Here is a 138,418-nt window from a genome sequence, read left to right as displayed (position 1 = left end):
AGAGACGTCAAAGCTTTTGGTAACTAACAGCCTTATGAGAGAATGAGATTTGTGTCATTGCTGTAAGGCATCTTCAAATATTGGTCAGGATAATTCTTTCATATATATGGCCACAGCAAGTCAACTTCAAAAGTCCTGCTGCTCACAGAATTACTTAGTTTGGTTTTTTCGAGTGAGGAGATGACTCAGACACAGTATGAAGACTTTTCCATCTACCAATTGCTTTATCCAAGGGACCTCTGACCAAGAAACAAATATTTTTAAAGTTACAATGGAGTTTATTGCTTTACTGAGAAAGCAGTCAAGTTTTGCAAGAAAAAGCATTTTTTTCCACAAGACCAACAGAGGAATTTAACTAAGCAAGATTCCTGCAATATCTTTTGCTGTTCTGTAACAGACTGTGCTATGTTGAACCTTTTAGCGTAAGTGCACAAAACCTCCTAGGCTTCAATTCTGGTTTCCACACACTTTAATTAGGAATAACAAAACAATTTTTGCTGCTATTCCAGAGGAGCTCTAACCATAGGCCAAAATGATGCTCTGTTAAGCGCTACAGAAAGATAGAACGAGGCAATTTTGTTTCCTCCTGACCCAAAGGTGGCATTATCTATGTAAAAGAAACAAAATGGTACATAAAAACAAGAAAATCAGAAGAAGATATATCATTAAATTATCAACCTAACTATTATCAACTTCCAAGACAAAAGCAAAGAGCTTTATAGGATTGAAGGATTAAGACGAATGGAAAAGAAAAGAAGTTTGTGGAAGTTGAGGAAAATTCAGCTTTCAGGAAGGGTATATAGCCTAAGGTGCAGAAGGCTGCCAAATGATTAATGACAATAGGAAGTGCCACACTACTTAGGAAGCTTGCTGAGGAAAAAGCTGTAGATCTGCTGACTGAGCTTCAGTTGGCCACAAGAAACATTCAGATTATAGAAACTTTATGATGGACTTCAAGTATGGGGTGTACAATAAAGATATAAAAGCATCCATGATGAAAGACATGCAGTGAGACTCACAGCATCCTCAACTGTTTTTTTGGTGGGTTTTTTTTTGGGGGGGGGAGGAGCAGGGGGGTAGTGTTAATTTTTTTGAGGAGAGGAGTAATAAAATGGACAATTTTATTTCACTCACAGGGAAATACATTGAGAACATTTTCCAACAGCTTTAACAAGGCAGAGTCTGGCTCTCATTGTGGTTTCTCCAACATGTCCTCCAGTCACATCACCAGAGTGCTAGACCAGTGACTCATGGAAATTACTCACTGGTCTGGAACTCTGGCCAAAAATATTTGGGTTAATGATGCATATCTTTCTAACATATGGATTTTTCTCCTTTTACATTTTTACTACTTTATTTTTTTAAGAACCAAATCTTTTGGGAAGATGTGGTTTCGTTTAATATGAGAAAGTGTTAACAAATAAAAGGGGGAAAAAAGAGCAACAGAAAAATGATCCAGTCAACTAGCAAGTTACAAAGGGAAGATGAGGCTGGCATGGACAGCTAACAGTTGAAATAGTACGAAGCAGTTTGGATGACAGCCATTTCGGTTTTTCCTACCAAAAAGACTTGGAATGACAAAAACTGAGCTAATGATAAATGCTGAAAAATGAGAATTTAAGAAGAGAAATTGAAAACTCTATTTTACAGTGAAGAATAATTGCTTCTTCAGAGCATAGAGAGACAACTACTAAGCCTTCTGAATGTAACTATTCACTTCTAAAACCCTGTTCCAACAAAGACAATTTTCTAAATGTCATCTGATGCAATAATCCTGAGTTACAGGATTCTAATACTGCTGTACTTTGTGGGGAGAGGGGAGTCTACCTACAGAATGCAGCAAACCATCTAAGGAACAGTATGATCTCAGGGACAAGAACTTCCTAAGAGGCTTTGTCATTGACAAGAACAATGCTGATTTTTTTGTGTTGTCTAGAAAAGATATGACCAGCTAGAGAATCAAGCTCTTGGGTTACTTGAATAACTCATATGAAGGCGCTAAAAATCTCAAAAGTCCCATCCCTAGATTCTGTAGGGAGAAAAGAGAAATGAATCTGGTTTCCTGCCGTACAACCAGGAGGTTACAGAGAAAGATGAAGTACTAAAAAAAAGGAAAAGAGACAAAGATCCTTTGAGAAGCCAAGAAGCAGCCTCAAATTTATCATTTACCTGGCATGTCATAAATGAAGGGAAAGGACATCTTGTTCCTACAAACAAAATAACAAGCTATGCCCAGATTTCTTTATTGTTGTCTAAGTAACTACTTTTAATAGTTTCTTCTTTTCCTTCATGCATTTTGTATCACATAACAATTAGTGTATTATTCACCTCTCTCTCCCTCAATTCTGCAAGCATACACAAGCATAAACAGTCTTGCAAAGATGTGTTTCTGAGAAGTAAGACACTTAGCAATGCAACAAATAACAAACCAATTTTACCCATAATGATTTATACAACTGATGTACACAGCAATTTAAAAAATACACATGGAGACAATATATACAATGTGTGAAAGAGGCAGGCAGAAACAGATGTTGTGGAATATAGAACCATGAGCTGGAAGAGATGCTGACTTTTGGAAATGGATAGCTGCTTTAGAAAAACCTCAGATGCTTCAGCTATGAAACCGAACACCTGATCATTACCACATTTTTCCATCCTTCACCTTTGGTTGCCTTCGTTGGTCTTAATTTGTCTGAGAAAGATGAAGACGACAAAGAAAATGCAACTGTTGAGGAAGAGGCAGCAAGAACGGTCTTCATTATTACCCAAACAAATTGAGAACTGAATCATGGATGTGCCTGAAGCAATGCTGGCAAGAGCATGGGAAGATGATGCTTCTATACTTTCTAACTTTCCCAGGGTTTAAAGAACGTCTACAATTAGAACGATGAAGGGACTGGATTCTAAAGCTAAATTTGATCATACAGTGTTTAGACTGCTGATAATTTATTTAAAGCATTACAAGAATTTGTAATTAAATCACTTTCTTTTTTTTTTTTTTTTTTTTTTTTTTTTTTTTTTTTTTTTTTTTAGAACCCTCAAAAAAAGGGGGAGGGGGAAGAACTGGGTATGAAACTTGTAAGGTCAATATTATGGCAGGCTAAACCAAATATTTATCAACATCTAGGTCCAGGAATATTAATCTTCTGATTTCTTCCCATTTGGCTAACAAAATCAAAAGATAACACCTATGTCAATAATACTGAGTGCTTTCACAGGATCCAAAGCTAACCACACCATAGTCAAACCCCATTTTTTCCTAAAAGCTACAAATATTTTTTACAGGTAATCTTTTAAAGCAATAATAATCTCTATGCTGCACTGCTAGGTAGTCCATAATAAAATACAATAGCTTAAACTTGCCTGTCTGAAAAACATCTCTCAGTACAAGAACAATCCTTGGAAAGGGATTCAGGAAAGTAATATGAGACATTAATGAAATACTGAGCTTTAATATTTTGCCATAATAAGCAAAGATTAAGCTGGATTCTTTTCTGGTTTCAAAGACTCTTTTTCTGTCTTCAAAGATGAAGCCAGACTCTTTTCAATGAAAGGATGAGAGGTAGTGAGCACAAACTGAAACAGAGGAAATTACGTTTAAACATAGAGAAACGTGCTTTTTAATTATTCATTTATTTATTTTACCATAAGGGTGCTTCAATACTGGTCCAAACAGGTTACTGTGACTCCATCCTTGGCAATATTTGAAACCCAAATGGACACGGCCCTCAGCAACCTGCTCTGCTTCACCCTACACTGAGTAGAGGTGGCTGAATAGACAGTTTCCTGAGACCCCTTCTGATCTCAACAATTCTGAGGTTCTGTAAAGTTTGAAAAGTGAGGTTTGGGGAGGGGCTTCTTTTAAAATTTACATGGGTGATACAAGCATCCGCATGCTTCTTCCCACTACTGTGTGTTGTATACATACAATTCCTGGTATCACACTGACATCCTTATCTCAGTTGTGGCTAATCATTTACACTGCTGTAGTGGACATATCAGTCGAAAGCGAAAGATGCATCATACCACCTCAGCATCATAAACAGACTGTTTTATAATTAACCATTTTATAGAATCTGCAACCGGAGGTGGCACCCGGAGCTAAGATTATTTATAGCAGGTACTTAATGTTGAGTATTAAAGACTGGAAAACATGCTGAAATTCGACAGATGTTGCATGCAAGGCAGATATATGGGCATTACATACCACTGCTTAAATACTATGCAGTAAACTGGTTAACATTGTGTTTATAGTATAGCGGTTGTGGGTTATATCAATAGCAAAAGAAACAAAGGAAAAATAGTAAGGGGAAAAAAAAAACCAACAGATTAAAGAACCTCTGGTTGCCTTCTTGAATATAAGACACTGAAAGAGCTGCCAGCCTCAGGCTCTGTTTTCAGACAAGGTTGGGGCTGCTGCATTCTACTTCCTAAGCATGACAGCTTTTGATTTTGGCCCCAAGAAAGACAAAAGCAGCTGGAGGAAAAAGATTTGGTTTGCCTCTGCACTTTTAAGGAAACTCAATTAGAAGACACCAAAACAGAGCCAGAGATGAGGCAGCAAAGCTGTGAAATGTGGTCAGGTTGTAAAATCACTCAAGTGGAATACCAACATGAAAAATGCCAGGCAAATCACATCCAGCCCATTAAAGGCAGGTGGGAAGGTTTGAAATATAAGGTAATACAGCCCTCTAGATTAAGTAACCAAGAGGTACTTACCAGGATGAGTCTTAACTGTACTGTTTGGTATCCTGATTAGGGGTTTCCACTGTCATCACCAAGGAGGGATGAACTGCTTATTAACTCAGGCACTAGGATACAGACTTCCCATTGTTTTCTGTGGATAATATCCTGAGGTATTTGAAAAGAAAATGATACACTGTTACTTCTACTTCTGAAGTGTCTACCAGTCATACTGTAGTATTTATGGTTCTGGTTTCACAACCTCTTTAAGGCAGTGTATGTAGGGAATGCTGCCAAAACAGGTCCTCCCACCTGCTCTCATTTTTTGACCAGCATTACTGAACCGTTAAAGTGAGGATAGCTTCGGATGTTAGTTATCTATTAAATCCTGCTAGGACTCTACCCAGAAAAGATTAATGAACTGACTTTTTTCCAGTATTTATGTTTTGTTCCTGACACTACGACTAAACAACTATTTAATTTTATATGTTCTGTTTATCAGAGCCTGGCTAATGCAGTGTGAGCTGTAATCTAGTACCAAATGTGAATAAAGAAGACATACAACCGCATCCTGGACAGTGGGGCGGGTGGAGAGGAAATTATCATTTTCACTGAAATTAAATTAATGGAAATTGAATTAATTTAATTTCACTGGAATTAAAGAGACACAACGTCAACCTGAACCTAATTGAGAATTAATTACAAAGTAGAAAGTAAGGTAGAGTAAATCACGAAAAGCTCCTATGTTTTGGCAGAAAAGTATGAAAAGAGCATCAGCATACCACGGCATGTCAATTACAATGCTTGTAAACAAAAAATGCTTGTAAACAAGAAAAGATGACGGTGTTAGTCTGTATGTGTGCTATTCGGGTACAAGTTCCACGCTTGTCTCGCAAGCGCATCTGTGGTGACAGATTCTGGCCTGATTTTAGGTGCCAGGTGGGAAGAGAGATGCAAGCACATACGGACGTAGGGAGCGCCAGGGAAATCAGAGCCACTGGAAACTCGGGACAGATCCTGCGCAGACACAGCGAAGCCGAAGAAAAGGCTCATTGTCCAGGCTACCTGGAGCAGCGCATGATGCTGAACAGCGCTGCGGGGGTCTGCGGAGCGGAGGGGACCGGCGGGATACGGGTGGCAACAGCGAGGCTGCGAGGGCTCCTCAGGGCCCGGGGCGGGACGGGGTGAGCCGCACCGCGCACCGGGGCAGTCGGTCCTCTCGGGCACCGGGGCTGAGGCAGCGCCTGCAGGGCGGCGTCTGGCAGCTCCGCCGCTCCGGAGGAAACTTTCCCGCCCGCCGCCCCCATCACCGCCGCCTCCCTCGCCCTGGGGCGGCAGGTCGCCAACCCGCCCCAGCCCCTCTCCCCTTCCACCTCCGCCGCCGTCCCCCTCAGACCGCGCCTTCCCCTCACCTAAGCGAGGGCGATGGCGGCGGCCCCGGGTCCCGCTCCATCGCTGCGGTGGGGAGGGAGCAGCCCGGCGGCGATGACAGCTCCGGAGCTAGGTGAGCGCCGCCGCCACTGAGCAGGCGCGGAAGCGGTTGGAGGGCGGGCGGCCCCCGCGATGATGTGGCCCGTGATGCGCAGCAGCAGCCGCCGCCACCACCGGGTGCCTTCGCTTCCAGTCGGAGAAGCTCTCGTGGCGACCTAGTGCTAGAGTTGCTGGTTTGTGCTCGCTCCAGAATGTCAGCACTAGGGCATTTTCCTGCCAGCTGGCTAAAAATAGCTTCCTCAAGGAATCCGGCTGATTTAAGTATTTGGGTCAGTTGGAATATTCTCTCGTTCTTGCCCAGCTAGGCTGCGTGCCCTGTGTACAACACCAAGTGCTTTAGCATAAGTCTGCGAGTGACTCCGTAGACATCAACGGCCTGCATTAAACTAAATACAGAGGCAAGGCCTTGCTGTGTGCTTTTAATCAGTCCTCAAAATTCTTTGTCTTGAGACACGCTTTATATCAACACATTAAAATAGTCAAGCTCGCTAAAGTTGTGCATTTATTGTCATTACTAGCATTATTTAGAATCATATCACAGAATGGTTTGCGTTGGAAGGGACCTTAAAGATCATGTAGTTCCATGGTCAGGGACACCTTCCGGTAGACCAGGTTGCTCAAATCCCTGTTAAACCTGGCCTTGAAAAATGCTACGAATGGGGCATCTTCTTGCACATCTTCTAATGTTTTTTACCTGTGCTTAAATCTCTGCTTTTCCACACATACCCACAGCATCTAGCTCCACGGTAGGCCAACACTTGGTGACTTACACAAACTGCCTTTTGTTTTGTCTATAGAAAGGAAAAAAGATGCTGTAGACTTGTCTGCTGTCACCATCAAGAAATCTCAGTTCTCTTTTCTTCCTCCTTCTCTCTGAGGAGATCTTCTCTGAGATTCTATGATTGGGACCAAAACAATCTGCACTACTGTAGTGAAATACACAGCATCATCTTGAACTCTTGGGTCAGTACGACACTGAATGAATGAAGGAGCCCAAACCTTTGCACTATTAATTCAGTGGTAGATGCTGCCTCAAGTCTGCATTTGTTGGGAATTTGGGCTGTGGGTGCTGTTGTCCCCTGCCCTGGTGGCAGCCACACATATCCATGCTTCAGGTGTGCTCACATGTAGATATGTAGTTGGGCCACCCTGTAAATCAGATAAAGATCATATCCAGTGCTGCTGCCAGCGGGTTAGACTGTACAGCTGAGGTTTGGGAACAGCACCTGAGGGTGCTATTTCTGACTTTTCCAATTCCTTGTCTGGTGATCTTGGGCAATCATTTTGTCAATCCCCATTACAGGTTCCTAGATGGTGTTATGCCACTCCCTCTACCGAAATCACATAATACCCATGGCTGAAATAGATTATTTGAGGTTCACACACTGTTACTCTGGGCTGTGCGCAGATTCAGCAAGAGTTGCTTTTGTGGCCAAAAGTCCTCAAGGTCTTTCAGTCAGCATGGCTAGCAACAGGAGTTTTTTGGGAAAATCGAAATCCTGGAGCACCGTTGGGTAGAAAAGCGCAAACTGGGTTGAAAGTTTGGTGGAGTGGACCTGGTACATCCCAAAGGAAGGTGATCCCAAGGGAAGGTAACAGAGGACACTGTTTTGAGACAGGCCGGTGGGAAAACAGCAGGGTCGGCTCTTGCTTGAGGCCCTGCAGAAGGTTTCATCCATACTCCCAGAATCACAGAATGGTTTGGGTTGGAAGGGACCTTAAAGCTCATCCAGTTCCAACCCCCTGCCACGGGCAGGGACACCTTCCACTAGACCAGGTTGCTCCAAGCCTTGTCCAACCTGGCCTTGAACACTGCCAGGGATGGGGCAGCCACAGCTGCTCTGGGCTTGGGATGGGGCTGCCCAGCTTCTCTGGGCAGCCTGTTCCAGTGTCTCAGCAACCTTATGGTGAAGAATTTCTTCCTAATGTCTAACCTTGTATTTGTTAATTCTAAGATACTGGGATCTGGTTTTTGGTTTGTTCCCTTGTGTTCTGCAATGAGGGCATATAAACACCGCCCACCTTGTTACTACTTTTTCTGTGTTTTGGCTTGGACTTCCCATCTTGTCTCATATTAAGCGTTCAGTTCTCTTTTCACAGTTTCACCTAATAAACAGACAGGGGCAGAATCTGGAGAGCAAATCCTGAGCAGCAGGGTGGCCGGTGTCAGCTGAACTTGGCGGTTGTGCAAGCTGCTTTACCAAGAGATAATTGAAATTCCCTCAGGGCCTGACATTTAATTTTAGATGCGTTTGTCAAATTGTGACAGTGAAAACGGAAAGGTTTTCAAAGAGGAGCAGCAGCTGGCAGGCATTCAGGCAGTGCTACCTGCTTGAAGCTTGGTTTCATTTCTCCTCCGGGCGATGAGATGGAGTTTTCATGCCAAATCGTTCCGTCAAGATTTTAAAACCCTCATTTTTTGTCTTCGTACCTTGAATTGTTTTCCTTTCTGCATTATTAACCCCGTATTTACATGACTGTGGGTGTCTGTGCCGCTTACCTGGCACGGTAAGGAGCGGCGGTACCGCCGCGGAGCCCCGTACGAGCCGCTAAACCCTCGTCGCGGCTCCGGGGCGGTTTTGCTCCTCCCGTCCTCCAGGGGGCGCTGCGGGCCAGGGGCCCGGCCAGGAGCGGCTTCCGGTTGTGTCGGGGCATGGCAGCGGACGGTGGCGTGGCTGCCTCGCGGGAGCTGCTGGCCGTGGGGCTCCGAGGAGGTGAGCGGGCTCTGCTGCGGCGGGAGTGCGGCCGGGCCGGGCTTCGCCTCGCCGGGGTGGGCAACGCCGCCCTCCACGCTCAGTGAGGACCCCCGCCCGCCTCTCGGCCGGGACCGGCGCTGCGGGGCTGAGTCCCCACCTGGCCCTACACACACCGGTCGAAGAGGGTAGAGCCGGGATCGGGGGATCGGCCCGTGGTGAGCCTTGGGCCTCGCCCAGCGGCGGGCAGCCCGAGGAAGGGCCTTCTGAGGCGGGCCAGGTGCCGTGCTCGCTCCCTTATGCAGCGTATTTTGAAGGAACGCCCCTTTCCCAGGTAGTGCTGCTGCGGTACGAAGTGAGTACAGCGGAAAACCACGTTAAATGAGTATCCGCAGTAGTAACAGCATTTCTGTGAGGATAAAGAAGTGTTACAAGGAAATAAACCTTCACTTTATTTAACGATAATAGGCCAATGGCTCAGTAGACGGTGTAAGAATTTGTCTAATGCAGCGTTTCCCCTACATAGTTTGGCTTTTACGACGCTACTCTCGGAAACAGTTAATTTAGGTCATCAGCACCGCTGTTCTGGCCTGATTTCATTGATGGCCACCGCAGTTACACATGGGGGGGAAGGGGTTTAAATCAGTGTAAGTTGCACATGTTAGATGCTACCTCACTGTGTTTGCTGTTTGGTGTTACAGGTAGTTTATCTGTGCATTGGTAACTGTCACTAAATAAATCTTGACCAAGACTTTAAAAACAGTTTAAGCCCATATGAAGTGACCTGTAGGGTCAGGCCAGTGATCTGCATAGCTCAGTATTCTTTCTTCTAAGAACTGCAATAGCAGATGATAGTGGCAGAGGACTTAATGGAATCTCCGAATAATTTGAGTTGGAAGGGACCTTAAAGGCCATCCAGTTCCACCCCCACCTGCCATGGGCAGGGGCACCTTCCACTAGATCAGGTTGCTCACAGCCCTCCCTGTTCTTGTAGCTGCCTTGTATCTGCACCTAAAGGGGAGGGATGCTAGAGGGTATATTCCTGCTTAGTCCTTGCAGTGCCTCATTATAACTCTGCTGCCTTGAATTTGTCTAATTCCGTGTTGAACCTGTGGATCAGTATGAGCCTCACAGTTAAAATGTGACATTTGTGATTGATGAAGGTGAACATTCAAATACTTGTTTGTTTCCAGGGCTGGAAGAAACTTTGTTGATCAGATCAAAATGCAACAGCAAGGAGGCCACAACCTTACAGACAGTGAGAATGCCGAGGAGTAGCCGTAAGTACAGGGGGATGATCACTTCCCCGACCCTGCTGGCCACACCATTTCTTTTTTGCTGTTTATGTCTTGGGAAATTGAATACTGTTTAAATTAATGTAATTTAAACATCTTAAATTAAATTAATTAAATTAATGTAATTTAAACATCTTTAATATGGTAGACAGCTAGAAATTGCAGTTGAAATGGAATCTGTTTAAATGCTTATATTTCTGAGGTATAACTGTATAAACTAATGTGCATCTGTTTATATACACGTGATAATTATGTCTTTTTCAGTTTTGGACCGAGTACAGAGTTTTTTACCACAGATGGCCCATGCAAATGATGAGCTAAGAAGAAAAATGGTTACAGCACCATCTCATCAGTTTGATATTGAACATCTAGACAGTGCAACAGAAAAAGTTATAGAAATGGTAAATACTATATTTTTATTCCATAAAGTCACGTGATTAAAATAATTATCTGATCTTACAATGAACAGATTTGGTAGATAAGGCCAAGTCTTTACTATTTTAGTCCATGATCTGCAAATTCAAAACACAGATACAGCATATTTTGGTTTAAATTTACTACTTGATTTTCACACTTGCAGAATTCAATGACTGGGAATGAAGTAGTTTAAAGTGAGAATAAGACAACATTTGAATCAACAATTCTGAATCAAAATTATGTCACAAATTTATTCTAAATGTCTTGTGGGTGATTTTAGAAACTGGACAAGATAAGAAGGAGTAGTAAGGCATATCAGAAGGCTTTATCATAAGAGTAATAACTGGCTTTTGGCTGTGCTTTGTAGGTGTTTTTAGGACTGACTATAGATCTTAGGTTTAGAAAAGCTGTTAGTGCTGTGATCCTTTATGGCTGGTGTTTGTCTTATTTACTTACATTTACATCAATATTTTCTTTCTGTTTTTAACTGAAGTGTTACAGCCACAAGCTCATGTAAGAAATCTTAGTATGAAGGTGATGAGATATGTGCATGTCCCAGCCATGCCTTCAGGCCTGCACACCCACAAGATAAAAACGCAGAAACAGGCAGCTTGGAGTGTGAGCTGTCAGAACAATTTGTTGGCCTCTGGTTGGGTTCAGAGTTCCTGTAGGTTGTATCCAGCCTACATGCGGTAGGTTGTGCAGTGCTGGTATATGCTGAAGAAATGGCCTTGTATTTGCTGAAGGGCAATATAAATTATAATTTAAATGTTTAGGAATCTGTTAGTGATATTTGCCATAATCCTAGGAGAACCCAGAAGTCAGTCTAATTGTGGTTGTGGTTTTCTTATGGTAGTAATCTCTTTTATGTGTTCGCTTTATGTTTTACTCAAATGATTGAAACGAGATAGAAATGTATAATGTGCTAACTAAGGTCTTTTTCCTCAGAATGTGGCTGTAGTTGAACTGAGTGATTCTGATACAGATGAAGAGATACTAACTTCAGAAGATGACTCTGAATCTGAAGATGACTGTATAGCTGGTGAAGTGACAATAGACAACATTAAGTTTCCTAAACAAAAGGGAGAAAAAGGCAAAATAGAAATTCTGGACAGCAAAGTGAACGGGTAAATCTATTTTATTTTACTGAAAAAAAATAAATTAACCAAACCAAACTCACCGAAAACCCCAAATCATGTTTCTTACTTTGAAGACGTGGCCCTTAAAAACACCTTGATTCCTGATGTAGCATCCCTCAGAATCATGTGAAATGCTGTAGTTTACATGGTGGCCACTTCAGGATCCACTCATGAGTGAGACAGGCTGGATTTCTAAAGAATTAAGTACGGTTTTATTCATTGAGCAACATGGAGATTAATTTCATAGCCAATTTGACTAAGAAAGCAGCTAACAATTGCGGCACTTAGAACTAGTTAATTTAAAATTATCGTTCTGTTGCTTTGTTGAAGAAAGGTTGTTGAAGGAAGATTTTAGTAGTGTGCTGGAAGAGGTTTTTGCTTCAAGGGCAGGGAAGAGTTAACTTAAGATGAAAGCTTCGGGTTTTTTTATGTCCCATGTCCCATGAAGTGTTATGCACAATGCTTCAATATTAAACAGTATCTTGAAGTGTGATTGAGGTATGTTTATGTTGCGTTCACGGCAGTGACTGTTGACCACTAAAGCAACAGCTGAGTATTTCAAGATGAGCTGGCATAGGTAAGCACAGCCATGGCTCTAAAGAGAGGTCAGCAAAGGATTACTTACGTTTTCTGCCTGCACTGAAGTCCCTGTCATTATAGGTGGGCTACTAGCTCATATCTGGGACATTTGTGGCTGTAGTGCAGATACCCTCAGTACTTAAACGGTCAAGTCTGCTGCTGTGGTATTACAATTGCTTTAAGCTATGCTTTTTGTCTCCCACTTTCCCTGCCACATTTCTGTCCTCTCCATTTTATTAACAACTGTCACTGCCAGAAGAACAAAAAGCTAAATTTTCAGCTGGCCTATACTTAGGTTAGCTTGAAACAGTTGTGAATACTAAAATCAGTGAAAGTATGTCTCATTCATACTTACCTCAGATTGATCAAATACAGTTATTTGGGCTGTTGTATTTACAACATAAAACAGTTTGCATTTCAGAAGTATCTGTTGTGCTCCTGAATGTCATTGTTTGTTTCTTAAAGGAACTTTTTATCCTCTACACCATTAAAGTTTTCTATATTGTATTTCCTCAAATGTTAAACTTGATGTCATGACATGAAACCTGCAGTTATTTAGAGAATTTACTTTGAATCCCGTACTTAAAGCTATAGTTTTTAATATCTGTTTCTGTATTATTTGTGATAAGAAATAACAAGGATTCTGGTCTTCCTTTCACAATGTGACTTAAAAATAGAAAAGGGGCTTGATTTACTGGGGTTGACTGATTAAACCACAAAATGTTATAAGTGAAGAAAGGATGGGAATCACAGAATGGGACTGCTACTTTAAATGGCAAGCCCACAGGTCAGGATAAGCTTTGAGTGAAGTTGCACTCCTAGAAGGGCAAGTGGTCTTAGTATGCTTAGTGTGCTAGGTGAGGTCTCTATGGAAAATTTTCTTCAAACTGAAGAAGCTTGAAAGCCAACATCTTAACTCAGTCATTTTACAAGGGATTTTGTAGACAGAAAAAAACCCCAAACAAACCCACAAAAATTGTGAAATACAGCGTAATAATCATGCTGTAAAAATCAGTGGTAAGAGTCCATGTGAACAGACAAAGTGATTTTAATCTGTTAATGTAACCACCTTTCAAATTGCAGGCAGAATCACACATTCCATATCAACAAGAAGATAGAAAATATTTTCAGTAACTTGAGCTTGGTATGCATAGGTTAACACAAATGTTGAACTCTGTATGTACTATACAAAGATCAGAGTAAGTGCACTTTCTTGCATTGATTTATGTCTTGTGGCACGAAGGTTTTCTGTACTGTTGAAGAATCCCAGAGCAGAATGTTCAGTTGCTACTGTAAAACTTGTTATCACAGAAATGGCATAATCAGTGTATTTTAGTTCAAAAGAGGCCTGATAACTAAGGATTTAAATGATTGTGTTCACACAAATAAGAAGTAGGCATGTAAGAATTCATTCTTTAGTTGGACTTTAAAAAATAAATTAAACTGTGTACTTGGTATTTTGAGGGGGATTGCACTAACAACTGGTGCTGCATAATTTAAATAACTTCAGGTTAGTTTCCAAATGCTTTATCTGTCAGCGAGACTAAAATTTAGGCTTGATCTGTAGAAACTTATCCATGGAATGGGTTTTACTTTGTTTTTCAGTTACAGCGCTGCAGAAGGCCTATCCTAGGCATACTTCTTTAAGATTCAAACTCTGCTGAACATTTACTTTCCAGGTGAAGCTGTTACTTTAATATTCCACAGTGATGGCCTTGGTTCTGAGATATTCATGAAGAGCTTCTTCACCTATACAAACACAATATTCACCAGTTAGCATAGCAGCTAAATGAGAGAATGTTGTTAGTCACTGTAACTGTATTATTATTAAGCAAAATAATAAAATGCTTTAGCCAGTATAAGAGTCCTTATGGAACAATGGAAACTCATTGACTTACCCTCCCACTAGATCTACAGAACTGGTTCGACAAGAAGAGGCCAAATCCAACAGATGTGGAAAGAACAAGGAGCTGGAATTTAACAAGCAGCCACATGGGTGGGGCTGAAGCAGCAGTGGTCTCTAGATAGTGACCACTGGGGGCTCATAGTTGAACTTATGAACTTCAGTTTGCCTATGTTGCAGTTTCTGGGTAGAGAAGCTGTGTAGAAATTGGTAATCTTTCTTTTCCTGATACTCATTTTGGTTTCAGAAAATGTGATAACTTGCTAGAGATTCTAAAGGCAAAAATCTGTTGCATCACTGAATATTTTTTTTTTGTTTTTTTTTTGCTGTGAGGCCTGATCTGTCCAGACTTGTGATGTTTCATTGAAAGATGAAACTTCACTTGTTTTAAAGCTGGTGTTGAAAAGATTTTTTTAAATGCATCTTTCTTCAGGGTTGTTGGCAAATTTTGATAACATTTTAAGGCATAAAAGTTTCCCATATATTTAGAAATTCAGAAGAAAAAGCTGAAATAGCGTTCATTCTGAGGAAAAGGAAAGATTTTGGCCAATACCTTTGCTGCTTGGGAGCATTTTGTAACTTGTAGGCAGCTCTGGACAAGCTGTAATACGAATGCTGTGAGAGAAGTTGGAGAGGAATATTCTGTGTGCTGTAGCATTGTTGGACAGATGTACAGGGAGGGCTGAGCCAGAGGCATTGAGACAGAATATTGTAGGGATGGGAGAGGATTACTGTAGTTGGAGGAATGTAGGAGATGCAGGAAATGTACCTGTAGCTCACATTTTATTAGGTGGACTCTACACAGGTATGGTCAGATATGAAGATGAGGGAGGGAGAGAACAACTTACCTAAATCTTTCCCAAAGCCAGACTGCTTAAATCCACCAAATGGGGCTGCCACATCAGTTTTGTTGTATGTGTTAATAAAAACTGTTCCAGCTTCTAGCTTTTCACTGATGTAGAGAGCTTTGCTTATGTCTTTTGTGAAAACTCCTGAAGCTAAGCCATATTCTGTGCTATTTGCCCGTCGCAGCACTCCGTCAATGTCCCTATGAGGGAAAGAAATGGCTGAATTGCAACTAGGCGAAATAAGTGCTAGCAGCCTCCCACCTTCAGTGTCATTGAAGCTTTTCTCATACACAGCCTTCTCCAGTTGTCTTTTCTAAAGTCAACTTATTAAGGACTAATCAATGTGTTAACATGACAGATCTACAGAAACTCATGCACTTGCTTCAGACTTGTAAAGCTCGCAACCTTATGTGTGAGTGGTTAAGAAATGTCACTAAGAAATGTCAAAGTTGTAATACACATACCAACTTTGCTCAGCTACAGTGCAATTTAGAGCAATACAAAACCACTTGGGAAGGTTCCTTGGCTTTAAATCAGTTTATGAATCAGTTTGCTAAAATTTTGTCCTGTGTTACAGCTTAATGGAGAATAAATGCTGAAACTTGGACTTCCATCAAGCCACAACTTTCCAGGCCATGTTCAGAGTGCTATTTTCTGTTTGCATCTCATCTCCATGCATGATTTATGGGTGTGATGGGTTAACTGTGTGGCTGGTTCGTAACTGCATTATCAAACTATAGAAAATTAAACCTGGTGGGAATAGTTACATGAAGTTTCTATATAGGGTCTTAATCTCATCTTGTGTGTAAAATAATTCTTATGATTTGGAATGAAAGCTGTTGAAACTGGCAGTCTTTACTTTGTAAAGTATACAGAGGGATTTTCATTTGTAACAGTAATGTGCCAGTGTTACACAATGCACAACAATGCTAATGTAGTCTTTTGTGACAGAGAAAAATAAGTGATTCCACTGTAAAAAATACACATTTTCGAATTTGATCAAGCTGCTGCAATTACATCAGTGTCAGTAAAAATGTGTCACTGAATACTAAGGATTATTTAAGAACTGGCACTTACGGTTGCATTCTATCCTGTCACACACTGCTAACAGCATTATTTCTATATTGATGTGGAGCAGGATACTACAGAGGGTATTTCCTCAGAATTTAGCTGGAAGCCGATCTATGGACCCAGGCTGGTGTTAACAAGATTTAACAAAATTGTACTATGTATGCTGTCATTTCTACACTTAGGGTGAAAATGAGAAAGTTTCTAACAGTAACCAGAGGAAAACATACCCATTTTTAAATTTAGAGATCACCATCACAGGACCAAAGGACTCCTCCTGGGCAATATACATATGGTCTTCAACATCTGTGAATACAGTGGGTTCCATGAAGAAACCTAAATAGAGCACAGAGCATCATTTGAGCGAGGCAAAAATGCTTCCCAGTTTCTACTGTCCAGGCCACCTCTTTTCCATACTTTGCGCTCATAGATAAGTTGAGACTTGAAACAGAAAATAGCAAGACTGATGCGAATGACGTATGAATGCATGTGTGTAAGCACCAGAGAAACAGCATAAAAAGAGTGAAAGAATGCTCTGTATTGAGCAGAGCAACAACTGTTCACTGCCTGGCCAGAAGGTCTGTGTGCCACAGCCCAGGTGACTCAGGGGAAGACCATGCATTCTGACAGCAGGAAGACAAGGTTACAGCATGTTACAGAGGCCACTGATTTTCTTGTTACCCTATGAGCAGATGGACTATAGCCATTAAGATCAGTATATTCCAAACAAGGAAAAATATATGATGGGCAACAATTTTGCCTATGATTTATAGATGCTCAAGTAAAGAAAATACTGAAGCAAAGGACCTGTCCAAAAGCTAGCACATCATTGACAATCACAAACTGACCTGGTGTTATACACCAACAATCCTGGTCATCTACGTCTTGGTGAGTGAGTGTATTCCAATTTGAGTGGGCAGAATCAACTCCAGAGATTTTATATAAATGCTGCCCCCTTCCATAGGACTTCTCATTTAGTTTCGTTACACTGATTTTGTGTATCCTCACTTTCATTTTATTTAGGGATGCAAGCGTTTTCAAATTCTGATGCAAATGTTTGATAAAGGGCAGGTGTCCATGAGAAAACGGTGCTTTCTTGCCTGTCCACTAAACTTACCATGCATACTATCTATATAGCAAAAAGGGGGTTTGATAATAATACCTTATACAAACTCTGCTAGCAGTTTCCTCAGCTTTAGTGTGTGATCTAAATTGATATACTTATGGTACTTGAAAGTTCAAGGATATAGCAAAAAAAGCCTCAGTGCTTCACAAAAAAAAAAGGAATAGATGAGGAAAAGATTCTTGTAAATACTAGATTCTGATTCAACTTCATAGTTATGCTTCAGTTGCAGAGCTTCTCTTAATATGAGACCTCAAAACCCTATTCTCAAATGGTATCTTGGGCTTATCTGGTACTGTTCCCATGATATTGCTACTTCACATAATTCAGCAGAGACAATCATGATGGCTTTTGTTTCAAGTGTAGAAGTTCCAGACACCTCTGAACAGTATTTTACCTGGTCTATGAACTTGTCTTCCTCCGTACACTAGAGTGGCTCCTTCTTTTACTCCAATTTCACAATACTGCAGCAGCTTCTCCAAATGTGCCTTGTGATTTTGTGGACCATGATCTGTGGATCTATCAAGTGGGTCACCAATTTTCATCTTTTTTATTTCTTCCACCTATGGGTTACCCAATTAAAGTGAAGTTACACAACACAGCAAATAGTTGTTAAAATGACCAGTGACCGAGGATGCTTCGTTTATTGTGCTGTGAAGTTGGGCTCTAAGAAAGGGCTAGATTCTTTCAAGGTGGAATGCTCCTCCCTTTCTAAAATGAGGCTTTGTCTTATGTTTGATGATGTTCTGAAAGTTTTGGATGCTGTTTTCATGTATTCATCCTCTTCTGCTATAAAGATAGGCATATAAAACATTAGCTTTTACCAGTGGTAAATGAGTTATGACAGTAATTTCCTGTTCTTGAGGTAAATAAATGAATTCTCCATCAGTACAGTGGATTTTTAATAATGACCTTCATTTTATTCTACCTGTGCTTCCAATATGCCTTTTTTTTTAAGCATCACAGCAGCCTTCAATCACATTGACCTAAGTTCAGTAATTAGTTTTATCTTACTTTCATAGTCAAATGTGAAATATCACCAGAGGTGCAATATCTATTTTAGTGTCACTTATCTGTGCATTACTGATGAAAATATCTCCCATCAGTGCCTTCCTTCCAACCTGTAAGAGGTTCCCCAGAAGAGCATTGCCTATCATAAGCAATAATGAGAAATTAAACAACTGAAAATAAGAATAAATGCTTATTCTTACTAATGAAAGAGTAAGTGTCTATAACAGTCGAACTTTGTGCCATGATAAATTATCTGCTTAAACTTTAGTCCTTCAATAACTTACCACTTTGCTAACAAATTCATCATGGATTGATTCTTCCACAAACAGCCTGCCAGCTGCAATGCAGTTTTCTCCTTTGTTGAAATACACTGCTCCCATACCCTGATCAGGGAAAAAAACATTAATATTTATATGCATCCTTTGTTCAGTCTCCCTTTCATTCTGTTCCCTTGGGTTACATTCTGTGTTTGTGACCCTCAAAGCATAATGCTTTATGTAAAGGGACATCAACAATGGAACAAGCAGACTAATCTTAGAACTGACGAAGACACTTCCACGGAAACAAATGTCTCAGGATGAACCCATTAGCACTGCTCTTTTCATTTCCATCAGCATTCCACACAATCACCTGCTGCAGCATCACAGAGAAGAAGGCTGGCAGCACCACCAGAGAACATAGAACTGCTAACCCACTGAGCCATACTGCTTGTGTTGAAAATCACATGTATCTAGGTGAACATTACCTAACTTTATTTCAAGAATGTGAATTCAGACCCCATGCAGTTTGTTCCTTTTTATTTATCAAGATCTGATAGCTGACATTGCTCTTCCAGGGAGTCGGGAGGTGAGGGAAAGAAAAGCAGGACAAATGAAATTCCTAAAAAATAGTTTTCTGGCAGCTGCAAAGGCATAAGGTTAATTTGGCTAGTGAAAATACTTTCCAGCTATACTTCTTTGTTTTGCTGTATTTTCTAATGTATATTTCTTGTAATATTGATCCCTACCTTTTTGGTGCAGTATGAACAGTTTTACTGTGATGCATAAATAAAATCCTGTAGAAAAAGAGTCTGTTTTCTGACAGATTGCATGATTTTTCATGCAGTTTTTGGCAAGAAGAATATTGCAATACTGTGAAGATGCATCACAAAGGCTTTGAATGTATTTTACGTCAAAGTAACATTACCATTTTTACAGCTCTGTCAAGTTCACAGTCACTGAATATGATCAATGGTGATTTACCACCAAGTTCAAGAGAAACTTTCTTCAGATTAGTGGCTGCACTGTAAAAAATATAAATAATTATATAAAAATCCCATTAAAATAGCTTATTTCATTATTTCCTTTTAATCATATCTAGTGAAAATGTATAAACCTCTATTTTCCAATAGTAGAATTCTACATAAATGTAAACAGCCATAAGTAATTACACTTTTCTATTACTTCTACATGCACAATATAGCTAATAAGATACTTCAGAACTAGATTGAGCAGTGTGTATTTATGAATCTTCTGGTGAGAGTACCTCTTCATAATCTGTTTACCAGTTGGTGTTGAACCAGTGAATCCAACTTTGCGAACATCAGGATGTTCAGACAGGTGCTGTCCCACTAAACCACCTATTGGGGTGAGAAAAGGGGTTTAAATGGACAGTACTAGATAATCTTTACTACTCCAGCAGCAGCACTGGAACACAGAAAGAGCTATCAATATGTCAATCAAGTACAATATCACATCCTTATTTATATTTATAGCTGTATTCATATGACTATGAAAAATTTCACTTTTGTTAACTTGGATCACGTTACTGTCTCCAAATTCCCCCATCTGCCTAGACTGAAGAACTTCCTTCTTAATATTCCACTGTAGGTGGAATAATCTAATTTATAATCTAATAACAGAGCCTACCACATAGTACTTTGTCACTTTTCTTCCTTAAGGAAAGAGGAAAATGGTGTTATCAGGTAACGTGGTTTGGACCATTACTAACCTATAGTGTCCAGAATGCATCTTACCAGCTTGCTCTAGGTGTCACAGTCACATTTAAATACTTTCAAGTGATGATAAAATTAGGAGAAAAAAAGAAGTTTTAGAATCAAATAAAACATGTTTCTCTGTAATACATTATTTTTCAGAGGGTTCATGCTATTCGTGTGATCTTGTACAAGGTGTAGGAGGCTGACAGCTCTTACCACTAGCTAGAGCCAAGTGATATACAGATATTTCCCATTCTGTTCTGGAAATATGTGACATTGCTATATGACACAGTTGCAAGCTTACTATCTGTGAAGACACAAGTGCTTAGGTAATAGGTCTTCAAAAAGGTAAAATGCTAGTTCACCAGTTTTAGCATGACCTACTCTTCCCATAAAAATGATTTGTTCGAGTTTTACCTGAACCAGGCAGAATATTTATAACACCCTTAGGAAATCCGGCTTTGGCCGAGAGTTCTGCAAACTTCAAGGAAGTCAGAGGTGTGACCTAAATAGAAACATGTAGGTTAAGTCTCCTATTTTAATTAAATGTGTGATATCTTTTTCATTCAACGTATCTCAATTTTGATACAATACTGATCTTACAGTATTGACAATTAAAAGTGATGGCTTCTTGCAGAAAAGAATTCATTCTTGAAAATGAGAGTAACATCAGAGCAGAACTGAAAACAATCAGTACCTTGTATCATCATGGCGATTTGTATTATTTTACATGCACTTTAAAACATATGACACAGGCAACCTATGGGTACATCTGACAGGTCATATGGGTGAAATTGGCTAGATTGCCTGAACAAATAGTGGAGTACCTGAGCCACCTATATGTTCCTTCTTGGTTTTACCTGAGCTGGCTTGAGTACGAGTGTGTTGCCTGCAGCCAAGCATGCTGCACTCTTCCATGCAAGCATCATCAGTGGGTAATTCCAGGGGATAACAATTGCACAGACACTTAAGGTAGGGAAAAACAGGGAAAGATTACGGTTTTGATGGCAGCTTTTTAATGGCTTCTCTGTATGTCAAGGCTGTCACTAAGAAATAAAAAGCTATACTTACCCAATGGGCTCTTTCTTGGTGAATGTTAGATTATGGTTTGGACGGGCCTGGTTAATTGGAATTGTAGCACCCTAAAATAGAGAGGGGGGACAAATCTTGGTACTGTTTAATCATTTCTATTACAAATATATTTGCCATGTAAGTATGTTTTGGAAAGCCACAGAATAGGCTTCAAAACCAGAAGCATTTTTACATCAGAGAAAGGGGCAGGAGTGCTTCTACTGTATGGTTTCCTACTATGCATACTGTAGTCAACTCCTGATTTTCAGTGGCATGAAGTAAGCGCATAGATAATAAAAGTATGGAAGAACAGAAAGTGAAGGCCTGATGGACAAAAAGAAGCTGAATTATATTCTTGATTGTGGATTTTAAAGATACTTGAGGAAAAGCTGTTGAACCTGTGCCATGTGCTGTGCCACCAGGCAAACTCATTGGCCTGGTCAGAATGTAATATAGCTCATGAGTCTCTGCACTTATCTGCATGATGACAACAATGACATTCTACTCCATGAATAATTAAGACCTTACTAAGCATGCATATCCACTGTTACTCCTCAGCCAACTTCTTAGATATTTAGAGTCACATTCTAAATCCATATTCTCCAGTCGGAAGCAAACTGTCCTTTCTTATTGCTAGGGAAACTCATTTTAGGTAAAACTCTAATTTTACTTTGCTTTTTGATTCCTTGATTACATTTGCTAACAATGCTTTTTGGCACTGTATCAGGAAAAAAAGAAAAGGTAGAGAAGCACTGACATTGATTGTTTCCTTTACAAATTCACTTGCCTGAATTTTGTCACACCATCCAGCAAAATATCTGAATGTTTGCACAGACATTCCAACATGGGTCTTCAAAGCTAATGTGTAGACAGCTCCTGAGTCAATAGACTCTATTGTTGCTAACTCTTCTTGATGTTCTTCCATCAGGTCTGCAAGTCTTTAATAAAAATGTTAAAAATCCACATCAAAAATAAATTGCATCTAACCACTGATACCCTAAAATTATATTTGGTATGGCAATTTGGTAATTAAAATAGCATTCTCACTGAATTTTGAGGTGGAGCACTGGAGCCACTGCTCATTTGTATCAGTAAGAGCTTGAACAATTGCCTGTTAAGCCTGCATATGTCTTCACATTGGCTATAGTAGACACTGGATGACAATATGAACTGCGAAAATTTACCTGATTGTTCCTATGGTTTTGTAAGTAAAATAGTAATTAGAACAACTGTACTTCTTTCCTGGTGTACTACAAGGAGCCAATTATAGAAAATCAGGCCAGTAAGTTAGAAAGCAAATACACAGTAACATAAGAAATGTCAGCTAAATAAAAGTACCAGGAAGGAGTACTTGGGATCCTAGCTTAAGATTTGAGAAATCCAGCTTCCTAATGCTATTTTATATTGTCTGAACTTGGGACTGAAATATTTGAATACTAAGTGCTTCCAAGGCACCTAGGTGTCCAAAGACGTAGCTCCGAAGCTGTTATCAACTTGAATTTTATATGCATTTGAAAATCTGTACCACAGTCTCCTTGGGCCTCAAGTTCTCCATCTGTTAGATTATGAAGCAACACAATGAGGTGTAAGAAAGACTGCGGTAAATATTATTGAGTTAATGGTAGCTGAGTCTTTCAAAAGCATATCTGCACAAAAGATACATACACTTACAAGGAGCTCTTGCAAATTTAGCTGTTCCCTGCTCGGGCAAAGAGGCCTGTCTGCATGAATGATTTTTTACATTCAGTCTTAGATCTCTCACATGGAAGTGAAACACATGCATCAATGTTTTTTTTAAGCTTCTGTCTGTGTTTTGGTACTCAGGCATATAACCAATGCTCCCATGTGATTTTAAGAGCTTAACCAAGTGCATTTTAGATCCTGTAAAGAGTATTCAAAACTGGATGTGAAGCCTATTTTTCCATTATATAAATTCTATCCATTTAAAGCATTTTCAGAGATGTGGAAAAATACTCTTTAATACATGTTTTAACTTCGAGACCCAACTACAGGTCAGGGCATCAGCAGTAGTATGTAAAAGAATGCATATAGCATGTCAGGGACAAAGGAGAAGGTTCAATTTAATGCATGCTTAGTATCTTCCATTAATGACCCCTAAGACAAATTAGTAGAGCTAAGGGTTTTAATGGTACAAACCTTCTCTTTGATTCAGCACACAAAATCTCTAGTTTGAGCAGAGGCCAAACTGAAAGGTGCCTTGTTTGAATTAAGGTTGACCAGAAAGAGACTTCATTCGTATTGGGAATGGTTTGCAACACAAACACCTTGGTATTAGCTACCCTGAAGAGCCAGTCACCTAAGCAAAGACGAGATTTAATCTAGGAATAATCTATGCAGTGTAGGGGAGTTACATTTTCCATATGCCCAACAGTTATTCTTGCAAATCTTGCAAGTGTAAAACACAGAGCAGTAGTTCAAAGACCTTAAAAGTTTCTATTCAGGGCAGAGTTAACTTAGGTTTTCACACACTATACATTCCTAGTGCAAATTAAACCCAAGTTCGTATATGCTTTGAATCTGTGCACGCTCATGAAAGATTTATGTGTTCAACTGTATTAAATTTTAATATGAGTTCTGACTTGCCCATTTTCTGTTGTAATGACTACTCAACTTCTTTACAAGTCCTGCAGGCCTTTTTCTGAGGCCTCATCATGTATTTTATGAGACAAGGAGAGTTTTCAGTATAGCTTTCAATCTCTTTTGCTAAGATGCCTGCAGTGTTTTGTGAAACATGGCATTTTTGAATACTTTTTTTTTTTTATATTTAATTACATCTACTTGGTTCATAAGGATATGGTAAAAGAGTGGAGGGGAAATTACATCTAAAGTATTAAAGAAAGTAAAAAGTCTTACAGCTCTATAAATGTTCAAATATTAATATACAAATGTTCTGCTGCATTTACTACAGCAGGACACAGATCTGTGTATCCCAAGTGCAGGATCATGTTCTTCCCTGCTCCTCTTCCTTAGCTACCAGTCTAGGCTGGCAGTCTGATTCCTCTGACAGTGAGATTATGAATATCCATCATAATTAGAAAAGGTATGGAACAATGCTTCAGAGTAACAAAACAGATATAAGAAGATGAAACAAACGCAAGCTGCCCTTCACATACCTGTACATGAGTCGCCCTCTTTCCCTTGCATTCATTCTTCCCCATTCACCATTTTCAAATGCCTCCTTTGCCGCTGCCACTGCCTTGTCAACATCAGCCAATGAAGCAGAAGACACACTGGCTATTACCTGTCCAAAGGTACCGTTGTGTTAGCTCAAACTGAAAGGCTGGGATGCAGACTAATACTCCTTCCTCCTAAACTTCTTGACTGGGTATAAGCAAATACTTAATATCCTCAATCCCAGTAGTTTTCACAAGCAGAGTCAGGCTGCAAAAACTTCAACCACACTTCTTCGTCACAGCAAGATGCTGTGATATTCCACTGGATTTCACCCTCTCTTTCCATGTGTGAAATCACTGTGGTATTCCAAAAGTTGGAAGTCTTCATATGTGGTATAATGATCTGATACCGAAATATGCTAAAATGTTTAGTATTTTCTATTTCTTAGAAATGGAGCTTCTATTACCATAAACCACCATACACACACCCCCCATATTTTATGATGACTGAGTTCTACAAATGCACATCTTGTAAATCCTAACACAGAATTGTTATTGCTTTTATTTCATTCTGTAATGAGTTTCAGGAAAAGCACCAGTCTGACTTCTGATAATAATGATATTTGTGGCATTGATTTCAGCAAAATTTATTTACTCCATAATTAAATGGCAATTACATGGACATGGAGGACTGATGTACGACTGTATGCATTTTTCTATTGAAAAGTTATTTTTCTTACTGGGAATTTAAAGGGACGTTTTGAAGTCACACTTGCTCTAAGACATCAGACTTGTGAAAAAAAGTAAACTAAAGATTGAAGTTGATGACTGTCAGAAAATATATATAATAACCTAGATCTAGAAGAAAAACTTCTTTAGCAACTAAACTTCAGCATTTTTTGTTTGCAAAGCTAAACAAGAATGAAATCAAAGTAAAACATACAGCTGGGTATGGAAATCTATGTAATAGCTGAAGTGGAAATAGGGGGGTTTTTTGCTGTTCATCTTGACTGAAATGGAAAAACTGTAGAATGTACAAACTGAGAAGTAAATTGAAACTTCACATTATTTCTAGGGGTTGTTTAATGTGTGCTGTACTTTTTTGAAATTAGCACTATTCAGAGTTAGTGGTTTAGATTTTTTTAATAGGCAAAGAAACTGAAATAAACTGGTATTGATAATCTTCAGAAATTACTTACTGATCCATCTGCTGGATTTATGGTGTCATATGTTTTTCCATCATCAGCATTTATAAATTGCCCATTTATGAAACACTGGTATGGCATATTCACAGTCATGTTGTTCATATTTTTTGAAACCTAAGGGTGAAATAAACAACAAATTTATTTACATTTTTAATAACTAAGATTTTAATGTAGCTTAACAAGTTTTGGTATCAGCAGCCAACGTCCAGATGCATTTTAGCATCCTAAGTAGCTGTTAGGAGTGGACAAAAAAGTAAAATGAAACAGAAATCATATTTTCTCCAAATGCCAATGACTATACTCTGAGATAGTTAAGCAGATTTCTTCATTTCTTATCACAGGATCTCTATATTCAAACCAATACTAACCCTGGTTAAGGTTGGTCTTAGTGGACATCAGTCATAGAATCATAGAATAGTTAGGGTTGGAAAGGACCTTGAGATCATCTAGTTCCAACCCCCCTGCCATGGGCAGGGACACCCCACACTAAATCATGTCACCCAAGGCCTCATCCAACCTGGCCTTGAACAGCGCCACTGATGGAGCATTCACAACTTCCTTGGGCAACCCATTCCAGTGCCTCACTACCCTCTCAGTAAAGAATTTCTTCCTTATATCCAATCTAAACTTCCCCTGTTTAAGTTTTAACCTGTTACCCCTTGTTCTGTCACTACAGTCCCTGATGAATAGTCCATCCCCAGCATCCTTACAGGCCCCCTTCAGATACTGGAAGGCTGCTATGAGGTCTCCACGCAGCCTTCTCTTTTCCAGGCTGAACAGCCCCAACTTTCTCAGCCTGTCTCCATATGGGAGGTGCTCCAGTCCCCTGATCATCCTCGCGGCCCTCCTCTGGACTTGTTCCAACAGTCAAAACAGGATAATTCCCATACTCAAGAAATCCTGCCTTGCTTAATGATTTAAAAACCCACAAAATCCTCCTCTCACACACATTTTTTTAAGAGATTCTGAGGAGAAAAATCTAACACTGTTTGCCTGTGCAAAGTGGAAGGCCTAGAGCCATTCTGACTAAAGCATATTGGCAGGAGAGTGCAAATATCTGCCCATGTTTAAGCTACTCCCCTGTATGTTCTTGTTCTTCTGGTTTCTGGAATATTGTTAAGTGATATTACATATATACTTCCATTTCAAAACGCAAATATGTAAAAGCAGAAAAAAAAAGTCACAAATAAGAGTTTCTATAATCAAATATTTGTTTGCTTTTCCTACTGCATCAAGCAGTCCAATAGCATTGTCTACCCTCCCCCAAAAAAACAAGAAAGACTAAGCAATAAAAGCAGAATAAAAGGTCTTACATAATCAATGACTAACTCTTCTTCCTTGTCTTCTCCTCTGAATTTTCTGACAGCCATTTGAATGAAGTCTGCAAACTTAGTGGCCATATACACATCTTCATTCTGTAGTTGAAGCCCACTATATTTCTGTTTAATCTCTTCTAGCATTCTAAAGATGTTGAAGAAATAAAAAGTTTAGTTATAAATGAAAGAGTTCTTCAAATAATTGAATCATTAGAAGGTTGAAAAGGATCAAAACTCGGCACCAGTTTGCATGCATCTGAATATGCGTGTGTGTTTCTCTGACAACACTGGCATGGAGGATGTGCATTTTACTGAAATCTGTTGGCTTAATTGGAGGTGTTATGGAAAAGAAAATGTCAGTTCTGGAATACTCTTAGGTAAACTTTTGGAAATAAATGACAAACAGAACATACTGATAAGATAAAATATTATTTGGGACTACTCTAACCCGACCATGGAGAACATTCAGAGCTCTATGAGACTGGTAAGTAATATGGACAACAATCAATTTGTTAAAAAAACAAACAAAACAAAACACTGAAATGCTGGTTTTATGTTACGGCCTGGAATAGCTAACTTTCATGAAGAAGGTAGCTGAGGTGATCCCAACATCAGACGAGCTCAATGCACTTGTAAGCATGGGCTCGATTCTTTCTGTGAAAGGGTACTCTTTCTCGCTGTGGAGTTCTTTGTTCAGCTTCCTAATCAGCCCCCTGGTCTTGAGATACTCGTCAGTGCATGCAGACAAGTTTGGGCATCACCACGCTCCCCCCATGGGGATGATGTTTCTGAAGCTATGGGGAATTTTCCTTCAGTAGAAAGATCAGGATTACATCAGTATGTCCTAATTTGTGGAGCAAAAGCATACCTCATTTTCAAAGGTAGGAAAGGGAATAGTTTGAGTATTGGAAAATATAAAGGGATTTTTTTTTTTTAACACTATTTGATCAACCCTTATTTAAAAGCACCAGGACAACTTAGTTTCCATTAACATTGGCTTCAAAATGTCATTATTTTGAATATTTTTTACCTCACAACATGCATAGAGGATGCTCCGGATTTGAAGAAGTCTGTGGAATCCTCAATTACAGCAACATTGCTCAGAATTCCCTTCCAAATAGCCTAATAATACATAAAAATAATGGAGGCAATAATGAATAATCCTCTAATTGCAAGAAGTATTTCTCAAACTGTATTTTCTGTTGTATCTGTGCCTACAACATATATTATCTCAAAGGATTCTAAAGCAGAAAATTAATTTAGGGTAGTCTGTAACTGTCTGAAGACCTGATGTTAGCCAATAAATTCATCAGCATAATTAGTTTATCTAAATCTATTATTTTGTTCATGGTAATTTCACCTAATCAGGCAAGAAATCTGAATGGTATAATGCTAATAATTTTCAGGCTCATTTTTTTAAGATCTTTATCCTCCAAATAGTAACTTCCCATTGCATTCTGGGATACATCAACAGCAGAGGCAAGGACAGCCTGGAGCACTTTGTGTCTGGATTGATGGCATTTCTGGCACCTGGACAGAGCTGAGAAGTAGTTTAAGCTGCACACATGAGATGGACATTTCTGCTAATATGAATAGTGAAATAACTGGTAAAGTATTATTTCAATTAATTACAATTAGGTTTCAGAGTTAGCAGGCCATGTTATGAATAGAATAGTTTATATTTCCTTTTGCTGTTGTCTCAGTCAGTCAATAGCTCCAGGCAGCATTCAGGTTGCTGGCAAGCAGGCTCAAGGTATTCTTGAAGCAGCAGTTTAAAATATTAATCCATCAAGCTGCCAGACCTGTGCCAAAAAGTATTTGCTCTGTAGGAGAGTTGGCAGAAGGGAAGACATCTGTGATTCATTTGCTCTGGCACAAAACTTTAATGACAAATGTGGCTTTCAACTAAGCCCCTGACACTCACTAGAGAGGAATGGATTACAGGAGAGGACAGAAAAGTACCTCTCTGGCTATGACAGTTTCCTGCTCCAGCTGCCCCACTGCTGCATCCCTCTGCCGCCTAGCACCTTGCGTGTAGCTGTAGCAGAAAAGAGACAGTGCATGCAGGTACAGTGAGAAAACTGCTGCTCTTCTCTTTTAGGCTCCTGTTCTAAGACTCCCTGGAGCTTGTTTAACAGGACCACTCTGAGCACATCCTAGTGAGTAACAGTACAGTGAAGAAAGGTTTTCATAACTGCCTAAGGTTTCCATAACTGCCTAGGTCTAATCAGTGTTGAAAACCTCACTGTTGCGAGGCAAAGCTCCATTTGTTTTTCCTCACTCCCACCTTCACCATTAATAGATATTTACCATAACTGACCCTGCAATCACTGTCTTTGTATCACTGGTATCTGAAACAAAACTTTCTAAAGTGATGTATAAGTACTCTAATGAATTCCCAGTTTCACCATAATTAATGTCAGTAACTAAAGATTCAACCTCATACTCTTTGAGGAGTACATTTTATCAAATGTGAATAATTGGCTGTAATGAGAACTATGTAATACTCTTGTCTGAAGTAATATCCTACTAAAGCAGTTTACCGAATTACCTTAATATCTTCTGCCATCTTTTTCTCCTCTTCCGTAAGTTCCAGGGCAGTTGTTTCATCAGCAGAGAAGTACTTAGATGCAGGGATCATTTTTCCATCCTCAAATTGCAGATTTCTCACTAGTACCTGAAAATTGAGAGGATGTGATTTTAAATTATCTGGGACGTAATGCATTCTTGTGAGAAGAGTTTTTAGGCATTAATATGGTTGTTGAAATAGTAAATTGCTTGCAGTAAAGTTCCTACCTGCCTTTCAGATTCTTTCCTAGTGTTAGTACATTTTAATCCATATTGGAAATGAATATGGATTAAGTGAGAAGCAAAACATTAATATCTTCTCCTAGGATGGTAGAGGATTGATAAACTCCAAGCGAATTAGCTGTCTGCCATTAGCAGCTGCATTTGTATAGCTTGACAATTCTATCCTACTTGTACTTCTTGCTAGTTACTCTGTCCATGCTCATGGTTGCCAGGGTGAGTACTTACCATCTTCTCATCATTACCAAAAATGACTAGACCATTCTTGGTTACAAGCCCAGGTCTTGAAGCACCTTTTATTGCCAGCTCTTGTCCAGTGGGCACTGAAGCATCAAGTAATGATGACCCATAAAAAGTAACCACCTGGAATTAAATGGAATTAAAAGTGCACAGATTCTGAACAAGCTCTAAAATTCTAATAATGATACTATTTTGAAGCTTTAACATAATGTACATAAAAGTATCTAGACATGGGAAACATGTTACAACATTATTTCTGTATCTTCACAACCCAGGACATGTAAAACTTCAGAAGCTGCCTAAACCTGCAAAGCTACTTAGATGTAACTATGTGCATGCTGGAACCAGTGCAGAAAGGGAAGCACCATTTGTCAGTGCATGCTCAGAGTGAGAGACCAGCGGAAGCCTGGCCGTGACTGGTGGAGTCCAGCTTTGGTCCCAGGCTGGTGATGCTGAACACTGCCTCTCTTGGGCCGTTTCGCTCTTTCTGGGGTCCCAAATCAGTGACAGTTCCTAGACATTAGGGTAGAACCAGGCTTTGGAGCAGCCTACAGCAGGTGAACAATAGTTAAGTAACAAAATATGGACATCACAGTCAAGAAACAATGTGATCTGAAAAAATTTTATCTAAGTACAATGTGGACCAAATATATAATGCTTTTAACACACTGAAATGAAGTAGCTGGGTTTGGATAAAATGAGGTAGATTTATTTCTGCATATGATCTAGGCACAAATCTCTTTAAAATAAAACCTTTGTTATTTCAGTAGCTCACAGTGTTTCATTTTGCTGGTAATACTATGATGTTGCCCATTGTACAGCATGGGTTGCATTATGCTGCAATGCATGCCTACTTCCCGAAATGACTGGCACAGTCTGGTTCTACCCTTATTACTTAATGCTTTGTACAATGCCCATTTTTTTTTTCATATATTACTCTTATCTTTCATTGAATTAAATGGATCTATCATTTAAAGTAAAATATCTTAACTATTGTGTTCTGTACATTTGTTTAGGTGCTTGTTATAGGTATATACAAAACATGCAGTCACCAAATGAGAGCTACTCCAATGTAACTCTTATTTGCATTCGCCTGTCTGCAGACACCTTTAGTTTTGTAATAAAAAAAAAGGTCAGAAAGAAGATATAGAAATGAATAAGATATTTCTGGTTTTAAGACCATACCTGCCCATCTATTGTTGCCCATGCTCCAGGCACTTTATCATGCCCTCGAATCCAGTTGTGCAAAGATGCTGCAGGTTGGTCCCAGGAGATCTAGGAAATCAAGACATGCCACCTAATTCTTCTCTGTTTAGGTACAAATCAAGTTAGTAGTATTTTACTATATAAGAATTACAAATTCTCCCTTCTTCTCTTTCAACCATTCATACACCTAGAATACAGTAAAGGTCTGGTCTAATAAAAAACGATCAGTAATCTCCAGATGGCTAATCACCAAAGACCCAACAAATGGGATGCTTTTAGCTCTTCTGTGTTCCGCGCAGTCTATATCTTTTCATAGATTCTTCTTCTCACACTAATATAATGAAAGTATAACTCTTGCTACTGGGTATTAATTCATAAATAACTAATATTATGACTAACAAAGTTAATAAGCATAGTATAAATATAAATAAGTGTATGTCTGGGGTATCACTTTCTGCTGAAAATGATCTGTTTATAGCTTGGATTCTAAGTTCTTTACTAAATCTACAAGCTTCTATTAAAATATTTTCAAATAATTTACTAACCCTTTATAAATTGTTTCAGAAATAGGATCCCTACTACAATTTGCAATTCCTGCAAGACTTTGAGAAAAAAAATGTTTTAAGAATGTCATGTATATTTAATGTGTAACACCAGTGAAAATATATTCTTTTATCTTTGCAGTATCATGAGTATATGTACAAAATGACTAAAGAAAGTATCAGAATAGCTATTAAATAACAACACTCTGGTATCCAGCATCCTTCTTAGTTTAAGCACAAAGAATATTTAGAAGTAAGTTATAAGCCAATGAGAATAGTTACACAGCAGGGAGATTAAGCTAGTTCATTCCAAGGAAGCTCCCTATATGTTATATTAAAAGGATGAATAAAAATATCCTTATTCAAAGCTATTTATTTCTAAAGCAAGTCAGGAATTGGACTATGATAGAAAGCATCTCCTACAATACTTCAGGTGGAAAGGGCTATATTCACCATGGACAACAGACTGAAATTGTTGGAATAATTTTTCCTTTTTCTTTTCTTTTTTCTTTTTTTTTTTTGTTAGGTTTTATACTGGTCTAGAAAAGAATTCACTATCATTTTATGGTGGACTTCCCAGCCATGAAGAAGATCCAGCTAATGTAGGGGGGGATGCTTATATAATATAATTCTTACATGGGTGTTTAAATAAATTTTTTTATCTGTTGTTTATGTGACCTTTTTTTTTTTTTTTTTTTTTTTTTCTGGTACTTAAAGGAAAGGTGCCACATGATTTTCCCAACATCAGATCCATTCCTGGTAAAGAATTTAGTATGGACTGCTGGTAAACTGAGCTATCTATTCAATGCTGTATTTAAAAGTATGATAACATATTAAGAACCCACTGAAGTGTAGCTGCTATCTAGCTGTGTGTAGATGATCCCAGCCTGGTGAACAAACACCAAGTTTCTAAATATCTGTAACTGCTGAAAGGGAATAGGAACTTACCTGGGGCTCCACTACATCCATCATTGGAGTTATCCCAGGAATAAGAGGTGAAGAAACAACTGCGTTAAAATTCATGTTAACTACATATTACTACTATTGTAATCTGAGTTAATAACTTTTTTAGTGACATGCGTGAATGCAGTGTTCTTTAACATACCTCTGCATTTTCCTTTTTCTGTATGCCTTCGTATGTTGCCCCTTCCTTAGGCTGAGGTATACGAGGGGCCTTACCATCAGCAATTAGATGTACAGCTTCCACCTAAGTAAAAAAGGAACAGATTTAATGTTAGCTTGGTTTGCCTTTTTGCTCAGTCATACTCAGTCATTACTCTACAGCAAGAGACTTTCTGCCACAAGGGGAACTGATTTATTTTTAGAAACTAAGATTACCAAAACCTAGGCGACCAATGCTGCACTGATTGACATACGCATAGAGTCATAGAGTCATAGAATAGTTAGGGTTGGAAAGGACCTTAAGATCATCTAGTTCCACCCCCCCTGCCATGGGCAGGGTCACCCCACACTAAACCATGTCACCCAAGGCCTCATCCAACCTGGCCTTGAACACTGCCAGGGATGGACCATTCAGAACTTCCCTGGGCAACCCATTCCAGTGCCTCACCACCCTTACAGTAAAGAATTTCTTTTAAACCTCTTTGACAAAAGAAACAGCCTCAGAAATTTGGTGAAAGTGCCTAGTCACCATACATATACCAGCTGCCTAAATTCTGCAGGACAAGAATGTGGCTCTGTATGATTACATCCCACTCTTTTTCTTTCTGCAAAAAGTTATTTCTCTGCTTTTAAATGGAGAGAGAACAAAAATCTCTAAGAAGGCATGCTGAGTATTATTTACGCATTTTCTTTTCTTCATTTAAAAGCAATGCAAAAAAAGGACAAGCATAGAAAATCCAAAGCAAATCCACCAGGGCTTTGAATATAAAACACCATCCCCCCTCCTCTTTTTCAAGAAATCTGTGGAAAAAGCCATATTCCAAACAAATTTGACTTCTTGCCTTCTGTGGAAATGGGGTTTGCTCTGCCTGCTGCCAGCAACAAATACTCTGAGGCTTCCTCCTCAGCTGTTGTGAAGCAGTGCAAGTCCACTGAATTCTAAGATTTGACTGAGCACCACAATGTCTTCCTTCCAAGTGCATGCATCCTGTCTGTATTTCCTCTACTCTCAAACTCAAACACATGCTTTTCTATTCCTCTTAAAATGCTGATATTTAATTCAGCTAAACATACCATAGCCTTTACTCCTTCTGGGAAGAGAAACCGGTTATACAGGTCATCCACAGTATCGTTTTGGCCAACATCACATTCTCTCTGCAGAAGGATTGGTCCAGTGTCCAAGCCATCATCAGCCCAAAAAATAGTAAATCCTGCTTTCTTATCTCCATGAATTAAAGTCCTGGACATAAAAAACCAGCCTTAGGGTAAGTGCAGACAGTATAAAAGTAGTCAGGGATATAAATCCTTCTGTTACACATTCATTTAATTTAGATAGATAGAAAAGAAAATCCTAACTGTCTTTAATACCAGTTTCATTGTTCATTTCATAGTCAGGAACACACAGTTTTGATACTGCCGATGTGTGGTTTCCACAAAGTGACATAAATGCTGCAACTGAATCCAGTGTGTCTTATCACACAGTTCATTGTGATAATTATTTTTAAAGTATTACTAGTGGTAAGACACACAAAGCAAAAGATGTGCAATAGTTATGATGTAATTTGAAAGATGAAGCATCTAGATAGCATATTGTCTCAATAATTCATAATTGTTTACTGTAATTAGCTAAGCCTCATGACTTACCTGTAGGTCAGAGAGGGAAGTACAGTTGTCGCACAGCTGAAAAAGGTCTAAGTTGGGAGTGGAAAATGATAGATATGCAACTGTTTAAAGAAAAGTTAAGGGAATTTGTATCCAGCCAGATTCCCAGCTGCTGTACATGAACATACAGCCCTGCTTAAAATAGATCCGTGCTGATTTACATTAGCTCAGGATCTGCCTCCAAGTCTGAAGGGAACTTCAGCCAGTTAGACCTTCCAATTTTCCTTTGGAACTGCATGTGCCTCAGAATGATGGAATCAAACAGAAGTGTGTTTAAGGGAGCAGCCACAAATGGAGAGATAGATCTTTCCTTCATTGTTTTAACCCTTTTTATCCGTTCAAACACCAATGCAGTTTTCAGTAAGACTTATCTCATGCAAGTATTCCCTTGGCAGTCCATATACAATAGGATCACCTGACATCTGGTTTATACACTTGAAATTTCAAGTGTATAAAATTTTAATTGTAAAAATATTAATTGACAATATTAATTGTAAGCACTGAAAACTACACAATTAAAATGAGTAAAGCAGACATTTGTGCAGAACAAAGGACAAACTCCAAAGACAACTGGGGAAGTTGGCAAGTAGAACAGAAGTAAAAGCTTTACAAAAGTTTTGTTAGCCCGTATCAGATGTTTCACATATTTGAGCTGCACTTTTTATGTTTTATATTAAAAATTCCAAAAGAGCACCCTTGTGAGAGGTGGATGACCTCAGGATGGCACTGGAAGAGAAGAATATATTGCGCGCAAACGTCCCTGATTCTGAATAGGTGACGTGATGAGAACTACTGTGTGCCCCCCTCCTCTGTCCAACAGCTCCCTCTGCAGACGGCTGCTGATAACAAACTGGCAACAGCTAGAAAAGGTTGTAAAGGTTGAAGTGAGGAATTCTCAGAGGACCAGGGCCCTTGATCGTCCCTGGTGCCCCTTTAGCAATGCCTAATTCTCACAGGCTTCCTCGGTCATGCTGTGAAGGAAAAAAGTCTGATCAGGACCAGGGCTGTAGCCACAACATGTGAAAGAAGTTGTGATGAGAGCAAGGTGTGCGAGGATGAAACACAAGAATGGCGTGAGAATCCTATCTTAGATAAAAGTCTTAGGACAACAGCCTTTACCTGAGAAAGCAGAAATAGATGTTTACAGAAGGAATATGCAAAATAGAGCAAGATTCGTCGTATACCTTTGGGAAGCACTCCCATTTCTTCATCTCAGGAAATTCCTGAGAGTTTGTATCTACATCTTCCTGTGGAATAGATCTTGATTAACTTTTCCCCTTCTAGAGCTGTCTAGATGTGCAGTTTCACCTTTTAACAACAGACTGCAAGTCCTCCTTTATTTAATCAAAGTCTACTGCCTGACGTCTCTGCTGGCTGACCTCTGACTTTTGATTAAGGGTGAGCAATCATTTTCATGTCTTTCATGGCTAAATACACTGCTAGCATATTTCCTTCACAATGACCTTTTTTCCAGTCTGAAGACTCTTAGTATTCTATCATGTGGAGACTGTTCTATACCTTTGACCATCTTTCTTAGCCTTTTCTGAAGCATTTCTAGTTCCTTCATCTTCTAACTTAGATGCAAACAGTATTTAGGATCCATCCGTGGTCTCTTTTCTGAGTGACAATAATGAATTTGAATTTTATTACTGCTTACATATAGTCAATATTTTGCCCTTCATGTGCATTACCTTAGGTTTTTTTAACTTAACCTCACTTTCACGTTATCATATTCACCTACTTGTGTAGGAAATGTACTCTTTATTAGATCAAAATCAAAGCGACTGATCTAAAGTTTCCTCATTCCCCTTTCAGCCCTTTTAAAACTGGTATTCGCTTGCTGTTTTCCAGTCTCCTGCACCAATGCAATCTGAAGGAATACAAATGCTGCAGGCTGTCCCAAACGTGCAGAACCTTTGCTTGTCTGTCGCCTAGTCCTGAGAAGAGATTTCTTACTCATTCATCAGCTTAACAAAAGTTCAGCTCAAGAGAATTTTTCTGACTTATTCTGCACAAAGAAGGGCTCTGTGGTAATACAATCTCATGCTACTCCTTCCTGACTACCAACGCAGGCTTCCTACTGTAGTATTCTCTTTGACAAGCACTTTTTTAAAATCACCTCTGTCACTCTACACACCTCCCACCTTTAACGTATTTGGGAAAATTGTTATGATTCAATTTTAGACCTTTAAAAGGTTGTTTTGGTTTGTTTTTTTTTTTTTTTTTCTTTTTTCCTGGACTGCCTTACTCTCATTTTTCATCTGATTTGCCAGAGTTTATGGTCTTTTTGATTTTACTTACTTGGACACAACTGCCATTTTTGAAGGATTTCCTTACATCTCTAATAGTCTCCTCTACTCCTCTGTTTAAGTACTTCAGCTTAGCATTCTTTTTTTCCCATTAAGGATTAAAAATACAAAAAAAGTAAAATATGTTTTTGCTTTGCATCTACAATACTGTGTCTTTAGATAATCACCATGCTGCCCGTAAGGCTCTTTTAAAATTATTCCTTCATATAGGCAATTTCTGACTGAATTTAAACACTGCGATAATGGCATTTATGTTGTCACAAGTGTCGTGGTTTAAGCCCAGGCCGTAAATTAGAACCATGCAGTCTGCTTCCCCCCCCACTACTCTTTCTTCCACCTGCTCCTGGAGGGACGGGGAGGAGAATCGAAAGAATGTAACTCCCACAGGTTGAGATAAGAACAGTCCAGTAACTAAGGTATAACACAAATCACTACTGCTACCACCAATAATAATGATAAAGGACACAACAGGGGAAGAGAATACAACACCTCATCACCTGCTGACCGATACCGATACCTCGCCCCCTACTCAGCAGTGAATCAGACCTTCCGGGTAACTCTCAGTTCTACATCCTGGGCATGACGTGCTGTGGTATGGAATACCTCTTTGGCTAGGTATTTTGGGTCAGGTGTCTTGTCTCTGCTTCCTCCCGGCTTCCTCTCCTCTCTGGCAGAGCATGAGGCTCAGAAAGTTCTTGGTCAGAGTAAACACCAGTGTTATCAGCTCTGTTTCCAGGCAGAAAACCAAAAACACAGTGCTGCACTAGCTACTAAGAAGGAGAAAAAATGACTGCTACCGCTGAACCCAGGACAACAAGAATGTTAGATCTGAGTCTACTGTGGTATGATTGCAGTGTAGTTCTTTGACAGGAACATTTTGAATCTAGCTTTGTGTGTCACTCAGGAGGACAGCAAGATAAGGTTTTATTCTTGTAGATTGTCTTCTCTCTCCTCCTTTCCCTTATACTGAATCAAACCCCACTGTGACACATATCTAGTGCTTGTGCGGAATGAGCTACAAGGGCAGTGTCCTGCCTATGAAAACTCCAGATTGTAGCTTTGCCTTTGTAAGTAAAATATATGAATGTACAGATCACATCACTGAACTTCCCAGAGTAACAGCTGCACTTGAATTGGAAATCATAATGAATCTCAGGTATGAAATGCAGTTCATGAACCAAATACTCAGCTGCTTCAGTGAAGTTCCTTCAGAGCACTTGCAAGTCAACAGAACTGTTGATGTAAACACCCATTTACGTGAGTAATGGGTACAGTCTAGCATCCTAATGGGACACACACGTAGTTTCGATGCACAAAACTCACCAGTTGATTGCAGAAGCTCCTCTGTGGCGTGGCAGGATGGATGGATGGTAAATAATTGAGCCATGTTTTGGGCAGTCAATAACATCCATGGGGATGAACTGTGTACAGAACGGAAGGACATTTAACTCTGCTCCAACCGATTTGTAGGCTGCAACTACTTCCTGGATAGGCTTGCCTTTAGCTCTCCATTTGGGGAACTTAAAAACAGGAGTACCATCCTTCTCTGCTGCCAGTGCTGAGGGGCAAGAAAAAAGATATTTTTTTAATTCACATTTTGTGTTAAAAATCTAAACTGGAATCAGAGAGATATTGCATGACAAGTCAAGCAGATCAAGTGTATGATTACACAGTGCCCTTTGTACTGTTCTGCAAGCTGTCTAAACACCTTTGGCCTGGATATATTCCATTAATTCTGTCTTTTATTCTCATTCCTACAGCTTACTTTATTCTCAACTTTAAAGTCAACCAATGAAAGCAGAAAAGAATGATGAATGTTACTGACTACTTAACAATGACACTTAATTACTTGTCCAGTCAATTTGTCTGCAACTGATTTGGTTTAGAAGAATTTAATTTTCTACTTCAGCAATTTGTATGTGAATATGACTACGTACAACTAAGATTCATTTGTGTCAGCAGCATTTGGGCATATGGTGAAAATAATTACAGATGATAGTGGCCTTCAGTAATTTCTTCAAAATTCCGTTCACTGATGCCTTCTGGATATGCTTTTGTTTATCTGTGAGGCACACACTTTGTTTGAACTACACTCAAATTTAAGCTCAAAGATGAGAAAAAAAACCAACTGCGCTAACTGTAGAGAGAATTTTCAGGTGTATTCCATTATGCAACTGCTTAATAACTCATCACAGAGAGCAAGAGTCAAACTCTACATCTGTTAAGTTGTATGTGTAATAGGAAGAAAAGGGAAAACAAGAAGAGTTAAGGAAAATTCATCTGATTTATATTTCTATACACATTTTTATACTTTACTTTCTTTTTTTCACTTCTGAAATTGGATCTTGACTTTGACCTAAGCATCTTTAGCCTATTAACGTAGGTCTTAAGTAAATACTTAAATACAAGCCCATGGAAGTTACTGCGTACTGCAATTTCTTTTAGAAACAAAAATTGTAGCTGTCTGAGGATACAGAAACATTTTTAAATTTCACTTGAGACTTAAGATTTTTGAGTCATTTAGAAGTAAAAAGCAATGAAGTATCTAGTAATTTTTTTTAATATAGGGAGAGCAATAAACTAATTCTACGGTTTAGTTAAAGTAAATATACAATTAAAATCAATAGAACATTTACTGAATTACATCTGCTAGTGTAATAACTGTACAATAAATGTTTATATCATGTAAAAGTATTATGGGATGCTTCCAGAGCTGAAGAGTTGAATTGTTTTTTTTCTAAACAAATAGTTGCCTTCTCTACTTCTTCCAAATTAAATCTTTGTGATTTACTCTTTTAATGTGATTAGATCTATTAATGAGGTAGAATTACAGAATGCAATAAACTTGAGAACTATATGCTAGCTTGGGAGCACCATAGTCCACACAAGTCAAAGTTATGTTTGGTTCTTCTCTCATAAGAGTTCTGTAAAAACTTGTCAGGTCCTGACCAAAACAACCCCCAAAACTGAGAGAGACTTGAACTTTAGACAGCTCATAGAATGTAGGTTTAAATTTCAGATTATCCATGAAAGTACATTCCATTCTGGCACTTCTATTTGCTAATCATATTATTTCACTATTTTTGTGCCAGTGAATAAAAAAACCCTAAAAGGTTATAATTCAGATTATTCCAAAGTAGCTTCTTTGTCCCGCTGGGTCCTGTTCTATGAGTACAATTCTGTTGTCAAACAACAACTTTTTCTTTAGGAAGTCTAGAAAATCTTTATGCATCCTGACAGTGGAAAAAGCCAGAGCAAAGCCTCCTCTAATGTTTTCAGTCGCTTTTCCAGTCTAGGTGGAAGAGAAATAGGCTCTGCAGGTACACTGCAGCATACAAGCTTGTCAGGATGGGCAGAAAGCCAGGGATAAACAGTCTTGGCTCCACACCTTGAGTGTCACAGCCAGCAGTGAAACAGGTGACAGACATTTGTGCTTGAGTACTGGCTCAGCAACTGTTTGCTTTAAGATACATTTCTAGTTTAGAATTACCTCTGGGATCAAATAAAGTACAGAGATCCATTTATTTTTCAAATATCTTAATGTATGGCACTGTACGGCTAGAAACAACTTTTAAATACCAACAAGGTTAAACTGATTCTGGGACTTGTGTTTGTTAAAGCATAGTTCTTGTGTTGAATCAGTGTAATAAGGACAATATATGCAAGTCATTTCCATATAGATATCACCTCTCATGAGAAGGCAAGTTTGTTATGTATGCCTGTAATTTTAAGATTTGGATTAGTTACACTTACCCAAAGGATCAGCTTGTCCATTCTTGTCAGGCACTGTGAATACTCCCACAACTTTATGTCCCTCTTTTCTCAGCTTGTTATAAACTTCTTGCCCAAAAATACTTTGACCTATAAGGGCTAGCTTTAGCTTATGTTGATAAGCCTAGTAAAAAGAATTCAAACAGGGCATGTTATAGGATGCAAAGAAAATACATTAGAGCTTACATTTCTCTCTTGCACTTTCTTGATCAATGTTCATTTCAGTTTAAAGTGGAAGAGTCTTTCTATCCCAATCACCTTTGAAGGAATAATAATTCTTTTTTTCTATTAATGACAAGCAATATACAATTCTGAGAGACCGCACTTAACATGAAAGTATCATCTGATAATGTCACTGATGTTTATATGGCTTTCCCAGATTGTCATTAGACAGACCCACTGCTGGTTACAAGAGGCATATCAGGCTCCATGATCTTATTCAGATAGAACTAATGAGGTAAGAAATTGAAATACGTCTTTTGAAACAGATCCATAAAACACTTTTTCTAAGCATAATTTAGGTGCCTGGAACACACCCTTTATTACAGGGATTTACCCTATAATTAAATGGTATTGTATTATTTGTGGTTAATATGTATATGCCAAAGAAGATAAGCTTGCATTGTTCCTGCCAAGTTAAAGGTAATGAGCGTCCATTTGATCCTCCTACAAGGAAATACTGCTAAACATGAGGTTCCCTTGCTGGACTTCCACTGTCTTCTGCATTTGTATCCCACTTCACTAGACATGTGCTTTTAAGCTTCTTCAGACTGAGTATGTGGGAACAACTGCCCCAACTTTTTTTTTTAGCATAGTTAGAATCACAACACTACTATGACACCAGGATATCATGTACTGCTATGTTATTTAAGTGCTTGCACCCTGAGAAACTACCAATACCTTCAGAGTCCCTTCAGATTTAGGAGACAATTTTACTTCTCTCTCACCCTACCTCCAGTCCGCTGCCTCTAACACCTGCTTTATCCCAGAACTGGTATTTCTGTAGCTGCATGAACTGGATTAAGGTGCTGAGGAAGGGAGGCAGTGACCTACCAAAATGTGGCTTGTTCTTAGCTGAAACAGTTCATTTCACTGTCATGGGTCCTAACAGAGGTCCAGCAGGGGAGTAGGAATGAGCACGCAAGCACTGGCAGAAAGGTGGAACTATCCCTGTAAGCACTGCCTTTGCATTTTTCATCAGCTCCTTGAAACTTGAAACCCTTGAAAAACAAATGGACTAGCAAACCTGGTTATGAAGGAAAGGTCTACACAGGATATACATAAAACTTACCTTTCTCGAAGCTAAATCTGGTAGAAACTATTCCCAGACTCAGTTTATAAAGATACCTCCTCTTAGGAGGTATCCACATACCTCCCCCCTCTTCATTCCTAAGTTCAGCTTTCACAAATGGACTTCGACTTCCACTTTTTCTATATGACCCTTTAGATGCCATGAGCTTGGAATGATAAAAAATAATCAAAGCACTGTTTGAATATCTTAACCACTGGCATTTGTTCTGTATGTTGGCACTTGTATGATTTCTTCCTCCCTCCTCTTTTCCCTTTCTTATGGTGCTGAGAAAGGAGGATACTATTTGGGTTATTGATTGGATGGATACCAATGGTCTGGACTGCCAATCAAACCATATGAAAAAAATCTATGACAAAGAGAAATGTCTTGAAAAACAGGCTGCTCAAAACTGCAGTCCATTTTCTTGCAATTCATTTCACAGCTGAAATACTACAGATGTATTTTGCTGGCTTCAAGTTACATTTTAGTTGTGCAGCTGTCCTTAGAAAAGGGAGTTATGAGTTGGTACGTTCCATTACAGGAATACTGAAGTGTGCTTTTTATCTTTTGTATAAAACAATAGGAAATAACTATTTGGCCAGAGGTAGTATTTTCCCTCAGAATGAAACTGCATAGTAAAACTGTCACTGTATTACAGCATTAGTCAGCACTAATGCAACTGCAGTAGTAATAAGAAGATGCAAAGGTGGACATAACTCAGGCTCTTGAAAAAATCAGATTGTTATATTTGGCTGGTAAAAAAGACTGTGAGACTGGACATGATAATACTACCAACGAATGTTGCACTGCTGGCAGTATTGCCTAAAATATGACCATGAGACAAGACATTGTTCTGAATTACAATGAGCACAATTTATCCTTGCAATGCAATCCTTATGCAGCAATGCCCAAGGGATGCCGGTAGATCTTACTACCAATGCTTTATAACTGATATCTTTGCTTGTACAGCAGAAATACTGCTGAAATAAGCACTACAGAAAGTAATTAATCATCAGATTTTCCTATTTTCTTAGGCAAGTTGGAGGACTAACCTGCTGGATCACTGAACATGTTGGGACGGTATGAAGACTCATGATCTGGACCTGGAACTGGTATGCAGTTCCATGCATACAATCACTGTATTACTGTACTATGATTACTCGCTGATTACTGTACTATGCTAATTTACAGTGGTAGCCCAACTAATACTTTGAAGAAGCATTAAAGACAGTCCCAATGGGAATTATTTGACTTCCGTCCTTTTGTTAACATATCTCCATAAGAACACAAGACTGGAAGGGATCTTCTTACCTAATAGATCTAGTCCTCCTCCATCACAAGCAATCATGTCACAGGATTGCTTTCATAAATCTACCCAACCTCCTTTTTAAAGTACTGACTTGCTGCCCTCTGTTGCTTTTCTTACACTTGGCCAATCTTCCTGTAATTTTAAGTCCAAATTTATCACCATTTTAAGAACGACTTTTTCACCACTTACTCACAAAGTGTTAATAGCATCTGCATCCTCTATTCCTAAACTTAACTTTTAGTTCATGTTTCCCTGTGAATAAATCTTATTCTCATATTACACATTCCAGTTCCAAATCAGGAGTTGCTGTAAATCAACGTTGTTTCAGTAAAGCTACACATGCTTAATTTGTGTTAGCTGTGGCACTGAGTCACCAAATGGTGAGAAGCAAGCAGAGAACACAATCCCCAAACAAACAAATAAAAAAACCCTGGCAAAATTGAGAAGACTGCAGACTGTCTAAGTCCCATTTCTTCATTGTAGTGCACAAAAGGATTAGCCTGGCAGCAAATCAGCTCTGCTGTCTCACACTTACAGAAAGTTACACAGATGGGGACTGATTTCAACCTCAAGATGGATTTGGTAATTATGCTATGACCAGTGATTCTTGAGTTTCTTCTCCAATGAATGGTATATGTGTGTTGCGTGATTTCCATTAACATCTGGGTTAGACACGACAATTTGTTTGTAGTGCATTAACACATGCACTGCTGTAGGTAGAAAGCAGGAGCCAAACCCACAGACAAGCCAGGATTTCTACTGATTAAAAAAAAAGAAAAGAAATCCTGTATGTGGAGGGGCTTGCATGATCACACCACAGATTCAGTCCTTCATTTTTTGTTGTATTTGAAAAATTACAGTTGAGCAACTGCACGAGATCTTATAGCCACCCTATATCTTCTTCCGGAAACTCTCCTCAAGCATTTTCACCTAAGCTGAATTAGACTTGTTAAAGTGGGAAATCCTTTTAGAAGACTTTAATGTGGACATAAACACCCAATTAAAATGGAAATTCTGTAAGATTACAGAGACCTTAAAAACAGTTTGATGGCACATTTTGGCCAGTGTACCATAATGAATGTTCATTAAGAAGCTGTAGAAAGGAAGCTCATTAAAGAACACCACAACAAACTTGTTATTGAATAATGTGCCAGGTGGATACTGAATCAATATCGCTAACATATAAAAAGATTAAACTTTGTTGTGTCTATCAGTGATGTTGAGAGGTTATATTAGATGTCTTTTGCAGTTGCCTGGCTGACAACAGATGTATAACATTCATAAACAGATGCATGGGAAGGTTAATGGTCATGTAGTATCAGACAGGACTTTTTGCTGTACTTTTGTAAGGTTATCCAATTTCTAGTTATGGCAAACAATGCAATCCAGGTGGCTTATAGAGATCAGGCCTTTCTTTTATGACTGATCATAGGGTAATGTAGCTATTATGACAGTGCTACCAAAATGTAAGAATTTAGAAGGTTGGTGCTCACTGTACTATAATTCCATTGTTTTCATTGTCTGAACTTTAATTTCTTCATTAAACTTCTATTTTGCTTATATTATAACACAGATTAATATTAATTCTCCTTCCCAAACTCTAGTGCTCCCAGTTTGGATGAAAAAAAAACCAGATAAAGATAAGGAGCATAAAACCTGACAACTTCTTGTAGAAGCAGTCTTATCTTGGATGCTCAGCTATTTCACTGCCTCAATATGCAAGCACGGATTTAAGTTTCACTTCCCTAATTAAAAATTCTGCCCATACCATCTGTTGATACTGTACTGGAATTTATTTTACAACAGCTCATTAAAAACTATACAGTATTTTAATGTTGGTTTGTTTTGGGTTTTTTTTTCCTCCAAAATACCTAACCAAAAATAATGCAAATAAATAAACAGAATTCAGCATGGAGAAGCAGCAAGAAGCAGCCTGAAAAAGGCTGGTAACTATCTTGTCAAGTTCTAGTTCCTAACAATGAAAGACAAGTCCAAGAGCTACATTTTTTTCTCTCAGAAAAGCCTACTGTTACAAAACCTATCCATAGAAGGATATTTATTTCATAGATAAAAATAATATTCTGTTACTAGCTCTTCTGTATGTGTGTCAAACATTCAATTGGTTATCAGTTTCTAAACAAATCTCTTGAAAGCAAAGATCTAGCAACTGCTACTGTGGTTATGAAGCTTAGTATCCAAAAGATTACATTCTTTTATTTATTCGGTGTAATAATTTAGTGAAGCTAGTGAATATTTTCATATGTTACATCTTTGTTTTAAATTAATGTAGATTTTTGCCTCCTTTGAAAAGCAGTGTTGCAACTTTATTTCTACGGAGGTTCCCCCGACATGTGCTGAATGCCAGTGCTTCCAGACCGAAAGAAATCTATCGTAGAACCTCCCCTCCCATCTACACATCTAGAGGCAATGTGTTCTCACCAGGCATTCATTCACATTTTTTGGCACTGCTGACTGCATTTCCAAAAATGCTTGTGTTAAATCTCTGTATTATAATATGCTCATGTAGATACCTTCGGAGGAGTGCTGTCCTCACCCTAAACCAAGCAGTCAAATATGAAACAAAGAATTGCCTTTAGGAAAGGAAAAAATCTCCCTCGCAGCCTCACTCGGCTTGCCAGACCTACACATCTGGACAATTTGGATTGGGGAAGGCTTTCAGGGAGCAGTTACTTGCAAGAGTTCTGCAGTCCGTATATCTAACAGGACATAAAGGATGGCCTGGAACAAACATTCAGCTGTAAAAAACTAAACCACGGGATGCAGAGGAATTAATAACATCAACTTCAACCCGAGCAACCCACCACTATCCCAGAACTAGGAACTGGCCATGAGAAGGTCACAAACTAAATACGCTCCCCAGGCCAAAGCATAGGCTTCTTTCCGGCACTGGGAATGGACATGGTCCTTTCTAACCGAGGAATCAACCTTCACCTTCTCACTGGACAAATCCAGCCTGAGGGAGGCAGAGAACAACCACACTCACATTGTTCTCGACACAGGACTACTGGGACTTATCACAGCATCGCTAGTGCCTGCTTCCCGCAGCTTTCAGGCACATCCCTGCAAGATGCAGCGCCCAGATGATGGCTGCGATCCCGCCTCAGACCAGCCGGCCAAGATGCTGCTTCTGCGCCCAAACCAAGCCCCCTCTGGAGCCCTTCTGACCTTCCCGCGCTGTACGCGCTCTATTAAAACCCCAGCAGAGACAATACGCATCACATCCTGAGAAATGCCACCTCCCGCTACTTTTTTCCCCTCTGTGCTCGGCCCCTGGTTGCCCGCCGGCCGGGGCGACACACCGAGGAGCAACCCCCGCCGTTCGCTCCCGAGCACGGCACGGCACGGTGAGAGGAGGACATATCCCCGCTGCCTGCCCCGCGCCACTCACCGCGGCCGTGGTGCAGATCGTCCGCAGCAGCCGGGGGGCTGTCCGCAGCATCTTGCGGTGCACCGCCGGGCCCCGAGCTCCCTCGGCTGTCCGGCACCCGCGGCGGCGGCGGAGCGCCTCGTCTGATGCAACCCGCGCCGATGCTGCTGGCGCCCCGCCAGCGCCTGCATCCGCGGCGCGCGCCCCCGCCCGGGCCCGCGGCGACCGGCGCGGCGGGTGGAGGGCGGGAGCTCCGCACCTGCCGCTCCCGCTGCCCCCGCCAAGCCCCGGCGGCTGCACGGCAGGACCGGCCCCGGCCCCGGCGCCGGAAAAGCGGCGGGAGGCTGCAGGCGCCGTGCAGCCCCGGCGGGGTGGTGGTGAGCAGGGAGAGCGACTCTGCCCCGCCCCGCAGGGCCGGAGGCCACGGGCCATGGGCACCTGGACAGGCCTTCGTGGGTTTGAGTAGTACGCAGCACTCCCCTTCCGCCAAGGCCTCCACAGGGTCGGCGGAGAGATGGCCCCCGGCTTCGTCCCTTCTATCGAGGCGGTCGGGGAGACATTGATGTGAATCTTCTCTGGAAAGAATCGTGTAGATTAGCGTCCTGATTTTTTAGTTTATTGCATGTCAAAAATGCCAGTAATGAGGTTAACACACATATTAATGACTTTGTGAAAATCCACATAGCCAACATCACCACGTATTTTTAAAGCAGCTCACTCTACTTAAAAATGATAGAAAATCTTCCAACATTTGAGGTCGTCTGTTAACATAAATGTTTAAACTTCAATATTTTTCCGAAGTTACTACAAAATCTTCTTGTCAGAGCTATAGGAAAGGTCTTGAAAATGCTAATTCAAATGCTAAAAATACAATCAGAAGGCAAATGAAAATGACTCCCAAAGTGGTATGAACAGCAAAACAGAAAGCTGAGAGCAGGACAGTAGTGTAAACATCCTTGCAAATTGGGTCAGGTTTAAACCCTAGCAGCACTTGATCATAAAGAACAAGGGTGGATAAAAGAGTGGCGACCACTTTGTTGCTGACAAGAAAATGAAGGTAAAAATAGAGAAATTTTTCTTATGGCTGAGTTGTGAAGCACATCAGATAAGTCAGAGGCAACCCATCAGCCAAATTTATGATCTGCAGAGATGTTGCTTGTCGTAGAAAGTACAGCAGACAAAGTCTTCCCTAGCACTTGCAAACATCCATTTTTTGCTGCCCTTTTTTGATCCTTTCCTGCAAAAAACCTGCTACAGTAATCCTCAGGATTTAACTGCAAGGCCCCCACTCTCTTCAGGGCACTTCAAATGCTCAGCAGTACCTTCAGGTACCTTCACAAAGAGCACTGCTGCAGAACTGGGGACATGGGAAGAAGAGGTGCTGCAAGAGGCAAACTGCCAATCCCAAAGGAGATCAGATTGGCACTACACAATATCCCCATGAGTAAAGTTATACAACGGCTTGCAGTAGGACTCTCATAACGTAATTAATTCCCTGATTTACTCCTGTCTAGCAAAACTATATCCTGACCTTTATTCAAGGCTCTTGACAGTCTCAGAAGTGTAGGTGGCGTTGAGTGGAATCAACAAGAAGCATAATAAAACTTTTCAATTAAAATCAACCTCTGGACTTTGCTTTGCAATGAAAATTCAACAGAGAAAATCACTAGTCAGTGATTTCCTCTCTGTGGGGTGAAAACCTAGGGGAATACTTGGCCCACTTCAGTGAAGATTCTTCTCATGATGCCATCATTTGGAGTATATGATTTCTTAGGTGATGGAAAGGTCAACCAAAGGAATTAGTGAGTTTCTTTACTTCGAGACATTAAAAACTAAACTAGTAGAATTCATCAAAAAGTCCCATTAACAAGGGCGGACAATATGTTTATACAAGTGTTCCTTCTCTAGTACCTGTGATACTATGGTTTTAAAATGAGTGGTGTACAGTAATGCCAGATTTTCAGTATGAAAGTTTAAAGATTTTGTTTTGTGACTTATTTTAAAAATAGCATGTATTCTGTTGTTACTGACTGTTTCTATGGGTATATGACTTCATATCTTCTAATTATCTCACATAAAATTCTATAAAATTTCATTGTTGAAACTATTTTTTAAAAATACTCCCTCTTTAAATTGTACAATAAAATCATTAAAACTCATAATTTCATTGGACTAAATTGCATCATTTAACTACTACATGCACTGTTGTCTGAAATGCCTGTTAATCTTCTTTTTGAATTAGCATTTTTTGAAAGGAAGATTAATAATTGCAGTTCGATAGGTCATGTTGTAGCAATACAGGAGCAATACACATGCATGCACGAGACAGTCATGCAACTGACTAAACCCACTATGTGTTCAAATGAAAAGTAGAGACATCCAGTCCTTACTAAACAAACTATCTCACTATGTCAGGCAGTAGGAGGACTCAATGTATGTATAGTCTTCCTATGACTTGATGGAAGCTGCACAAATTCCATATAATAGAGTGCAAACAACTACTACAAAAGCTGGCACTGAAATGGTTCTATACAGCAAAGTTTGGAGCCAGATTCAAGCACTGAATCATGAAACTCCAAATCCTGGCTCATGATCCAAAATCCTCTTGGACTAGAATACCACATACTTGGCATTTAACCAGTGACACACGGGCTTATGGCAAAATACCTGGGTTTCCTAGTAAGCAATTTGTAATGACTTCTGGCTCGCTTTGTTACACACACAGAACACAGACAATACAACAACGTACATGGTAAAAGGACTAAAGTTTTAATTACTTCGCATACCTTCCTCTCCAAAAAACTCCAGACCTATTGAGACAATAATATATCTCCATTTACTTCACAGACTATTAAGATGTTAAGTGTCAAAAGGGAAAAAACACAAGAAAAGGTGTCATTTGTCAGCAGAATCACGTCATGAAAAAGAGCTGGGAAATTAGATGTAGGCTTTACTTTAGATTTCATAGTAATGAGAGGGGCAGAGAGACTAACAGGGGTAAGGGTGTGATAAATCACGTGTGAGGATGGTATCTGCATACAACCAGCTTCTTCCTTATGATCATCATAGAATCATAGAATGGTTTGGGTTGGAAGGGACCTTAAAGATCATCTAGTCAGAGTGTTGAACTCAAATGCATGGATTTTAACGACCATTTAACAAATTGGCTACTTAGAATTTCAAGGATGTCTGTAAACAATTACAGTCAATTCAAATAATATGTTTTTTGTCATCCAGAAAAGGATTAGGTTGGCCTGCCTGTCTGAGAGTGAGCAATAGGTCTTGTGTGACATAGTAAACTCCAACATCAGTGTTAAATGCTGTAATGGTTACAATGTGCTCCTCCAGGCTTTATGTTGCTTGGAAAAAGCAACACGAAGTATCCCCATTGATTTCTGTATGCCAGTAAGAAAAGTACCTCCCAGATTATCAATATTTCTTGTCAATCTTGGGAGAAATCCTGGCTCCAGTGGAATCAGTGTAAATTTATGCAATTGGTTTAGAGCACGTTTTATACATTAACCTTTCCCTCTTACTTATTTTAATTCCAGTTCTGGCCCTTCTTTCTTAAAGCCAAAGTTCAGCTTTGAAAAAACCCTCAATTATCTGTAGTAAACTTTCCAGCATGGCTTCCCCCTTTCTGTTCCCTAATTTTCCAGAGATGTATATCAGCAAGTCGCAAATACATAGAGGGGATTATGTATACAAAACCTATTCAGGAGCTAACCATGCTCGTTCAATAGCATGCTCACAAAGCAAAATGTGTTCGCATGTGCAGAAATGTACAGAACAAATATAAGATAACCTAATCCATCTGAACATTATAAATCATAGTCGATTTCTGTGAAGCAGAAGTTACTTAGTGTCTTTGAAGATATCATCACAACTTGGCAAGATCTTTAGAGAAGGCTGTGTTCCACAGGACTCTGAATACGTGCACATAGCGAAGCGCCTGAGAAACTGTTCAGAATCTTCCAGGATTTGCTGTCTTCTGAAAATCATGCTCTGGGATTCAATAATCAAGTACTTTAGCTCTGCATAGGCTTTTTGTCATTGGAAATCAGCCTTGATGGGGCTTTTCATGATTAATAAAGATTTGGTCATAGTTCAGACTCAAATTCTTGAGGAGTATGCCCATTTTAAATATTGAGTAATTAAAAAAACTTAAAGTAAGGCTTTGTACTGGTTATTCCCTAACTATGTTAATTGCATGGCAAGTTTCAACTCAAATCTTATACACAGAAACTTTTCATGTTTTTCCACTTGCTGCAGAAAGGTTTCATGGGAAAGTTATTTCTTGTTTTATTTCTGCAACATTTGTATTTAAAACTTTTTTCTTATTGTTTTTTTCTGCTGGGTCTTAACTTCATTTCAGGCCAGACACCCACAAAACAGTAAGGTTTTCAGAATGTACTCATACGGATTTTCTGCCATCTAGACAGCTATTTAAAATCTTATGCATAACATCTCATTTTTCCAGAGTAACCAAAAGGAGGCATATATCTGATGAGGAAAGGGAATTATTTTACCAATTTAACCAGTATAAAGAATTGCCATGTACAGATACCTCACTCATATGCATAAATGGAAACATCTCAAATTCTATACAATAGAATTGAAACTACTTCTGCCAAAGTTGCCATTATTTTTGTGTAACAGAGTTGTTAAAAGCATATCTCAGAGAGTAAATCCTTTCTGGGCATCTTGCCACAAAAACTTTGAGGAAGAACTTTATTTAAAATATTCAGAGAGCTAAGTATTAAATGTCCCACAGACCAGGAATGTATAGCATAGTTTCCTGCAGATCCAGCAAGCTGAATTATTTCTATTATAAGAAACTACAATTCTATTAGTCTTGGTGGAGCTTTGCCTGTATACACAAGAAGCAACTTTTGCTCCGGATGCTTTTCACCAGTTTAGTTGGGTTTTCTTGTTGTTGTTTTTGTTTGATTAGTTTGGGCTTTGCTGGTTTTCATTTGTTTGTTTTAATAAAATGGTTCCTGTTTGAATGCTACATAAGTTTTCAATGAGCTTTCAAACATCATAAAAATACTGTGTAAAAATACCAGGTAACTGTACTGTCCAATGTTGAATGATATTTCCAACTAGGATCATTTCAAAAGAAAAAAGATTTTTAGTAACTCATGGAGTCAAACCCCACTTGATTTACGAATCCATACATACTTAACAACTCTGTAAATAAAATGCTCATGGTACCATACTAATGCTACTATATTATACTATAGTTCATTCTCTTACCTACCCTTTCTAGTACTCAAATGTAACAAGAAATTTTGGCTGGAAGATATTTATGTTCACATTTCACTCAGTTCATGTGAAAGTCCAATATGAAATTTTACTTTCATGATCATTTTGGTCAAGTCAAAAGAAATTGTTTTCTCAACTATGCCTGTCTTTAGTAAAATTCATCTTACCAAAATCACTGTCCTACAGTCTAAAGACTTTTTTGACCACTGTATTATCTGACGATACTAACAGATAATTGAGCAATATTAGCAATTTCTATAAACCTGTACCAAATAAAAGCTTCCTGGTACCAGTGGAAGCCACGAGTGTCACCCAACTTTCAGAAATGGTGCTTATATAAATAATTTCACATGAACAAACAGCATAAAACCATTCACTGATAAGACAGCACAGAAAACTTATCAATCAAAACTGAGCTAGTCTTGCTGTCACTAGAACAGTCAGCTTCAAGATGAAGCCTAAATCAGATTTTCGAAAGACAGAAATTCTAGCAGCATCTAGAATTGACCTAAATAACTTCAGTGTAAGCAACATAACACTGCCACCTACTGAGCCAAAGGAAAACCCAGTAAGAAGTCATTTAAACAACTGGGTTGTGGATGGCAGCACAAAATTTAACTGTTGTACTTACTTGAGTCTAATTGTGCTTTTTATTTCTTTTTTTTTTTTTAGTTACAGAGCCTCCTGCTCCATTTTAAAAAATAGCACTATTTCAATACGTTTTCTTTTACAATAATATTCTTTTTCCATATTCGGCATAAAGGTTACATCAGCTTTTGCTGTGAGGCTCACCGTGCACTCTGGTGTGACCATAGTATAGATCAACCAGTTGGATTACCTTGTGCGCAGTTTTAACAGTCTCACAACGTTGTGATAACCAACCCTACAGTATTTCAGTCTTTACAAATTCAGTTCAGATGTGTGGAAGGTAGGGCCCTACCAAGTTCTAGTTCTACACGTTTCTCTATTGTACCATCTGGCAGAATTCAAGGACATGTTTTTCTGAGACAGGCAACAAATGGCCTGGTGATTACTTTTTAAGCAGTCTGAAAGCCTCTGTTTATGTGCAGTCTTCCATAGCTGAAAGAAATAGTATTTGTTTCAAAGAAAGCATGTATGGTTTGTAGGGAAAAGTCTTCTATTGTTTTGTTTTGCTTTTCAAAACTGGAGGACACATCTTGGCTTTGAATAAATGTATAGCAGCTCAATAAAAGCTGCCTCTGCAAGGCTGCAGACAGAAAGCAGCCTAGCATAAACTGTAGTTTCATTTTGTGTAATACAGATTATCTCCTTAGGGACACTTGTGTTCACTGCCAGCTGTCAATGTCCTGCACAATTAAACTTCTAAGGACTTAGAAACCCCATTATGAATGTCTTAAGTTTGCACAGAAGCCAATGAGTGAAGGAGACATATTTACATTATGGTTACTTGATAAAGTTTCCTCCCTTAAACAACAAAAAACCCCACAAACAAACAAACAAACAAACAAGAATTATTCCAAACACTGTTTATGTTGTTTCACACAAAACTAAATTTAACCTCTTCTTTCCTAGACTCAGGTCGGTCTCTTAGAATGCACTTTAAGTAGGTAAAAACTCATCAACAATACACCTGCCAACTGGATCTTTCTTCCCTAGAAACTTTAAAAATCAATAGATTCCAAAGGATGGATTCATTTTAATCAGAAAACAACTATAGTAGGTGCTATTTTCAGACCTGCTGCATTATAGAGTTTGCTTTTATGGATGATCCTGCACTTACTGATACATCTCTCACTAGAGTTGCTATTTTTGTTGCTCCTTCCCCACTGACATTGCTAATGCTCTCAGTGACGCTGCTTTTGAAGCAATTTCCTTTTCTGCTGATGTTACACATTCTGCTGGGGTAATGTAATTGCTGCGGTCATTTTAATGGCCCTGAACGACTGCTTGCCTTGCTATCCAAAGTACTTCTATTTTTATTTTCTGATATTATAACCACCCGGGCCCTGAAATAATAATAAAGAAGCAGTGACTGACCGCACGCAGGTAAGTACCTCGTGGCTCTGCGTGACAACAAATGACAGGGAGATAGATGATAGCAAATGACAGGGAGATAGATGATAGCAAATGACAGGGAGGAGATTACACGGTACCGCTGCAGCAGTCACCCCGTGCAGCTGCCTCTGAGCTCCAGACCCTCCCTCAGAGCTGGCACAGTTCCTCGCACCGCTTCCTTCCTCCCGCATTGAGAACAGGGAAGCGTTCCGGGGGTGGCACACTACCGACTTTACTCGGCAGAACAACGTGACAGCGGTGTGGAACCGCTGCGAGAGGGACACGGGCTGGGGCCCTGCTCACCAGGGGAAAAGCAGAAAAGCCAACAAAGCCCCGATCCCTCTGATCCCCCGATCCCAAGCTCAGTGGGGCAGGGGGATCAGAGGAAAGTGTGGAGGATTCCCCTACCGCACCGCACCTCTGAGGCGCCGCTGCCTGCGCCGCTGCCTACTCTGCAGGAATCTCGGCGAGCCCCACAGCTCTCTTCCTGCACCGTGGGGCCACCTGCCTCCCCCTCGCTGTCCCTCTACTCTAATACCCCTGACCTCCGCCGTGGGGCAGGCACTTGCCGGCACCGACCCTTGAGCACCGGCCCTCTGAGTCGTGAGGGAGCCGTGAGGGAGCCGTGAGGGGCGGGGCACACGGCGCCGGTCGGGGCCGCCCGGGAGGGGCGGTGTGGCAGCGGCTGTCCTCCAGGGGGCGCTGCCGCCCGCCCCGCCTGGAGTCCAACCCCGCCTCTCCCCCTTTCCCCTCCGCCTCCATTTCCCAGAGGGCGGCGCGGAAGCGGGGCAGGAAGTCTCGTGCGCCTGAGTCAGGGAAGGCACGGGCGCGATGGCGCTGGAGACCCTCTCCCCGGACTGGGAGTTCGACCGTCTCGATGACGGCTCGCAGAGTGAGCGCGGGCGCAGCGCGGCGCGGGAGGGGCTGGCACCGGGGCTGCGGCGGTAACGCCACGGGGCGGGGGGAGGCGCGGGCTGAGCCCCCTCGCAGCCCCTCACCCCTCTCGGCACCTCACGTCGCTGTGTTCCCGGTGGGAACAGTGGGAGGAAGGAAGGGACGGAGGGAAGGAGAAGAAAGCGGTCGTGGGAGCTGAGCGAGGTCAACCGCCCCAGCTTCCCCTACGGACCCTGCCCGGAGAGGGGAGCCGGGCGCTCGCCGCGCCCCTTCCCTCGGCCCTTCCTCCTCCTCCGGTTGGGCCTGGGGGGTGGGCTTTGGCAGTGACCCTTCTTCCTTCCTCCGCTCTTTCTGTAGTTGTCAGGGGTTGTTGAGGGTGGGAAAGTGGCTTTCCCAACCCTTCATCCTTCACTCCCTCAGGGGAGTCGCCTCCAGTGCCACCGGCGCGGCAGGGAGCGGGCGGGCAGTCTTCCGTGACTTTCTTTCGTTGCGCGAAGCGGGCAGGAGGAACGGATTCTTGCCGTGGGGATGGGGTTTCTTTCCTTCCCGATCGTATCTCCTGGCTCACCGATTTGTGCAGTTGCTTCTTCGGTTAGCTGGAGAAGTCACGTCGAGATGAATTAGTTGTATGCAGCTTCTGTTGGCGAAGGCTTTCTGGCATGGAGTTGGGTGGTCACTTGCGGTTTCACCTTTAAAAATAATGAAGTAAGACCTTGAGATGCTAAAGTCATTGACAGTGGGTTTGTGTGCCCGTAAAAATCCACGTTTTTCTCAGCCTGTGGAGGTGACCTACTTTCTAAACGTGGAACGTGCATGGTTGTCACACTGTAAAGCACACTGTAAATTGAATGGAGCCAATTTAATACACCAGGTGTTGCTGTGAAAATATGTCACTCCTGGACCAACTGTTTCACGTAGAATGTTATCCTAAGGGATGATGCTGTTTGTGTCATATTCATTTGATCTGGGTTTCAGTGGAAACTGAAGCTGTCCTGAGCTGAGGTTTTTGTCAGTTCTCTAGCTGCAGGGTGGCAAATGTAGCTTTTACTCAAAATACCACATTGCCACCAGTTTGGCTGTGACAAAGTGCAGCTACGAGAACTTTACATGATATAATACGCTCTGTTAGCACCATTGTGATGGTGAACAAACAGGCTTATCTTCCACTGAGAGCAGCACACAGCATTTTCCTAGAGAAAAGCCAAAGAAAAATCCTGTGACTTGAAAACTTGCTTTGTTGTTGCCTACTTTCACTTTATATCATTAAGCTTTAGCACTTATAGTGTTCTCAACTGAGGGCACAAGATAAGTGTAAGTCTCGTTGCGTCTCTGTCGTAGATATTTATGGATAATATACTTGCAAATCCTTCTGTAGCAGTAAGTCCATTGAATATTACTGATTTTATGGAAAGATAAGCTGACGGGTCTGTACTACTGAGTAGATCTCTTGCATTCTTCTAACTGTAATGCTTTCAGTTTATCACCTGAGGAGAAACTGAATCAAACTTTATTGTAAACAGATTGTACCTTATGAAGTAGTATGTATGCTGCTCTGAAGAAAAAGAAAACAACTGCTTTCTGTGATTTCTTTTTCTTTCTCCATGTGAACCAGTTTGTTTAGGGTTTTTTTTGCTGCATCTTAAAAACCTTCCCTCTATCTCCAAGTCATTTTTTATCAGTTCAACCCTGCCTGTCCCTGGCTAGCTAATACGTTTCACTCTCTTGTCTCTAAAACAGTGAGAAGCTATTCACACCTGTCTCTTATTTTACATATGATCAGTACATCATGGTAAATTGATGGCTATCAATAGATAAGTATTTGGAAATATTTAATATAGCTCAACATAACTATTACTATTGTTCAAAATCCATCATTTGGCTGCTGGAAGAGTGACAGTTTGTGAGTCTCTAGCAGAGTGCTGCTGTGAGATTTTTGTTTGAGAAATGCTGCCTGTTTCATAGGGAATTGCTTTGAACAGCAGTGTCAATTTCATACTCTTGTATGACTTGGAAGCTTTTTTTGTTCTTCCTGTAAAGCCCCAATATCTGCCAGTTTGTCTGCTCTTAGTTTGTCTTTTGTGCAAAGGGAGGAGAAGGGAACTAGGGGAATACCTCAGCATATCTCTATAGTAGGTCTTTGTACTCTGAATTTTCTAGCAGTAAAGTACTGAAGCTGACATGGTGGCTAGGTAAACTCTGTTCTGCAGGGCTCTGCGACCATCAATGTTTTACTGGTTTTCTGCAGCACAGCTTCCAGAAAATGCCTGGAAGGAACCTGAAAGATGAGATGGATTTGATGGAATAGAATAATATGATGATTCAATTCAAGGGCTGCATGTCTGGAGTGCATACTGCTGATGGAGAGCTTTTTGTTTGCTTGGTTCCTATCTATTTACAAGGAATTCAGTCTCCTTATTTTGACAGTGCCTGTGCACTGTCTAGGCTGTAGGTACAGGTAGAACCCAGTAGCACTAATGCAGAACTTAGTGTAGGAGAGTTTCCTGTGCTTCTTGGATAGGCTTTGCAGTCCATATGCCCTTACAGTTGGCGTTGCTCCTGGCTTCATAGGAGTAGCTTAGAATTAGTTCCTGACTTCACTGCAGTCATTTCTCCTTCCAAGTCTCAGCCTTCCTGTGCATGGTCCTTCTCATCTTTTCCTTATTAATTTGTCCGTATTCATTCTTCCGCTAATGCCGAGTTCAGTCAAATATTCTTTTCTCCAAAAAATGTCTGGTAATTGATTCAGCAGTGCTCTCCCACTGAAGTAGTCATCCACTACCATTTGCTCAGTTATTGACAATGTGGATGAGTAAGAGGTTAAACATGCAGAATAGAAGAATATGTTTTCTTAACTTTCTAGAGCAGCCTACTTGCTGAAATCGAAAAGAGCTATATAAGAGTAGAATTCTTGTTTGGAAACAGTTCAGTTGTTCAGCTGATTTACGTTCTCTAACTTTTATGGATGATCCTATTTTCAGCAAATAGCAGAAGATTGTGAGCTATTAGATTTGTTACCTAATTATGGGGAAGAGACTTCAGCCTTCACGTGAAAAAGGATTGTACTTCCCTACTGAGCGTAGAACCTTGAGCAATACTCATACACTCTGTAGTTCAGATTATGCAACTAAGTCAGTAACTATATATAATTTGGGGAGGAGGGGAGTGTATCTTAATGTGGGATGAAAGAAGATCAGGATAGAGTGAATGAAACTTTTGTGGACCAGTTGTATTTAGACTTACTTTGCTAAGTAATACCACTGTTCTTGGTGTTTGACCAACTGAATGTTACCTTTCGAACCTACTTGCCCCTAACATTAACAGGACAGCTGTGCATTTCAATGTCCAAGTATTAAGCAGAAGAGAAGTTCTGTTTGAAGATGGTGAATTTGAAAGGGGGAGGAATAATTAAAAGCTATAAACTTCCATCTAATGCCCAGATATCTTACTGAGAGGTAGCAGAGAGTGAGTGAAAGGAGCATTGCTACTAATTCATCTGCTACTCAGGGTGAACTGTTTAGACCCATTGCCTCAAAGTTCTAATATAATTGTATATGTACTGTTTCAGCCAATGTGTTATGGTTTCCACAGTTGTTTCTTTGCTCAGCATCTTGATGTGATTGTTAAGGTTTGTTAAGATCTGTTGTGGTTTGTTAAGATCTTAGCTTGAAAGAATGTACATCTAAAAATTTCTGCAAACCACTTTGATGACTGATATTCTTTAAGTAGTATTTGGATTTCTTTCAAACTGACACTAAGTTGTAGGATTGTTTTTAAATAAATAAGAACTTTGTATTAAAGATGTGATGGTGTTAAGGAAAAGTGCTGCAGCAAAATTATGAATACAGTACTAAAGCTAAATAGCATCAGATTAAATATTTATAAATAAAATTGAGATTGTAGTTTAGTTAACAGTCTATAAAATTGTACACATGTTATCAATTCTCAGAAATTCATGCTGAAGTGCAATTGAAGAATTACGGAAAATTTCTTGAGGAATATACATCTCAGCTGAAGAGAATTGAAGATGCTTTGGATGACTCTGTTGGAGATGTTTGGGACTTCAGCCTTGATCCCATTGCATTAAAGGTCTTCATATATTTAATATGCATTGTAACTGCTATTTTCCTACTTTCTCCTTCCCTTCAAAACCTGAGATGTAAAAGGTTCATGCATTTGTGCTCTTAACATTTTGACATTTGTGTTTGAAAAACCTATCCAATACTATTTTAATTATCAAGCAGTTAATAAATTGGTGCATATCGTAAGAGAAGATGGTTTCACATTATTCATTTGCAGTGTTTTGGTTGCTAGTCGAAGTTAAATGAATTTATAGCTCTTCATGTGTTGGGAATGCCAAGTCCAGCAAACCTCTTCCCTCTGGGGCTAGGCCTCCAGAAGAGCTCACTAATAGTTGTATAACTGCAGAATGAACTGTGTGTGTATTTGTAGTTGTGTTGTGACTTAATGGCCTTGGCACAGTGTTTTCTGCCCTTCAGAGGTAGCTATTTCCTTGGTCATAAGTTCTCTGCAAAGCATTGGTTATTTTTTTTTCTTTTCACTGAATTTGCAGATATCGTTTAAGAACACTTTTGTTACTATATGAAACTTGTCTGTTCTGAAGACGTAGTCTCAAGCAATCATCTGCCTTGAATGGTTTGAATAAACTCTGTGGGGCACCAAAGTGCTGGATATACATGAACTAGTCAATGGCTGAGTTCAGTACAAAATGTCAGTGCCTGCATACAGCTATATGCTTTGCATCCTGTTTCTTGCATTTGGGATTTTTAATTCATGTTTGAGGTTTCCTGAGCTGTTTTTTCCTCCATACTCCATAATGATCATGCTTTTGCATTCCAAGCTTTGTAAGTAAATTGTTGTTATATAGTATGTCTAGTTATTTGCCTTTCCGCCTAGAGCAAAAGGAAAGGTATTTCCATGTAAATGTGAATAGAGAAGATTTTCTGCAGCATAGGCTGCCTGTAACCTGCAGTTATTGCTCTCTTATTACTGACTCTGAGATTAAACTGGGGAAGAAGGGAATACGTACCTAGTTGGATAAATATATTTTTGGCCAGTATTTTCTGAAGTTGTTTGGTTTTGTTTTTTAATTTTAGCTTTTGCCATATGAACAGTCCTCCCTACTAGAGCTGATAAAGACAGAAAACAAGGTAAGACCTTTATGCTTAAAAGAAAAAATAAGTAAGAGTTTTCTAGTTAAAACCAAGCCTTCTAAAAGTGGTTTTATATGTAATTTGTGTGTTTTCCCCCTCCCCCCTCTTTGAGTCTAGGTTCTAAACAAAGTCGTAACTGTGTATGCTGCTCTCTGCTGTGAAATCAAGAAGTTAAAATATGAGGTAAATTCAACTGTCTTTTATTACTGTTTCTGTGAAAATGTTTGCAGATTGGCAAGCTGATGTATAAATTTATTCTTTAGCAGTAAAGAAACAAGATATGATGTCTAAATAATTTTTGTAGCATGATTACATATATTGTATTTATTAAAAACAAATTTCTGCTTTTGTTGTTAGGCAGAAACTAAATTTTATAATGGCCTCTTGTTTTATGGCGAAGGAGGTAAGTAGCTCCCTTTAAAGTCTGTAGTTTTGTTATTGCTTCAGATTATAGTCAGTGTTACAATAAGTATAATTTTATAATATGGATACATGCTTTCTCTGTTTCTTTGACTGATGGACACCGCGTAACAGACTTTAAGGTTATAGGGATGTATGTTAGTGTCTTTTCACTGTCCTGAGTTAGCTTAAGGTAACAGTAACATTTACTGTAAAGTCCTGTTACTTGCAATTAGTGTTCTTACATTAAAAGAGATTTTGTGGCAGCCTTATTCACATGAGAAACAGGAAGTGTAGGCTGTTAAGGTTGTATTAAATGTATAATATCCAGCTTATATACTGTAGCTCCTGTTTTTTCCAAGTATGGCATTTTTCACATATAAGCACATCCTGAACTAACTTCCTACTGGGACTAAATTTTTACATTGGTTGTAGTAAAACAGTAAGTCTTTAATTTGATTGTAATAAAACAATGAAACCATTGAGAAGTAACTTGGACTATGTAATTATAGTTGTTCCACGAGAAGTTGTAGTGTGTTAATATCACCTGGTTTTCAAGTGCAGGTAATAGCACTCATATTACTGTTTAAACCATGACATAATAGAATACTGACTATAAGTCAATTCAGTTGACAAATCATGAGACCCTACTTTAGGTGAAAGCTGTTTTTTGTCTTGGAGTTAAACTGCTAACTCATCAAAAGGCTTGCTCTTAAGCTTCCACCTTAAAGGATGCTAGTCTGGGAATAAGTGCGGGTCTTGGTCCTGAGGACTGAATATATAGAGTTGTTTTAAAGACATATCACCTAACTTTGTTCTCCGTTTCAGAAACTTCTCATAAAAGGGCTTTTTAAAAGGTTTTCAAGAGCTTTGACTGTGACATAAGTGTTGGGGAATGTGAAATCGTTGAGCTAGGGACTGTTTATCAATGTTTAAAGTGCTATATGACTGTTCTGGTTCTGTTAAGGAATGTGAAGAAGTGTGGGTTTTGTTGGTTTGTTGTTTTACCTTTTTTTTTTTTTTTTTTTTCTTTAGTAGATTCTTACTTTTTATCAGGCAAAGTTTTAAATATCTTAAAGTATGATTTTTGGCAGCATATCACTAGGGAATCACTGAAAACTTTTCCATGTTTCTAGCATGAAAAAAGTCACTGTTACAGATTAACATATTGCAGCACCAGTTCATTCCTGATGGGTGTTCTGCAGGGAATGCTTGAGAATGGCAGACACTGAGAGGTCGGCCTTCTATGAGTTAGGCAGGGATGCTGAAATTAGATTCTCCACTTCCATATCCCCGCTTGTAGCATCTGCTTTGATAACAGCAAGCCTGCTTACTTAAAACAGCCAGCAAAGTTAGTGGCTCAATGATGGCTGTAATTTAAACAAATACTGTTCTGGACTTTTTCTTCTGTATAAAGAAACATTTGTTTTTTTCATCTTGTCCGTGGAGTAACTAGGACTACTCCAGGAACTTTGAAAAGTTAGTTGGATAGTAAATAATTACTAGTGGATGTTGCTCATAATATAAATACCTACTGCTTTCATACAAACTTTTTAAAATGGAATCTTTTATATGAAGTTAGATACTATATATGCCTTTAAAGAATTGTTTCTTATTCTTTATTTTCTTTCAGGTGTGATGGAGACTTTTTTCCTGCTTTGTATCTAATTTACAAACTGTAATTTTTTAATGAGAAAGAAACTTCAAAAAGGCCCAGCATAGGAGAGCAAAATTAAAAGTTTTTAAGGTTCTGTCAGTATGCTTACAATAGTACGCTCCACTTGTATGACAGACAAATGGCTTGGAAAGAAAGCTTCAATGTTAATTTAACAGATATAATACAGGCTTTTGAAAGTGGTGACAGATGTTTGTCTTTTAAGCCACAGATTCCAGCATGGTGGAGGGAGATTGCCAAATACAGATAGGAAGATTTGTTTCTTTCTTGCAGGTAGAGTATGTTTTTCTTTATTGAATTTTTTTTTGACAGCAATTATAATTTTATTTTTATTTGCAAAGTGGATTTAACAGTCTGCAGTATCCTGCTTGTATCTTGCTGAAAGGCATTGCAGTCATTCGATATGTTACTATGTTTTGCCTGAATTGAGGTTGTTTCCTTTGATAGTAAAGATGCCTGTTTTTTGTGGTTTTAATTAGGAAGTTTTAGTTTTCATTGGACATTGGGAATGGATTAATTCTTTATACCTCATTTTGTTTAGATGATAGAATAAAGCAAAACTAAAATATGTACCTTGAAAAAAATTGCTTATACCTGACTTAAACCGTCAGGGAAGAACACTTGTTTCTTATACAGTTTGGTTGTTATCAGGGTTCTTTGCATGAAAACAGGATCTGCATTTCTTATGAGGATTTCCTGTGCTCTTGTGTTTCAGGCTATTATGGATTTATTATTATTTTTTTTTTTGGTCTTAGTATACCTTAAATGACTGTTCTCAAAAATGTTTTTGTTTTTATGCAATATTGCTCATAATGAAATATCTGCATTGAAGCAGAGAATATATAGGAAGCTTCCAGAATGTTTAAACAAATTCTAGTTTAACAAAGGTTAAAATTCCTGTTCTTGCTGTATAGTAGCATGGCAATAGTCATTTACTGAGTCATAACAGGTTGAATGCTAAAGGAAGTTGGTTCTCAACCTCTTTTAACTGCACTTGAGCATGGTAGTTGTTAGGGTATCTTGGAAGTTTATTTCCCATTTGCCAAGCTTTTTGTCCCATCAACTTTATAATTTTTGTCTTTCATCCTTTATTTCTTTCTGAGCAGATGTTTGAGACTTTTCAGTGATTCTGAAATGAGGCTACTGTACAGTTGTGTTTTTTCTGGACTTCTCCCCCCACATTCCCATGCCAGGATGCTTTGTTCATGTAGAAGTTGAGAGCTGAGTGACTGGCTCTCTAGTTAGCTCTCTGCATTGCAAGCTCGCTCTGCAGAACAAGTTTATGTTTATTTATGGGATGAATGCTGATGTGTGTAGGGTAAGCACTATGAAAAAATATAGCAGTGTTTCTTGTGAGCCTACTTTGTAGGTATGCTGTGATGGCTTGCTGATTGTTGAGCAACTTTGGAAAGAAGGGAGATGCAGGATGTTGCCCCAAAGGGAGAGTTACTCAGCTAACAGGTGTTTCCCCTTGTTCTTTTTCAGCTGTTGTGTTCCCCTAAATCCACTCAGCACTAGTGTATATCCACAGAATGGAAAATGCTGTTCTGGTCAGTGTTATGAGCATACCCCCAAGAGCAGTGTGAAAATATGAATTAAGGTGATAAGAGGTGACACGTTGCTTTTGTAGAGCTAATGTCCACTTACTGATTTATTGCCTCTTCAGAGTTCAAGGTTTCTTGATTAACTAAATATAATAGCCTCAAATTTGCTCTCCCGGAACTTTTTAATAATCCAAATATTACTGTGAAACGCTAGTTAGGTACTCTTGATCCTGCAGAAAACAGTGTATTTGAAGAACTATGACAAAATTATAATCTTGTTCTATTATAAGGATCATAGAATGGTTAGGGTTGGAAGGGACCTTAAGATCATCTATTATGTAGCTGCCAATATGCGTGTGCTGTTAAATTGGACTATTTCCTGGAAGTTTTAAAATGGCAGCTGGTGCCCCTTGCCCAGGAAACATGATCTCAGTGTCTATTAATCCATTCCTCTGGAATCTGTTCTTTTGTTTAAGCTGCTTTTTTAGAGCAATGAAAGTTTAAGAAGTAACGACACTTATGTTTTGTGAAAACTGGTGACTAATAGAAGGCAGAAGCCCAAATAAAATCTATTTTTGATGGAGAGGAAGACAGAATTCAGCTGTTAGCCAGTCTTCTGGCAAGAACACAGCCTGACTGATTAGCCAGTGTGGGCTGTCTGCTATGAAGCCATCTGTGTGCTGACTGGCTAGACTCATCACATACTGACTTTTCCCTGATAATATTACAGGTTGTTTTAATGAGACCTTTAGAAATATTTGTAAATACCTTTATAAAAATGTTCTAGTAGGTAAGGAAAACTCAGATTTGTTTATCCTGTTGTTCAGGGAACATTGACTTGTTTTGGGTGGTTTTTTTGAGAACAGTATTCTGTGGCTTATCACTCTTAGAGTAGGTACTGGCTTCTGTATTAATTTCTAATTTGAATTTGTCTATCACCAGCTCCTGAAGCCTGACTGTTGAATATAGTGGGTAAAAAGCACTGCCTTTGCTATTGGGTATATTCTTTCTGAAAATACTTGGGCACTGTTAAGTTGCTTCTTACTGTCCCTGATAAATTGAACCAGGAATATAAATAGTCCAAGATGTACTGGAAGCTTGTGTTTGGTAGATTATTAGCTTAGTCCCAGATCTTTTTTTGGAGTTGTTAGTAGGATGTTTTCCATCCTGCTATAGGTCTGTCCACTGACTTGGATGAAGGATGTAGTTGGACCTTGGGCTGCAAGTTCAGTGGTTCATCTTCAGTGGATGCAATGACAGCTTGTGTATGAGCAGAGTATATACATATAGATGCATTTTATTTTCTTGTATTTCAGGACCTGTCTTGCTTTGTTACCCGATGTTATGAAGTGGTGGTGAATGTAGTGCATCAGTTGGCTGTTCTTTATACAAGCAACAAGTAATTATTCCCTAAAATGCTACATTATTCTTGTGTAGATAAACAAATGTATAAAATATGAATGTTCTGTTTAAGGCATGGTCATTTTTTGAGTATTGTTATCTACAGATGTGGAGAGTGCTTTGCTGTCTAAGTTTGGGCTTCATAAGCCATTACAGAAGTGAACTTGTTTTATTTTCAGAAAAGTGCTTTTATATTATCATGGAATCAGCTAGGTTGGAAAAGACCTTTAAAATCAAGACCAACTGTTACCCCAGGACTGCAAAGCCTACTACTAAACCATGTCACTGAGGGCCTCATCTACATGGTTTTTGAATGCTTCCAGGGACAGTGATTCCACCACTTCCCTGGGCAGCCTGTTCCAATGCCTGATCACCCTCTTGGTGGAAAAAAAAAAAGAGATACAAGATATTTTATGATTAGGAGGTATTATTACTCTTTCGTCTTTGCTCTGTTTGAGAGATTCCTTCTACTGACTAATACAGTGGATACTTCCACAGTCTGTTTTAAATGTGTAAATCTTGGTATATAATCCTCACAGAACAACCATGATTTTAACACTTGAAGTTGAGCTTAGTAAGGGCTGTTGGGTTTAGCTGCTCTGAAAACTGTGGAGAATATAAATGCAGGGCTCTTGATTGCTCCCTGTGCCCGCCAGATAGGATAGCATTGTTCTTAGTTTTGTTGTCTTAATTTTTGTTTTATACTACAGCACAAGGTAGATTTTCTGCTGAATGTGTACCTTGGACATGTCTTGATTAAATATGTGAAGTGATTTTATACTTTTGGGTCGCAAGGCTATATGTATCAAGGCAAACTACTGTCAGCATAACTGAATTGGGAATAGCTGATATACATGTGCACTGAATGCACTCAATGGTTTAAACCAGTCACATGCTGTACATTTAAAATTGTCATATTAAATTTGGTCATAGTACACAAATTTCACAGAGCATGTAGTTTTAATCAGATTTAAGCCTAGGTTCTTTGTTTTCTGAAGTTATGATGTTAATGAAGAAAAATGTACCCCAAGAAACAAAGAACACACTGTGATACAGAGTTGATAAATATGCTCTGTTCTGAGGATTAAAAAGGCATTAAAATATTTATTTTATTTGCAGGAATGCACCAAAAATTATAGAGACATCTGGAGTTCATTTTCAGGTGGGAATGATTTGGTGGAACCCTTTTGCTTATGTCAGTATATGTATGTCTTGATCATTAATGCTGTGAAAAGCAGCAAGAAAGTGAGTTTCAAGTGTAACTTTCAATATGAAATTACCTTTAAAGGTTTTATTTTGATAATCAGCTTTTTCTGGCCTTTATGTGGAAAGGCCTGGTATCTCTTTGTCTGTCATATTCTAGTTTTCTTAGGGGAAAAGTGTCTGCATGCTTCCTAAATGTGTGCATTTTAAAAATCCTACCTTCAATGTCAAAATAGATCAGTGAGCTTTAGTTTGTGTGCAAGCACCACTTTGTTCCTTGTGTCACTACAAGCAATACTAAATCTTTAAGCTACTGAACCAAGAAATCTTAGATTTAACTTTGTAGCTGATGTCTTGTTGGCTGGTAATTTATTGAATTTGCATAAATGCATTAAACTTCTCAGTAACTACAGTATTTTCCTTTTTTTGTTGTTGTTGGGGTTTTTTTTGTTTTGTTTTAAACCAGGCAATGTATGAACACCTGGGGGAATTGCTCACAGTCTTAGTCACTCTGGATGAAATAATTGACAATCATGCTACTCTGAAAGATCACTGGACCATGTATAAGAGGTATGTTTCTGAAGATGTGAAAAGTACTCCCACAGCATAAAAGATAAAAGCATGTGTGTGAATCTTTGTTCCAAGAAAGTCAGTGTGGGAACATGGATATTCATAACCCTGAAATTTTTCCAGAAATCTTAGTGAAGAGTGGGCCTAAGCTCCCACTGTGTCCTACAGCACCAGTAAGTTTTTAAAGTGCTGAATGTTATATTTGCAATACAAGGTAGGCATGCTGACAAAGTAATAGCTGGTGGGGTTTAAAATATATCCAGTAAGAAACTTAATTTCATATGGAACTGATCTAAGACTATTCTTATCCATATTGATCATGGGGATGGGCGTACAGATTCAAGTAAGAACAATATCTTAAGTAATAGCTGAAGAGTCAATGGTCATAAAGGTTGCTAAATTAGTGGGATAACCACTGTTTTATTGAAAGCCTAAATAAATGGGAGTTATTCAGATGCAAATGGGTTATACAGACTGAGTGGGTTTTGTTTTCTGTTTAATTTTGGAGTTGCTGCTAGGCACAAATGTGGGCAATTAAAATCTATTATCAAAACAGTACAGGATATGATAAAACTGTTCGCATGTTCTAATTGTATGTACGTGTTCCACACCTACTCCTTGCAGGCTGCTAAAATCTGTCCATCACAACCCTTCTAAGTTTGGGATTCAAGAAGATAAACTGAAGCCTTTTGAAAAGCTGCTGTTAAAACTGGAATGCCAGTTACTTGATGGAATGATATTTCAGGTAATTAAATTAATATTCCCCAATATATTAGTGGAACGTTATTATATTAAAGTGACACTCTGTTTAGAATGGCTTGTTTGTTTTTATTTTGTTTTGTTCTAGATATAATGACGTGTGAATTTGGCTCTTGCATCTGTGCATGGGGATAAAAAGCTCTATTGTAAGACGTTTCCTAGATGCTCTTATGTGCTAGAACTGTGCCAGGCTTTGAATGGTAGCAGTTAATGCTTACTCTTTTTACAGAATTAAAGAAATGCAAACAGCTTGGTATTAGGACTGTGTATTATCAGGGAGTTTATTTTTCACCAGAAACTTTGATACTGGGCAAGCTTAAATAACATAGGTCCACTTTATTTCAGCTGCAAGTTAAAATCTCCTCACCTATCTGCAAAAAATGTGAAATGTGACCTCTTTTAAACATTTTCTCTCTTTCCTAGCGTGAAAGACAGGTAGCTGTCATCAGGTACCACTTCAGTGATGTATACCTCTGAAACATGCAACTGTATGAGTAGATGGGAAGGTTTATGTTTTTTCAATACAGTTAACTTAAATGTGTTCATACAGGAAGCCATGGTTTTTTTAGGGAAGTCTGTGTTTGAGTTGCTGAAATTGGAATTTGTGGCATAGTGGGCAGAGAATAGTGTTGCTGCATCTGGTCACAGAAGTCAGTTGAAGAGGACTGTTGCTCAGTTCTTACTTTAAATCTTAAATGGCATAGGGAAGAAGGCTTTTTTTCTGTAAAAGCCTCCAAAAGGGAAATTGTAGATAAATAATTAAACACAATTTAGTTTATTCTTTCAAAGGACATTGCTACCAGCTATCAATTTTTCATCTTATTTCTCTAATGTTACATTGGTACAAAGACTTCATTATATGTTTAAGACATGTGTAGGGTTTATCTAGTATTCATTCCGGAAGTCTCCCTTCCTGTCCTGCAAATGCCCTTCCTAACAAAAATACAGGAAAAAATATTCTTTAATACAACTCCATTGAAGACTTTTCTAATACCTTTAGAAAATCTGAAGTGTGTGTCTTTTCTTTGACTGCTATGTGGGTTTTGGTAACTTTTTTAAACCATTACCAGTGGTGTGGGGTTTTATGCAACAGGTTCATGAACCACATGCTACAGGAAACTTGCATGATGGTCTTGTTTAGTTAATGGATAGTTAGTAACATACTATAATAATGCAAATACTTGTCCAGTTTCTTATCACAAGCTCACCAAGTGGTTTCCTTAAAAATGGCCTATAATGGAAGTGTGAAGTAAATAAAGCTGTTTTTTAACTTCAGCTTAATCTTAAATCACTTTGCTATGGCAGTATTTTTCTCTTGCAAAATCAATATTCTTTTAAGGTCCAAAATTCATGGCATTACATAATGCTTTTCTTTTTTCCTCCCTCTTCCTTTTTGCTTAGGCCTGCATAGAACAACAGTTTGATTCTCTAAATGGTGGAGTGTCAGTGTCAAAGAACAGCACGTTTGCTGAAGAATTTGCTCACACTCTTCGCACAGCTTTTGCAAGTGTTGAAACCAAACTTGGTAATGCAAGCTCATGCTTCTCCTGCCACCTTCACTGTTTCTAAAATTGTTTGTATTGTTTGTCTGGGAGTAGACTTAAAAAAACAGTGTATTTCTGCAGGTGAACCTTCAGAAATTGACCAGAGAGATAAATATGTGGGCATCTGTGGCCTCTTTGTACTGCATTTTCAGATTTTTCGGACCATAGACAAGAGATTTTACAAGTCATTGTTGGATGTATGTAAAAAGGTGAACACCTTATTCTTTTGTCAATAATTAAGGGGGAGGGGGAATTTTCAGTAATGAGGTAGATAATTTTCTTAGTTGCATAGCACAGACTTGGGAAAAGAAAGAACACACAATTTACCAAAAGAAGCCAGAAAGCAGAATTAAGATTTTCTTTTTTTTTTTTTTTTTTCCTACTTTTTCTAATTCCTCCTCCTCTCATTTTCTTTTAAAGATGGTCTAAAACCTGTGCACGCACTTAGCAACAAGGTAAAATAACTTGAAATTAATGCTTCTTCTGGAGATTAATGTGACACTGAGGACAAAAAATTGTTATGACTATTGTGGATTGAATAAATGCTATGGGTTTTGACCTTGGCTATAAACGTGTATTTTGAAAGACTTCTAAGACCAAAGGGTATTTGGGCTTTTTCATATCATGTGGCATTAAGAAATTATTAGATTCTCTAATACTATTTAGAATCGCTGAGAGCGGTAATAACTTCGCCTGTAGTGCCCTTAGTGGACTTCCAGGGGAGAAACACTTTTAACATGAATGTAATACTTTGTAGAAACTAGTTGTGCAGAAATAAACTGTGTTATGTTTCAGAAAAGGCGGTAAGAAAATGTGTGTTGACATAGTAATTGTTGTAGCTCCTTATGTTTATTGCTACTTTGTATTACCCCCTTTTCCCTTCCAGGTACCGGCTATCACATTAACTGCTAACATTATCTGGTTTGCTGATACCTTCCTGATTCAGAAGATACCAGCTGCTGCCAAACTTCTGGACAAGAAAAGTATTCATACAGTTAAACTGCAAAGGGAAAACTTCCTACAGCAGAAGGCACAGTCACTTACCAAGTATGTTTCATAAATACTGGTTCATGATGTTGTTTAGCAAATAATTTATAAACACAAGTGTTTCTTCATTCAGTGTACTAATGTATTACGTCACCAGAAAAACAATGTTTCTGGCAGTTCTAAATACTTGATTTTCAGTTATTTTTATTCCCATATTTTCAACTTCTGTGTATTTAAATGAGTGTCTAGTAACCTCAGCCGCTTTGCTTTCTTTTCTGCGTGTTTATGGAGTTAAATCACTAGTAGCCTTACAGAGGACTTTCCTCTGCTTGATGATGAGACTTCCTTTGCAAGCATTTCTTTCTTCATGACCATTTTAATTGCTTGTTTAATGGTCTTTGAAATTATCAGTATTTTAAAAGGCTTCTTTTGTTCTGTGTTCCATGTGTAGTTTACAGGTTCACTACCTTCTTTTATGTTCTTTCTAAAGTATGTTTAAAGATGAATTTTTTCTGTCTTACGAGCAAGTGTGCTGCACTGCGTAGGGAGATAACAGGGCCAAGGCTTCTGTTTACATTGCAGATCAAACCAAGAAGGTGGAAAATGTGGTCTGAGGGATAGAAGTAAAAAGTTAAGTTTTGCCGGTTGTCTTCCAACTGTGTATGCAAGCTGGCAGAACTAGGTTGGAGGGGAGGAGGGAAAGGCAATTCCATGCCTACATGATTCTCTGGCAGATTATTTCCACTACCCCCCCCCCAACCCTGCCCTGTTTCTATTTCAATCCTCCTTTTCCTCATTTGTGTCCTGCCATCTGCAGGAAAGTTCAAGAGCTCTGAATTCTTTCCTGGTGTTTAATTCCTGGATGGAGCATAATTGCATTGCTGCTTTGCCTTCTGGTCTTGGGTGGTGGTACAAGTCATTTTTTTGCAGCTCTTAAGAGAAAGTTGAAAAAAGATGTAGGTATTTGCAGACATTTCATAGAATCATAGACTCATTTAGGTGGGAAAAGACCTTTAAGATCATCAATTCTACCTATTAACCTGACACTGCCAAGTCCATCACTAAGCCGTGTCCCTAAGCACCAATTCTACATATCTTTTAAATACCTCCAGGGATAGTGACTCAAGCACTTCCCTGGGCAGCCTCTTCCAGTGCTTGACAAACCTTTTGGTGAAGAAATTTTTCCCAGTATCCAGTCTGAACCTCTCCATGCACACCTTGAGACTACTTTCTCTTGTCCTATTGCTTGTTACCTGTGAGAAGAGACCACCTCTGTCTAGCCTCCTTTCAGGTAGTTCTAGAGAGCAGTAAGGTTCTCCCTGGGCCTTCTTTTCTCCAAACTAAACAACTCCAGTTCCCTCAGCTGTTCCCCATAAGACTTGCTCTCCAGACCATTCACCAGCTTCTGTGACTTTCTTTGGACATGCAATTTTGAGGATATTGTAATAAAACCTGGGTTTTGCATCTGTGATTTGCATTCTGCCACTAACTTTTTCTTGCCTTTTTTTTAATGAATTCTTGCACTACCTTTGGTAATTGGACTGTTGTTCTAAATATGAGTACTCTTTAAAGTGGAATTTTTTTTTATATCGTAATCAATGACCTGAATACATTCCTGCTATAAGTGCTACAATAAATAGTATTATAGTGTCAGAATGCTGGAGCATGGAATAAATAGCAGTTTTGAAAGTGAACTCTACGTAAAACATTTAATTACAACTAGGGTAATCCAAGCAGGTGAACTTCTGGAGAATTGTTATTTAAGAGCAGTCTCAGTCTGGCATTGATGTAATGACAAGTTATGTGTGTGTGTGTATATATAAAACAAAAATACAGACTTGGAGGGGAAAAAATTAACATCAGAGGAGGGTTATTTTTCTAATGTTTAAAAGCATTTTCTAGCACTTTTATTTACTCTTTTAATTTAAAGAAGTGTAGTATATGCACTGTTAAGAGGGCCATTGTTCTCTTGAGAGATGGAAGATTTTGACTCTTTGGGGTATGCTTGTGCAGATAAAGTTGGCAGCCTAACTAATCCTTGCCTATAGGAAATGAAAATGTAAATGAATATGAGGTTCTGATACTTTTGGAAATGGTGAATTATAATTTTAGGGACTTAAGACTTAACTTAATTCCCTTACAAGAATTTAACATACTCTTTTCATTTGATAAGTGGGCGACATTCTTCGTTTCCTTCTACAGAGATATGCAGTCATATTATGTTTTTGTAAGCTCATGGATGACAAAGATGGAATCTATCTTATCAAAAGAGCAACGTGTGGATAAGTTTGCTGAAGATCTGTCAAACCGCTGCAATGTCTTCATCCAGGTGTGCAGTCTTTTAATGTGGTGATGCAGCAAACTGATGGTTTGGTGTAAGTTGTTGAACATGAGAAATCACCAAAGTTCTGTGATCATCGATGTGTTATTTTACAGTGTGGGAATTCTTCTAAAACTTTAACTGCTCGCTTTTAAGGTCTTTTAAGTAAACCTGTAAAAGGCCTTTCCATAAGGCATGCGGGGAAAGTGAATCTGGCTAAATATTTAGTGGCTAAAATCTTGAATATTCTCTGTAGTAAAGGTTTTGGTTTAGGTTTTATTTTCCTTTTGAGTCAGTCATGAGATATGTAAGTTGAACTGAGCCACTGTCTAGTTTTATTTAGCACAGTATGTACTTCAGTAAAGGTTTTGTGTTGTTTCATTGTGCTTTGCCTGATGATGGTGCTTTGCAAGAATCTTACTGCATTCCTAGGCAGCTGATTTTCTTTTGGCCTACTAACAGCATGTAGTCTTAATGTAAGATGTGTCTTACTTCTGATTTTTTTTTTTTTTTGCTAGTTCTTATGTGCATTGATCTGATGAGAATAGGTGTGATAGAAGCATGATTCTGAATCTTCTGTATCTAAAGGCATGCGTATAGAATCATAGAATCGTTAGGGTTGGAAAGGACTGTAAGATCATCTAGTTCCAACCCCGCTGCAGGGAAATGTCACACTAAACCATGCCACCCAAGGCTTTGTCCAACCTGGCCTGGAACACTGCCAGGGATGGAGCATTCACAGCCTCCCTGGGCAACCCATTGCAGTGCCTCACCACCCTAACAGTAAAGAACTTCCTCCTTATATCCAATCTAAACTTCCCCTGTTTAAGTTTTAACCCATTATTCCTTGTCCTGTTACTACAGTCCCTAGTGAAGAGTCCCTCCCCAGCATCCTTATAGCCCTCCTTCAGATACTGGAAGGCTGCTATGAGGACTCCAAGCAGCCTTCTCTTCTCCAGGCTGAACAGCCCCAACTTTCTCAGCCTATCTTCATACGGGAGGTGCTCCAGTCCCCTGATCATCCTCGTGGCCCTCCTCTGGACTTGTTCCAACAGTTCCATGTCCTTTTTATGTTGAGGACACCAGAACTGTACGCAGTACTCCAAGTGAGGTCTCACAAGAGCAGAGTAGAGGGGCAAGATCACCTCCTTCAACCTGCTGGTCACGCTCCTTTTGATGAAGCCCAGGATACGGTTGGCTTTCTGGGCTGCGTGCTCACACTGCCAGCTCATGTTCATTTTCTCATCGACCGACACCCCAAGTCCTTCTCCGCAGGGCTGCTCTGAATCTCTTCTCTGCCCAAGCTGTAGCTGTGCCTGGGATTGCTCCGACCCAGGTGTAGGACCTTGCACTTGGCATGGTTAAACTTCATAAGGTTGGCATCAGCCCACCTCACAAGCGTGTCGAGGTCCCTCTGGATGGCATCTCTTCCCTCCGGTGTATCAACCGAACCACACAGCTTGGTGTCATCGGCAAACTTGCTGAGGGCGCACTCAATCCCACTGTCCATGTCACCGACAAAGATGTTGAACAAGACCGGTCCCAGCACTGATCCCTGAGGAACACCACTCGTTACTGGTCTCCAGCTGGACATTGAGCCATTGACCACAACTCTTTGCGTGCGGCCATCCAGCCAGTTCTTTATCCACCGAGTGGTCCACCCATCAAATTGATGTCTCTCCAATTTAGAGACAAGGATGTTGTGTGGGAGAGTGTTGAAGGCTTTGCACAAGTCCAGGTAGATGACGTCAGCTGCTCTGCCCCTGTCCATCAGTTCCGTAGCCCCATCATAGAAGGCCACCAGATTGGTCAGTCAGTATTTTCCTTTAGTGAAGCCATGCTGGCTGTCACCAAGCACCTTGTTGTTTTTCATGTGCCTTAGCATGCCTTCCAGGAGAATCTGCTCCAAGATTTTGCCAGGCACAGAGGTGAGACTGACTGGTCTGTAATTTCCTGGGTCATCCATTTTTCCCTTCTTGAAAGTGGGGGTTATATTTCCCTTTTTCCAGTCGTCAGGAACTTCACCTGACTGCCATGATATACTAGGATCTGTGGTTTTTATATTTGAATTATTTGCAGTTGGACTTAAATTTTTGCTCTGTAGTGAATTGATTTTCTTCCACCACTTGCTGTCATTTCCTAGTTTGTTTTGTTTTGCTTGTTTTTTTTTTAATTGGTACTACTTTTCCTTTGAAATGAGTTGAATAACATTTTTGTCATGCTATATGTATGCATTTAAAAGCTTAGCATACATTAGTCTAGAAATTACTGCTTTTTATTTTGTGGATAGTTATATTTAGACAGTATAGAGCTGTAAATGCTGTCAGTGTATTTATTCCATGCAATCTGGAAGCTGTAGGTTGTTTTTGTAGTGGGCTGTTTTCTGGGGGGGATGGAACTTGTTTGGTGGGTTGGTTTACAATAGGTCTGAAATTACTAGACCTTTGAGGCTGTGTTGTGTAATTCACTGACCTATGTTTAACTTGAATGTCTCCAGAAGAGGCTAATGATCAGGTGATCTAATGACTTGTAGGCAGTTTCATAATGTGTGCTTAGTAAAAGGGCCTCATTCAGCTTTGGGGTCCCAGGCTTGCTTGCTAAGTGAAGTGGTAGGTTCTCTAGTGTGAAGAGGTGAGAGTTAGAGCTCTATCATGTACAAAAGAAAAAAGAGAGAACTTACTTGATCGATACGTTGTGAAAAATACTCTTTTTCCCCTCTCCCTGTACTCATTTTATTTTTAGGGTTTTCTTTATGCATACAGTCTTAGCACCATCATTAAAACTACAATGAATCTCTACATGTCAATGCAAAAACCTATGACCAAAACCTCGGTGAAGGCTCTGTGCAGACTTGTGGAACTTCTGAAGGTATGTCACTGGATGAAAATTGTTGACTTATAGGTCTTTTACAGAGAACATTGATCAAACATGACATATTAAAACCTCGCTGAGATGGGAAATGTTTTTATATGGGTGACTTCTTGTTCAAGATTGGGTTTGGTTAGAGAACAGGAGATTTGGGAGGCTAGAACCAATTTTTGTATAACTTCTCACTGTCTTCCTTATGTGGTGTCACAAAACGATCGAGGTTGGAAGGGACTTCCTGAGATTGGACTCAACCTCAATAGGTTTGGTCCAGCGTCCTATTGCTTAAACAGGGCCACCTAGAGCTGGTTGCCCAGGACTGTGTCCAGATGACTTTTTTTTAGTATCTCCAAGAATGGAGACTCCACAGCCTCCCTGGGCAACCAGTCTATCTCAGTGCCGGGTTACCTAAACAGTAAAAGCGTTTCTGGATGTCCAGAGGGAACCTCCTGTGTTTCAGTTTGTGCCTGTTGCCTCTTATCCCATCATTGGGTAGCTGTCTTTTGCACCCTCCCTTCAGTTATTTATATACATTGGTAAGATTCCTCCCTAGCCTGCTCTTCTCCAGACTGAAAAGTCCCAGCTGTCAGCCTTTCCTCATATGTGAGATGCTCCAGTCCCTTAATTGTCTTAATGGGCCTTGGCTGGACTCTCTCCAATATGTCCATGTCTCTGTCATACTGAGGAGCCCAGAGCTTCCAGGTGTGCCATTACCAGTCCTGAGTAGAGGGAAAGGATCACCTGCCTCAGCCTGCTGGTAATACTTTGTCTAATTCAGCCGAAGATACCATTAGCCTTTTTTTCAGCAAAGGCACACTACTGGCTCACATTCAACTTGGTGCCCACCAGGATATGTAGGTCATTTTCTGCCAAGCTGCTTTTCAGCTAGGTGATTCCCACTGTACATTGGCTTATGGGATTGTTCCTCCCCAGGTGCAGGACTTGCACTTCTGGTACATTTTCCAAAGGGAAGATAAACAACCAACCAAACAAAAAAACTTAGATCAGGCCTGTAACTTTTTTCTGCTCCTGAGTGGTTTATTTTTTCTCAGTTTGTAAGGGTTAATTGCAACTGCTACTAACAGTATGTTGCAAAGTGCAAAGAAGTCCGTATTTGCAATGTGGATCAGTAACACAGCATAAAGCCAAATTCTAAAGGCAACAGTTTCAGTAACTACCTGAACTATTGTGTTTTGGGATTGACTTTAGGCAATAGAACACATGTTTTACCGAAGAAGTATGGTTGTGGCAGATTCTGTGACACACATTGCTCAGCATCTGCAGTATCAGGCTCTTCACACTATTTCTGTAGCCAAGGTATGTAATCTGAGTTCTAATGGTTAATCTTTCCTATCTAAATGTTTAAAAAAGTCTTAATTTTAAAGAATTTTTCTTTTGCAAAATTTGTACTGTAGTGCTGTATCATAACTGACAGATATAAACTGTGCAGTGGGTCAGAGCTTTGCCCTGGAAGCTGCACAGCACAGTGGTCGTGTGGTTTTGATCAAGAATGCTTCCTCTCTTCTTCTAAACAGCTGCATCTCTTGTCATGGTCTTGTGGTGGTTTTTTTTAGTTTTTACTTCTAGTGAATTTCACAAACTGACCTTTTATTATCTCTTTTCTGAGGTACATTCTTAAAGCAATCTATTATAGGTCTAAGCAAGCAGGCTGTTACTTATGTAAATCTTTGCCTGCTTGGCAAAATAGCAGTGGTTAATACATGATGGCTAACAGGAGTCTAATGCTGACGTAAATTCACTATTTTGCTGTGGGGCAAAGTGGCTGCTAGTGATGAGACATTGTAGTACCTACATATTATGTCCTTCTATAAACAAGATCAGTTTACTACACATTTTGCTTATCAAATCTTGAATTTCTGAATTCAGGGCAAATAGGAAAATGAGATTTTAGTTTACCTGTTCTGATGTACTACTGATTGTTTATTCTTTCATCACATTCAGTAGCAGAATTGTGAAGTACTTACGCTGTTGATATTGGTGCAGCTATTAAACTTTAATTTGATTTGCCTTTAATCTCCATTTGTGTATCTGGCATCTCCATGTTTTACATTGTACTTAAAGTTGTCCTTTAAAAAAAAAGATATAAATATGTATATACATATATATCAGGAGTAGCATGAATTGAAGAAGTTCCAAGCTTCAGAGCTACTAAGATACGTTTGTATATCTTCAAACAAACAGTTCACATATATTCGAATATAACTTTCACAATCTTTTCAGAAGATATCTGTAATTACATTACAAATTATTTCTAAATGCACAGAAATGTGCTGAGACTTGTGTATTGAGAAATATCAAAGAGAACAGGTCTGTGAACAATTTTCTGTTTTGACTACTCTGAAAATATGTGAAAGGCAAATGCTGGTAAATAGAAGGTTTCATCAGCACTAATGTTTTTTTATGTGCTCCACTTTATTTCTAAGTGGTTTCTAAGGTGTAGGGGTCTAAGATTCTTAGACGTTACACCTAAGTGGTGTAGGGTCTAAGATTCTTAGACGTTGCACCTAAGTGGTGTAGGGTCTAAGATTCTTAGACGTTGCACCTAAGTGGTGTAGGGTCTAAGATTCTTAGACGTTGCACCTAAGTGGTGTAGGGTCTAAGATTCTTAGACGTTGCACCTAAGTGGTGTAGGGTCTAAGATTCTTAGACGTTGCACCTAAGTGGTGTAGGGTCTAAGATTCTTAGACGTTGCACCTAAGTGGTGTAGGGTCTAAGGCGTATACCTAGCATAGCTTTAGCATGTAAGGTTAAGAGCTTCATGTTGAACATTCTTAAAATTAGAAGAGATTTTCTTTTGCTCTTTCATGAAACCATACCTCTTCTGAGTTATGCTACTACTCACAAATATGTCTGTGACTTCAATCTCTTAACCAGGAGACTTGTTCCCTTTGTTCACGCTTAATCTTTCTGATAAATTAAAATTTGTAGAAAATTGCAAGTGATTGTTACTAGCATGTTTATACATCTTCTGACTGTTCAGCTGTAAACTGGATTGTTACCAATAACAGGAAGTCACTGATGAAAAAATAATTGTAATTTAATTTTTTTTTAAATGTTATGTACCTTGAAACTGAATTTGGCATGCAGTCACATGCAGCTTGCACAGTATTTGTGTACTGTATGACCTGACTCATGTTCCTGCTGAGCTGCACATATTTGAAGTGTACAGATAGGTAGTAACACTGAACTGACAGGGAAGTGAATCTGGATTCAGTTAGCTCTGTTCACAAATAATAACTTGTTTGCAGAAATACTCAGTTTATAACAAGTCCATAAGCCTTGGAAAGAAGAGGTAAGTTATTACTTTTGGGCTTAGGTGACTTTTCACTGCCTTTTTGTGTCTTTCTGTTAAGAAAAGAGTAATTTCTGATAAAAAGTACAGTGAGCAACGCCTGGATGTCCTCTCTGCTTTGGTGTTGGCTGAGAACACCCTTCATGGGCCAAGTACGAAACAAAGGCGATTAATTGTTTCCCTTGCGCTAAGCGTCGGAACACAGATGGTAAGTGCCATGATTGTTCTGGACCTATACGTGTTTGGTGTGGTATCTTGTGAAGAAATATAAGCTTGTCTTTCTTTTTTTTAATTTGTTTGTACAGAAAACTTTTAAAGATGAAGAACTCCTTCCCCTTCAGCTAGTTCTGAAAAAACTAGACTTGATCAGTGAACTTACAGAGCGGTAAGTAATAGTATGTAATGTAAGGAAAGCAGTGTAGTGTCACTAGGTGAATTGGATCTTCACTGTGATTTGCAAAATTTGTGAATTGCAAAATCTGGTAGCTGCATGCTAGTGGTGATTTTTGCATGTATTGTAGACCAGGGATAGAAAGAATTCCAGAGCTAAGCCTGAAGTTTGCTGGTCTTTGAGCAAGTCATATGTACTTAACTGTTGCCAACTTGGTAATCCACTTCTCTGATGTTTTAGAAATACTGTCATTTTCTTGGTTGACTTGGCTTTATGTTAAGCTAAAGTCTTCCTCTTAACCCAACTCCCAAATTTATAAATTAATACCACTCTGGGAGATCAGGCTGTCAGTTCACGTGTGACACCACGTCTTACTGCTGCTGTAGTTTCAGTGGACGCTCAAGTTACACCATGTTGACTATCTGAATGCTAGGTAAATACCTGGATTCTATGCATTCTTTATGGAGAGAGACAAACACCTTCAGTGGATGACTCATGGGATGAATTCCTGTTGTACGCTGGTTGTATCAAGAAAGGCCTGTTTCTTTTCTGATTTACAGGACAAACTTGGAATATGTGTTTGACCTCTCAGTTACTAATTGCATTAATAGGAAAATAGCTATTTAAGATTTTGCTGTAATTTAAGGTCTAATTCTTCCAGAGACTGAGTAAACTTTTTTTTTTTTCCAGAGCACATATCTTTTATTTATGAGTAGTCTAGTGGAAAACAAGAAGTAAAATGTCCATTATTTAAACACCTTTCTTTTGAAGGACAAGGTATCTGGAACATTAAAGTAACCATGTAAAACTTAGGCTTGAAAAACAGTTGTCTTTAGTTTAAACACTAAATGTCACTGTGTTAGAAGAATGGCCTCTTCCAATTCTGTGTTTAATAAGTAATTTTGTATTCTAGAATTCGAGCACAATGTGACTGCTGTTTCTTGTACTGGCATCGAGCAGTCTTTCCAATCTACTTAGATGATGTGTATGAAAATGCAGTTGATTCTGCTAGATTGCATGTAAGTAATACTGTTAGCAATGTCAAGAAGCTGCTGCAGTGGGAGGGATTCAGAGGAGAGGATAAAGCTTAGACTGCAACACTTAAGGAAAAAGCTCAAAAAAAAAAAAAGTGAAACTCAGGCAAGAGTGACTACTGGGACAGAAATTTCTCCTCAGTCTGGAGAATACAAAAGCAATCTTTGTTCTAAATCTGATTAAAACGTTATCTGTCTGCTCTAAAAAAAAACAGGTTGCCATTAACTCTGGTTCTCTGTGTGTCTTTCTCTCTGTTCCTCTCTTCGTTAATTCATTCTAATTTGAAATGAACACCTTTTGCTAGACTTGAATATTAGAAGTCTTCCACGTTGTGGTTAGGTATTTCTAAAGCACATATCACTATGTTCAGTTGTTCTGTAGCTTTCCCCCCCCTCCCCCGTCTCTCTGTCCCTCTTTGAAGTATCAAGTATTTGCTGCAGAAGTAAATCATGCTTTGGCATGCTAATCCTAATAAAAATCAATCATCTGTTCTAGTATTGTGCATGCCATGGTCAATTATAGTGCTAAAATGAATATAGTAGAAATAATTCCACATAAAATAGCTAATAATTATGACCTTCCAGTAAATGCATCAGTAGCAACTAAATATGTCAGATGAACGCATTGAGTGGAAACTTCGGTAGGGCTTATGAAGTCTATGTTTAATAATAGTGGGAAGACTAGTAATTTTGATTCATTGGTTAGCTTTGAACACTGTTTGAGATGCTGTTGACATGTCTGTCAATCTCTTGGTTAAGCATAATAACTTCTTTTTTCAGTATATGTTTAGTGCACTGCGGGACTGTGTACCTGCTATGATGCATGCAAGACACTTGGAATCTTATGAGGTGCTTCTGGAATGCTATGACAAAGAAATCATGGAAGTGCTTAATGAGGTAATCTGTTGTAAATGGAAATTAAAGACAACACTGTGCTTGGAATATCTTACAGGCCAGCATCTTTTGTACCAAACCTGATATAATCTACAAAAGTAGCACAGAGATTGTGCTTTTTTTTTTTTTTTGTGCTTTTGAGATTGGTGTAAAGTATTTTAACAAATAAGGAAGCATTCGCTGACGATTCTGGTTGTTTAAGACACGTTGCTGATGGTATCTGGCTGGAAACATGAAAATACTGCACTCTAAATCACTTAAGTTGGCAAAACCTGAGTTACAGGTTTGGCTACGAAGATAGAAGAGTGCTTTTAGTCAGGTTAGGATCTGCTCTATGAATGCCTAAAATAAGTACTACTGTTCTTTGTATGCATGGCTTTTACTAGTGAAGGCTCTGTAAATGTAGTTAGTCCCTTTAGTGCATTATTATCTACAAGTATGAAGGGTGATTGACAGAAAGAAAAAGAGAATTTGGATTTCCCAAGTCCTAGATTTTTTGACCTAGGTTTTGACACTTATTAAGTAGTTCAAACCCACACATTATGTATCTCCTGCAGAAAATGGGGCCAGATTGCTTATTGCAAGACTCTTCCTCACTAAGTGTTGTTATATCGAGATAGCCTTAAGCCTAGCTCTCCTTAAGATTAAAAATCAGAATATTGAAGTTTAAATTGTGTTAAACTCCTATATGGAAGTTTTAATCATGTACAGAATGGCATTAGGTAGCTAAGTCTTTATCTTTTCTGAGCTATTGTGTACTAGAACAAGGACAACGGAAATGAATAACTCTAGTTCCCATGTATTGATTCACTTTGACTTGTGTTGCCATGCCAAAGCAAAGCTGTCTTCACTAGTTTAATCAGACTTTCATGTATCTCTGGAGAGAGATGTTAGTTCTGCGAACAGTGCATTGTAGGCAGGTACTGAACATGGCCTTTTTTTTTTTCTCTTCCCTGAACAGCACTTGCTGGACAAGTTATGTAAAGAGATAGAAAAGGACCTGCGCCTATCAGTTCATACACACCTAAAGCTGGATGACAGAAACCCCTTCAGAGTTGGTATGAAGGATCTAGCTCACTTCTTCTTTCTGAATCCGATACGTTTTTTCAATCGATTCATTGACATCAAAGGTGAGGAGTTACACGTTTTCCTGATTCCATTACTTTCAACTCTGTTGCACTTCAGCTTTTCACTTCTTTCGACACTTCTGTAATTAAATGGGTAATATTGTTTTAGTTCATCCTTCTATATGTTTACAGCTTATGTAACTCACTATTTGGACAAGACCTTCTACAATTTAACGACTGTAGCTCTTCATGACTGGGCCACCTACAGTGAAATGAGAAACCTAGCAACTCAACGCTATGGTTTAAGTATGACTGAAGCACATCTTCCCAGCCAGACTCTGGAACAGGTACAGTGCCTTCAGGATATCAATATTGTTTGTTCCATTACACTGTCATACTATGGCTAGCCATTCAAAGAATTGAGTTTTGAAAGTACCAACTGTTTGGAAAGAGTGATCTTTAATTTCTGGTTGACTTCAGAGGCAACATCTTTAGTTACCTTTGGAGATAACACCAATATTAGTTAATTTCATGTTGGACATGTATAATTTTTATTTTTCTTTTAAACATCAGGTTTAATGAGAGTGGGTATATAAAGTCAGAACATTTTCTTGACAATTCGGTATCTGCAATTTGGTGAGCAGTACAGCTGGAATAAAACCACCACAAGTCTGGAATGACCTTTGAATGGTGGGCCTTTTCCCAGGTTTATTGCTTGCTTCTCAGCAGGTTTTACTCAGTGATCATCAAGAGAAACTCTTTCACAGGCTGGACATTGAGGACTTTGGGACATTTGTGATTAACTTAATAAGAGAGTGACTCAAAGCCTCCTAGAAACTGCTAAATGTTACATGTAAAGTAGTAGTCTTGTAAAGTTAATGGTGAAGGCATTCATTGTTACAGAGTTGGTGCAAAAGAAATAAAACTTGCCTATTTTTGAGGACTTTCCTTCAAGAGTTTTAGTATCTTGGGTATTTCTGGCAGTTAGCTTCGTTCCTTCATTTGGGTTAGCACGTTGGTGAAACCTCTTAGAAATACATTCTCCCCCCAAAAGAAATGTTTGTGATGGCTGTCTTCCTAAGTTGAAGGAAGGCATAGAACTAAGAACTCTAGCAGCTTCTTGGTACGAAAGTCCTCTGGATTAGTTTCAGTTTCTCGCTTTGGTTTTCTATTGGCAATATTTGGCCATCACAGGGTTATAAAGAATTAAGTCATTTCACAGCATTGATTCCTAACATTCGTTCTGGTATGAGCATTACTTCAAAACAAGGACACCCCACATTCCATTCCTTCCCAGTTCCAGCAAAATCCTGATAAAATCCTTGGCACAACTGGAAATAGAATGTAATAGACTAAAGTGTATCCTCTCTAGGCTAAATTTTAACTGGGGCTTGTGGTAGAGACTGGAGGATTCCTAACTTTTAGGGGAAGCTGGAAGGAAAACAGGCAGAAGAGTAAATGTTAAAACATGAACTCAGCTTCTTTTTTTTTTCCTCCTTTAAGCATTGTCTTGTAGACACTGAACAAAAATTAAGAGATTCTTTATTTTGCGAAGTGAAAACATTTGGTTTTTTTAAATGCTTTCAAGTAGCTACAGAAATAGTATTTGTTCACCTTAGTGGTTAGACATGTCAGTAGTTCCTGAGAATTTTTACCATAATAATTCTCAATAGATAATATTGTTTCAGGGTCTGGATGTTTTGGAAATCATGAGAAATATTCATGTTTTCGTATCCCGCTACCTCTACAATCTGAATAATCAGGTAAGGTATAACCTGTGATTTTTCCTAGCTTTGGCTCTTATTTGAAGGGATTGAGAAATGTAGAAGTAGATGACATGTAAGAAACCCCCGAGCTGAACATACTTAATAATGAGCTGTAAAACAGCTGTTGTTGTCTAGAAAAACATCTTTAGGGATGCTGTAGATAGGTCTTGGAGAATGTTCTCTAAGCATGTTTTGAGTACAGTGTGCCAGTAAGATCACCCATGTTAGATACTCCCGTGGAGCTGTGATAATTGGCTGCTATCTAAGGGCATACTATATGTGATTTTTTCAACTTGAAAAAAGGATATCTGCAGAAGGGTTATTAGAGAGATGAAGCAATGAATGACATGGAGAAACATGTACAGGGAGCAACTCTTTTTGATTTCTCACACAGTGAGAATGAAGACCAGTATGAAAAAGAGTGACTTCTTTAAAGTAAAGGAAATACTTTTTTCTTCATAGCACATAATTTGGTAGTGGAATTCATTACCATTGTATATAGTGAGGCCAAAAGTACAAACAGGTGCCAAAAGAGTTTAGACCAGTTGATGCAGGATATAATCTCTATAAATGTGAGAGTTTGGGTGCAGCATCTGCCTTGGAATCATTGAATCACCACTTTGCAGAAATTGGAAGAACCTACCAGATGAAGTTTGTTGTATGCATGCTGGGTTTTCTTTGTTCCTTCCCTACTCATCAGTTATTAGCTGCTCTCAGAAATAGGTTATAGGTTACCTATGTTGATGATTTATCACAGAATCAGTTTTGGGTTAATAACTTAATTTTTTTTTTCTCTCCTGCTTCTCAGATCTTCATTGAAAGAACAAGTAATAACAAACACTTGAACACTATCAATATCAGACACATTGCTAATTCAATTCGAACTCATGGAACAGGAATCATGAACACAACAGTGAGTATCTTCTGCACCGCTGTTGGATAATTTTTTTATAGTGCACAAAAGCCTCCAGCTCTTGCATCCCCTAATGGTTTATTTGGTTATGCAGTTTTAATAATGCAGTAATCATGTACTGCATGTATTAACAAAATAATTTAGTTCTTGGACATGACACAAATCTGTACCACAGTCTCTTAGGAGTTATGCCATTTCCAGCTATTACATAAAAGTTAATGAAGAGATCTAAAAACACATCAGAGAAAATACAGATGTTCTGGTGGGACTCTGAATTTCAGTGAAGTCAATTGGGTAGACAGTTCTATATAAATACAGGTTACTTGAGAATCTGCTGAAAACAGGTTGCTGGATATGTTTGTTACTTCGCTAATTGGCTTGATTTGACTATACTATTATTATTATTCCAGGTAAATTTCACTTACCAATTTTTGAGGAAAAAGTTCTATATTTTTAGTCAGTTCATGTATGATGAGCATATAAAATCCAGGCTTATCAAGGACATCAGATTCTTCAGGGAAGTCAAGGATCAAAATGATCATAAGGTATAGTAATTTTTGAAGGATTGATAATAACTTGGATAAAAATGCTACTTTCATGCAGCAAACCATAGCAATCCTATTATTTAAATGTGTATCTCCAGACAAAGTGACAGATTTTGTCTAGCAAAATGCAGTGTTAAACAAGTTGTACAATTCAGATGGAATTGTTTAATTGTATCTGTAAATATAATGTTGGGTAAAATCATTGTGATCTGAAAATAATGATTTGATGGAGTCATAGTCTATTGGAGGTTCTAAACTTCTAATCCTAATCATGCTTAACAGTTGCTAGCAGTTTTGAATAATAACGTTATTCAGATTGAATCCAGAAGTATGTGAACTTGTAGCGCTTGCTCCAGTATGGCAAGATTTGGGATGAAGGTCTGATTTTCAATGCTGGAAAATTCATTTCTCAAAAATGTGAGAGACAATGCATTTAGTAAAACAGACTGCCAGCTTCTTTGTATGTCAAGTGCTTATTTGTTGTAGGTATACTTTCTTGTTCACAGTAACACTTCTATTTCACTTCTGAACTTGCACTGACTTCTGTGCACTAAAATGGGCGGGCAGGTGTATAATTTCTAAAATAGCTGTAGATGTGAGGTAAGAATATATTGCAAATATAATTGTATTGACATGATGAAAAAAATTAAGGATAATTTTTCTTACAAATTACTCTCAAATACTTTTCTAGTATCCCTTTGAAAGAGCAGATAAATTCAACCGTGGCATCAGAAAACTTGGAATAACCCCGGATGGCCAGAGCTATCTTGACCAGTTCAGACAACTGATAAGTCAGATTGGTATGAAATGTTATCTAAGACAATGTTATATATGTTATTAAATAGAAGGGTTCTTCATTGTCTAGCAACTTAACTTTTAGGTCAGGCTAAAACTAGATTTAACTCAATTCAGATGGAAAGTTGTACTTGACACTTGTACAAGTGTCACTTGTACCGTATGTGAAATACTCTTGCTCAGTTACACAGAAATGGTCCTTGCATGTCTTAATCTAAAATACAGCTATGCTTGCATAAATGCTTGTTCCCTTCTGACTTTTATTCAGCTTGAGTATATTTCCCAGTAAAATAATAGTACTGTTAAATTCATGTATTTCAAAAAATGGCCATATATTCAGCTGGAGTATCTTTGAGTAATGCATGACATTACAATGGTATTTTCAGCCGTTGATGCTGTAGATGTGCAGGACTGATCCGAACTTGCAAGTGTTTCATGTGCCCAGTGGAGAGAATTTGTACTATTTTGCTCTTATGCTATCACTGAAGTAAACACCACCTTGCTAGATGATGCATTTGTGTTTTATTTCTCTACATAGACTTGTGATACCAGGGTTCAGTGTAACTTCATTAATGTGGCTTTCAGAAGAGTTTCTTCGCCAGAAGTATATGGCGACTTTAATTTATGTTTCAGAGCTTATAGGAGTTATGAAGAGTGTGCATGTATTTAAGTCATTACAAATTACTTCCTTGTTTTTTTTTCTTGTTTTTAAAGGCAATGCTATGGGTTATGTGCGAATGATAAGATCTGGTGGACTTCACTGCTGTAGCAGTGCAATTAGGTACTTGAAAGAAATACTTCCTTTTTCTGTCTGCTCCTTCTTGTTCTTTTGCTCCCTATTCATGCTGATATTCCCTAGGTTTTTACAATCCCCCATAAATTTTGAAAAGGTCAGTTTTTATGCCTTTATTAAAGTGATATTATCAAAACCAGTGCTGGAATTCAGAACTGTACTGCCATTGCCATAAACCACTGAAAATCAGACGAATTCTGTGGAAAAAAGCTTCAAAACAGTTAATAGAATTTATATAAAAGTCATTAGTTCTTAATTAAGTCAGTAATTCCTGATGTTAATCACTTCAGGGTGCATTAAGGAAAAATAGTACAAGCCTTGAGGAACTTGGGAAAAATGTTTCTTTGATACTTCTTTCTGTGTAGATGATTGTGTTTATTAAAACATAGTGACTTTTTACAGAAATAGTTGTTTTTCTTGCAAATAATAGTAAACTTACAGTTAAGGGAAGCAAGTGTTAGAGAAGGAGATGTTAGCCTGATAAATGCAGAAGTACAAATAATGTGTGTGTTTTAGAAGTGGATTTGATAGTGCCTGAGTGTGAATCGTATGGCAGATATAACTACAACTAAGTAGCTTGAGGCCAGAAAACTAAAGTAAATAACAAGTTACGGTAGATACTTCAGTGAACATAGACAGTTGAGCATAATCCTAACAAACAGTAAATTTTCAGGTTTGTTCCTGATCTGGAAGATATCGTTAACTTTGAGGAGCTGGTGAAAGAAGAAGGACTCTCAGAAGAAACACAGAAAGCAGCAAGGTACCCTAACGTCATGCTTCTGGGATCTAAGGCAGGGATGGGATGACAGAATTGTAATTTTAAAGTTATAAATGCAGTTATTAGTTGTCTCTGTGCATGTGTTAAAAGTTCAAATGACTTCATGCAAAAATACTTACTTCTCTTCAAAGCAGAAAAAATAGAAGCAGTAATTTTAAAAATGAGAAGTGGCATTTCTACTGATAGAGTGTTAGAACCTGGTTTCTTGATAAAATCCTTGTGGTTTAAAGGCTAACGAGCTTTCCTCACCTTGTGTCTGACATCTATTTTTAGAATCTTCAGGGCCTTAGGAAAAAAAGCTGCAAATATTCTATTTATAGACCTTTTTTGAGAGAATTAAATCAAGAAACATGATTCAAGGTGGCTGTAGAGGTGAGGTGTAATCTCAGACACTAGTCTGAATACTGGATTGTGGGTGTAACCAAAGGGGGGAAGAGAGGGTTGTTACCACGAGGTCTAAGTAAGCAAAGAAACCTCTAGCAGAAAGCGGGTAATAGCATGACTTAATCCTTTGCAGACAGTTGGACTCTGTCCTCGGTGACCTCACACGTAACTTTGCAGAAGGAACAGAGTACTTCAAAATGCTTGTGGATGTGTTTGCTCCTGAATTCCGGAGTCCAAAGAACATGCATTTGCGGAACTTCTATATAATTGTTCCTCCACTGGTTAGTATTTTCATTTCCACTACTTAACTTTAAAAGAATGTATCACATCAGGTTTGGGTTTAAGTATGTTGTATTAGGCTGCTGACTAGCATATTCTACTTTCTTCCCTGGTTATGAGTGGGATTGTTTTGAGCGTGGCTTTGTTGATAGTTGTTCAAAGCCATGTTTTTCTTCATTCACATAACTATGTGTGCTAGCACTCAAAAGGTAACTTGAACTTTTGTTTGAATCAAATTTGGGGAAGTCAAGATGAAAAAGGAACCTGGGCCGTTTTAATTATCCTTTACTTGCTTACATGCTTACCTCTCGTAATCACCAAGAGTATACAGAGTAATAGGCTGGCAAGAACAGCAAAGATGTACGTTTGTTTTTTTTTAACTTATACGTATGCAAATGTTTTCTAAAGCTTGACTTTCTTCCCCCAAAATCTAGAAAAAAAGCCAGGTTTTCATACAAAAATGTCTAATGATGGGAGACACAATTAACAGTTTTAGGCAGGGAATTATACTGATCGGTAAGAGCATGTATGGAAATACCTTTTAAAATTTGTGAGCAACTCTTGATGATTCCAAGACAGCTTTTCACTCTTTCAGACCCTCAATTTTGTAGAGCATTCTATCAGTTGCAAGGAGAAATTGAATAAGAAGAACAAATGTGGAGCAGCTTTCACTGATGATGGGTTTGCTATGGGTAAGTTTCAGCATGCTGACTAGCCTTTGGCTAAGCCAACATAAATGGATATTTGCAAGAAAAGGCTTTTCTGTTTGTATTTTCTGTGTTCCTATAATTAAACATTCCATAATTTATGTTTGGGTTGCCTTGGCTTCAGCAAAATGGATTTAAGGGTTATTGTTGCATTCAGAATCTTGTAAGCATGGAATAGCTGTGTATGGGAGCAGACAGATTTGTTGTATGTTGATGCTCCCATTTCTTTCAAAGCTTGTGGATCTCAGCAGATGAGAAGGTATGCAAGTCTTTGAGTAAGTTGTGACGTTTTCAAAAGTTGAAGCTATTGAAGCTTGTTCCTTTATTATCATTTTTTCCCTGTTAGATTTATTTGTATATTAATTGCAATTTAGATTTTGTGTTAGAATTATCAACGTAAGCTGATCCATTAAAAACATTCACAAAACATTTTGCAAATTGCATGTTGACTTTGGTACATGGTTTGTTAATGACTACAGGAGTGGCTTACATTCTGAAGCTTTTGGATCAGTACCAGGAGTTTGATTCTCTGCACTGGTTCCAGTCTGTTAGAGAGAAGTATGTGAAGGAAATAAGAGCAGTAGCTAAGCAACAGAATGTGCAGTCCACAAATCAAGATGAAAAACTACTACAAACTATGAACCTCACCCACAAGCGACTGGAAGTTTGTTTACAGGTAGAACATGGCTGTCATTATCTGTTCTGTATTGAGTTCTGCACTTACCCATTACAATTCAGGCTTCTGATGGAGCTTATTAAGAGTGAAAACCATAGAGCATGGTCTTAGAGCAGTAATACAAAAAGAGTGTAAAGACTTGAGGTGTATGATCTGGAGAGGATGTCATGTTTATGATATTTGAGTGAGGCACGAACTTGACCTGGTTGACTGGAAGTCTTTTGTCGCATGGAGTTTGAAATCAAATATAATGCAATTAAAACCTAAATGCTTAAATAGGAAAGAATAACTTTTTGGTTATATTTCTTTTAACAAAGATTTTATGTAACACTGTGATTCCCCTAAGAGTTTCTTAGAATCATTGAGTTGGAAAGGACCTTAAGATCATCTAGTTCCAACCTCCACTGCCACAGGGGACGCCTCACACTAGACCCTGTTGCTTGGCTGTTAATTCTGAGCTGCTAAGTTGAATGATGCACTAGCTGTTAAATAGAAGAAAGATACATTTGGATTCTGAAGCACAGCAGTTCAGGTTTCATCAGTGTTGTAAATGCTTTTCATCTCACTCTGCTTTTGATTTGGAGTGGCTGTGGGACAAACATGTGGCTGGCTGTTTATAAGTAACCTGTGATGATGATGTGTAAAAGCACATCTGTTGAAATAGATAAAGTCCTATGTGTTCTCATGACTCCCATGAGCGTGCAGTGTTTGGTCTTCTGCTGTTAAAAAAACCCACGTTGCTGAACCTTGTTCAGGAGCTGATCAAGCTTGTAGTTGTTTAAATTTTTGTCTGGCATGATTTTCCGTGAGCAAATTGCTGCAAATTCTCACTGCTGTTACAAACCTCATTTTCAGCCTCAGTAGACTAGTGAACAGATTTATTGTGCTGATTCTGCTTTGCTTAAATTACCCTTTAAGTTTCTGGCTGACGTCTGCTTTGTAAAATGCATGGAACAAGGAATGAATGGAGGAAGACTTTTTTTTTTTTTTTTTCCCAAGAGTGTCATTTAGAAGTCTGGTTGCCTTTAGATGCTTCTGAAAAATCCTATTTATATCTGCCTACAAATTCATTCTTGTCATATACACTGACACTCCTTTTCTGTATCTTTTCCCTTAGGAATTTGAACTCCTTTACTTCTCACTCAGTAGTGCAAGAATCTTTTTCAGAGCAGATAAAACTGCAGCAGAAGAAAACCAGGAAAAGAAAGAAAAAGAAGGTGAGTGAATACTATACATAGAACATCTTGGCTCATGAGAGAGTGCCTTAGTAGGGATGGTGCTTTTTTTTTCTTGCTTTTGATCCAGTATTCCAGAAGGAGTTTTACAGGGTTTAAGGGTGATTTGAGGAATAAAGAACAGCTCGCAAAGGCTGCCTTTGGAATGGGTGCATTTCAAGCTGGATTTAGGGGTGTGGAGGGGAGAACAGCATGACTACAAAAGCCCCAAAAAACCCAACCAACCCCCAAAACTCTGGGACAGGGAGAACTGCGTACTTGGAGTTAATATTAAATTCAGTAACTTCAACATCATACTTAACCTCTTAATTACTAATTTTGGCACAACCTTAGCTGATGTGAAATAAACTTGCTGGTTTATTTCACAATAAACCTGGTGTGAGATAAGGTGGTTTTCACCTATTATCTACCAGTTGTTTCTCAACTTCTGTAGGCAGATGATGCAGGTACTGTAAGTGACTTTCAGATGTTTATGGTATATTTTAGTCTACTATTGAATTACATTCAAAGAGTAAGGTCTTAATTTGTGGTATGGTCTCTTGACCAGGTAAAATGAGTATTGGAATGATCAAGATACAGAGATGCAGTTCAGTCACAAGTGATTTATAAGCTGAGGTAGCTGTATATTAAAAACGGAATTGGTGAATAATTTCCCACTGTGGTTCTGACAAAAGTGTAAATGACCTGTGAGATTACAGTCACTGGAGGCAAAGATCAGTTTTCTTCTCTACTGGGAATACAGTTTGTAAAGAAAGAAGATTTTTAGCATGAATTTACATTAGATCATATTCAGCAAAATTGCTCAAATAGTGGTTTAACTCAAAAAAAGAAGTAAAACCCAACTACAAGCATTGTGGTAGTTAAGAATAGACATATTACCCTGGCTTCTTTATGAGAGCATTGTGTAAATCACTGATTACTTAATTTTAGGTTAAATATCCACTGTTGTGATACATATTCAGTTCCCTGAAAAATGTTTTGTGGTGAGAAAAGCTTGAAATGTATACCAGGGTGAAAAGTTTTGAACATGGCAATATCTTTGCCTTCTACCATAATATTTGGGCTTGGACTCTGCAAGATGTGTGAGCATGTGTATGTATTCTTTACACAAGCTCTGCTGATGGAAGAAACCTTTCACCCCACGTGCTGACCATGGTGTTATCCAGTGCATTAGGACATCAGCGTAATATAGATAAGACTTTGTTTTTACTGCCTTGAATAAAACAATAAACATGATCCATGTCTTCATTTTTTTGTTTCTTTTCTTATTTTGTAGAAGAATCTGTTAAAACCAGCAACGGTGAACTCCCCAACTCGATGCCTGCAGATCCCGTTGTGAAATGATGTGGCTGGTATGGGTGATGATTACTTACTCAAATAATTCATGTTCTCATCAGTAACACTCTGTAGGGGTTAAAAGCTCTAGATTTGATTTACTCACTCCGTTAAACCCAAGAGAAAATGTACAGTAGTATACTAGCATCTGGTGAGGCTAGGTCTGTGTTTGTCTGTATTTCCTAGAGGAACTCCTATTTTCCAGGAGTTTCCATTATTTACAGCACTTTCTTTAGATGAAAATAATGATATAAAATGTTGACCCTGGAGGTAGCTGTTTTAAAGTACAGATAAAAAGCTTACTAATTTTTAGATGCATTCTTGCATCTCTAACATAGTATTAAAAAAAAAAAAGACTCACAGGCCAGTGGTCTAAGGTTTGAACTGGTGCATCTCTTTAACCAAGACAAAACTGAACCAAGCTATTGTGCATATTGGTTGTCCAAGAAAAGAATTCAGATGAGTTTTTATGCAATCCTGTTGTATTTAATGCAGTCACAGATTACACTGAATGCATGTTAGTTACCACACAAAATGGAAGTCCTCCTTAATGTTTTATTCAACAAACCCTTATTACTACTACAGAGAGTATTTGCACTGTGGGAACTGAGGATCCTGTCAGACATTTATCCCTGATGGTTTTTAACTCTCAGATTAGAGAAAGGGGAAAACCAGAAAAGTTAATGTAATAAATTACTTCTCATTTCATACCCAAGGTCTGATTTGCATCCACAGAAGTAAGGAAATCCAGAGCCAAGACAGAACCACAATCAGCTCTTCCTTTTATGACCAGGCACTGTGTGATGGGTGTCTGTAACTATTAAGTGATCTTACAGTTCATGAATATGTTGTGCCTAATCGCAAGTTTCAGCCTCAATGCTGTATTTCCTGGCCTATGTAGGCTTGTTGTACCGTCCGTGTTGTTCATACAGTCTTACACGCCTGATTGTTAACAATAATTGCACTGCAGGCTTCAGAAACTGCTGAACACTGTGAGAACTCTGTATAAATGTAACATCCATTAATGCCTGCAAGTAGAGGTTTTAGACTGTGCAAGAATTACTCTGATTCCTAACTTCAGTAAATAGCTAGACTTAACTTAAAAGTAAACCCAACTGTCATTAAAAGATAGGGTTGTGTTTTGATCTCCCAGAACATAAAAAAGTTCTAGGTCTTACTAACTAGGATAAACTACTCCAGTCAGTCCAACGGAGAATAACTTTTTTGGGGTTTTGTTTTTGGCACTCTTACTGTAGTTTTAGACCATCCCTGCCAGCTTCTTTCATCTCTTCACATTACAAAAAAGTGATGGTTTAGTGGTTCAAATTGTTCCACCCACCCTGGGTCACTAGCTAAGACAATTCCTGTTGTAATTCTGATTTGCCCTTTTCTGCCACTCACTCTGATGTTCAGAAAACTAGGACAGATGTTTTGTTGCAACTGGAAAGACCAGACTGATGCTAAAGTCCTTTTGGTCCTGGAAACATGACACAGAAGCTTCATGGACTGTATAAATCAGCTGGACTCATCACAAGTTTTGTTTTTAATTCACTCTCAGTGCAAAGACTGCCCTAAAGAATGCTGCATCACTGGAGTTATAATTTTTGCTTTTTTATGTTGATACAGGTTTTTTTTTTTTTTGTAATTTGTGTACACTTCCTTTTTTGACCAAATTGTGCCCACACTGAACACTCAGTAGCGCTGCAGAGATCAGCTGCTGCGCTGCTGTGCTGCTGCTCATTCCCATCCCGTTGCAACTGCAGCATGTATTTCCATATTCCTATCTCAGCTGAAGTCCCAGGAGTTCTTGGCTTGCAATGGCCAAGCATTGCATTTCTTTCAGCAGCTGCAGAATCATGCATAAATGGTGTTCAGTCCCCGCTGGGTGCACTTGCTAGGTTAGACATGCACAGTCAAGACATTACCTGCACTCTAATAAAATTTGTACTTTTCCCTCCTTCTAGATAGTGTCTTTCCAAAAGATAGTCTCCTATCTCGGATAGGAAATACATTGCAGTTGAACATGAAGTGGACTGTCCATTTTCTCAACAAACTGCTGTGGTTCTAGTGATGGCAGTTCTGCAGGCAAAACATAAGCCTATTTTTATAGAACCCTGTTTAATCTGGGAGACCTGAATGTATACTATATGTGGCAGAAATATATACATACACACAAATATGTACAGTGGTAGTAGAGCTATTCTTGCTAATACAGGATTGTAGTTTATATTTCCTCCTTTCTTTCTGTCATGTAGCAGCATATACAATTTTTCTCATCTCAAATACAAAGTGGGTCCTGGATTTGGATGTGTCACACACCCCTCTGTCAGCAAGAGGCACATTAAATCCTTTTTCCCTTCCACAAGGAGCTGGAAGGGGGTGCAAAGGTCTTGCTTGTGGTGCTACTACTGTTCTCATTGCTTTTGCCCTCCTGTTCTGATTATGGGAACAAAACAGATCCTGGGCTGGAGATGAGACTGTGGAGCTAAAACAAAAAAATCCTCCACACTAAACTGATTGCTCTCACTCAAAATTCCCAGAGGTGATAAAAGGGAAGAGGATGATGAGTTTGCTCCAGGGACACAATGCAGGTCTCTAGGTGTTTTCCTTCAAGGCAGGGCAGAACTAGGCTGAAGTGTGGCTGCCCTCATGTGCTCAGTCTTGTGTCAAGCGGTAGCAGCTGCTGTGCCAGAGGTATCGCAACCCGCTTCTGGTATGGCACTGTGCCCTTTTGTGCCAGAAGCCAGGGGCTGCCTTGCTGGTCCTCCTCCCAGCATGGTGGTAAGGGAGAGTGGAGCCAGCTGATGCCTCACTCAGCACCAAAGTCAAAAGGCATTTGCAGTGAGTGGTCTCTAAGTGATGGTCCCAGTGGCACCCAACTGCTGTGAGGTGCATGGTACTGGTGCTGAAGGGTAGATTCTGTAATTGGAAGTAAATCTGAGTTTTCATCTGACATCCATTAACAACAGCTGTTTTCAGCTTCTCAGGTACAAAGGACCAAATGTAACACTTAATGTTTCCTAACTCAAAAGGGTATTTTGTTACCTTGGTCTCTCTGGTTTGTGAGTAGAGAACATTATGTATATAAAACTGTGTTAATAAATGCAATTTTGAGAACCTCATTCTCAGTGTCTTCAGTAACATCAGTTCAGGAGGTGTTTGTTTATTTATTTTTAATAAGACAGCTTCAACTTTTATGAAGTTTTTGCCAGTTACCAACAGTTTTTTTCCATGGTTCTTTTAAATATTCAGCAACTAGCTAAACTGAATTCCATGTCAAACACAAACTTGGATCTTTCAGATTCTGCTTACAGAAAATCTAGTTTCTGATTAAGTGATTGAGTTAAATTAAGTCCAAGGAATTTCAGTCATTTGTTCTGGCTACCTTATCTTGATTAATACAAACTTCTGGCATAGATTATATCCCCCCAATACCACATGTTTGTTCTTGCAGAGTACCATTTCTCATGTTTTCAGGTTAAACAGGAAGGGGGGAATAAAGTGAACTTCTTAGCCAAATCTAATTTCAAGACTACTAGAATAAATTCAGACAGACTATGAGACTAGTCAATATATTGTAGACTTACAATCTAGCATTTTATTACTCAGTTTCTCAAAACCAAATATTGCTGGTAGATTCAGCTGTTGCATATCACTGTAATGTTAAAAATACAAAGAATTCTTCTTATAAAAGTACTTACTTGTCCTACAGTTACCACCTCTGGCAACTTTGAAGAAACTTAACCATAGAAACAACTGCAAACAACTAACATGCCCCCTTCTCCAACTACTCCTGCTGTTTGCATGTCAGTGGTATTTAGAATAATAAATCAAGGAGGTACATTCTGTCCATTATTTAATTACAGATGGTGTGAGTGTGGTCCCAAGGAAGGTAAAAGTAGGCACTTAGATTTGTAAGATTATTCTAGATGCAATATAAAAATAGATTATATTAATAGGAAAAATTTAGTGTTTAACAAATTGTTTTGTAAATAAGCTAGCGCAAAAGAGAAGTCTTGTTACACTTAAAACTAGACTAAAAATAACTTCATCTGAAAACAAACGTAAATAGTGCATTTTTAGCCTTCATTCAGATGCACATCATCATGCAAACTATGGAAATTGACTGTGGTGGGGAATTTGAGGCTGGGTTTTTGTTGAAGGAGCTGATGCTTGTACCAATTTCAGTGGAACTGTAGACTGCTGGCCAGGTCACGGTGAAGCAGCATCGATAACCCTTTGTGGCTGACAGTGGTGCTGTCCCAGCTTCCAGCTGCAAGGGGCTAACGCTGAAACATTCTCAAAGATTGTCTGCTTCCTGGGCACACCTCCACACTGCACATTCGCAGATGCACAAGTCCTGCTGCTGTTCCACTGCAAATCCTGAGGAAGCTCCATTGAAGATGCCCCTCCCTCCAGCAGAAAGATGGGCACTGACCTCCTATGTGCAGGATGGCTGAAAACATACTCCCTGCTGCTCCTGCTCCCAGGCTGCAGGAAGCTACAAGAGTTTGTTATGCTTCTGATTCCTCCCCTTCTTCACGTATGGCTCCATCCTCTTCTGACTCATCATTCAGAAGAATGAACTTCCCATCATTTGTGAATGGCACAGACTTCATTAGCTGAGCTAGTGCTTCTGGATCCTGAAGGCAAAAAAAACACAAGGGAGGTCAGCAGGCTGCAGCACTCCTTGAGGAGCACACGCTTCTCCCAGCGTTTTGCAACTCTTGGTAAGGTTTTGCTACTCTTACGAGAACCTTTAAGCTAAAGATTTGAAACTTAAACAATCCTTTCTGGTTCAAGTAAACCCATCCCTTGAGTATGTGAGGGGAACAGTCATTCACTTTGAACTTTTATTTTGCTGTTCTTATCTGGCATTGCTAGAATTACTGAAAAACAAGGGGGAAAATAACTGACATTAATTATTATACTTGTGCTTATTGCCTGCGACTAAAAGCTCATTCCCCCAACTGTTCTGAAATCTTAGCAGCAAAAATATACAGCATGTGTTGATGTATTAGCATCACATCTTTCTATAGGTAAAATTTCTCTAGGAGGAGTTAAGTAATGTTGCCATTCATTTTAAGTGAAAAACATTTCACCCCACAGCGTTTGGGGTTTTTTGACAACTTTGCTCACAGCTTCCATTCCAACATAACCAACTGAATTTGTATAGTTCTGAATCGGATTTAGGGTGGCAAAATTTTATCTCAAATCAAGCTACTGCAAAGTCAAACTGAATTTATCTTCGCATGAACTACCCAGAGGCTGGGTTAAATAGAGTGCTCAGAACTTTGGCATTAGGAAGAATTGCAGTTCTCCTTTCATAGCCACACCAGAGGTACTTAGAGGGTGTCACCAGAAGTAGAATAGGATGTATCACAACGCAGACATGGAGAATGAAACAAACTTACTTTCTTTGCCTCAATGATTTCTTTTCCCAAGCTAATGGCATAGCAAATCTAAAACAAACAAACAAACAAAAAAAGGTGTATATATATGTAAAGTTCAGGTTTGGGATTTTCTTTTGTTTCTTAATTGGGCCTAAAACACGGAAGTGTCAGTGCACACCCAGTCTTAAATGCAGGTCTAACAGCAGAGGTAGAATACCCCTTCACTATGCTAGCTACATAAAACAATGTTGGGTTCTGCTTCAAAGCTCACTTAAGCTGGTAAATCATTGTACTCAGTTTTATTCACCAAACTTTATTACCAAACCCAGGGAATCTTTCCAGTGCATGTAAGACTGTTGTTAAGACAAAAATTCCTTATTTCTAATAGTCTGTTGTTATCCCAATGCAGTGTATTGTTTCACCATACCTACTGGTGTTACCACAGAATGGCTGCCCTGTCTTTTGAAGGCTTTACAGATGTGCATGTCTTAACATGAGCTGATGTTCACACTTGCTACTGCTCGTGCTTGGCACATGCTTCCCCCCCCACCTTTGCCTCCTTCTGGCACATGCTGCTGCAGCACCTGTAAGTGTGATCCTTTTCAGACATATGCTATCAAAGGCTCATGTTTTCTTGGCAAGAAACTGAGCTGCTTTTACTTCTGTAGCACTGTTTCCCAGATGTGTAAGCCAAGAAGACCTCTTTTCTAAATTATTTTATTAAATGTTATACAAACCTTTTCCCCTTCTGTGTTGCTCTCAAAAACATATGCACTCATGGATTCTTCTCCCAGTGGCTCACTGAGATGGACCACAAAGCCAATCAGTCGCCTGTTATCCTGATGAGCAGCAAACTGTGTCACAGTGGGGAGGTCAAACTGGAAAAGTGTCAAAAAGGATTTATTTTCTTTTAATCAGTATATGGTTAGCTTGGTTGAGAGCTCAAGTTCATGTGACTTGAGTATTCAGTGCTGTGGTAGAAAACCAGGTTCAAAACAGAAGTTACTTACACTTGTTCGTGTAACTTGGGTCTGAGGATCTATTAACCTGCAGTTGTGTGGAGGGGACAAAAAAAAAGTTATTTTAGAGTGACTGTTAGTCATTTCAAAGAGCTGTATAATAAAAAGGCAATTGCCATAGCAGTTCTACAGATGGAGAAATGTGCACAAAGTCAAGTGCTTTATCAGTGATCCCAAGTTCGTTGATGGCAAGGTTCAGCTCTAGACCCTGACTCTCATCTGCCTAACCTGTGTAAGTCACAGGATCGTTCTGAAGCATGGATGTGGTAAGCACCCTGACTGCAGGGGCTACCACATTGGATGTAAATGCACTCCAGCTTAAAGTAAGTATCTTGCTTCAGCACATTCTACAGTGACAAAACTGTCCACAAGACAGCGATGGCTCTCTTGCTGTTACTACATGTAAGCATCTTCAGTGCATCTTCTTTTTGCATCTTTGCAGCCCTGCTGCATCCCCTAAGTTTTGGCAGGATGTTCTTACAACTTCCTAGATACTGCAGAGTAAGAGAAAGACACATTTTTACGAAGTAAACTTTAATACTGGTATCTTGCTGTCTTGAAGAGTGTATTTGTCTTGGGAAAACAAGCCCCAAAATACTTCACTAGAGAAGAGGAACATTGCAAGTTGAAGGTTTCACAGTACCTCAAGTTCTTGCTAGTGACCATGAGATGTGATTCAGTCATACGGAATATGTTGTGGATAGCACGAGCAGCTAACACTTGTCTCATCGCTTCATAAATCACATCACTTGTGGCATCTGACTGAACAGCCATAGAGCCTAAAAACCGAACTATGAACATCTGCTGCAAGAGTGAATCTGGAAGATAAAAGGCATGATTTCCTTTGCTGTGCTGCCTCAGTTTTCCAGTAGCTGAAGTTATCTATGAAGTAATTTACTTTCACTTCAGAAATTCAACAGTAAACCCTGTGGGTGGTGACTGTTGTGAGCCGTGGCTTCCTGCTGTGTGCCAGGCAGTGCTCTGACCCAGTTTTAAACTGGCAACGAGTATGTAAGCCTGAAATCACAGTTGCTCAGAAACTCTCAAAAGTGTATCTGGCCCTTTATGCCTTATTTGATTAGCTAGTAAAATTTACTTGCCTGTCTTATCAGGCACATGTAAATCATGCTCATAACCCATGATAAACTCATGACTCCGCATAACCCTTTGCTTCCATCAAATTAACCCTTATCTTTAAGCCTTCCATGCAGCTGGGTCTAATGAGTTTGTCATTAAATCCTTCCCTGATCATTGACTATCACCACAAGACTCCTAGCTGCAACTTGGTAGCCATTATGTGACAAAGCCACTATTTGAACAGGCTTCCTTTATGGTTGGTAGGGAGCAAGGTAAAGCGGGATGAGTCCCGCTGAATGTGATGGTTCAAAGGCTGCAACAGCTGTGTCTCCATTGCAAAAGACACAGCAGCTTGAGCTAAGTGACACCATCCACATGTGCAGCATGACATGCAGGGCAGTCACCTGCACTCCGGGGCTGCTGTGGTCAATGCGGAGGTGCTTGTCACAGCTACTCTGCTGCCAGGCAGCTTGCAACCATCCTACCTTGCACTGTGATAGCACACATAAGTGAGACTGTTAAGGCCTGATCAGCCTGGAGAGGAGAAGGCTCCAGGGAGACCTTAGAGCAGCTCCCATTGCCTTAAGGGGCCTACAAGAAATCTGGAGAGGGACTTTTAAAAAGGGCATGTAGTGACAGGACAAGGAGGAATGGCTTTAAACTGACAGAGGCCAGATTTAGATATTAGGAGGAAATTCTTTACTGTGAAGGTGGTGACACACAGGAACAAGCTGCCCAGAGAAGTTTGGCTGCCCCATCCCTGGAAGTGTTCAAGGCCAGATTGGACTAATTTTGTCTGGAAAAACAAAGCACTCACCTTCCTCTTCATCTTTGCTGCTGTCTTCAGATTCCCCAAATGGGTTTGCACGCCTAAGAAGTAAGAATGAAAGCTGTAATTACAGATTCTGGTCAGCACACACATGCTGCAATATCTAATTTTCTCCCCTGAAATCACTCTGTTAAGGTGATCAATCACTGTCTCTGGCCATACCTGCCACCTCTGTTCTGGTCCAGGAATTCCATGGCAGGCAGTACGATATCAAACTGAATCGGTGTTCCAGGAGCAATGAGTTGTGTGGAGTTTTGATTGCTGGCTGATTCACTGGGAATTATTTTATCATTTTCCATATTCTTTACATTCTGGCTAAAGTAAAAATGGAAAAAAAAAAAAAGTATGTTTCAGTCAACCAGTGATGCCCCATCTTTGCTCAGGAAGGGAGACAAGATTATTCAAAAATCCAAAGCAGGACTGAACCACTATGCATGAACTTAAATAAGCGTATTTACCTATTTATCTGTTACTGAGGAGTCTAAAAATCTGTTTTACCTTTTTTATACCTAAAATTGCTTAGGACAAATGTAAATGCTGGCATATTAAACCTGACTGCAGATCAAAGCTGAGTGCAGGCTGGCTTTCAGCAGTAGGCTGCTGTTGGCCTCCTTGCTCTTCAGTGGCCATATTCCTAGCAGCACTATCAGCTCAAACAGCAGAGACCTGACTTGTGCCTGCAGTTGCAAATGGCAATCCTGACATCTTTTTAAGATCTTCCTTGGCCACAGGCTAGTCACAGTGCAATAGTTATGAAGTATTATTACACACTGGGGCTGATTTCTTCTGGCACCTTTTCTCAAAGAGAATGAAATTCCAAGTTTCCTACAGTTACAGAAGGCTTAACTATACACATTGCTACATGTGGTGCACTAGGTTTATCCTATTTCTAGAAAGTTATCTGTTTCTTTCTGGTTGCATACAGATGTAAAAGTGACTCTGGAGATCAGCTGTCAATGAAATAGCTATTTCCTTTGCCCAGTGAAATAGATGGCAATACTCCTCTACTTATAAATAGAGGAGCTGAACTGTGAATAAAATTAGAAAGAAATTGACTAGCATTCCCCTGGATACAGAGAATCTTTGGAATCTGTAAGCAATCATAATAAAGTGAATCATAAATCATAGCAAAGGCACTGGCCTGAGAGAGGCAAAAGAGCTGGAAAAGGTTTGAATTTCTAGAAGTAAATATCTGAAGTAAGAATTTACAATTTTCTACCAAAACTTGTGGAGAATTCTTTCCATGTTGAAGTCAGTGTAACACAAACTTGCCCTATTTGTCACATCGCTTTTGAAAGCTGGATTTCAGTCCAGTGCTGGGATTGAAAGCTATTTCTGATGATGAAGTCAGAAGATTTCCCACTGAACAAGATGCTATGATCACATAGACACAAAGAAATGATACACAAAATACATATTTTGAATATCCTAAAACATTATTAACTATTTTTGAGGGAGCGGAGCTTTACTGGTTCCCCAGGGTTATTGCTGGGAGGGTTATTGCTGAATGAGCAGAACTGAACAACAGGAATTACTGTGATAACAGTGTGAGGCATATTCCTGTGACAGGCTGACAGGAACTTCTTGCGGCACTACACAAGAATATATTTATACTGGAGACTGCTGCATTACCTGTATTACAAGTCATCCTCTTACAGCAAAGCACTTGCAACTAAAGCATTGTGTTTGTTCCTGAAGAAACAGCAAAATCCCACTGGCAACCGCAAGGATTGTCAAAGCTGTGATGTAGAGCAATAAATGGTACCTTCAACATGTAGCATCTCTTAGCTTTCAGCAGTAAGGAAACATTAGAAGCAGAGGAATTTGCTGGAACACACAGGCTTGTAAAGCCAGGGCCTACACAGGGCTTTCTACTGGGTGCCTTTTGCCCTGTAGAAAGTACTACTGAGTACACAAGTCACTAGGCTGTGCAAGTGAGAACGTTACCTGGGGTGGCGAACTTCGTGTTTCTTCCCAAAGCTGGTAATGGGAGTCACTGCTTGTAGAGCTGTCTGATTTAACTTGATTGCAGCTGCCTATGGAAACAAGACAACAGCTCTTTGACACATCTACTTTACATTGCCATGTAAAGAACAATGGGAAAGCATGTTGGAAGGAACGGACCAAAAGACAGAAACAAGCTCCCACCTCTGGATTGTCAGTGAGATAGATCTGTCTGGAGATGTTGTTGATGGCACATATCCACTGGAAGAGAAAGATGACATTAAACTCTTCAAGCTCACTTGTATACAAGAATAACAACGTTAAGAAAATATTTTTACCTCCTCGTATTCTTTCTTGCTTTCTGCTTGAAGGGTTATACCCCTAAAATATAAACACAGTATATCAGTGCTAACAGTGGGCATCAGGACTCTTTGACTCCAGGTCTTACAATAATGTCACCAAGCTTTGGATCAACCATCAAAAGAACAAAAAACAGGAATAAGCTCCAGCTAAAGGATACCGCATATGCTGTTTCAGGCAGTTGTGGGGGAGGATGGGAAGGAACATGCTTTTAATTTGGAAACACCCTTCTGGAAACCCAAAAAGGCTTACTATTATAGCAAGCATGTTTTATATGAAACAGCAGCTGAACGCGTAGGTGTGACTGGCTGTCCTCAAATAAAACCTGTCTCATACGCTTTGCCTGTAGGAGTGGTAATCTGAAAGCAGTATCTTCTGTCTTCGCAATCTACAGCCATAACAGAGCAGTTGTCCAGGTCCTGAATCAGTCCTCCAGCTACTGCTCCCCTTGGCTGACACATCAAGTTGCCGCCTTGAGTGAAGAAATACAGCCTTTCCCAAGTTGTAGTCACCAGACCTGTTTTACTAAAGAGAAGATGTAGTGATAAAGACTCATTATTATTTAGAAATCACTCCAAACATATGTGAAACCGCAAACATCCTGACATTAATCTGAACTCTATGTCCAACCCTAGGATTTTTTTTTATTATGAGTCTCTTAAGTAAAAACAGCACCTCACCTATTCTTAGCAGAGACTAATGAAAGCTGAAAAATTAAACTAATTCCTAACATCCAAAGTTAACAACATTCTCTGCAGTATCTCCTAGTTAAGGAGTAAAAGAATTGAGTAACTGACATGAAATACTATTAAGCTGCATAAGAAAAAATAATTATGCCCGAAGAGCAGCATGAGCAATTTCAGTGCAAAAAATCATCATTACAAGCAGTATCTTCTGCAAGTAGTATCTCTGAGTCCATCATCTTCCTACCTATGGAGTCCTATTATGTTGTACTCCAGCTCTTAGAATGCTATGAGAAATTAATAAATGTCTACTCACACACAAAAAAATAATTACTAGTCTAATAAAATAAACTGATATTTAACACATAAAGAGGCTTACTATATGCCATCAATATACATAGCTCCTGAGGAAGCTGACGGAAGATCTGGAAAATCTGCAGAGGTAACTCCACGTATGGTATACATTCAAAGTTATGCATCTGCATTGTCAATAAAGCTTTTATTTATGTAAAGGAGATTGTTTACGAACACATGTATTAACTACAAAATATAGCTGTTTATTTCTGTAAACACTGTTTTCTTTAGCCCTAAGAACTGGGAACAATCTGAGCCCAGCCCCATCAGCTTTTAACCACTTCAATGCAGGGAATCACTCCTACAGGTGAATTCAACAAGAAATAAACTCTATTTTCAGGAAAACAGTCCCAAATGTCTATAATTTAGCTTCTAAATCCCATTTCCAAAGATGACAGAGATACTTAAGAGCCAAAGAGTACAACTACCACAGTGATTTAGGAGCTTCAAACATCATTAACTGAGGAGTCTCTATAACCAAAAGATGTAGCAGCTAGTTAGAAACTAAATAAACCATTGAGTAGCAAGAGTTCTTACTTTCTAAGATTAAGGTAGCCAGCCTTCTGGATGAGATTTCTGTTGATAGCAGGTGAAGTTACATCAGAATCTGGGGTGTAAACAGATTCATTAACTGCAATTAAATCCTGTTGGGATACCCTCATTTTTTCAGCTTCAGCTTCCAGCTCTCCCTGTATGCTGGAACAAAAAGCAACACAACAAGAAACCCAAAGCCATCATTAGTCAATTTATACCAGGATATAGCTACATCTGTAAGTCAAAATGAACAAAAATACTAGTTGAGATACAGAACCTCTGGGAAGGCAACAGCCAGTGCAGATTTACCAAGCGCAAATCAAGCCTGACCATCCTGATTGCCATCCGTGATATACCGACTAGCTTGGTGGTTGAGAGAAGATCAGTGGATGCCACTTCATTTGACTTCAGGAAGACCCTTCACACAGTCTCCCATAGTATCCTTATAGCCAAATTGGTGTACTAGAAGATACGCAGAAAACATACCTGGGCTACAGAGCTCATGGGGTTGTAATCAGTGAGATGAAACCCAACCAGCACCCAGCTATTAGTGATGTTCCTCATGGGTCAATACTGAGGCTTGCAGGTTTGCAGTCTTTTAAGGAGCTGGACAACCCACACGAGCAGACGACAACAAATTGGGAAGACTGATTGACAGATATGGTAGAGTGAAGGGCTGCTGTTCAGAAAAACCTTGACATGCAGCAGAAATGGGCAGATAGGAGCCTCATGGAGTTCAGAAAGAGGTAAGCCCCTGCTGGGATGGAATAACGCCATGCAACTGTAAAGGACGGGAGGTATCAATAGAAAATAACTAGCAGCAAAGGACCTGCGGGTCCCAGAGGACAAGCTAAACATGAGCCAGCACCATGCCCTTGTGGCAAAAAAAGGACAGCCACATCCAGGGCTGCATGAGCAAGAGCATAGCCAGCAGGCCAAAGGAAGGAATTATTCCCACCTGTTCAGCACTGGTGAAACTCCAGCAGAAGCACTGTGTCTAGTTTTGGTGCCCCAGCACACAAAAGACAGAAACAAAAGTCAAGAGCCACCAAGATGGCCAGGACGCCAGAACACATGGCCTGAGAAGAAGCTGCCAGAATTACTTTTCAGCCTCATGAAATCAAAGCTAAGGGAGGGGTGCGGGGGTGTATGTCTCACTGCTAGCTTAACCTGATAGGAAGGGTAGTAGCTAGACCCTTACTGGAATACACAGTGATAGGATGAGAGACAATGGACTCTAGCTGTAACCACATACTGGGTGCACTGTGCACAAGAGGGAGACAGAGAATGATGCTCAGAATTTGACTGGACATGGTGCTGCGCACTCTGCTGTAGCCGACCCTGCTCTTGGCAGCGAAGCGGCCTAGATAACCTCTTGAGTTCCACACTGCGGCGGCTGTTCTCTGACTTTCAGAGAAACAATACTAGCAAATATTTGATTTCTTTATTAACTTTTCCAAACTCGAGGAGTTATTAACTGTATCCAGGCTACTGGCAAAACTCATGGGGTGGGAACATAGGAATACTTGACATTGCACACCTTAGAAAGTCCCTAATACTTGCACCTATGCAATAAGCAATTTTCTCCCTACTTCCTACCCAAGTGGTTAAACCTTTTGAAGAATGCGAGCATGTAACGCAGGCTGTACACAGCAGGACCAGCAATGTAGTCCTGTCTCCGACAGTGGCAAAAAGCCTGTGGGAGAAGTACAAGACAAGTACATATATTTCTTCCCTGGTCTTCCCCCCAGTCTTTTGTAGAAGTTGGTGATATCCTGTAACTGTTGAAGTAACCTAGAGACATAGCGATGCATTGAAATCAGCACTAAGCAGTATCTGACTGGCCAGGAGAAGGGGTTTTGCATCATGCTGTCTGTTTCACGTTAGCCTACTTCCAACTCTTCTGCATGTTCAGAAAGCTGAGATTTCCTAAGCTCCCACATCACCTCCAAAATGAGAACAGCTGTGTGCGTCTAGCCAAGTCATATGAGAGGCTGAGTTATAAAGGCTGAGTAGTATCATCAGATCTGAATTAAATTAGCCCATATTTTGCAAGCTAGTGCTTTTTCAACATTATCATTAACTGTCAGAATAAGAATTATTTAAATTCCACTTTGAAATAAAATTGAACAGTGCTGGCAGTTTCTTACATAGGGGCTACTTCAATGAATCCTCCACTCAGACATTTTCATTGCACCACAAATTGCTTCCAATAAAACTGCCCTTAGCATCTTTATGGTTCCAAAGACTGGATTATTCTTCCTAAGGCATGTTTCTCCCATCTCTCCAAGAGGAGAGATATTCTCTCATCTCCAAGGTAGAAGGATAGAAAAACTGATAATTCCAAAGTTCTATGCATTTGTGGCAATCAGACCACTTGGTTACTGAGAATATTTTCGTGATCTGTATTCTCTTATGTGCTTTTACGCTGTTCGCAATACTCACAGCATAAATGAAAATACCGTTAAATACGAGACTCAGGTTTCAGTCAGCTTAAGTACATGCAAGACTACATTGCTGCTGGAATTCTGTACCTGCACAATACGTCTCATCAGTTTGTGGTTCCAAGGAAACCAATCTGACAAATAAAAACCCTTTAGCCTGATTAGCGAGCAGATCTGACTCACTGAGGCCTTGTGATCCCCAGCACTAAGGAAGCAGAAGAGTGGGCAGCATAGTTTTCAGTGGTTGCATAATCTTAAGTCATGAAGCCATGTCCTGTGTTAGCAGCTGCCAAGCTACAGAGTGTCATTCAGAATTCTGAAAGCTTCTCTTCCGATTTTTCCACAGATGTCACGCTCCTGTACTAGTTACATTTGAGTCGTACTTTCAAGCTTTGCTGTATGGCAGACATAAAATACAGACTCAGAGAAACAACTGAGCAGCCTATTTTTGCTTCCAGTTACTACCATGTACTATCCAGACTTCAAATCCTTTGGACTTTGGAAAATAAAGGCTCATTCTAAGGTGAGGATCCAGTGACAGGATCCTCATTGTGCCTGTAAGACACAAGCAAGTTGCTCTAGCCTTACTAAATAAAGGGCACTATTTTGAGGGAGTTTAAATCTGTCCTCCAGCCTGTACAAATGCTACAGAAGGATTTATTTCAGAAGTGAGGGTGAAAAGATACATAAGTAAATATAAAGGTACAGGAAGTAAAGAATCATTTAGTGAAAGAATCTACTATGCAGGACAATTACTTATAACACTGTTCTCAAATTAACAAGTATGCATTATTCAAAATGCCACCAGAGTCAGAATAAGTAATGATTTAGCTACAGTCCAATATGAAAGGAATGAAGCAATAACGTGAAGGACTCAGTCTAGTGTTCCTGCTGATTAAAATAAACGATGAATGTTCTAATGTGATTGCACTTTAAATGTAAAGTTTACATTTACAGGGACTTAATCACAAAGCAAAGGTCAGTCTTCACTTACAAGTAGAAGATGCGGGTAGGAGTAAGAAATTGTGAGTACAAAAGTGGGTCAGTTTATTGAAATAAGGACTTAGCCAGAGAAGGCTGAAATCAGTAGACTGGTACTGGATGCAATGAGTATGGTTCTCTAGGACAAGGAATTTCGTTTGCCTTGTGCAGCTACAACATCAAACACTACAGGCTCTAAATCCTTATTTGACATGTTAATGGATTATTGTTACAGTATTATTACAGAAGACCCAGCAAGTAACTCAGAATGCACTTTAGTTCTCATGTATTGATTCTGCTAACTCATTTCAAGCCCAAACTGGATGCTTTCATGTCCATGTTGAGACACAAGGATGTAAGAAAGCATATGAACACTTTACAGTATATAGTTCCTGACTATACTGTACAAATACCCTCTGTAGTGCACTGACAGCATTTTCCTTTGTGTGTACAAACATACTTCCTTTCCATTTGCTGCTTCAGCAAAATATGCCCAACAGTGCAATGCAAACATGGTAGGAATCTCTTAAGGAAGGCACCCTATTACATGCTGAAGGTTAGAGTGCTATTACTCAGAAATCACTGGAATGACAAGAGGAAGCAAATGTATTGCATTACCTTTGTACCATGTCCGAAACGGATGACAAAAAGCTGTCCATTCTTTTGGAAAACATCTCTGCTCCTTTCTTAAAAAAGTTGATCTGAAAAATACAACAAAAATGGACACTAGAAGTTACCTTGGCTTTGGCATACAAATACCAGATTGTGGGGACTGAGTTAGCAATGATCCCATCATGACTGATGCTTTTGGCTGGTGCTCAAACACATGGTCAAAGCAGCTGCGTTGCCTTTCTTTGCATTTTTCACTTTTGCAATTTTCTACCCTCACACACACATAAGCTACTGGCTGCTGACAGATATGTTTCTAACAAATGTGCTAAATATCTGCAACAAGGGAAGAGGCAGCCTTCTCCCACACCGGCACTGGGCAGAATTGGGTCTAGTGGTGGTGTAAACCACTGCATGCAGTGCCACCATATCAAACAGAATGAGGCACAAGCCATCCATTAGATTTATTTGCTCAACTTGGACTACCAGCTCCAACCTGGAAATTTTTAAAGTGCTATGGCAACTGTCAGCCATGAAAGTGATGAAGTGTAGCTGTGCTAGCAGAAGCCTCCAGGACAATCAGTTACGTGAACTACAGATTTGCCACAGATTTTGTTCTCCTGAAGGCGCTAAAAAAAGCTACTAAGGCCAAAATGCACGTTTTAGGACAGAAGATGAATTCACTTAGCTGGTATGGCTCTGCAGGCATGCAGCAGCAGCACTCAGTGTAGACTTGACCTTGGGTAACCTTCTGTGGGGCACACAGTCATCATTAGGGCCTATTGGCAACTGTGTGAAACATTGACATGGCTAATGCATGTTTGCAATTAATTGGTTTAAAACAATAAAATCAGTGAACTACTCTGGAAAGAGATATAAAAGCAAATTCTTGGCTGTTAAGCAATATATTAGCCATTTCATTCAATTTTGTGATTCTGCTCCCTTCCCCTAGCCTTGGGACGTTGGATTCCTTTCACCTGAAACTCGGATTCTGACAACCACGTTATTGACCAGACCCCCTTTACAGACAAAGAAGAGAAAGCACACTCTCTTACAAGAATGATTTACCTATTCTATTTGAGTCTACTTCAGGAGGGAAGAGCTCTAAATTCACTGATGATAGACTGACACGCCTACCTTAGATGTTGATGTCAGCTTTCAGTCAAATAAACCCTGTATTAGCCACTGCTTCTTCCAAAAATTCTTTATGATCTGCTTTCGTTGGGAAGGTGAAATATTAGACATGTTTTGAGTAATTAATATAGAAAACGTATACTCAGCCTGAAGGGCAGTTTGCGGTATTTAAGCATCAGTATCAACTGGCTTCTGGCTACTCCATCATTCCCATGATGATCCAAGAGCTTTCTGTATAAAGCACTCAGATATGGCAGTTTTGCCAGATAAGTTCTATTTGGCTTGCAGTAAAGGAAGCTAATGCAGTTGTTTCACTTAGTGCAATTACAGCAGAGAAGCAGTGTGTACTCCCGTGATGGGGAAAGTGACCAAATTCTCATTTATTACCTATTTTATATGGGTCACGTGATCTGCAAGACACAGGACTATGGAGATGATGACCCACACTACAATCTCAAACAGAGCACTGCATCCAGTTTTTTGTTTTCATAGCCGAATTCTCATTTTCCCAACTTTCTTTCATCAATGTCAAAGCACAACACACCATTAAAATGGGTGGTAATTGGAATCAAGCGCTGTGAAAATACTAGGATGTCTCCTAACCTCCTGGAGAACGACATTATTAGTATTATGCACTTTACGGAGCTGAGAAGCACTCTATGAAATTGCTGGCAGAATAAAGATTAGAAAGAGGATTTGCCAGCCTTATACTCAATCCACTCTACTGTTCTGTCGTTCCAGTTCTCCAGAGCATGCTCTGTTCCCTATCGTGTACACTCCTCATCAGTATGCTGAACATTATGTGCCAGGAAGGGAACTGCTACATAGGAGAGTTTGTGCAGACAGAGTAAACAGTGGAAGCAAATGCTGCTGCACTGATAGCTTAGCTGTGAAAAATATTAAGCCCAGGCTGATTTTGCATTTAAGTGTACTGGGTTTTTTTTCATTGATGTCTTTCCTGAATATCTAAGCATTCGACTGTCTCCCACAAACAAAATCAGTTGTTACAATCCAGGCAAGCTGAATAAATGTTTTTCCCTTCCCCGGTACAGTTTGTAAGTTCTCAAAAGAAGAAAAAATAAAATTCCAGGACTACAATGTTTTGCCCTTCCCACGGAGGTGTCCAAGAGATACAGACACTTTCCTGTCCATACCTGTCCTCTAGTATATCCTAGCATAGGTTCCATCATTGCCACTCTCTTCCTGTACTGCAGAGCATTCAGGGCACAGTAATATTGCAGAGATGCAAGGTGCTGCTTTCTTCTTGCATTTGCCACTTCTTTTGCCACTTCTGCCTTAAGCTGAATAAAAAGTGATAACAAGGTTGACAGTGTTATTGTGCATATGGATACATTTACAGATTATTTTCAAGTTACCTTTAAACAACTCTTATTACAGAACTTCTTCACATTAAAATGATGGAGGAGAAACTAAGAAAGTAAATCCAAAACCCAAAGCAAGCACTTCAAGCCCTTCTCTGGCAAGATACTTACACATTTGGGGAGTTCCTGTGACTATAAACTATGTAACTACCACCACGAAAATTCTGCGTCTGATCTCAGTGCAATAGATTCATTTGCAGGTGAGATCACAACACAAGCCTACAGGTGCAGAATTCAGGGATTAATAATTTGCAATATGATATATCACATTCTGTTTTGTAAATCACTTCCTTTAAAGGACCCCCATGCAGAACTGATGCTCTCTTAGGACAGAGCAAATCACACATGTTTTGGCATACAGGGATATATTTTGGAATGGTGGTCCAGTGGGCAAAGAAGAAGAAATGTAAAACAGTGCCACCAACAGAATTATGTACTGTAAGTGGAATGACAATTGATACAGAAAATTTTAGCAGGAAGGTAGATGGGAAAAAATGGAATGCTTTATAAACAGCAGACACAAGGCTTCATGACAGTTCACAATGAATTGTACCCAGAGATACAGCATCATCACATATGTGAGAGCTCTGAAGAGCTCTCCTGGATCTGAAGGGCTCTAGTTCAGCACAATACCTGATCACTGCCTAACTTGGAGAAAACAGGCATAACTTCGCTGAATTGCGGTTTAAAAACTTTGTGTCTGCTTGAAAACAAAATCACAAGTACTCTGAACTGCTGCAAATTTAACTGATGAACTCTCTGAAACACCCAAGGGAGCAGTGATGCAGACCGAATGGCTGATGGAAACTCTTCCCCTTCCCTTTCACGTTCATTACCTTTTCGTTTTCTTTCCTTTTCGGTAACCTGCTATACTTTGCCATGGACACGTCATGTTCTGTAGACAAGGAATATTATTTTTTTTTAGAAATGTGATGCGTGTGTGCACAGTTTCAAATGTTTTCTGTGATACAACAGGTGCCCACCATTAGAAACAAACAAAACAGGGAAACATACCATTGCTAGCAAGGCCAAAAAGATCCTTCATCGTGCTTACTTCTGGAAAACAGAAATCAAATATTCAAAGTAAAACCAGCTGTAAAAACCCTGTTCCATTCAGACCATTTGTGGCACATTTAATGGCTAAATCAGTCCTTTCACAGCAGAGATACACAGGGTGTTCCTGTCTTGGAAATGATATGCCAATTCAGCTGCTAGAGAAATAGGCAGATAACAAAGTAAAAGCCAAGTTTACCTGATTGAGCTATAAATCTATAAGCTCTATAAAAAAGATTCTTTATCTGCCAGTGAAATGTACCCAAAGCAGCACCATTTCAGTATGTTTGTTATGACAAAAGGAACACCGCTATCATAAAGATTAGCAGTTCTGAGTATCTTCCTGATGATGCTTACGTGATACTGGGAAATCTATTGTCCCAAAGACACATGAACTAAGCACTTTTCCTGTACATCTTCATCAGCATGGAACATTTTGCGCTAAATTCCTCTGTGGAAAGAACACATATCTAACACATCTGACTGCTGGCTATGATGCTTATATTGCAAACACTGAGTCTCTGACATAGGTAACTCAATTTTCACATGTGTTGGGCACAAGCTCTCTCAGCGCCCATATGTATGCTGCAACTGGCAAAGCCCTTCTCAAAAAGCTACAAAGAAAGCACATTCACAAGAACAGACATTATGCAACTCTGAAAAGAAAAAGGGGAAATTGCAGGATGTCATCAGGGTCTCTGATTATTTGCCACAACCTAGTCATTATTCACCTTCGCTCCTCCTTTTTTCTCCCAGAACACTTCCTCATGACTGACGCAGAAAGACAGAAATTCTTTCCAGGGCCAACTAACTTGTACCTAGATGTTTCTACAGAAATCAACACATAGACATAACCAGACCAAAAGTAAAAACAGGAACACTGTTAATCTTCCTTGCTTAATCCTATGATGAAACTTTAATATGAGCAGGCCTCTACTAAAAATGCTGTTCTACAGACTGAGTCAGAGAAAGGAGGTGGTTATGGTAGATGGATAGAACAAAAAAAGATCCACCATCCAGGGAAGCCGAAGAAACTTTCATCTTTTGTCATGAAGCAGCTGAGGCTTCGGATGCAGGCTTCACTTGCATTTTCTTTTTATGTCTTCTTTTATTAACCAGGGGGCAGAATACAGAAACATGGCAGCACAATCACTCTATCAGTAAAGCCACATTAAAGATGTGGGAAAGTATTTACAGACCCAAGATCTTACCATCCAAATCCTGATTTATATTTGACATTCTATGATAAACAAGATATCCATTAATAGAGACACCTTGATATCTTCACAATTTCAAATGAGATGCTGTGACGCAAGGAACCTAAACCAGCCATTATTCTGCTGTAGTTTTGTCTCCCATCAAAATGATGTCTTTAATAAGTACATAAACAGGACTGAGATTAGTGAGATGAGAAGTGGGCTTAAAAAAAACCAAACACAAAACAAAACCAAAAAACTGCAGTAAAAATTTAAAACTCATGTTTCTGTTGCATGCATAGGTTAGAGTGTCCTTGACCTTGAATATGAACTTGTTTTCTTTTCAAATGACACCACATGTTTGCATTATTGCTTTGCTATATGAATTTCCAAGTTTGTGCAATCAGGTTACATGGAATTACCCTTGGTTGGCAAGGATTTAAAGAGGACTGACTCCTTCGAAGGCCATGAATAGACTATACTCTCAAGTTAAAAAAAACATTGTTTGTACTTTTCAAACAAACTCAAACTTCTGAAGCAAGACAAACACTGTTTGCAAGCCAGATGCCCTGCTGAATTTCCCTTTTTTAGGCAATTATAACACCAATGACTTCAGTGAAATTACACTAGTGTAAAAGCAGAGTGATCCAGCAAAGAACAAAGCTGTGTATTTTCAAACTTGCACCATATGGCGCATAAAATGTGGTGAGCTTGCACTGTTTATGCCTGAGTAAAAGCATGTACGCATCAAAGAAATTCTGTAGCAGAAACTAAAAAGTCACACCAAAACTTTTCTGTTCATCATAGAATGAATGATTACATGGCATTATGTCTCAGGTTAATATGCAATAAGCAAGAAGGAACACAGGAGGAAAATTAAAGCTTAGAATAAAATTTACCTGTGAGATCCTTCTCCCGAAATTGTATGATTGGGAGAACCATTGTATCTGCAAGCTGTTTTGCCAGTTCAGAATGAAGAATATTGAGCTAAAACAGAGAATAAAGGAATGCCCCAAGACACAGTGTAAATAAATATGTAATTTTAAAAAATAACTGCATTCTACAGCCTGCCATTTGTGCCCAGCAGACAAAGAAAGGATACAGAATCATAGAACAGTTAGGGTTAGAAACGACCTTAAGATAATCTAGTTCCAACCCCCCTGCCATGGGCAGGGACACCTGCTCATGGACTTCCAATGTACTTCAGTGCTTAAAATACATCTCTCAAGATATCGAAGAGAAATGGGGATTTTCCCCTAAATGCTTAATTCCTGCCTGGCATTTTCCAAAGTTCCAAGAACTTTACAGTTCTCACATACTGTATTAGGGCAGTTCACTTAGCCATTAATTCTAATGCTTAACCCAGCAGGATTTAAACTTTAAGTAGCCTTTGTTAACCAGTTTTTGTTAGTCTTCATACCACAGAGTTACAGTCCCACTGTCATGACTAGAATCTCTTTCCATTCATGAGAGTTACCCAGGACACAATCACAACAAGGGGTAGCCACAATGAAAGATCCCAAATATTTCACCTATTGAGCAGTTTCCTGTTCCTGTTTTTGCAAGTGTTGTTCTCTAAAATTAAGCACACTGAAATATATTTTAAAGAACTCATGTGATTCTGCTTAGTACGAAGGCAAGGCTCTCACATCACCAGTGGATTGCTAAGAATATCAGATGGGTTCAGGTAGGATAACTAACAGTCACACTGCTAGAGCACCTCATACTACAAACTAGGAGTGTGCCACAGGCTGACATGATATTCTACTAGGCCTCTAGGCAGGGTTATGCAGGTAAGGAAGAAGTCATTATTTCCCACTAGATGCCACAAAACTAAATGAGGGCAACTCAATGCCTGTAGAACAGAAAACTGAGGAACTGGTATGGGGGCAGCTAACACACAGAAAAGGAGGCTGAGGAAGGAAGAAGGTTCTTGTGAGGGAAAATGTAACTAACAGAACTGAACAGACAGGCTCTCAGCTTTCTGCTCCCAAATGGGATGGTTCTTTTGTGTCTGGGAAGGAGAAACTTCTTGTTTTGATGTATAGACTATGTTCACATAGACAAGTACAAGACTTGTGACAACAAATGCTCTTTCCAAGTATGCCCCAGGAGCCCATGCGCAGTTGGAGAAGCCTAAGCGATTCTTCTCACTATCTTGTTGAGAATTATCCATGGGCTCTACAGTTTTTAACTTACTTTTTGCCCCACAACCATATCTCCTCTCACAAACAGCAGATCTCTATACAGCCTTTTTGCCTTCTTAATGCAAACTGAAAGTAGACTAACAAGAACAACACTTTTCTGATGGCATAGCCCTGCTCACAATAGAGAGAGTGATGTGACAAATGATACTTAAGCAATAAGGACCTAGATACTAAGATTATATTGAAATGTTATATGGGCAGGTCTAACAAAAGCATTTAGGAAGATTCCCAGTACTTGGCCGCAACCTACAGGGAGCAGAAGTGCTTGGTGCACACAGCTGTAGGACCTAACCTGCCTCTAGCAGGCATTCCTGCAGCCTCCCCTAGACATCTCTGTGTTCTGCACTCACAGCAACTAAATTGCAACTTTACTAGTTCACTGCTGCTCTGCACCCATCCTTGTCAAGCTTTGTCTCAAACTGCAGTGTTTAAAACTCAAATATATAAATGTCATTTTAAAATGGAATTAAATAAAAAATGGCCCCAGACTAGATGACATGTCCTGTTTCAGCCTCTTTTCTAATTTCCCTATTTAAGAAGTTCACCTTTGCTCTGAGGACAGCATATGGGACAAAGCCACAGAAACACATCTTACCATTATAGAAGGGTGACATTAAACTTCTTTATCCCCAATTAGATGATTCTATAAAACTCAAGCACAATCTAGCCTTCAGTGGAAAGGCTCAGAAGCAATATGACAAAGATCAAAAGAAAAACCACTAGTATTCTATATTGTAGAAATAGAATACTGGCAATCCAAATTACCTCATCCACAACTTTTGAAAAGTAATGAAGGGTGGATATCACTTCTTCATCTCCTTTACCTAAGGCAAAATGCTGAAAATAGAAACACATATTTGGTCCATAAATCAATAAAATGAGTATAAAATACAACATGTGTTTTACTACACATATGCCTACAAAATGCAATAAATGATAACGCTATGCAGAAAACAGCAACTCAAAATATTATTTTACCCTGCTCCTCTTGTTTTAAATGAATGGATTTTGGACAGCATATTTAATCCTTATCGTACTCATTTTAAAGTCACAGTCACACAATAGGAACAAACTGGTTTGCAACTTCATAAATTTAGTAATTCACATTTTGCACCTTTTTTTAAGATCCTCAGAAGTGCCCTAACTCCCCTGAACATCCTGGGGAATTTTACAGCTGCCTTCACATGAAACCAAGTAAAGCAAATGCCCTAAGCTCTTCCGGAAACCACACTATTTACACAGACTTCTTTGCAAGTGCTGAGGCAGAAAAGAAATCAAAGTCATATCTTGAACATACCTGCTTTTCATAGGCAAGGAGCTGCTTCGAAAGCTGTTGTGTGGCAAGACACATTTCATTCTGCAAACAGAAGTGACATGTTAGTAGAAATAATGAAAGGTCTTTAGCTGTGCTGTAACTACCAGCTTCCTGAATGAATCTGCAACTACTTACACAAGGATTCAGATGTATGAAAACAACTAGTCCCAAAATACCTGCATAGAGAAGCAGTAGCAACAGGTAAGTTTCAAACCTAAACACACAATTTCAGTTCAACTACTTGATTTAGAGGTAGGATTTGGGATTTAGTTTTGGGTTTCCCCCTACCTACCAAAATAACAAAACTAGAACAACCTCAAACATGTCAGCTGTCATAGCAGCATAAAAAAGTTTCATGTTGGTTAACCAACTTTCCTCAAATCTACAGCAATGAAGATAACAAGTAGATGTGCCTTTATATAATACATGCATACTCAGGGAATCTACTGATGTAATGACAGTGTTTTAAGTTGACACAGGACTACAGAACAGCACATAGTTCTGTATTCTCATGGCTAAACCTGCCAACGACAGTATACACATCCTCAAGATGTGCTTATGCAAAGCAAGACTTGTAGGGAGGGCGTTTAATTTTGCTTGAGAGCTGGAAAAAACAGACAAGGATTTGAATATGTCCCCCTTTAATCAGAGTATTCCTAACGCCAGTATGTCAAGTGCTCTGTCCCTGATTTGTTATCAATTACTTAAAACTGGAATAAAAAAAAAATGCAAAGGGGGGAACTGGGATCTGTCTTAACCCCTGTCAGATCCTTTTCTTCCACAGTAATCCACAAAACTAATCACTTCTAATTTAATTTTAAACCTTAATGTGATCCGTTCCTCTCTCCAAATATATAAGGCCATTAAGAGTCTGTATAACTCAGAGCAATCTCTGAGCTGCTTTAATAGCACCTTTTATGCTGGGGTTGGCATAGAAAACCATTAAAACTGGGACAGAGGTCATGTGTTCTCTTAATGTCCCTTGTCATCCTGAGCAAGTGGAGCATGGCAGTTAGTTATCTGGGCCAGAGATTCTGAAACACACTTTACTTTGGCCTGAAGCCACCTCTGACATACTGCATTACAGCCTGGTGCTTCTGCACCACCTTGGCATACCTGGAAGAAGGGTTAATACAGAGAGCAAGGTCTAAACATTTAGCCAGCGTCTTAAGTGAGCCCAAGTGCTCAGAAAGAACAGAGACATAACCACAGCCTAGGTAACAGCAGTTGTGTGTGAACACAGGGCAGGAAAAGATGAGTGCGCTCATTCTGACCATCTTAAAACACTATGGTGATAATACTCACAGGTGGCTGGAGACAGGAGAGCAGAGGCCTTCCAAGGTACAAACAAGGGCTCAGAACCAAGTTAATCTGGGTCCAAACTCAGATCATGTGCACCCCATGGCTATTCTCACCTCACAGTGATGGATTAGTCTTGTTTCTTGTCTCACACCAATTAGTAATGAGCATTACACTTTCATAAAATAATAACGCCAAAGTCTCATGTTAAGAGTTGCAAGTTTATTATGCAGATCGTGTAGTTTTTCTTGTGAAAAAGCTTTATGCAAACACTTGGCATTTAAGTATTTCTCAAGCCTGTGAATGGAAAAGGATGCCTAACAAACCCTGTTAATGGCTCAGGCAAGGATAGGAATGTGCCTAACCTATCCACCTCCAGGCTGTAAGAACACCTGAGAGACTTTGCCACCTTCAAAGTGGGAGGTAGCAAGCAATGTTCTGATGATGGGAAGGATGAGACTCCTTGCATGTGGACAGATGACATTTGAAGGGCTTGTTTCTTTGTATGCCTGTGGGTGGAGTCTGAAGATGAATTTAAGATCACAAAAATAAGCAGAGGTTCTCAGACCTGGGATCTCTTTCACAAACGCAAACTTAAAGACAGAGCTGAGCAAGGCCTGAAAGAAGACCAAGTCTTCACACAAGAATTGTGAAGCCACCTGTCAGTTGTACAGCTGGGTCACGGCAAGAGAAATCTTTTGAAATAAAGTATTAGAAATATGCCTCTTTTTTTCTCTTTTTGTTTCAGTTGACTTATTCCCATAAAGTCTGCAATTGTGAGGTCTGTTCTGAATCTGGAAAATAAATGCTTCTGCTTTAAGCTTTCTAACAGTAAAAGAAGATTTAGAATAATGGGCTGACACCAAAGGCATCCTATTCCTTTGTGTTAGCCATTCTCAAAGCTCATGCCAATTTGTTTTTAAAGACTATCAGATCCTCAATTTCCTCACCCAATATCCAAAGAGTAATAAAGAGTATCATTATTCATCTGTGTGGGACAGTTCAAAGATGAGCAATGCAAAGAGGCGTAAGTTAACAACATCATATCAAGTGTATAATTAAGTGACAAGGGTCACACATAGACCCCAAGCAGGCATTCAAAGCATGGTACTCTGGGTATGGAACAAACCAATGGAAGGGCCTGACACAAAATTTACTTTGGGATTTTGGGACAACAGCTCCACACTTCACTGATATCCCATTGATGCCAACAGGTCACGTTTTTCATTTAAAGGCTTGGTTCTTTTTGACAGAACACCACAAATGAACTTGTTACTCAATCCCTGCCAATACGGAAGAGTTAATCTGGGTACTTCATTCTCCCTCCCAACCTCTGCCAGACTTTGTTCCCATTAGAAGTACAAAATCATTCATTGTATCACTAGGAAAACACACAAAACAAAACAAAAACCAAGCACACATACCAACAGCTGTAAACAAATCAGATTAAGCTAGCAAACTGAAACACACTGCATAAGGAACAGGAAGCAGGCAAAGTGCTCCGCTGACCTAGAAGTAATATTGCATTGCTAAGCACTCTGGGAAAGTTTGGCTTAATCCTCCTCTCATTTCTTCCTAATCAGTTTTCTCCCCTCCCTCCCACTACTAATCAGTCCCAAGACTTAAAAGTTATTTGCATTGCTTCAGACAGATCCATTTAACCTAGGCAAATTATTTTAACGGTTTTAATCTATTTACAAGCCATTTTCCCACGGAATACAGCAACATTCAACTCTCTTGTCCTAAAGTGACTGAAATTCAGCATACCACAACTAAAGAAAAGCTACAATGCAATCCTGACTGCCTGCTCCACTTCTCTTCCACATTACCTTAACACTTCAGAATTCATCAAGCATTTATGCAGCAAGAGAGCTTCCGAGGAGATGATGTATCAGGCACAAACTCAGTAAAATCCTGAACAGAAATCCAAGTACTCTATACGAAGGCAAAATTAGCTAGTACTGGGCCTCAGAAATACATTCATTTTCATTAGGTGATTTTACCTAACCTGGAAAACACTGTTGCAGCATTACTGAAAAAATGTATACCAGAAGGAAGGAAGGAAGGATTGTATGCAAACAGGTATCAAGCAATCAGTTATGATTACAGATGTGCTGGCTTTTCTTTTTCTTTTTTAACCTAGCCCTAAGAATAAATTTTTATAAAGTTCACTAACACCAGTTCATATATATATATAAGGTAACGCAAGTGATGTCTTGAATGTAGCATTAATCTACCAGAAATTAAAAACCGACACATTGCTTAATTCTTAAGTTCAGTACCTTATCCTGCCTCCACATAAGTCGGCAAGAAAATGTCCAACTGTTATTTTCTGATCTAGTGCCAGAACAAAGGCATGTGATTTTTCTGGGCCAATTTCACCTTTTTCATTATGACCTTTATTCACCAAGCTGTTCATATCATCAGAAGAGAGTATAATTTTTCTGTAACCTGTTTGTAATAAAATTTCCATGCTATTAATCATTATCCATGAGGCCGTCTATCCCTTTTTAGGGTCTCTCTTTGTATTTTTCCAAAGTAAACTCTGAGGGCTAGTACACTTAAGTCCAAAGGTATTTCTGTAGACAGTCACCTAACAGACTCCAGATTTGAGGGCAAGTAAAGGATTAAGTTGAGCCTATAAATTAACATCTAAAGACAGAGAACTATTCCAACATGTCCATTTCCAATCGCAATATAATGAAGCTTTCTTCAAAGCTACTTTCCTACTCTGGCTGAAGCTGGCATTTTAAAAACTCTGCTAGTAACCAGTACACAGAACTGCCAAAGTTGTCTTCACATAAATAAGCAAGATACTTGTAAAGGTATTTATTCATGCACTGTAGGTGCAGAATGATACGTAATAAAATTTGGCTTGCATCTGGGAAACCTAAATGCCTGATGAGAAAACAGCATGTGGTTGAAAGAGGTAGTTGCAGCCTTCTCATAATTTCAGAACTAGGGAACACATTTACCTTCAAAACCAGGCACAGCACAGAAAGAACTGGGTCTTGATACAACAGTTTTATGAAGCTTGTCTACTTTTATGAAGCTTGTCTACACATGTGTGTCACAGAATTCTCCAGCAACCTAGTAAATGTTACAGTGCTACAGGCTTAGGTTTGCATATTAAACAGCTTGGAAACATGAACCCAAGGTTGAGAGAAACTAAGCCTCACCAGGGTGCTCAGGCTGCCCAGCACTTTATAAGATGAAGCTAACATACGGCTTGCCCTGCTGCTGATACACAGCATGGCATTCAGTCCTCACAAATGTGAACAGTTCAGCAAGGATCACCTACGAGCTTCAAGAAAGAGAAGATACTAGTCAAAACTCTGCTGTAAAACAGCAAAAGCAGCTATAGTAGGATGGTCATTTCAGTAGGGAAAGAATCTCTTCAGTTTCCTGCAAAACAATTACTAACAGTACAGCATCCAAACATTTATGCCTCCTTGTAGTACTCAAATCTCCAGATCCTGCTTAGTGCAATATAAATTCACTTCCAGGAACGGTGACAACTTCATCACCAGTATTAAAAACAACTCCCATGGCTTCGCAAATACATTAGTTCTCATGTGATAATGCTTTGCTTACCTCTGTTAGCAACATATGGTGAATATGCCCCAGGAAGTGCAAAGGTATAGGGTGCAAAATTACAATGAACATCAGACAGTAATATATACAGTATTTCAGAGAAGCCAGTGCTGACAACTGTAATTTACTGCAAGTGTTTTTCCTATATAATATTCTATTGAAGTTTCTCTATGTGGAATTGAAAGTTTACAAAAACGCTAACTTAAAATGTATTGTTTCATAAGGTTTTGGGAAAAAATATAATTTGAAAAGGTAACAATTGTTCCCTCAGATGTGAAAAGAAAGCAATTAAAAGAAAACCTCTATCAGTGTTTACTTGTTAGTTTAGCAAGAACTAATTGAAGAATTCTGCACACTTGGGGTTAGCTATGCAACATAATAAATACATAAATCCATGTGTGCCCTAGAGACCTGGGCACCTATCTACTGAGTTACAGCCTAGGGTAGTCAATACACAGGAAGATAAAACAAGCAGCACTGCAGAAAAAATGCAGACATGAGGTATCATGAATTTGGGAAGAGAAGTAACACTGGTGTTAATCACCACCTAAAATAGTCCTGGACAGATTCAAGCTGTCCTGATACCCATGTAATACGGTGCATATTACCCAAGACTATTCCATAATTGTAAAGAGTTTCCTTGGAAGTCTGGACATAAAAAGGCAGTGAGCCCCAGAGGCTGTTGCTGCTTTGCCCCTGTGACTCTGGAATAACAAGACAACTGTTCACACAGACAAATATGCTGAACAGAATTACACTTCACAATTCCCATGCTGTTCTCTCTCTGGATATACTGGTAAAGGCAACACAGATTTCTTTTTATTCCTCTTCTGCCATCACTGCTCTTAGTACCTAGACAGGTTGTCAGGAATCATGAGATGAAACCTCTTTCCAATGATAAAATACTGCATCTTGTTTTCTTCTAACATACTTAACTGTTTATCCCTTGTAATAGTCAGTAGAGACACAACAACCTCTTGAGTTTCCAAATGGCATTTTATTTCAAGTGGAGATCCCAGCTGAGCCAGTTCTATAGTATGATGGAGAACTGGAGATGATGGCAAAGCTCTGAAAATAGTTTGCTATGGCAGTGGAAAGTCAGGAATGTGAACTGGTCACATTTTGCTCATACATCATTGCAAAAGCCTCAGCATGCAACTGAGGTAAATGAAGTTTTCTATCAGTTTCTGCTTGCTGCATTGCATATTCTCAGGTAATAAAATGTCTGGAACAATGAATTCATCATTCACAGAACTCAGACAGCAGTAATACCAGATGCACCATCAGGGCTTGCTTGCGAGGAAGAACTATGGGAATAAACTCTGTAAGATGCATTTCCTCTGTAAGACCACTAAAGTGATAACTACCTCAGGGAACCACAGCACAGATGGTAGAACTACAGCAGGAAGTACAATATGTACTCACACGGATGCAGTTTATTTGATGAAGACATATAAAAATGCTTCACTGTAATTACACATATAGGCTTGCCAGATCAATCAAACCTTACACCTTGAGCACAGCTCATACATTTGGCTCCTGTGACTTCTTAATTGCAGCATCATACATTACATCTGCCTTGTAGCACTGCAGTTTCTTTTTCACTACAGAACTCCACATGCAAAATAGTCACCACCCCATTACATCTGGTGTGGGTGCCCAAAGAGGCGAGAGCACTGTCCTGGCCCTGCACAGCAACCAGGAGCTTGTCACACATTAAGGGCCTTGCACCCGAAGGCAATCTGCTAGCAATATATCACCCAGCTGCAGCCTAGTGTTACCAGCTCTTCCACATGAACTGGCTCCAGGTGCCTAGGCAGCGTATCTACTGCTACACACTGTGATACCATGCTCAAGATCCCTCCTTCCACTCTTGGGACAAAAGCAGTTCCAAGTCATTCCAAAGTCGTTCCATCCTCAAGTCATTCCATCTACTTCCTTTTACTGAAGCCCATCCCAATGAACATCCATCCCAACAATCGCCATACTCTTATAAGAAAAGCTAGAGGCATGCAAAATGAAGCCCTGCTTGCATGCATGCAAGAGTGAAAAGTTAGGTTCCTGGCACCTAGCAGAAACCTGTAACTTAAAAAATGACGGGGGGGGGGGGGGGGAATGCTCAAAAATATTCCTCCTTTCCCAAGGGTTTTAAAAAGCTCTGTGGAAATTTTTCTTTCTCACATTCCTTTCAAAGGCACTGATTCAAGTGTTTAGAGCAGCTTAAGCTGTCAACTTGCAAGCTTACTGCTGCTCTGCATAGAAAGCAGTGTTTTGGGACAAATATATGCGTATATCCACATGGATAATTAACAGCATGCAGTTGGTACTAATTGCTATTTCCCTGAGACTTTGCACTGCATCTATTCAGAATCATCAACTATTGTTATTTCATCACAAGCTACAGTGGCTTGAATTACATTAAAATCTGAGTTTTCATCACAAGGAACACTAAACTTCTAGTAAACTACCCCAGAAAATTTTTTTTTCATTACTGTGGACTGGTATAACTCCCTGGTGTTTTGTCTGACTGCCACAACTGTGATTCCAGTAATTTTTACAGTCAGTGCTTCAAAGTAGGTCAGTAACTGTATTTCCTATTTTATGGGTAAGGAAATTAAGAGTAGGGGATGACAATGACTTTGCAAAGACAAAATTTAAGTCAGGAAATTAAAAAGATTCAGAACCTGGCTTCTCAATACTCTCAACTTTTACACTCTCTCTGTTAAATCTTGTCCTCTCTCAAAATGAAAAAGGTTGGTAGCAAGTACTTCCTAATGTGCTGCTGTTGAGGCCAGACAACGTATCTCCTGCCAACACATACAATCATCAGCAAAGGTTGACTTTCTTTCAGGTTGTGATTAGACAGCAAAAAAATATTACATATAGATTTTTCTAAACTCTCCATTGATGTTCAGTGTGCAATTCACCATTACACTTCTCTTTCTACAGCAAGTGCAATCATATAGCATGTGCCTCTCAAAAATTAATTCTTAATTCAGTTGGAAAGTGTGTCTTCCTTTGAAATACTCATAAATGGCTCCTGGAAAGCATAGATTGATATTTGCAAAGCTCTGTAAAATTAGTCAGAAATCAATGTTAGCCTGTACAACACCACAGTTCTTTTGGGAATTAACCACCAGATATGGCTGAATTAAATAGTTACCTTAATTTTTATTTTAGAAAAAGTCAGAATTTTGCCCCAATTTCAGTGTATTCTTTTAGGTCTATACAAAAATAAAGACTTCTTTAAAACACCACAAAAAGTTTCTGGTTTTTTTTCTGCTTACATAATTAGTATGATTTACTTATGCTTTTTTCTTACTGCAATGACATTTTTGTGCCACTACAGGATTCTGAGAACACAAATCCAAACTGAATCACAAGACACAGTGAATCCCAAAGACTTAAACAGCAGAAGCAGCAACACAAAGAACCCTAGATGTTGAGTGTACATTGGTAAAGTCCCCAACACTGGCCAGTAAATCAGCGGTAGTGCAGTGTGCCCTCTTCCACATCCTTACAAAGCTTGACTTTAAATAACTACTACGCATCCCTCATCTCAAAATGGCATCAAACTGTGATGATGTATTTCACAGAACACATCCAATATTCACAAGTGACTGAATACTTGGATCAAACTAAAGCAGGAAATATGCAGGAAAAAAGTGGCCAAGAAGTTCTGGGAATAAGAAGTAAACTCAGTAGGACTGCAAAGTACAGATGGGTAAATGCGCTGAGACACTGAGAAGAAAGAGGAAGTGTCAAAACTGCAGGGTAACAGAAGCGGAGAAGGCTAAACACCAAGATGAAAAGGAAGAGGCAAACAGAAGCAGACAAAGCATTTTTTCACAAATTACAGGCCAGAGTAACCACTTCCTGAAATGCCATCCTAAAAAGGCATCAACAGGGGAAAGGGGCATGTAGTCCACAAACTGGACACTTTGTAATCAAACCATATTTATCCTCTGATTTCCTTCTTTCATCCATTGTAATCCTATCTGCTCTTTGGTCTCAGATTCCTACAATCCAATACGCCCATACTCTTGCTACTCTTAAACTCAGTGATTCTATCAAAATGCGCATCACTGATTTTCAGCGCTGATTCCATGTCACTTTGCCAGACCCTGGATGTGCACTGTATTGTCTTCCGAGTATCTAAGTTGTGTTGCAAGCCTCTGATTGCTCTGCATTTGCACGCAACACAGGACACAAAAACTCTGAAGCACTCCAAATCTTTCAGGTAGCTGTATCCTGGACAGACGACTCTTCCAAGTCATACTACCAGTACCCAAAAGAGCAATCCCACCAATGGACATACACTTGCAACCATTTTATAGCTGAACTAATTCCTGATAACCTAAGAATTGGGCACTGAAGTCTTCCAATAAATTCAAAATACCCTACTTCTTCTCATCTTTCCTTGTCCTTTGATTTACTTGTTTAAGAATAAAAATGCTGTTGTTTCTAAGGAACCCAGGTATTTAACTTGCATAAATACCTGCAAAAAATAAAGTCTATGAGATAGCGTACGTCTCTGAAGATCTAGATATGGTATTCTGAAATACCTAGTTCTTAGCTTCACTGAAAAATCACTCAGGTTTACAATAATATTTTTCAAAGCATTGGATATAATTTACAAGTTTTACTTTCAAAGGGATTTAGTCCTCTAGGTCATATAAGTACTTCAGAAAGTGGTTTGTTTTTTTTTTTTCCTCTGCTCCTGCATTTTTCACACTGACTACTTTAGGTACTCAGCTTCAGTGCGACTTAGAGTGTACATATTCTCGGTAATCAACAGACATAGACAGTTCCTTCCAAATGATGAGTCATAGCATCTTAGTTCGATGCCTAAAGTCAGTATTAATACTTAGTTGTGTATTGTGTCGACATTCAGACAAGCAATTTTGTCAAGGCTGGCCTTCCAGTGTATGGTAAGGTAAGGACATATCACAATTTTTCTTTCATTAATTGTTCGGAGACAGACAAAAGTAAGATTTTTTCCATGCATGACTCTTCTGAATGTCAAGGCAGAAAGGGGCTGAGATATCAGATGGAAAACACCTGTGCAACTCATCTTAACCCTGAAGAGGTACAGGTACTTGGCAGCTTCCATGTAAATAAGAGTATCATAATAGCAATTTATCTTCTACTCCACATCAAACAAAAGAAATACAAATGACAAATTACCTGAGCACCGTAGACTCGTTGCATTGCCTGAAGCAACTGGTTTGTATATTCAGTAAGGGTTCCTGCATCTTCTTCAAATACACTGAGCAAAGACCGAGTCTTCAACAAAACAAAGAAAGCAAATGGTTTTAGTCCCGAGTGAAAATATTAAAAAGAATCATAAACAACTGTACATAGATGGTAGCAAAAAATACAAATCAAACAGAAATAGTAAGTCTTTAAAACTTTGCATAATTCTGTTCATTCAGAATCTCAAAACATGTAGAAATTATTCCTTCTGTTATGGATAGATCAGATGAAGCATAAGGAAGTAAAGTGATAAAATGCTCCGGCCAAATCCTGACTCCCAGTTTGTTGCTCCAGTTAATAGCCATTCCTTCCAACAAAATTAGGAATGTAAAAAGTCCTGAATATCTACCTGCTCACTATAGTAATACAAACCACGTTAAGGACTCTGGGTCAAACACCACTGCTTGCTCACTTTACTTCTCTAATGTCAGAGTTCATTAAAAGCACCCCTTTCCATGAGATAATTTACACAGTATTATTCACTCTCAACCGTCTTGAGCAACTCTTAAAGGGACACTGCCAAACCTAGCTGATGTAACTGGCCCAAACAACTGCATGTTCCTTTAAACAGCAGGTGCAGAAGCATATACCCATTCAGGGACACCCCACACTTTCTGCATCCTGCTAGCTCATCCTTGTCAGCAAACAGCAGGGAAAAAGAGCATAATGACTTGTGTTATCTTCAAGACATGAATTCCCTTCTTTTTTTTTTTTTTTGTGGAATCATCAGGAACAAAGAATTATGCTGGTGACACAGCTCCCGAGATGGAAAACAAATCAGAATAATGACAAGCTCCAGAATTTGCTAGACCATTACAATAATGAAAGAGGGAAGGCTATCTCTTTAACAAAGTCATGATCCATCCTTAGTCTTAACTTTGGTTAATCCAATCTATTTGATGCTAACTAGCAATGTCTTTCCAGCTGTACAGCTAACTTGTATGACATTGATTAGTTCATCTGCTTATGTGAGGGGCACACAAAATCCAGTACTTTCATAATCACATTAGTCCTGTCACAGAGCAAGCGCTTTATCTATCCTACTATTACAGGAATCTCTAATGTACTTGTAGCATCCAAGTTCAAATCTGGGAAATCTACTCCAAGATTTAAGATAGTTTAAAATAGCAGAGGAACTTCAACAGAAGGCATACGTACTTCAAGCCATTTATTCTTCTCCGCAAAACTCAGCCCAGACTTTACATTTGTCTTGAAAAACTCAAAATAAGCATCCTTCAAAAATCCTGGCCTATGATTAACTATCATTTCGTCTCTGCCAAGAAGTATCTAAGCCAGAGATGAGTGTTGCTCAGCAGTTAAAGTCATGACTTGGTAGTCAGCCTTTGGGTTCTGTTCTAGACACTGCACGTGAGTACTTCCATACTTTGAGTAACTCTGAAGCTCTCAACATTTCAGTCTGCTAACATGCTAAGCTGCTACAATACTTCCTACCTTAGAAACACTGGCAGTGAGTGCATTTGGGAAACTAGTCTGAGATCTTAGCATGCAAAGAGGTATGTAATACGAAGTACTGTTTTCAAATAAAGGGAATGTAAAGAACGAAGAATGGACAGAAGGCCAAGTCAATGAAATGGATACCAAGAACCCAAACTTACAAGGGACCTTTGTGCAGAACACACAGACAGTGGCATGATTTTGAGAGTTTTCCACACTAAGCCATTATTTCAGTAATTGAAAGCATATTGCTTTTAAAAAATACCTGGGTTTAAATATTTTACCTTCAATGATGAATTAAAACAAGCAAAACTAATGTCAACAAACTATCATCCATCTTGACAGTGCTCATCTGCCTTGTTTTGTGTTACAACAGCACATAAAATGCATTGGGTATGAAGACAGTTAAAAAAATAAATCTAGGCAGGGCAAATATGATAAAACTCAACACAGTGTTTATCAACATAAACCTCAAGTCAAAGCTAAAAAGTTATAAAGGAATTGTCCAAAGTAGGGTACAAATTACACATTTCTGCATGCTGGTTTCCAAACACAGGAATGACAACTAAATTCCCAAATCTCACATTTTGCACATTCAGTTCTTCAGATGTCTAAATATGGGTTAAGGTAGAAGAGCTCTGGGAAATAATTTCTGAAAGTCTTGGCCTCAGTTATTAGCACATTGTTCAAAAATAATAAAAACAATTAATGATTCAAGTAGTTTGGAAGTTATTCTTGGAAACTTTTCCATTTAAGAACACCATTTTAAATTACTGCAAGAAAATACTAGCACATGTATATTTCAGTTGTTGCTGTTTTGACAAATTCTGGAATAGCAGCTAATGCTGCTGAAATAAACCAGTAGTCAAAATATTAAGCTAACATTTAGGAGGCCTCATTAATCGCATCACTATCTCAGCTGCTTGCAGCATAGGAAAAAGTTTCTGCTGTCATTGAAGTACTTCTCTTGGTTTTAGCATGACTGCTTATGTAAATTTCTCTCCTATTTTGTGGCCAAACACTTCAAAATAAAGGCACTTCTTATGGCCTTTTTCAGGCAGTGTTTGGAGATAAATCAAGACAAAAGTACTATGTTGTCAAGTTTCAGAAAGCTGATGAAGAAATAACTTTGGCCTAATTCTCTTCTGTCTTGCACGTAATTCACATACTTCACATTGTTTACACAAAGTGAAGTTATATCCTTGTTTTACCACCCCTTTGCAATCCTGTGACTGTACAGAGCAGAGGAGAATCAGGTCACTTCACACAGAAGTAATTCCACAAGCTGCTATGCTGTAATTTCTGTGGGACAGAGACTTCCTTTCTGCTTTCACTTCGTAGCACCCAGGCCACAGAGGGACCCTTTGCGTTATGAATGTAATGCTCTCCCCAGTGAAAAAGTAATACAAATATAAAAGACTGAGGAAAATACTACCCCATAAAAAAGGAAATAGATTTTAGCAACACTGGGCCAGCATAAAAATTAAACAACACCCCTCCCTTCCAAAGTCAAGTAGGACTTGAACAAAAAGTAATGACCAAATCAAATCAAAACATCCTTCAAATATTCGGGTTTATGCACAGCCTGGGATTTCCAGTAACTGCAAAGGAGATGTTAACAACCCTCACTTCAGGTCAGAAGAAAGATGAAGATCTCCAGGTTCAATTCAGTGCATTGTTCAGCTGCTGTCAGCCAGTGTTACATTTTTAATCATTGAAGGAAGTGTTGACTGAAGAGGTGTAGGAGTTCACTTATCCTGTGTGTCAAGTTCTTCAGCTCCAGAATGCAGTGGAGAGGTTATTAACTGAAAAAGTTAATAACTGCTCTTAATAATGTTATCTAGCACATTTTGGTAAGCTGGAACACAGAGCCATTCAGGCTGGCAGGGAACTCCGCAGGTTACCTTGCCCAAACCCCTGCTCAAAGCAGAGCTGTCTGACATTACATCAGGCTACTCACACTTCTTTTTGAAAATCTCCAAGGATGATTCCACATACGCAGTATCAAACAGATGATGAAAATTGTTCTTACAAGGATGGGATTTCACAGAATCGCAGAAAATCAGGATAAGAAGAGGTGATCAAGATGAGCCCAAGACTCATTTAGTCCTGACAGGTGCATGTCCAATGTTTCCTTCAAAATGACTCATGACAGACTTCGTAACACCTTTCAGCAATTTGTTGTGAAGCTTACCTATTCATTCCTCATCATCATCCACCAGCAGATGAGTTAGGATTACAACATAGGGCTACTTGGGAGCTACTACCCTGTCCTCCCTTCTTCCTTCCCTGCATCGCCAATTATTTTTGTATTTCTGTCCGCACTATGGTTTGTTTTCAAGTGTGCCTTTCCCATCCTTCTGTGCAATTTCCACTCTTGCCTTTTCCCCTTCCTTCTCTATTCCACCCCGACTTCCTTCCTTCCACACTCCCTTCCCAGCTCTTGAGGCCTCATACCTCTCTGCCCCCTCAGAACATCATGACATGGTGCGTTCTTCACTGCAGCTATGGGGCATCCACTGTCCTCTTCTGGGGTCTCTGCAGCTGGGTCAGCAGTCTCTTGTGCAGCTGTGTCAGATCATGATTCTAAGTGATGGTGCATGGGGCACTACACTGGCCTGGGTGCAGGTGAGAAAGGTCCCCCTGCCTGCAGTGGGGAAGCAAAGGCTGGCAACTGCCTGTCCTCATTTCTCAGACTCCTTCAGGAGGTCATCTTTGATGAGATCCACCTCATCTATCCTCATGGGAAGCCTCTGTATCTGAACCACCTCCCTTGGGAGCAAAGAGGAGTACACGCGCTGGTGGTGACATTCCTTCAGCCCACGTTTGTCACCAAGGCCAGGTGACTCACCGAATAGAAGCCTCCCTTTCCCTCAGGGACTTCGGAGGAAGCCAGGGCTGTGAGCCATGCCCACCTATCCCTCCCCAGCACACCTCACCTGTTCAGGGCAACTCTCAGAGCTACCCGAGACAAAGGGGCATGAGGAAAAAGCCAAAGGAGGAGTTTCTCTGAGGGAGGTGAGGACAAAGGGTGCTGTGCCCCTACCTCCTCACACCATGCCCCTGCGCTGGGGTGCAGCTCTCTTCCCCGGAGGCCCCCAGCAGCAGACACAGCCTGTATTTCCCTGGGAGATGCTCAGTAGGAGAGGAAAGCCCTCCTCCCGAAGCCACACGGGTGCTGTTTACCTGTTTCACAGCATCCCGACAGGCGAAATCACCCTGACCCACTTCTCCGCCCGCCCGGAGCCCGCCCTTCTGCCCCGCCACCTTGCTCTCCTGCAGCGCCTGTTGACACCCTTCTCTCCGACCCTCCCGGGGTGTCACCCCTCCGATTCCCCGGCCGGACCCAGCGGGCAGCACCCCCCGCCCGGCCTCGCCCCTTGCAGCGGGCCGCTACCTGCGGGCTGTCCTGCAAAGCCTCCTCCAGGAGGAGTTTGTCGACGGCGGGCATGTTGTCGCTGCGGCGCGGCCGGGAGCTGGGTGCGCGGCGGACGCCCTCTGGCACGCCCCGGCGGCGGGGCTCGGCGGCGTCCCTCCTCCGCGGGCAGCGGGGCACGGCAGTGGGGTGGCTCCGCTGGCGGGGTGGGGGCCGCTCACTCCTCCCAGTTCCCGTCCGCCGGAGGAAGCGAGTCACGAGGAAGGCCGGCAGCGGGAGGGAGCGTGGCGGGTGGGGGGAGGCTTCCAGCCGCCATTAGTGCCTCGGGCCTGGCCAGGGTTGCGGCGGCCTCACCATGGGGACGGAGGTCCCTTGTGGGGGCTGCACTAACTCCTCCTTCCCAAAGGCTGGAATGACCTGCAGCAGCCACGCTCTTGCTTCCGTCCCCTGGACAGTAGGCTGATGGGAAGCGGGGTGCAGCTGGAGCTGTGGGATCCCACCTCAGCTGAGGCAGATCTCCGTGGGTGTGGGGATGTGGTGGAAAAGAGGGGAAGATCACGTCCCTCAGCCTAGGCTTGTGGGCAGCCCTCCTTTGTGGTATCTGAATTCATTCTTTACTGACAATTCCACAATGGAAACTATGGGGCTGTAGAATGCTCCAGGCAGGTCAATCCCCTCTCAGCCGTATCCCTACACTTGGGGGGCTAGGAGGGATGCATTTTGAGTTACTGGTACTTCATGTACAAAGCCATGTTTTTATTACTGTCTCACTGGTGTCTTGTGTCAGATAACTTCAGTTTTTGGACATTAATTCAGATGCTTAGTTGAACAAAGGTAATGTTTTCAAAGTAAGTAGAGTCTTGCTTGAAGCAGGAGTACTTCATTATGTTCTCGTCTTTGAAGGGTGGCCGCTGCTTTTGAATGCCTCAGTTTCTCTAAAAGTCCAGATTTACTAGTTGCAGATCAGTCGCTCTGTGCTTGTTGGCTGTAGCTTTTGTTGTTCCAGTATGGCTCGAGACTAAAATGGAGATACTCAAAACTAGAATCCCATTTAAGAAAGAAAAACAGCATTTCTGAAAAGTTTAGGAAGAATCCTGATAACAGAATATGCAGAGAAAAATATTAGGTGTAAAATGGTAAGGTGTTCCTGCCTTCAAAGAGATTTCAGTCTTCAGGTACCTCAAGTTGCTGCCCTCTTTTAAAAGAAGAAAAAGAGTTTACAGCTTGGGTTGTAAAAGAACCCCAAACATTAACTTTGGTCTGCTTTGCCATTATGGTAGGTGCCTGCTTTGTGCATCTAAATCCCCGTGGATTTTTCCACTTATGATATTCTTCAGCGTTAGTGAACATTCTGTATGGCAAGAAAGGTGATTGCTAACACAGATTCTATTTTTTTCTCTTCAGGAGGCCTTAGGAAAGTTTTTCAGATCAGCTGGATGATTATTTGCTCTAATTACGTATAAGAAATGACCGCTGAACCCTATAATTTGGGCTAAGATATTTCTGTGTGTCTGACATTGATTGGTATTGCTTCTGAAGCTCGTGCGAGGACCTTTAACCCAATGTGCCAAGCCTGCCTTGGTATGATTCTGCTCCAGTGGTCCCAAAGCTGTTCCAGGCCCTTGAGTACAAACAGAGTTCTCACGTTCAGTCCACTTTTCCTGCCTGAATAAAGACACTGAACCATAATAAAAATCACCAGCTAATACCAAAAATACCAAGTATGACAGTATATATTTATGTAATGAGAAAACAAAAATAAATATGGCTTTTTCATAATAATGTTGTTTCAAAGAATTTTGGAATGGTGGAAAGAGGTCAAGGATTTTTTTTCCTGCAAAATATGAAATAAGGCACTAGTTGGGCATTAGACTCCAGAATCTATGACCGTTTCTGAGCCAGTTTTGTCAGTCTGTGTTAAAGTCTTATTTTTCTTTCTTCAGAGATTTTGAAAACATTATTTGAAATTCACTGTGGAAGAGAAGACCATGCTTTACCAGATTTCTGCTGTTAAAGTAGCTTCAGGGCATTTTTGAATACTTTCCAAATGCTTCTGTTCCAAGTCTGCCCTTGTCTTTCCCCCTCTAGTCCTGAAATAGTCCAGCAACAGCTCTTCCCCATTGGGTTAAAGTATTTGCTTCACCAAGAAAACATTGGCGGTTTGTGTTTTTATTTCACATTGTCATCCTTCCCAAGCGCTACAGCATTTAAGGTTTTATCTTGTTAACTTTTGATGACTCTGTTTAGTCTAAGGTTCAAGTGTGGAAGCCTGTTGTCGTTTCAAACTTGAGGATGGCTATTTCCAGAACAGGTTCTACCACATCTATTTAAATAAAACAAAAAGCACTTCAGTAACTACTGAAGGGTGACACTGTCATTCTTTTATGTGTCATTTGCTACAGAGCTATACACTTGGTGGATTGTTTATTTACAGTGATAGAACATTTTTATTAAACTTTCCCAATACAGCCCAAGTGGGTTTGAATTAGAAAAAAATAAATCTTGCCTATTAATATTTGAAATTACCTTTTCCTTGGATTATTTATAATTGCAATTAATTTCCCAGTCACCTAGTTCTATTAGATCTCAAGAATTATTCTTCTGTTTTGGTAACTCCAAATAATATTTCTAAAATAATTAAAATCACAGAATCATAGAATGGTTTTGGTTGGAAGGGATCTTAAAGCTCATCCAGTTCCAACCCTCTGCCATGGTCAGGGACACCTTCCATTAGACCGGGTTGCTCCAAGCACCATCCAACCTGACTTTGAACACTGACAGGTATGGGGCAGCCACAGCTTCTCTGGGCAAGCTGTGCCAGAGTCTTCAGCTCCTGTCTTCTAAATCAGGTATTGAATGCAATACTTTGTTACTACAAAAAGCCTTGCTAGTGAAAAACGTTCTCATAGCTATTCTTCAAAGTCAAATCTAATGGGGAACATTATACATAGAGAATGAGGAAACAGCAGACACAGTATCTAGAATCAATCACCTGAATGTTCAAAAACCTTGTCATAGCAGTATGAACTGAGCTGAAAAATACTTCCAGTAAGCAGGCCAATTAATTTTTATGTGCGTTCTGTAACCTACAGATGATTATGTTAACATAAATGCCACTTAGAATGTGAAAGTGTAAGGTAAAACCCCTGGGATGGCCAAAATGAAATTGATACGTACTGCTTATGAAATTAATAAGAATTAATAGTGTCAAATAAAATTAATGCATAGTTGAGTGTTGAGTATGAGGTAATTCATTATGTGAACTAATTGTACTGTTTCTAAGAAAATATGATGCTTCCTTCCAGCAAAAGCCTGAAGGTAGCCCAAAAATCTCATAGGAGAGAGGATGAACAATTTTAAAGGAAAGAAGAAGAAAATTTGGATTGATCTGTAAGCTTAAGATCTGTCTGTTGTATGAATCTCTTGGCAAAATGATGTAAAATCTTCCAGTACAAATGCAGTTTTACAGAAATTGGTGCATCTTCAAACTTGAATTTGGGGTTTTACGTGCAACAGTCTTGTTCCTGTTAAAGGCTGGTCAGGAATATTCTTTGGTAACCAGCTGGTATGAGTATGGTCCTCCCCAGACTGCCTTTGCTTATGTGACAGAAGGGACCACAGCATGAAATGGCAGCTGGGAACTGTGCCTGCTGCAGGATGGGAGGTACTCAATACCATTCTTCCAGGTTTGCCCAAGTGATTTTCCACCCAACTGCCCAGCACTAACTTGGGGCTGGAAGCAGCACTGCTGAACCTGGATGGTGCTGGGCGTGAGTGAATAAGCCCTGCCAGCTTTAATTGGCCTGTTTGGAAACAAGGCAGCTGTTGTGCATCCTTAGCATAATTCATTTCCAAATTTGATAATCCACCCAGTATTAATGGAGAGCTGACTATAATTATTTTTTCTGGTTAGACTAGTTACAGAGTAAGTCATATTGCATTGTGTTTCCTTTCTCATATGTTCCATTATAACTTTAAAGAACATATTGCGTTATACTTCCTTTTTGGCTTCATACCTTATACTTTACAAGAAATTTCTGAGCAGTGGTGTGCTAGTCACATGTTTGTTAAATCAGCTGAGGCTATTTATGCATTTAACACAGTGTCTAATATTCTTTGTGCCCAGTAACAAAGAAACCCTTGAACTACAGATGACTTTTAGAGGTATAATAATCTACCCTAAGTTATGTGGCCATCCTGCATAAGTATAAAGGGTATATTAAATGACAGTAGCAATAAATTGCGTCAAATGAATTATTTACAAGTGAAAGATTTGAAAAAGGCTCTCGCTACTCTCAGTACCAGAAGCATCCCAAAACAATTTCTTAATAGTATCTGAATAACTTACCGACTAAATAACAGTGCATCTAATGTACAGGAGAAATCTTGGACACAAAAAAGAGGATCTTGTGATTTTGTGTATAAACCACAAGCCAATACCAGGCTGAAATAAAATTCCACTGAAATTATTAATTGTCCTGTAACCAAGATATCATGCTCTTTGTTTTAATGTAAAACACATGGCTTTGTTTATTTCCATTAAACACATTAGTAATATGCCAAAATGGATATGCACAGATATATTGTCTAGTGGGATGGATTGAATTAAAACCTCTTTGAAGGTGAAGAGTGTAACTGCTGTCTTTAATTTCAAGTAATTTAAGGACAAGTAAGTTCCCTCATGTAACCAAGTAGAGCAGCAGCTTCCATCCAAATCCAGAATAAGAATCTGGTTTCAAAAGCCAGAGTTTCTTTTGACAGTACTGCTGGAGATATTGCCAGCACTTCCCCCAAGCCTGCCTCTGCCCTGCGTGTGGCCTTCGGTAGTGTTGGCATGACTCTTTGTTTGGGAGCCTGCCTGGTGAAGGGCATCTGATTTAACAGTTTGTATTTGCTTTTCAGGGAACAGGAGCTAGTATTATTACCTTTTGCCCACAGTTTTTGCAGTGCTTGTGCAAATACAAACATACAGGCTCCTTTCTCCTTTTAGCTGTGCTTCTTGTAATGTATATTGCTCTTTAACCTAGCAGACACTTCTGTTTCAGGTGATGGTCCAGTGGAGTTCAGGGATATCTGAAGTATAGTGAAAAATGTTTCTGTGAAATACAGCAAGTGACAGAAACAAGTGGTTTGTCAAAGAAATGCATATGTGCATAAATTCATAAATGCATAAATTCTGTAGATTGAAATGAGACATCTAATGCCTGGCATACAATTGTTTTATGAAATGCTGATAAGTAACCTGTTCTGTACAAAGGTTACCAAAGGTCAGAATAACATGTTGCAAGTGCAGGTTGGATCTGCAGGTAGGACTCTCGTTTTAGTGTCAGAGGGAACACTGACTCAGAGCCCTTCTTTCATAGTCTTTAAAATACGACATTAGTACAAATATCAGAAGCAAATGCACTTAATGTCACTTTGTGTAAAGCCAGCTTTTAGCATAATTTTTAGATCATGAGATCACCTGAACCAACCTGTACTCTTGTGTTTCCTTCTGAACAACAGAATTGAAAAGTTCACGGTCTTAACTCTGATCACTTCCTTTGATTCACCTTCCATTGGCATCTTTCTGTGCCTTGCTTAGCCAAAAAAAGCTGAACAATAAATTTGTAACATTTATGTATAGCAGAATGTATCCTAAGACCTGTTAGAAATCCACAAAAGTCTACTACCACTACTAATATCCCTTTTTGCCTTCCTATTGCTGTTTGGGGTTCTTTTTTGTTCTGTGTACATAGTGTAGCACAAGGGGTTCCTTGTCCATAATGGAGGCTCTGTAGACTACAGAGGCCCCAAACATCTCTCCTGGTTGCTTCCCCGTTGAGTGGAGCCTGCCTGTATTGCCGAAGGCAAAGGCAGAGCAGGACATTGTGGTGCAACAGGGTGTCTTCTTGTATTTTTTAGAGAAACAGCAGAAAAAAAAGATGTTTCAGAAAGTAATAAGGAAACCCTAGGCAGCACCCCAATGGGCACTGATACTGCAATCTGTTTCCTGGAGGGGATTGACTCCTCCGGGCTGGCTGCCAAGGCAGCATCATGAACACATGGACACGAGCAAGTGCTGACGTACCAGGAAAATACTCTGCTGCATTGCTGTGTGGGCAGAAGGTTTGGACACCCCCAGTCAAGCTCAGCAACAGCCATCTTACCAAGCTTTGTGTTCCTCCACAGTGCTGGGACGCTTCCAGCTTTGCAAGATCAGGCATTTCCAATTTTTCTTTCTGTAATGGCCACTTTAAAATTCTGCTGTCTAGAGAAAGCCAATACTGGAAATCCTTCCCTATCATATGACCCGACCTACTGTTGCAAATGCAGGGCTTGCCAGAAAGCCAGATTTGTGCAGTGTGTGCACTGAGGCGCTCCATCCAGCGTTGTTGCTGGTGGCAGGATCATCACCCTGGCACGCTGGTAGCTTGCTTTCATGGGGGCCAGCGAGGACTACGAGGGAAGGAGAGTTAAATGATTATAGTAGAGGTTGCAAGCCATGTTTTGTTGTTACCTTTCATAGCGCTGTTGCTCTTTGAGTGTCTTTTCAGAGATGTGCTGGTCTTGGAACATGGGGACGAGCACTGCCCCTAGGAAGGCTGGCAGCAGGGCCAGGCTGCCGCTGTTAGCAAAATAATTCTTCCAGCTGGCAAAGCTCTCTCAGTTTTTTCCCAGGGTAAAGGCCACTGTGGGCAAGGTACAAGCAGGATGAATTATCTCACCAAGCTGTGGGCAGCTTGCTGGCTCTGAACTGCCCACCATATGTGACTGTTCTAACACCTCACATCAACTCCT

At 39.5% G+C, this 138,418-nt stretch overlaps 4 protein-coding genes across 9 annotated transcripts; 2 read left to right on the top strand and 2 right to left on the bottom strand.

Annotated features, from left to right (window-relative positions):
- Nucleotides 1-8,830: 8,830 nt before the first annotated feature.
- NOPCHAP1 (NOP protein chaperone 1) lies at nucleotides 8,831-11,713 on the top strand (the record flags this gene model as incomplete). Its single annotated transcript, XM_080639686.1, has 4 exons — nucleotides 8,831-8,891; nucleotides 10,064-10,150; nucleotides 10,430-10,566; nucleotides 11,531-11,713. 4 exons carry the CDS (start codon nucleotides 8,831-8,833, stop codon nucleotides 11,711-11,713), a joined length of 468 nt encoding a protein of 155 aa, XP_080495812.1.
- A 2,280-nt stretch (nucleotides 11,714-13,993) lies between these two features.
- Nucleotides 13,994-46,793, bottom strand: ALDH1L2 (aldehyde dehydrogenase 1 family member L2; the record flags this gene model as incomplete). The annotated part of the gene is given in 24 exon segments (XM_080629065.1): nucleotides 13,994-14,049; nucleotides 15,052-15,251; nucleotides 16,350-16,455; nucleotides 17,640-17,805; nucleotides 18,538-18,636; nucleotides 19,439-19,535; nucleotides 19,778-19,871; nucleotides 20,646-20,733; nucleotides 21,089-21,194; nucleotides 21,300-21,370; nucleotides 22,087-22,237; nucleotides 24,434-24,561; nucleotides 25,633-25,752; nucleotides 26,952-27,099; nucleotides 27,985-28,076; nucleotides 29,506-29,631; nucleotides 29,991-30,125; nucleotides 31,188-31,277; nucleotides 32,856-32,957; nucleotides 33,947-34,112; nucleotides 38,167-38,401; nucleotides 40,597-40,738; nucleotides 46,624-46,698; nucleotides 46,701-46,793. Coding segments are annotated over 24 exon segments (2,886 nt in total).
- Nucleotides 46,794-54,685: 7,892 nt separating this feature from the next.
- On the top strand, nucleotides 54,686-96,638 carry WASHC4 (WASH complex subunit 4). Of its 6 annotated transcripts, none has more exons than XM_080627322.1 (34): nucleotides 54,686-54,799; nucleotides 58,748-58,887; nucleotides 59,916-59,969; nucleotides 60,090-60,155; nucleotides 60,330-60,375; nucleotides 62,252-62,319; nucleotides 64,907-64,989; nucleotides 66,111-66,153; nucleotides 66,661-66,764; nucleotides 67,389-67,509; nucleotides 68,925-69,048; nucleotides 69,149-69,276; nucleotides 69,954-70,114; nucleotides 72,257-72,383; nucleotides 75,117-75,242; nucleotides 76,449-76,556; nucleotides 78,614-78,760; nucleotides 78,858-78,937; nucleotides 79,857-79,962; nucleotides 80,758-80,874; nucleotides 81,833-82,001; nucleotides 82,131-82,285; nucleotides 83,627-83,701; nucleotides 84,513-84,617; nucleotides 85,028-85,162; nucleotides 85,854-85,962; nucleotides 86,672-86,738; nucleotides 87,424-87,510; nucleotides 88,046-88,193; nucleotides 88,787-88,883; nucleotides 89,378-89,574; nucleotides 90,692-90,791; nucleotides 92,086-92,161; nucleotides 96,333-96,638. In XM_080627322.1, exons 1-33 carry the CDS (start codon nucleotides 54,739-54,741, stop codon nucleotides 92,151-92,153), a joined length of 3,522 nt encoding a protein of 1,173 aa, XP_080483448.1. In that variant the 5' UTR covers nucleotides 54,686-54,738; the 3' UTR covers nucleotides 92,154-92,161; nucleotides 96,333-96,638. The 6 variants fall into 6 exon arrangements, with proteins under 6 accessions (XP_080483448.1, XP_080483449.1, XP_080483450.1 ...); XM_080627323.1 differs by having other exon boundaries at nucleotides 96,344-96,394; XM_080627324.1 differs by lacking the exon at nucleotides 96,333-96,638 and adding an exon at nucleotides 92,861-95,125.
- Nucleotides 96,639-96,651: 13 nt separating this feature from the next.
- APPL2 (adaptor protein, phosphotyrosine interacting with PH domain and leucine zipper 2) lies at nucleotides 96,652-131,713 on the bottom strand (the record flags this gene model as incomplete). The annotated part of the gene is made up of 21 exons (XM_080627377.1): nucleotides 96,652-96,787; nucleotides 97,559-97,606; nucleotides 98,275-98,415; nucleotides 98,548-98,584; nucleotides 99,200-99,374; nucleotides 100,451-100,503; nucleotides 100,625-100,777; nucleotides 102,410-102,498; nucleotides 102,611-102,667; nucleotides 102,745-102,787; nucleotides 103,103-103,291; nucleotides 104,341-104,499; nucleotides 108,381-108,463; nucleotides 110,660-110,806; nucleotides 111,724-111,782; nucleotides 111,902-111,943; nucleotides 114,036-114,123; nucleotides 116,109-116,180; nucleotides 116,641-116,700; nucleotides 126,739-126,837; nucleotides 131,660-131,713. The coding sequence occupies 21 exons, from the start codon at nucleotides 131,711-131,713 to the stop codon at nucleotides 96,659-96,661; spliced, it is 1,977 nt and encodes a 658-aa protein (XP_080483503.1). The 3' UTR covers nucleotides 96,652-96,658.
- Nucleotides 131,714-138,418: the final 6,705 nt, after the last annotated feature.

The sequence above is a fragment of the Psittacula echo genome (assembly GCF_963264785.1).
Source record: "Psittacula echo genome assembly, chromosome: 1".
NCBI lineage: Eukaryota > Metazoa > Chordata > Aves > Psittaciformes > Psittacidae > Psittacula > Psittacula echo.
Note: the sequence above shows the minus strand (reverse complement) of the source record. Positions and strands in the feature narration are given on the sequence as shown.

Coding starts and splice junctions, on each gene's coding strand:
- WASHC4 (XM_080627322.1), top strand. CDS start 54,739: ATGGCGCTGGAGACCCTCTCCCCGGACTGGGAGTTCGACCGTCTCGAT. Junction 85,163..85,853: donor AGGATCAAAATGATCATAAG/GTATAGTAATTT, acceptor ATACTTTTCTAG/TATCCCTTTGAAAGAGCAGA. Junction 86,739..87,423: donor TGCTGTAGCAGTGCAATTAG/GTACTTGAAAGA, acceptor GTAAATTTTCAG/GTTTGTTCCTGATCTGGAAG.